General features: G+C 45.5%; 5 protein-coding genes across 23 annotated transcripts; 2 read left to right on the top strand and 3 right to left on the bottom strand.

Annotated features, from left to right (window-relative positions):
• Positions 1-480: 480 nt before the first annotated feature.
• On the bottom strand, positions 481-25,976 carry NFYA (nuclear transcription factor Y subunit alpha). Of its 11 annotated transcripts, none has more exons than XM_046004637.1 (10): positions 25,664-25,976; positions 18,787-18,919; positions 17,138-17,224; positions 13,962-14,108; positions 8,094-8,225; positions 7,794-7,899; positions 5,988-6,154; positions 4,748-4,921; positions 3,834-3,935; positions 481-1,078 (listed from the first exon to the last, which is right to left on the bottom strand). In XM_046004637.1, exons 2-10 carry the CDS (start codon positions 18,859-18,861, stop codon positions 1,025-1,027), a joined length of 1,044 nt encoding a protein of 347 aa, XP_045860593.1. In that variant the 5' UTR covers positions 18,862-18,919; positions 25,664-25,976; the 3' UTR covers positions 481-1,024. The 11 variants fall into 11 exon arrangements, with proteins under 11 accessions (XP_045860593.1, XP_045860597.1, XP_045860595.1 ...); XM_046004641.1 differs by having other exon boundaries at positions 5,988-6,136; positions 18,787-18,934; positions 25,664-25,971; XM_046004639.1 differs by having other exon boundaries at positions 17,141-17,224; positions 18,787-18,934; positions 25,664-25,971.
• A 93-nt stretch (positions 25,977-26,069) lies between these two features.
• OARD1 (O-acyl-ADP-ribose deacylase 1) lies at positions 26,070-31,943 on the top strand. Of its 6 annotated transcripts, none has more exons than XM_046004656.1 (6): positions 26,070-26,287; positions 27,072-27,151; positions 27,488-27,632; positions 28,562-28,620; positions 29,847-29,959; positions 31,272-31,943. In XM_046004656.1, exons 2-6 carry the CDS (start codon positions 27,113-27,115, stop codon positions 31,372-31,374), a joined length of 459 nt encoding a protein of 152 aa, XP_045860612.1. In that variant the 5' UTR covers positions 26,070-26,287; positions 27,072-27,112; the 3' UTR covers positions 31,375-31,943. The 6 variants fall into 6 exon arrangements, with proteins under 6 accessions (XP_045860612.1, XP_045860607.1, XP_045860606.1 ...); XM_046004651.1 differs by having other exon boundaries at positions 26,070-26,418; XM_046004650.1 differs by having other exon boundaries at positions 26,071-26,434.
• On the bottom strand, positions 31,582-45,503 carry APOBEC2 (apolipoprotein B mRNA editing enzyme catalytic subunit 2). 2 transcript variants are annotated; one of them, XM_046004648.1, is made up of 3 exons: positions 45,355-45,503; positions 36,695-37,258; positions 31,582-34,320 (listed from the first exon to the last, which is right to left on the bottom strand). In XM_046004648.1, the coding sequence occupies exons 1-2, from the start codon at positions 45,501-45,503 to the stop codon at positions 36,715-36,717; spliced, it is 693 nt and encodes a 230-aa protein (XP_045860604.1). In that variant the 3' UTR covers positions 31,582-34,320; positions 36,695-36,714. The 2 variants fall into 2 exon arrangements, with proteins under 2 accessions (XP_045860604.1, XP_045860605.1); XM_046004649.1 differs by lacking the exon at positions 45,355-45,503 and adding an exon at positions 37,795-37,913.
• A 10,124-nt stretch (positions 45,504-55,627) lies between these two features.
• On the bottom strand, positions 55,628-58,528 carry TSPO2 (translocator protein 2). 2 transcript variants are annotated; one of them, XM_046006410.1, is made up of 4 exons: positions 58,031-58,528; positions 56,685-56,877; positions 56,182-56,323; positions 55,628-55,942 (listed from the first exon to the last, which is right to left on the bottom strand). In XM_046006410.1, the coding sequence occupies exons 2-4, from the start codon at positions 56,855-56,857 to the stop codon at positions 55,742-55,744; spliced, it is 516 nt and encodes a 171-aa protein (XP_045862366.1). In that variant the 5' UTR covers positions 56,858-56,877; positions 58,031-58,528; the 3' UTR covers positions 55,628-55,741. The 2 variants fall into 2 exon arrangements, with proteins under 2 accessions (XP_045862366.1, XP_045862367.1); XM_046006411.1 differs by having other exon boundaries at positions 58,017-58,051.
• Positions 58,529-60,104: 1,576 nt separating this feature from the next.
• On the top strand, positions 60,105-73,708 carry UNC5CL (unc-5 family C-terminal like). Of its 2 annotated transcripts, none has more exons than XM_046006229.1 (9): positions 60,105-60,308; positions 64,103-64,548; positions 65,064-65,364; positions 66,071-66,333; positions 67,415-67,516; positions 67,792-67,859; positions 68,706-68,806; positions 68,964-69,077; positions 70,526-73,708. In XM_046006229.1, the coding sequence occupies exons 2-9, from the start codon at positions 64,164-64,166 to the stop codon at positions 70,746-70,748; spliced, it is 1,557 nt and encodes a 518-aa protein (XP_045862185.1). In that variant the 5' UTR covers positions 60,105-60,308; positions 64,103-64,163; the 3' UTR covers positions 70,749-73,708. The 2 variants fall into 2 exon arrangements, with proteins under 2 accessions (XP_045862185.1, XP_045862184.1); XM_046006228.1 differs by having other exon boundaries at positions 60,105-60,313.
• The last annotated feature ends 48,188 nt before the right edge of the window (positions 73,709-121,896 follow it).

Here is a 121,896-nt window from a genome sequence, read left to right as displayed (position 1 = left end):
GGCACCCGGGTGACTCAGTCATTTGAGCACCCAACTCTTGATCTCAGCTCAGGTCCTGATCTCAGGGATGGGAGTTCAAGCCCTGCACTGGACTCCATGCTGGGTGTGGAGCCTACTTAAAAAAAAAAAAAAAAATCTTGTTTGGCTCTCTATTTAGGAGTTACTACAAATGTCCTTAGCACTTCAGCACAGAAGTTGTATGGTTTTGTTCTCTACTTAGGAAAGGCAGTTTCAAGGTCCAATACCCTCTAAATTATAAGTAGCAGAAGCAAAAACTATGGTCCAGATGATCTATCAGCAGACAGACAAAAAGACCACAACTTGCCAAAGCTTTAAAAAAAAAAGAGAGAGATTCAGGAATTTATACTTTTAGTGCTCGAGTCTTTTGTTATTCTATCCCCAGAGTTAGTTTTTCTTGATTGGAGTCCAAAAATACCAACCTATCATCTGGTAGACAGAGATTCCTATTATTACCACAGGTTAATGAATGTATCTCAATTTATTGTTTCCATGTCATGAGATGGAACTTCCTTGCCTGGAAGCCACCTCTGAATACAAAGTGTCCAGTGAGTCAGCATGAGATCCCCGATCAGAGGGATGGATGCTGCTTAGATTCCATGGGAAGGAGTGGGCATCAGCTTCCCTGATTTCAGTCTTGGTTGAGAAGGTTGTTCTCCCTTGCTAAGATGGCTGGCTGGCTTCAGAAGCCAACGTTTAAGTGCTGTGTGTGCACTTATGTGCACAGGCCCCTTGCATCATCCTAATCCACGAAATGTCAATGTCATCAACAGTCTGAAATAGGTCCTGTCTGAAAGGGCGAGACAAAGGCTTGCGACTTCAATTTGCCAGACATTGCTGCAATTATAATACTGAGCCACTTATTAAAAACTAAGTGGTTTGTCCTGTAGAAAAGGGCAGCATGGAATTGTCAGTGTCCCATTGGAAGAGGTGATCAATTTCCTGGAACGGTGGGAAACAATGGCGAGGAACATGACCTTGATCTGCTCCATCACAGGGCTTGGGGTTAGGACACTCGGATGATCTGTGTCATTGCTTCTTCATCTGCTTGGTTTGGATCCTAGAGACAAAGGTTAATAGTGATTAAAATCCTTTGCGAAAGTAATATGGAACTCAAGGCTCTCACTTCTCATCACCAAGGGGAATAAACAAAATTCTGCTAAGTAAACCAAAGGCCATGAATGCATCTAAGTTTACCTACATGGATTAAAATGCAGCTTCATAAGGAAAGAAGATAACAAACCTCTGTGTAAAAGGACTGTTAAGTCTGACCTGGCATTCCACTTCCAAACATTCCAGAGTTGACACTGCATCTCTTTCCTATGAGAACCTATGTTGTGTTTTACCTTTCAAGTTTAAGGGTCTTTAAGTGGCCAAAAGAAACCATGTCACGTTGTATTTTTGTGCCATGATTTTCTGATCATCATATTTAAATACTAAGCATTTAGCGGCTGGAAAGGACATTGACATTTGTGTTAATGCACTCATTTAGTAGATAAACCTGAAGCCTGGAGGATAAAATGATTTGCCTGGACTAGAGAAAGAAAGTTAGTCAGCAGCCCAGCAAGAACTAATGCCCAAATCTCTTGGCTCTCATTTCACTATTTCTTAACTATTTCCCTTTTCTTTTCACTAAATTCTGCCTGCCTCCTCTCATTTAAAACCTGCAGTGTTAACATAGGGATCAGTCCTTGGAAGCTTTATGCAACACTCCACAATAACCGCCTTCAGTTCCTCCACACCAAAGCTCTGAAGCATCAACTGACATGATCTAAGAAAAAGCTAAAAGATTTCTGGAGGTGGCAGGACTGCAGCGGGGTCTTGGAACAATGAGTAAGAATAACAACCAGCATTAACTTAGCCCTCACCATGCACCAGATAATGTGCTAAGCAGGTGCCCAATATGACTTATTGTATGAAATCCCCACAACGGTCTGATGGAGTATCAACAGCAAACTACTTTACAGGTAAAAGAACTCGGGCCAAAGGAACCTAAGTAACTTGACCAAGATCCTACTGCTAGCACACAGAATCAGGAGTTCCTGGCATAATGCCCACAGATGGCACTCTATAGCCACACACTGCATGAACAATGAGAAAGGAGGGGCTCCCAGACTACAGGAAGGAATTAACAGCATTGCAAGAGGAGTCTGTGCTCCTGTGTGGAAATACTGAGGATTCCCAGTTGGACACTGAAAGAGGTGAGGAGGCCAAGCTGCTTAGATGTCATACAGAAACAGTGTGGGATCTGATGCAGTAAAAAATAAAAACCAGCATGCATCCTTGAGCAGGGGACCAACATGGTTAAAAAAGCACTACCTTCTAAAGACCGATTTGGTGGTAGTACAGGTGGGATGCAATGTCATACAGAATAAAGTAGCAGGAAATGGGAGGAACCATGAACTCAACACACATTTACCGAGCGCTTGTTCTGGATTGGGTATTATGCTAAGTCCAATCAATGTAACGGAGAACAAAACAATACTCTACTCTCTACGCAGCTTACAGTCTAATGAAGGAGATGTTCACTGAACAACGACACAAATAAAACAAGTCGATTATGTTATGATGCTCAAAAGAAGAGGAAGATGTGAAAAAAATAATGAGATTGAAGAGACCTACTTGGGCTCCAGCCTCAGATTTAAACCAAGACCTAAAAGATAAAAGACAGTCACGCTTTATAAATTAGCTATTTTCAAGACAAAGGTCCTATGGCAGGAGACAGATCAATGAACAGTACAGCAAGAGCATAAAGACCATGAACAGGAGGAAATGAAGCCAGATGTAGGCAGGAGCTCGATCGCACATGTGCCTTTTTGGCCACGATAAGCACTCTGGATTTTTGTCTAAGGGCAAGTGGGAAATGGCAGAAGTGGAAGGGTTTAAGCAGGGCAGTGATGTGAGATGACACACAGTTTAAGAAGACCACACAAAGATGTGAAGAATGGACTAGAGAAGCATAAGAATGGAAGAAAGGACACCAGCAGGCAGCTGTTACATGAACTGAAGCAAATAAAGTATTTCTTCAGGCTGATGGCAGCTGGAAGGGAAAAAAATGTTGTTGACTAATTCAGATTATTATTTTAGAGGTAAAAACAAGAGGACTTTTTCAAGAACTGGACAATTTAAGCTTCAGCAACTGGGTGGATGGACAGGTCATTTATTGAATGACTGATTTAGGAATAAAAAATAGAATAAAAATCAAGAGTTCTCTTTTGGATATACTGACTCAGAAATGCTGATAAGTACAATCAGGGGAGTCAGAGGTAAGAACAAGTGAAGTACAGCAGTTACAGTAAGTTCTGGAATTGCACCGGGTTTGAATTTCAGGTACACCATTTTATTAAGTATTTTACCTTGGGCAAACTACTTAATCTCTCTAAACCTCAGATTCAACTGCAAAATGGAAGTAAGAATTCTTACCTCATGGGCCTTGAGGCTGCTCTAAAAAGTCAATGAAAAAAAAGTTCTTAGAAAAATGCTTCATGTAATGGCTGGCACATAGCAGTTAAGTGTTACCTGCTGATGGTCGTGCTGTTACACTAGAAGACAATAAACTTTTTCTTTTAAAATCAAGAAAAGTGAGAATTATAAGAAGGAATTACTAGGAATAACTGGCAAAGATGAGGAAGAAAGGGCACACGACTGAACACCTTTAGTACTTTAAGGCAAAAAGGAATCTGAGAGAGATAACACTGCATTCAACTTAAGAGAATGTAGTTAGTTTCTAGTGTGAAAGTAAAAAGAGGACTCTGAATGCTCTTCCCAAGAAAATACAAGGCAAAAAGAAAAGAATGAATGTATTATCTACTTACCTGCATATGGGGACTATCCTTTTCCTTTGGAGAGAAAAATCGTCCACCTTCACCCCGCTTCCGAGCCATGGCGTGACGGTGCCGAGACTCGTGCAGGTATTTCTAAAACCAGAGAAATAAAGGTACTAGTTGGAAGCAGCACAGTTATCTCATGCACAGATTCTATTTTCTGAAGTTCAGGAGAGGTGTCATCAGAGCCACCAGGGGCAATTATGACCCTGAATTATAGAGAGAGCTTTGGAGGAAACACTGGCAGCAGCTGATCATGTATTAACTCTCATAAAGACATGAATGCTAAACGAATAATAAAGATTTCCCAAAGGTGCAGCAACAATCCCTATCTATCCTTTCCCATACACATCCTCTCCTTCACCTCATTAACAGACCAAATTTTAGTTGAGCATATGATTGCTCAGTAAAAAACACACAAAAACCAAAACCTGCATTTTCCTGCCTTGTTTGCAGGCTTAAGTGTGGCCATGTAATTAAGCTCTGGCTAATGAGATGTATGGAGCTTCTTCAAAGTTTCCTTGAGAAAGAGTGCCTTTCTTGTTCCCTTTCTACCTAGTCTGGAGCTCAAGCAGTCATCCTAAACTGTGACTAGCACACTAAAGCTATCAGAACAGTGAGACTGGAAAGAACATCATGAGGACTGTGGAAATGGCTACCAGCCCAGGACAATTTCTCTCTGGATTTCTCTTGTGTAAGGAAAAATTAAACTCTTTTAAGCCCCTGTTACTGTTTTGTTATGGTAGCTGTGGCCACACAGAGCAATGACAAATGCCAACTTGTATAAAGCTAATAGCTATTTACTTTCAATTGTTTGCCGGGTGCTTAAGGAAACAAACCATATAAAAGGTAATTTCAAAAGTAGAACCCTGCCCTTCTCTTCCTTCTTTCAATGTTATACACACCCTTCTTTCCTTTGGGATTTTTCCTTCTGCCTCTAGTTTAGCCCGGGCTTGCCTCCTCTTTAATATTCGGTGGTACTGTTTGGCGTTCACATAGAGAGGCTCTTCTTCGAGCATCTCTGCCCCAGGGAGAGGGATTCTTTGGATAGCAGGTACTGAGCCAGCACCGGGCACCATCTACACGAAAAGAAAACCACAGCTTATTAAATAGTGGCACGCAGTATGGACACAGGAAACTGCTTCTCAGTCTGTTACATTATTTTTTCTAAATGCTATAAAGAGTAGCTTTTATAGAGCACATAGTTAAATACAGATTCTTGGAGAACATTTACACTCAAGGTCTGCATTTTAAATCAAAATTTCAGAGGATTGTCATAGGGAACCCAGGAGCTATAATGTCCACCTATGACTCCATTTCGAGAAAAATCTGCTGCCATCTAATGGTCAGGAACAGTAATTATAGACAATGAAATAGTACAAAGGTAGGTTGACCAAAATGTCTAGTTACATAATTAGCTACTTAACTTATTAAATAATTTAAACCTAATTTTTCTAAGCACACTAAAACTAAAAACACTACTAAGTATATGAGGAAACCAGTAACAGGTTTCCATGCCCCATTCCCTTCCCTACTAAAACAACTTTGAACTGGATGTGTTGTTTCTTCTGGTAACTTCCTCCACCTTTGTGTGCAGGCTTCTACTACTTGTTCTTAATTTACCCATTTTAGGTATTGTGTCCTGCCATCCATTTTGGACAGGAGGACTTAGCCTCCACTTACCCCACTACTCATCTCTTTCCCTATCTTCTCAATGTAGTCATAGTATACATGTTTTGGTTTTTTTACTGACTACAATCTGATTTTGAGCTTACTTTTTATTTCACTTGCTGTGGGCAATATATTGCCCACTTCCCAAAGATTAGTAGCCTGTGCCTTCGTTATTTGAATTCTGAATAAGGTTACTCAAAAGTAGACATTTCTACTGTTTATCCTCTGCTCTATCTCTAGCACCTAGAATAGTCCCCAGCACATAACAGGGGCTCAGAATGAATTATAATGCATTAATATTTCTTGTAGAAGTAGATCTCTGTAAATGCCTTAAGGATCAATTCAACCCCAAGGGGCCAACATTATCAACAAGCTTTATGAAAGACATCAAATTACAAGTCCAAAAAAATTGACAAAGAGATATATGGAAAAATAAATGACAGAAACGGTGAGGTAAAGAATCTGTTTTCTTACCATGACCATCCCTCCTGAATTGACCACATTGCCTGCCACTGGTAGTGTCACAGTGACAGTCCCTTGCCCACTGCTGGTTGTGTTGGTGTTGGCTCCTGTCTGAACGATCTGTGCTCCTGCCAAGCTGGCTGCTGGGATGGTGATCATGCCTGAAACAGGGACTGTAACTTTAAGAAAATAAAACATAAAACAAACAAAAAACAGGTACACAGAAAGAAGGGAACACAGTTAGTCCCTCTTCTATCTGGCACACACTTATTTACCCTGGAAAAACATACTGAACAGCACAAAGGAAGAAGCACTCTCCTACTCTCTGTGTGGTTTGCTACATGTAAGCCAAGTGATCACTACCTTTGATATTCTAGTCACTGTCTGGATTCCAGTTCTGATAAAATTATCCTTCTAGTGGGTACCTCCCTAGGTATTCCAGTTCAATAGCTGGTGAGAAAATTGGAGGCCTCCTCTTCTAGAGGTCCGTCTGACTTCAGCTATACCACTGTTTTTGTACATATGAATAATCTGTTTGGGATGGAGATTTTACAAATTTATAATTTATCCTAAACTGACAATGACTCAACCTGCTAAGCCAAGCACTCCATGCCCCAAACTATCACCAGTACCACTTAAGGATTTTGTTCACCATTTCCTGTTTGAGCCCTGGGCCCAGTCTTGTTCGGGTTTTCTCCTGAGTTACAGGAGAGCACACCTAGTGCACTCACTGGAGCTTGTATACTGGTAAATTTTAATCACAAGTCAAAGGTTTTTTGTTTTTGTTCTTTTTTTTTTTGGAGACAGCTTGCATGGGTGTGAGTAGGGGCCGGCAGAGGGAGAGGGAAAGAGAGAATCCTAAGCAGGCTCCATGCCTAAGCATGGAGCCCAACTTGGGGCTTGATCTCACAACCCTGAGATCATGAACTGAGCTGGAATCAAAGAGGCTTAACTGACTTGATTTTATCCACCCAGGTACCCCCTCACAAGTCAAACTTTTGCTCACAGACTCAGATATCTTTTCCAGATTTAATTATCTGACAGAGGCTTCCAAAAGCTCTCAAATTCAGTTTGAGCCATCTCCTCTTCTCTGAAGTCCATTCTCCTCCCAAGTCAAACAGATTTCATCGCTCCTATGTTTATGTACTATCTATTCCTAGAACATACCTCTATAAAGCCTTGACACTGCATTTATGTGGTCACGTATGTGTCTCCTTTAATAGAGGTTCTCTGAGAAGAAAATTCTTTCTTAGTGAAGTGCTGCATACATAGTGGGCATATAATAAGTCTTTTGAGAAAAAACTAATAAAGTAGACCAGAAAAAAGAAAAAAAAAACCAAACCTGTAAGTAGCAACAACACTAAATGCCAAATTGACTTCTGGTCTGTTTCTTCCATTACCAATAACGAAACTGTATTTCCAATCTTCTATTTAGAAACATTTTTTTCCCCCAAAGAGGTTCAAGCTTCTATAATTCCTAGGAACAGTCTTTTAACAACCACAGTAGGATCGCCTACAAATGTTACCAACACTTGTATGAATGACAAGAAAACAACAATCAATGGAGATTTAGAAAAAATTTTGCTATTCAAAAATATGTTGTGTGTGGGGCACCTGGGTGGCTCAGTGGGTTAAAGCCTCTGCCTTTGGCTCAGGTCATGATCCTAGGGTCCTGCTCAGCAGGGAGCCTGCTTCCCCCTCTCTCTCTGCTTACCTCCCTGCCTACTTGTGATCTCCGTCTGTCAAATAAATAAAATCTTTAAAAAAAAAAAAAAAAGATGCCCCCCAAGTCCTACAGAAATGCACAGGCACACTTACCTTGCTGTAGAATGGTGCCATCTGCATTCACTGGCTGATAGACAATGGTCTGCCCTTCGGCGGTCTGTGCCACTTGCTGTCCCTGGACAGCAATCTGCTGCTGGGTCTGAAGGACAGAAATCATGATAATTTAATAGATTCCAAAGCTACCACAAAGGACCATTCTTTTTAAGAAAAGAAAACAATAGCATTTTTTTATGGTTTTCTTCCCCACTTCTATACCCGTGAAATATTTGGCTCAGCTGTCTGACCCTTCCCAATCAGTTATGCTCTTGAGTTAAGAGAGATAATGGGAATTACCTGGGTCTGCCCAGCAGTGACTGCTGTCTGGGGCTGCTGAATGATGATCTGCTGGGTCTGGCCCTGCTGGCCCTGTACCTGCACAGCCTGCCCACCCTGGATCTGAATCTGTCCAGGTGGGACCAACTGTATCTGTGCAAGAGAACACAGAGAAAGGTTAGTACCCTGCTGGCACTGGTTTCTTTCAGTCCTGGAGTATTAGGTACCCAAGTTCCTCTTGAGAAAGCAAGAAAGGCTCTGAAAAGGAAAAAAAGAATCTTGTTCTGTTCTTTATTATAAATTAGGTGTAAGTTGTTTTCCATTCATGAAACAATGGGGGAACTTTGGCTGCTGTCAAGATAAGGATGATTTTAAGGAATCAAAGTCAGTTTTAAAAAAGATGATAGATAACCATGCCTGCATGGTTTATATTTATTTTAAAAGCATATTCATTAAAAATATATTGTGAAGTATTTTTCATAGGTAAAAGAATATTATATATATATTCAAAATAATTCTTGAGAGAGTAAGGGAATACAGATGCAACTAGAAGACTGATTATGTTTTGATAAATGTTGAAGCTGGGTGGTAGGGATTCATCATACCATTCTCTTTGTTTTTGTCTACTTAATGCTCCCTATAATAAAATCTTGAAAAAAAAAAGTTATTCTATAAATGTATATACAAAAACTTTAAACATACAGAAAAATTGAGACTATCATATTAGAAATCCATGCAGTCACCACTCAGATTTCACAAATTAACTGCCATATTTGCTTCATTTAACATTCCCTTCCCATCTAAAAATTATTCACTGTATTAAAATGTGATCATCCTCACAGAGCATTTTACACGTCTACCCATAAAAACCTATCCATAGGTTTTAGTTTAGAAGTTTCCCATAAATAATACATTCTTTTTGCAAGTTTGATCTGAGTATTATTTCAACAGACTTGAGTTTTTTCCCCCTTTATTCTGTTACTGTAATGTATTACACTGATCAATTTTACTATGTGGAAGCATCTTTGAACTCTGGGAATATATTCCATTTGATCATAGTGTGTAATTTTTAATATGCTCTGGATTTGGGTTTGCTAGTATTTTCGGGAGGCGGGGGGGACTCTTGCTTCGATGAGCTGAAGACAGACACTTAACTGACTAATCTACTCAGGTGCCCCATTGATTGATTTTTTTTTTTTTTTTTAGAAGAAGGCCCCACAACTGTCATGGAGCCCAGTGTAGCTTCAACTCACAACCCTGAGATCAAGACCTGAGCTGAGATCAAGAGTTGGATGCTTAACAGACTGAGTTGCCCAAGTGCCCCTATGTTTATTTGCTATTAGCACTCCGAATGTACCAGTTACTGCCTTCTGGCCTCCAAACTTTCTGATGAGAAATCTGCTAACAATCTTACTCAGGATCCCCTGTAAATCACTTTTCTCTTGGTGCTTTCAAGATTCTTTATTTGTGGCTTCCAAAAGTTTAATGGTTATGTGTCTTGCTGTGGGTCTCTGAGTTCACCTTCATGTTTTTCAACAGATTTGGGAAAATTTTCAGCCATTTCTTCAAATATTCTCTCTGCACTTTTCTGAGACTCCCACAATGCATCTGTTGGCACACTCGATAGTGGACTCACAGTTCACTTCTTTCCAATGTTTTCTTTTTCTGTTCCTCAGATCCAATCACTTCCACTGCTTTACCTTCATCAATTCTTTCTTCTATCTGTTCAAATTTGCTCTGCATCTTTCTCGTCAATTTTTCATTTTCATTATCGTACTTATCAGTGCCACAATTTCTTTACAGGTTTTCTATCACTTTATAGGTTTTTCCATTTTGTTCATACATTGCTTCCCTGACTTTTTCAACATCTTCTTGTAGTTCTTTGAGCATCTTTAGGGCAGTTATTTTTAAAATGCTTGTCTTATAGTAAATCTATTTTTTAAAAGGATAGTTTCTAGATTAATTTCTTCCTCTGAATGGGCCACACTTTCCTTTTTCTTTGTAGGCCTTATGACTTTTGTTGGAAACTGCATATTAAATCAAATAATGTAGTAGCCGTGGAAATCAAATTCTTTCCCTTCCCTGGGATTTGCTGTTATTGTTTTGATTGTTGTAGGCAATCTCTGTGCCAAAAAATCAGCCTAAGGCATAAATTCAAGGCCTTTTCAGGTCTTTTCTGAGCCTGTGACTGTCCTTGAGTATGTGTAGTCCTTTTCTAATTTTTCCAAATATTCAACTTCTTTTGAGTGTCCTAGTTTCTAAAGTTAAGCTCTCAAAAAGGGGAAAAAGAGAAAAATGGAGGGGGCAGGAAAGGGTGCTGGCTTTTAAAAAATCCCCTAGCGGTCACTTCAGTTAGAGGGAGAGGGACTTATACAACAGAGGGGTAAGGTGTGACAACATAGGCTGCCTCCTCCTTCGTCTGCACCTCTGATCAGAAGTAGCAATCAGTGATCCCTGATTTTAGAGGATGGCATCTATTTTGTTCATCTTGGCTCCTATAAGCTGCCCAGAGGTTGCTTTAAGACCTGTGTGCAGCTACCTGCTAGGCTACTGGGTAGCTGCTATTCTGCTAAGAACTCAAACTTACTGAAATTATCTTCACTATAAGTCTATGTCTCCCTCATAAGTAAAAAGCTTTCAGTAGACTCGAGAGTCTAAAATAGTTTGTATCAGATAGACACTGCCAGTGCGATTATTGTGTAGGGTGGGGAGACAGATTCCTGGAATGTCCTGCTCTACCACCTTCCCAGAATCCTCTACCTAGGTCTTCTTAACTCTTTTGCCAAATACTTAGCTCATAGTTGGCACTGAGAAAGTGGTGGCAAATACATAAACAAGTCAACAAATTTATTTAGTTATCTGAGTCTATTTCCTGAGTTTCAAACAGCAAGGGATACCTGCTATTAGTCATTTGGATTTCCTTTTCCATCTATTCATATTCTTTGTTCATTGTTTTATCAGTACATAAACATTCTTTATGTATTTTGGACACAAACCAAATTATGTGTGTTGAAAGTATCTCCTGCTTACCTGTACCATGTCTTTTATTTATATTTTGATGTATATACATTTTCATTTTGAAGTAGTTAAATAAATTTTGTTTTTATTTCTTTAAAAAATCCTCAACTCCACAACATAAAGAAAATTCTCTTGTAAATAAAATCTCAAAGTTTCCAAGTATGTTTGTTTATATTTATACTGTAAATCTACCAAGTATATAGTATGAGATAGATACCATGCTTTCTTTTTCTCGTTCATTCTTACACCACTTCTTCACTGGTATTTTATACTATTTTCAATTATACATTAACTCCCAATATTCCTGCATTTATTTCTTCACTCTCTACTTTGGTTCCACTATCCTTATTAAAAACCAGGGATCTTAATTTAAAATTAAACACAAATTTAGCATGTATCTGAACATCTGTACCTTTTCTAAGGGGATACAAGTTTCAATGGAATTCTAAAATAGAGCATGCAATTCAAAAAAAGGTTAAGGAATACTGTTCTGAAAGATATGGTTATTCAAAAAACACTAATGAGAAGCAATCTCTAATAAAAAGGGATTGAAACCTTAAGCATTTTAAGGGAGGCTAAGGAATCATACCTAGAGCTTTATACATGTTAACAGAAAAGAATTTCTCCAGGGTGGTTTGATTACTTACAGTCCTACTTGGAGGGAAGGGAATGAAATAAATACCCCTTTCAAAGTCTCTTAAAGGCCAAAAAATTCCCCATAAAATCACAGAATTCAGAGCTGGAATGAATCCTAAACATCACCTGATATAAAATGCATTTCTGGAAGAGAACACTGACAATCAAATGACTTGGCTAGGATTAGAAATCCTGTTTTAATGGCAGACCTGGGAATGAAGTCAGGTCACTGCATTCACTGTACACAGTTCCTAGCATTATACCATTTTCACTCAACAGTGGAGAGGAAGGTGTGGCAAGGGGGTGTTGGAGAGGAGGCAATGGGAAGGACAGAAATGAAATAGCAGTACAACACTGCGGCAAACACACACACACAAAATATATTTAAAGCCTCATACATTTATGCATGGAGCAATGTGGAAGCTATTTTTAATCCTAACTACAACTCTATCTTGGCAAAAATATGCCAACGGCCTTAAAAATGATCTTACCCTTTGCTCAAGCAATCCCTCCACTCCAAAGAAATTACTCTAAGAATTCAACTGGAAAATAAAGCAATCACACTCAAATACATTTATAGTGACCTTACCTATAGAAACAAAAAACCAAAAATAAAGCAAAACAAAAAAATCCAGAATACACTTTGCAAGGAAAGTATACATAAAATTACAAGGGTTTATATAAAAATTAATTTAGATTTATCAAGTAGTATGATCATGGCTGAGTTTTTCAACTATTAAATTCCTCCAGAATAACTAAATCATTGGGATCATTTTAACTGTTAAAACAAAATACAGATACACTAGGAAGTTAATAATTCTCCCTTGCCTCTGCCTCTATGCACATAAACATACCCATGAGTGTTTGGCTATTCATTACAGAAATCCCATAGTATATAATTCTCTGCAAATTATTTTTCACTAAAAATACTTCAATATCTATTACCCCTCATCCTTTATAATAAGGATAAAATGCTCCATATATGAACATATAGAGTATGATGTATTCAACAATTTCTTTATCCTTATTGATGGAATGGACATATAGGTTACATTTTTTCTTCTAGTCCAATGCTACAATGTTTTTGCACATTTTTCCCTGTACGCGGGTGCTTTTCTTCTTACACAACAGATTCTCAGAAGTGGGGCAGAAAGAGCAAAGGTTTATGTTTATATATTTAATAGTGAGATGCCTTCAGAATTTGAAATTACCAATAATAATGTTTCCTTTTCTCTACATCTATTACAGCATTGGACATAAACTCTTTTTAATTTTTACCAACTCAATAAAAAAAATCCCTCTAGTTTTTACGAATCTGACGCTACCGAGCTGCGGTCTTATTTTACCTTTGTTTTCTGTTTCTGAATCGGTCTTTCCAGTGGATTTACCTAAGCACTTTACTGGTCTGTTTACAAAATCTGCCTTTATTTACCCTTTCTACATTTTTGTTAATTTTCTACTTCGTTAATTTTAACCTACTTTTTTGCTCATTTTGTTCTTTCTTCCTTTCTCTAACTTTTTAAGGGAAATACCATTCATTTTTCAGTTCTTTTAAAATAAAAGTATTGGGGTGCCTGCATGGCTCAGTCAGTTAGGTCTGCCTTCGGTTCAGGTCATGATCCCAGGGTCCAGGGACTGAGCCACATGTCAGGCTCCCCGCTCAGCAGGGAGTCCGTTTCTCCCACTCCCTCAGCCTGCTGATCCCCTTGCTTGTGCTCTGTTGGCAAATAAATAAATAAAATCTTAGAAAAAAAGACGTATTTAAGGGTTACACATTTTGCTCTAAGTACAGCTTTAAGTGTGTGTGATGGGTTTGCACTGAAGCATTTTTTTCTCATCATTTGCTAATCCAAATTATAAATTACTTGGAAAGAAATGAAAGGATAACATTCCTGACCAAGAACAGTTAATTTCCAAAGCATACTATAAATTCCCTCAGTTGACAGAAGTTCCAAAGAAGATTAAACCAATGAATTATTTCTAATAAACTAGACTCTCATCTTTCTGTATTCTTTATATACTGATTAAATGTCAAGGACATTTAAGTCCTTACCAGAGATGTCCCAATTTCTATAATTCTTTTGTCACTGGTGGTACACAAGTAGAAAACTGACTAATTTTGTGAATGTAGGGTGGCAAATGATTAAATGACAAATCAACAAACAGTTTCTAACAAGCTCTTCTTTAAAAACTCTACTCTGATATTCTGTCTGAACATTTTTTTGCATTGCTCACCTGCTGCAAACCCTGAGTCCCAGACACAGGTACTTGCATGATGGTTTGACCTTGTCCACCAGGGACAGCTTGGACCATGATGGGCTGGCCAGTTGATGTGATTAATTGGCCTCCACTGACCTGTACCATTAATGGCTGCCCTTGAACCTAAAAGGAAGTAAGATAAGAACAATGAAATAGCATAAGACACAAAATGTTGTTTTTGTTTTTGTTTTTTTACCAAAGATAATCACTGGAACTATTCTGCTGCCTTGGTAGAGGGGTAAAAGGTAGAAGAGACACTTAAGAAAGTAAGTCTCAAGTCCCTGTCTTCAAGTTATCTTCTTCAAAAATGCTCTATCTTTGACTAAACGCCAAGTTGAACACTTTAAGGTCAGATATAATGAAGTATATCCAGGATTTTGAGGAAGTCTCAACAGATACAAGGCATTTGTCATCAAATACAGGCTAAATCCATGAGAAGCACTTGATCAAAACATCCAGACTATGCGCCTTTTGAGACTAACATTCAGGTCTAGTTTCTAGTAAAGGCTGGAGAGGAGGCAATGAGAGGGAAGGCTGATGGTGGTGATGGTGGATGAGTGCAAATTCTACATAACCTGGAAGGAATAAATCAAACCACCCAGCAATGACTCCAGAAGGATGGGTAGCAAGCAGCTCTGGAAGCTTATGCAGAAGACCCTTTCTCCCTATAGTCTCTCAAGCATAAATGAAATATACAACTTTTATTCTCTGTATCACTCTGGGAATTCTAGTCCTATGGTTGTTTCAAGAGCTCACTAGGGAAGGCCTAGAAATATTTTCTGATCAGTTTTCAAGCTCTGTGGTGAATTCCTCACACTGGACCCTCCAATATCTGCATAGTTGTTTTAGTTTTAAAAGAAACAGTGATAAATATGGGAAGTAATACACTCAAGTGTACCAAAAAACTCCCAACTTTCAAGCTCCTATGAGTAAATAGACTACTTTAGAAGCCAGAGCATTACATGTGCTCTGTAACATCTTAAATCCCAATATAAAAACACCTACTAACTGACTGCATTCTGAAAGCCAAAAAAAACAAGCCATGTTAGAAATGAAATGGAATGTCCAAAAGAATAGCTACAAGTACAAAATTTTCATTTTCAGATTCTGTCCTTGTTTTGAGGAATTATTTGTTAACAGAACACAAGAATATTCATATGACTAAAATATGAATTCTAATTCTAAATTCTTAATTCCCTTGAAAAGTACGTTCAAATAATAGTAATTGGTTAAAAGCTCAATCTTCCCTAGATAAATAGATTAGATATTAAGGTGCCCTCTTCCTCACCACCACCATCACCACCACCAAATGCATCAGAATCTTTAGGAACATTTAAATCCTAACTTTCATAAACTGTTCATTGAGAAATTCCCCTTTACTTTTTAAAGGACTTAACAATCTGATTCTCTCATGCTTTCTCCCTTCCTTATCAAATTAAATTCCCTTTGCTACACCAATGTTCGCATATACTCCATCAGAAAGGATTGTTCTGAATATTTATTAAATGAGTAACTGAAAGAAGTATTAAAAATTCTCCAAGGGGCGCCTGGGTGGCTCAGTGGGTTAAAGCCTCTGCCTTCGGCTCAGGTCATGATCCCAAGGTCCTGGGATCGAGGCCCGCATCAGGCTCTCTGCTCAGCAGGGAGCCTGCTTCCCTTCCTCTCTCTCTGGCTGCCTCTCTGCCTATCTGTGATCTCTGTCTGTCAAATAAATAAATTAAAAAAAAAAAAATTCTCCAAAATAATGAGACCCCTAGAGGAAAGGTTTTCATCATTTACATAAAATGTTTCCATTTCTTTTAAATAAAATCTACATAAGTAAGAAACATAAATTTTAAGGCCCAGCTGTTCATAAGTTTCCTGCTACCCATCATCTTGAACTTCTCCCCTTACTGACATGCTAAATGTATACATGATAAATCATTTGAGACTCCAAGGAGCCCACTGTGTCTACAACATATGAATGATTACAAGGACACATGCATCAGACAAGAAGCCATACAGTTAAGAGCATGTTACATTCCCATTCCACAAGTGGTTAATGACAATACTGTTTTATGTATCAATAAGATAAAGCAAGCATGAAAAGCATGAAGAACAAGCTGATGAACTCTGAGATTTGAACATATTTAGGAGTACCTATAAGTTCAGCATTTTTTCAGCCTGATTTATGTCCAGAACTTACTGCATATTACCATCAGGCACTACACATGGCAAGTGTGTGGGTAGGGCTGAAGTGATTACGATGAGGGGCAGGTAACTTCCAGGTGCTTCGCAGCACTGAAGTAAGATGCCAGTTCTACATTCTAAGTTCTACTTTGAATCATTTCCATTCAATGGAGGAAAAAAGGAAGGGCACTCAAATTTTGCCAATTTCTCAAAACAATCATTTTCATCAAAGTAATCCACAGACACAGAAAAAACTTAGGCTTTTACTCTCATTTTTACATAGGCACTGGCCAAAATATAACCCCAATTTAGGATATTTAGCTTGGCAATACATAATGTTAGGGAACTGCTCTAATTAAGAATTCTTATAGGCTGTAACACCTAAGACTTATAGAAAGCATATTCCACCTCTGTCTGAGGAAGAGATATACGGTAATCTTTGCAAATGTAGTAATAAAACTGGACATAGTTTCCTCAGGAAAGGTAGTGAAAAGGCAGCAGCTAAGAGATTAACAAGATTCACTGATCAGATAAACCTTGCCAAGTAAAAGGATTATTCTGCAGCTGAGTTGCCCTTTTAATAAAAATAAACATAATCTAACCCTAGTTATTTTTTATTCCACTATGATAAATACAAATTGGAATTTTACCGTGCATTCTGATCATACAGCTTGAGATCTAAATAGATTCTAATGTCACTTGTAAGAATTTCTTACCGTCACTTATACCATTTCCTTCCCCGGTATTCCCAAAGAAACACAACAGCCAAATTCAATTTTAGAAAACTGATACTGGGGTCGCTATACGACTAGGCATGAAACATGAGGAAACTGGAATCTTATAAGCCTCAAAGACAAGTTAACAGCATCAAAAACATGCAACTGACTTTGCTATTCCTCCTTGAGATCCTACCACAAACAGCACCAGACATGAGGACAGGAGAAGTTCATGCAGGGCTTACAGAGAATCAGAGAGGGCACCACTACCTGGAGGGTCTGGACTTGCTGGCCTGAGGCGGATGCCACCTGGGCCTCAGTCTGCAACTGGACAGCAGTGACACCACCCTGCTGCTGAGAACAGGAACAGGAAGAGCTTGAAATGTGTCAGGAAGGAAATGGAGAGTTCAAGATATGAGATCACCTTACCTCTTGTGGGAGAGGGAGGGTATCTTCTTTCAACAGTCCCACCCAAGAGGACTTTTAAAATGTAGAGACTCCCTATACTGAAGCTGTTTTGTCACGGTAGCAGGATCAAAGATATTAGCCTTCTATCCCCAGAGTGAAACTCAAAACACATTTCCATGACTCAAAAACAATAGTTGTCCATCATTAACACAATTTTTTTTTTAAATGAATTCCTTCCTTCCAGAAATATGCATTTGATCCTTCTGCTTTGAGTTATCTTAATGCTTTTTATTTCCTCAAATGAGTTCACAACAACAAAGTTATCAGGTTTTTATAGCTTTGAAGCTATAGTGAAGAATTTCTGGGACTTAAATGTAATCACCATATAGACAGAATGAAGCAATCACTGTGAACCAAAATCATCTTCATGCTGGTTACTGCTCTCATGGCCCAAAACTAAGATAACTTCTACTCAACTGGATTATCTTTGAAGCAATGTTTTCAGTGATTTAACCTAATTTTTATATCCTTTAATGGTAAATTCTGACAGAACAAGACTTCATCCATCAGGGCGATCCTGTGAATAGAAGGTCCTTTGTGGAATCCCCTTCCCCAAGCAGGCAGCTGAAGGAAGCTGCCAGAGCCACAGCAGCTGCGTGTGGAAGGAAAAGCCAGTGAAGGAGTTTAAATAATTACTTTCTTTTAATCAAAAGTTGCTCCTTCTTTTGATCATTAGCTAGGAACAAGTTACCATCAAAATAGCCTTTGCACTCCCTACCATCTACTTTTCTGTATTCTCTAAGTTCCCTTTTGGAAACAAAACATTCCCCAATCTTGGCCTAAGGTCAAATAGATGCATAATGTCTTTTCTTCTAGGAGTAACACAAGTAAACTTTTACTAAAATAAAATGCTAGTAAAGAGCATCAGAAAATGTAATCTCTGTATAAATCTAAGAAAGCAATCTATCTTATTAAGGAATAAACCAATAGGGGATTCCTTTCTAGTATGTGCTTATTCGTAAGAGGGGCTAAGTATTAACCTCATGATGAACTACAGAATAAGAACTTTTCAGAATAAGCACCATGACGGATCAAATCAAAAAACAGTGGATTTCTTGGATGCTGACTATCTTGGTTTATCACTATGCCACAGCCTTAAAAGATCATAAAGTTAGCTTAATCAAGAAGAGAAACAACAAAACTGAATCCAGAAAAAAACCCCAAAACTCCTCATTTCCATCAACAGACCAGGTTTTGACTTTTAACAAAATGAAATGGGCAATTCAGTATTACACCAGGCTCCTGAGAAGAGCAAATTCTATGTTGTCACAGACTGAACACAGAGCTCATGAGAGAAATCCCAGCACATCCAATCTTCAAAAAGCATTCCGGCACAAGTCACCAGACCTATTATTCGTAAGATCTGGGACCTCTAAATAATTCCCCACTTGAGTGGTGCCAGTATGGGCTCCAAAGCTGTGCTGTTTAAAGCAGTTGTACTTCCATACCTGCTGCTGAATCTGTCCAGCCTGCACAACAATCTGCTCTGTCGAACTATTGCTGTTTGCTGTATACTGCTCCATGATCCCTCCAAGTTAGAATCCTGTCCACAGTGAGTTTCACTCAGGAGATCCTAGACGACTGCGAAATGCACTCCTATTAGAAGGGTTGGGAAAGAAACTAAGTGAGATTGTTAATAAAAGCCTTGCCAGATGATTAACATTGATAACTTAATGCTGTGCTTCATTCGAAAGTAAACAGGGTAAGAGAACAGGAAACACTCATTTTTGACATCATTTGTAACCAGGATTACAAGGCATACTCATGCCAACAATACCATAATGCCATTTCACATGTCTTCAAAGTGCTTTTAGTCATTTCTGATTGGCAGCCTTACCCTCAATACTACCAGGGCAACATTTCAAACCTAGAAATACTCATGAAACCACAATATCACGTTTTTAACAAGGCTTATTTAACACTGGTTTTAAGATCTGCATGTGTATTTCAGAAGATAAACAGTTCTTTATTTTGTAGGATATTCTTGCTGCGTGCCAATAAAATACCAAATGTGTTACTTTAGTTCGCTACATGTGGTCTGCAGTGTAAAACTTCATGGCTTATTATTTAGTAAGGAAATTACCCAGAACTGAAGTTAACCATTTTGCTTATCAAAATCTCCATAAAGTAGTGTTAAGAAAGCTCAAGTGAAGGTTTAGGAATTTCCATTTTAATCCAGCACAAGAAATAAAAAGCTATACTAATGGCAAAAATAATGTGTATAAATAGAAGGAAAAATTTTACATGACATATTAAGGCTACGAGTTTCTCCAGAAAGAACTTAAGTTTCCCCCATTCTTACATTTGAATGCCTACCTAACAGAGCTAATTCTATCCTACCCTTTATTATATAATTTTAACTTTTTTTTATGGCAATTTCCAAACCTATGCAAGAACAGTGATAGCCGCAGCCTAGATGGCTCAGTCAGTTAAGTGTCAGACTCTTGGTTTTGGCTCAAGTCGTGATCTTAGGGTCGTGAAGTCAAGCCCTGCTTTGGGCTTCATGTACAGCATGAAGTCTGCGTAAGATTCTCTCTCTTCCTTTCTTTCTGCCCCTACCCACATTAGTGCACAATCTCTCTCTAAATAAATCTTAAGAAGATTCTCTCCCTCTGCCCATGTGTGCGCATGCATGCTCTCTAAATAAATAAATAATCTTTAAAAAAAAAAAAAAAAAGAGTACTGAGAACATCATTAATGAGCCCCCACAGCCATCTCCAATTCTTACCCCATGGTCAATCCTGTTTTACACATCTCATCTACTTTGTACCCACCTCTGAATTATTTTAAAGTAAATACCAGACACTGTATTATTTCAAAGTTCTTTTTTTAAAAAAAGATTTTATTTATTTGACAAAGAGAGCACAGCGAGAGAGGGAACACAAGCAGTGGGAGTGGGAGAGGGAGAAGCAGGTTTTTCCTGCCAAGCAGGGAACCAGACATGGGGCTCGATCTCAGGACCCTGGGACCATGACCTGAGCTGAAGGCAGACACTTACCCAATGAGTCACCCAGGTGCCCTGTTATTCCAAAATTCTATCTCTATCTCTAAAAAGGACTCTTCCTTCGTCATTACCATCATGTCACAATATTGTTTCTATAGTATAATTAGAAAAGGAGTTAAGTCCCTAAATACTATCAAATATTCAGGCCTTGGTCAAATTAACCCTGCTCACTTAAAGACTTTTTAAAAATAAGAACACAATTAGATAAATGGAAATGGTACTTGAGAACTTTAGATAAACTTGACTCAAAAATTTAAAATTATACCAACTACCAAAATTACACCAATTACCATCAAAGGGTAATTCACCTTGGAAGTATGAGAAAGGTACATGTATATATAATCAAAATGTAGATAAATCTTCGCCCCCCATTTTTCTCCAGGCCTTCATAAATTCTAAAATTTGAATGATAAAGTTATGTGAGCTAAAATGAACTGCATATTATGTCAGCAAAGAAATGCACTACTCTCCATAAAGTCACACATGGTAGATGAGATTAATCACTTGTAAACTGTCTCAATATGGTGCGAGAGAAATAAAAATATATTCAAGTGCATGTGCAAGTATTTAGGAAGAAGTATATTTAGGCCTAAAATTCACCCTGAAATGCATCAAAAAATAAGATGGATTGATATATGAACGGATGGAGATACCTGATAAATCAAATATGGTACAGTGTTAACAGGAGATGCTAGGTGATGGGTATATGCTGGTGTTTATTGTAAAATTCTTTCAACTTTATTCTATGTCTGAAAATTTTTATACTAAAATACGTGTAGAGCTTATTACTCATCACCAAAATGGTATGCAGAGTAAGAGTGTAAGAGCCATAAATAAGTGATGGGATGACTGTGCCATCACCGCATACTGTTCTGTGGCCATATGGTTCTCTAACTCACTACCCCTGCTCTGAGGGAATGCTCACCAAGCAACTATCTGACTATAATTTGGATTTACATACAGATAACGCCAACAGAAAGCAAATATGATCAGCAACACAAATGAACTTGTTATTTCTCATTGCATACTGACAAAATGACTTTTTGATTTTTACACCAGTTCTCTTCGGAACCAGTTGACTAAGTCGGCTCCTGAGGTTCTGGAACAGTATAGAAATCGAGTTTTCAGCAACACTAAATGGCTCTGCCAGAGAAGTAAATGGTCCTCCCTAAACTATCTTGTCTCTAACTTCAGTAAAATGTATTTATGTTTATAAACTAATAAAATTAAAGAATTAAGGATCATGGTAACAAAAGAGCATAAGTGATTCCATTTACACGAAACTCAAAAAGCTGTAGAATTTGACAGAGAGAGAGAGAGATCACAAGTAGGCAGAGCAACAGTCAGAGAGAGAGGGGAAACAGGCTCCCTGCTGAGCAGAGAGCCGGATGCAGGGGCTCAATCCTAGGACCCGGAGATCATGACCTGAGCCAAAGGCAGAGGCTTAACCCACTAAGCCGCCCAGGCGCCCCAGAAATCTAGAGAGAGAAAGCAGGTCAGTGGTTCCCTGGGACTGGAAAGGCAGGGCAGGATAGAGGTGGGAAGTTGATTAGGATAGAGCATCTGAAACTTTCTGGGGTGATGAATATGTTTTATATATTTTTATCATGGCAGTGGTCGCATAGGTATATAAACCTAAGTTCATCAAAATGAACACTTAAAATGATTACCTTTTGTGTCTTGCTGTATCTCAATAAGTTGATTTAAAAAATTGGGATCATGAAGGAACATCTTCTTTCAACACTCCACCATCTGCTCCCCTGCCCAAATCCCCTTCCTGTATGAAATTTTTTCCATTACCACTAATTTCCAGAAATTTATTTTATGAAGGATACGAGAATGAGTAAAATAGAACATCATGCAGATTTTCCCAACTAGTTTATGCTAGTAATAAAAACACTTCAATCCACTGTACTTTGAAGGATAAAAAAAGAAGCGGTTCTCAATCTAACAGCAGCATTTCTCTTTCCCATGAATGAGAGATTCAGCTGCAACACGATACTGAGATTGCTAATGGTGAGTATGTACACAACCGGCTTCACAGAAGCCATGTGCTCCTACTACCTTGAGCTTCAGTCAGCAAAACTGCAATACAATGTGACATTGTCCATCCTCCAGTGCTTTTCTGTCCAACATTTGAAAAAAATTAAGTCAGCCAGATTTACTAAGTCTAGCTCTCAATCCTAACATAGTTTTGGATGTTTCTTTCTCGAAGACTGTGTATATATTCTTGCTAGCATGAAAATCCTCTTCCTCCCCGCTTCAAGGTGCAGAACCCTAAGCATAGCTAACTACCAGGAACCCATTCTACATGTCCCTACAAATTTAAAGCTAAAACTCCCAAAAACTCAACCATAAGCATGTGAAAGCCCTTTGAAATTACTATATTTAACAATCCCTACCAGGTAAAGATTGCAACAATGCCTTCAAATTTTCTTGCCCACAAATCACTGCAAACACAACATAGAAAAGAAGTAACTGCAACAAAATTTCCACAAATGCTTATCTTTATGTAACATAAGATGCACAGATACTTCCTATTGTATTGTAAAAAAATAGCAGCATGACCCACTAAATTGACTTCACAACTCAACAAATGATTCCTCATCTGTGTTTGATAAAAGACCAGAGAACTAAGGACTGTTCAGCTTCCCTACTGTCCAAGGGATTTCCAGACTGGAGTTCCTAATTTGTTCCTTGTGTCCAGTAATGAGGTGTCATTTGCCAGACACAATCCTGAAGGTTTCAGATATAAAAAGAAAACTCTGACGAAGATCTTAACTTCAAAGAGTCTTTAAGTTTGGTAAAGAAGTAAAAAGCTATACTGTAACCCTAAGAGAGAATAAAACAGTAACAGGGAGAAGAGACATTTCTTCCACCTGGGGATAGCTTAAGTCAAGGAAGGCTTTAGGAAAATGTAGCACCTGACTTGGTCCATAGTGTGAGCAGAATTTATACATGTGATGATGTGGGAGGGGTGGAGTACTCTTTATGAATAGCCAGCATAAAAACAAGAACAGAGAAATTTCAGGATAAGAATAGCAGACTAAAAGGCCCCATGTCAAGAGAAAGCTAGAGGCCAGAATACTACTTCTTGAAATTCCAGGCAAAGAAGTTCTTCAGCAGATAGGTGGAGGCTTTAGAGATGTTTAGCACAAGAACAACCAGACTATAATTTATAACTGCCTTTTAGAAAAGTCTAGTGAAAATGCCCAGTGGTTTCAAAGAGGCTCTGTATATCTATTTTTACATACCAAGGTTAAAACAATGTTTGGAAAACAAACATGTTCTAAAAAACATATCTGAATGCATCAGAAACGCATTCTAAAAAGTGAAAACAAAAAAAACCCTCTCCGAAGCTTTAGTAGTGGAGAGAGCACTGGACCAGGAAGAGTTTTCTGAAACTCATCAGTTTTATGACCTTTAATGTGCTCATAAAAATGGGCACCATATACTTAAGACTCACTGCACTTACCACGACTTAGAAGACACTTCACATGAATAAAAACTTTAAAAGTCCTGGGAGAAAAATCTTCCTTTCTTCCCCCAAATTCAGTTACCGTTGTACTGCAGAAGCCCAGGGTTCAGAAACTCGTTTTTCAGACCCGGGAAAAAAACACACTCCAGGATTTCTTCCATCTGAACCTCCAAAAAACAACTATTTCTGAAAATCCCTTATCAAGATATACCAGTCGTTTTACCACGTGGACTTTCCAGCCTAAATTCTCATGAGTACTGTCCAGTGTCTTCCCCCACCTTTCCCCTCAAACACAGCACAGTTTGGTGCCTCTGCACATGCTCTTCTCTGTGACTAATGCCCTTCCATTCTTTCCTGTCAGAAGAAAATCCTATTGTCCTTTAAGGCCAATGAAAAGTGTGGCAACATCGAGTGTTACACAGAGGTTGTTAGTACTCACACACAAGTAACTTCACAGAATTTAACTTGGCCTCCTTATAGCACTTTTAAGTATTAACTAGTTGTTCACTTGTTCATCTCCACCAGGCAGTACATTCTTAACTGACCTCTCCCTACTTTCTCCCCATCATATAGAGTGATGCTTGGTACATACTAACTGCTAGAGACATGGCTGTCAATGATTTCGTCTCACCCTAACGAAACCCACAACACCTTAAGTTTCTATAAATACCTGAGTAGAAAACGTTAACATGGAATTAGAAAGTATGCTAAAAAAAAAAAAAAAATCAAGAGATGGCTGTGGATTGAGCTAATGAGTCAAGCCTGACACATGCAAAGTAACACCGAAAAGTGAAAGGAAAAAAAAAAAAAGAATTCTACATTCCCAAAGAAGGGAGAGTTCGCAAGATGAGCAACGGGGAAAACTAATAATATGAGAAACAAGTTGTGCAGCCTCCGGGAAAAGGAATGCGCAGGGCTGGCAATCTTCTAAGAGTGAGGTTCCAGGCACCGAATGCACTGGCCGGCTGTACAGCCAGGACAAGAAAGGGAGACCGCTTGGTCGGACTCCAAGACGGAGGTGTGCGGTTCAGCCCCGGCGAGCGGGGCGGGGAGAAGAGGAAATGACGAGCCAAAAGGGGGTGGTAACGGCGCCGGGCCGGAGACCCGGGCCGAGCGTGCTGAGAGGAGGGGCGCGGAGGAGTAGGGGAGTGGGCGCACTAACGGACCCCCTCCCCTGGCCCGGGAGACGGCGGGGGCGGGCCCGCACAGCTCCGAGGCGGGGGCGGGCTGGCTTCCTCTCCCTGCCGCACTCGGGGCCCGGTGGCAGCCGCGCGTACCTTCCCCAGGCCTCACTCGCGACCCAGGGATGCTGCAGACAGGCAGACCCGACACTCGAAGACTAGGGATCGCGGGCCCCACGGTAGACTTCCCGTCCCGAGGGCCGGAGCACGGAGAGTGCAAGAGCGGGTTTCAGTTTTTTTGCTGGAACGATCTGGAGAAGACCGCCAAAGCCCCGGGCGTGCGTGGACCTGAGTGTAGGGGCATTCGTGGTAGGCAGGCCACCAACCCCGAGCCTGGGCCTGACAAACTGGGCTTAAGAATCGGGAGAACGGGGACGCATCCCCAACTGGCACAGGAATCCTGCAAGAGTGTGGACCCGGAGGTGCTCGCTCCCGAGGGCGCCATCCTTGCGCGGGGCGGCCCCCTGCAGGCCCCAGCCGGGAATGGCCCGGGGCACTCATAGGCCCTGGGCCGGGGCCGCCGGCCGCCCCGCTCGGCTAGGCTCAGCTAGACTCCCGGGGCTCGACGGGCGCCTGGGCCTCTCCTGAGTGGTCAGCGAGACCCGCCAATCGGGGCGCTGGGGCCGGCTCTGGGCCGCTGGATATTGGCTCCTCACACTCACCGTGCCTCGCTCCCCCGGTTCGCTGCCCGCGCTGATTGGCTCCAGTACCGGACCCCGAAACCCAATCAGAGGCTCCAGCCGCCGCTGCCGCCGCCACTGCCGCTGCCTCGCAAAATGGCGAACCCGAACAAAGGGGAATCGGGCCTCCCTCCAACCGCCTCCGCGCAGGCGCCTCTGAGACCACGCCCCCTAACCCCAGCATCGGGCTCGCCCCACCCCCGCTGAAGGAGCATCGCGCAAGCGTGCCCTGAAGCCACGCCCCCTTCCCTGAATTGACACCATTGCCGGCTGAAGGAATACGCAGGCGCCTTCTAGACGCGCCAGATCCTTAAACTCAAACACCGCCCTAAACATAGTACTACGCAGGCGCTAACTATCTCCTCTGCCAACTGCCCACCCCTTTCTCTGCGGCCGCTGGAGACACACCCTTGGGGCTCATGCGCAAGCGCCGTTCTTCCCCACTCGCGGTGGGCTGTCTCATTACGCATGCCCGGACGGCGGCAGGACATTCCACGGATTTTACCACCGGAAGTTCGGTGGCCATTACCAAAGAGTGGGAGTTCGCCTGGTTAGCTAGAGGGACTTGTTTCCGCCCCGCTCCTGGGTGGTGGGCGGCCATCTTAGGTGCGTGCAATTAAGGGCTGTGGCGGGATTGGCTCCGCGTCTAGGTTCGTCTGCTGCTTCCCACCTACCAGGGCCGGATCTGGAGCCCGTCCCCGCGGGGCGGGACCTCGCAACGGCCGACTGTTTTCCAGGTGAAGGGTAACCCTGGTACGTTGAGGCTTTGAGCGAGCCTTTCCAGCTCCGTCTCACGGGACCCCAGGACAGGCCGTATGCCCTCGCTGACCCATCCTAGGGTAGGAGACAGAATGGGAAGCCCCTCTAGACTCCTTCCCTTGTCTCCCCAAGAGCAGGTGGGACGAGCCTTCCTTGAGAGGCCGCCTTCCCTCTTCCGCGCTTGCGGCTCGGCAGTACACTCCCCTGGTCCGGACACTTCTCGTTTGCGGCTCAACGGGACTGTGGCCAAGTCCCTCCCTTTTTCTTGTGGGCCAGACCCACTGGGGAAATACTTTTGGTCCGGCCGAGAAGAGGAGACTGTCGTCAATGCGCCTCGCTCGGGCGCGGAGAAAGGAAGAGGCGCCTCGTGGGGACCGCCTTCTTTTCGCCCGGCCGAGCGGGGCGCTCCGGGAAAGCGCGAAATGCGAGCGGAGGTCGGCAGCCTCTGGACCTAGCCATTCTTCCTCGTGTTGCCCCAGGGGAGTTTTGTATTACTTCCTAGAGGCTGAACGAGCTCACATTCAGCGATAAATGGCGGGGGAAGAAATTGCCAAGTGGGTGGCCAGGGCAGTTTGAATAGACTATATTCAGGCCGCCTAAGCATGTTTACTTCCTTTTTTCCTTCTCATAGCGGAAGAGACACTTAAGTTCTGGAAATAGCGACTCAGTATCATGGCCTGCAGCCCTAATGAAGATTCAGAAGGAAGCAGAGTGCGTAACAACTATTAACTTATTGGTGAACTGAAATTCAGAATAATTGAGGTCAAAAGCATAAACACTTTTTAATTAAAGCAATAATTGAATTGTCTTTCTTTTCCCCCCCGCTCCAGCCGATTTACTTCAGAAGGGCTGTTACAGTCCTAGGCAGAAACTGTGCATCACTTTCCTCTTACAAACACTTTAATTTGTTGTAGTTCCTTAAATTCTGCAGGTCGGGTTTTAAATCACGGAGGGGCAGTGGTGGGGATTCAGTAAAGGGAAATGAAAGAAACAATTTAGTGTTTTTCTGCATCAAATAAAACTATTTCTTTCCTTTTGACATTTTAGATCACTTATGTGAAAGGAGACCTTTTTGCATGCCCCAAAACAGACTCTTTAGCCCACTGTATCAGTGAGGATTGTCGAATGGGTGCTGGGATAGCTGTCCTCTTCAAGAAGAAATTTGGAGGGGTGCAGGAACTGTTAAATCAACGTGAGTTTTAAAAAACAGCTGAATTAGTCTGCCTTGTCTAGAGCATCTTGATCTCCTGTTATATTTTAGTTATTAGACAGATACACATGCAGAGAGCGGGGTTCTTAACCATTGAGTACTTGTAACTCTTCAGATTAAGATTAAGGTTTTTCTCTACAACAGTAGCCTCTAGTTTGGGTCTTTATCACACCAACCTTGAATTCTTGTAAAGGTTTCTAATCTCTTTGTCCTAAAACATTGTTGATATTACTCCACTTATTTCTGAACCTTTAATAACTGAAGTGTTTAGCTTCGGTTCTATAGGTATTAACTCAGCATTCAGGATCCTCTGTTTACCCATATTGTACTTACTCCTCAAAGAGGAGTTTAGAAACCTCTTCCTTACAGACCCTTCCCATCACTTTCAATCAGAGACAAGTGTTAGAACCACCTGTAGAGCTTCTGAAACAATTGCTGAGATCACATCCAGGCTTACTGGGCCAGTCTCTGCTGGTGATTCATTTAAAACAATTTCTTACTGTTTTTTATTGTAGTTCTTTATAAATGTGACACTGTTTCTTCATTGAAAACTCATTAGTGATTGGGAACTTTTATACATCTGTGTTCTCCACAATGCTTAGCACAATAAATAACTCTTTGTATGTGAAACAATAAAGTTTTTTAAGTGAATATGGGTGTATTTAAAAATATGGTCAGGACAGAAGGTGGGGTAGGAGGAAAACGAACAAAAAATAAGAAAGCTGGAAGTTAAGGAAGGCTGATAAGGAGGAAAGTGTTACAGAGACTGTTTCTTCAGAAGTGAAAAGTATTTTTAGCTCTGAAGTGAACTAAAAATCTGTAAAGATTTTTTTTTTCAAATTGAAGACTGCAAATCGGTGCTTTTATTTTTTATTTTTTTACTCTTCTACTATTAAATAACTTTTTCTTAGAAAAGAAATCTGGAGAAGTGGCTGTTCTGAAGAGAGATGGGCGATATATATATTACTTGGTAAGATGGGGGTTATTTCTCACTATGTCTGTTCTCACTAGGTCATAAGGACTGGTGAACACATGGGTTGTACTGCATTTGTTGATCATGATTCTAGACAACCAAAGATGACAAAAAGCTTTTGATCTTATGCTCACTCAGATCAAGTTGGAGCACTGGGTTAGAAAGGAACCTGAGGGGGCGCCTGGGTGGCTCAGTGGGTTAAAGCCTCTGCCTTCGGCTCAGGTCATGATCCCAGGGTCCTGGGATCGAGCCCCACGTCCGGCTCTCTGCTCCGCAGTGAGCCTGCTTCCTCCTCTCTCTGCCTGCCTCTCTGCCTAGTTGTGATTTCTCTCTGTCAAATAAATAAAATATATAAAAAAAAAAAAAAAAAAAAGGAACCTGAGGCTGCATCCCAGCTCCACGGTGGAGAGTACTGTGACAGCCACCAAAAGCCTCTGTTCTAAGACTTGGAAAAGTTAGGGATGTCCCACATACTTTAATTCTTTCCTAATTATAATGAGATAGAAACAATAATGTCTCAAAAGACATATTGCCCAAAGGAGTTTATCTCTCATTCTCCTCTGTTGAATGCAGTGCCTGGTATTACTTAGCTCTTTTCCTGCCTTTCGCCTCAATGTGGGATTCTTTCACTGTCAATGGTCTTCAGGCCCCAGAAGGAGTGCAAGTTCTTGGTGATAGTGCTGTGTTACTTAGAGCAACCAACCCACTACATATCTCATTTGGACAGCATACGGAGTGGGGACATGTCCTAAGACCTTTGGATGTTCTCCTTAACGCCAATGTGGCTTCCAGTCTTGTTTGGAACACTACCAGTTTCTCTTTGTTCATTATAGAGAAACAAAAAGCATATAAGTGTGGTTTCTAATGGTTCTTCCTTGTTGCAGATATATTGCTTATTTCGTGGAAGTGGCACAAAGACTTTGACCTACCTTGCTTAAAAACAATAGACAATAGGCACCGCCTGCTAATCTGGGCTTCTTGGGAAAAGGAAAGGTTATCACTTGACAGTGTCTGGGTTTCTCGGGCTTTTTTAAGTAGATTTTCCTGAGAGCCTCCCATAACTGGAAAAGACAATATATGACATTTGTCATCCTGCTCTGAACTCTTCTATAGAAATATAGTAGAATTTTATTTTAATTATCAGGATGTTGGGAGAATGTGATGGCTCTTCTTCGGCTCTCATTTTGGACTAATGGAAGTTTGAATTCATTCTTTGTACTCAGATTACAAAGAAAAGGGCATCACATAAGCCAACTTACGAAAATTTGCAGAAGAGTTTAGAGGCCATGAAGTCCCACTGTCTGAAGAATGGAGTCACCGACCTCTCCATGCCCAGGCAAGGAAATTCCGGGCCCTGAATAAAGACTTTTAATTGTGTGGTGGAATTTGCTGTCTGACTTGAAAGCTTAACTCAAAATACAGGCTTAAAAGTGGACAAATTGAAAAACTTCTAAAAATCAGTGAACCAGTAATCAGCCTTTAAGCTGCATTATACTCATTTCTTAGCCTAGGTTGAATGAATCAGGATAATTAAAACACACCTGCTTCAGACTACTTCATAGGAAGGGCCTGTTGGTCAATCACCTTTGTTGAATTCTGGGCATCTTCTGCCTGAGGAGGCTGAGGCTCTGTTCTTGAAGCAGTAAAGCCTAAGAACCAAGACTGAGCAATTGTGATTTTCTTCTGGGCCCCTTCATGTGTCCCAAGCTTGTTAATCTGGTGCAAAGAAGGTTGTAAATTATCACTGCCTTTGACACTGCATGCTTGTTGTGTTCAGTGTGGGTAGTAGCCAGAGGATATGTCCCTTATGTAATGTCTTAGATCCTTGCTATTGGGAGCTTAAGGGAATGGCTTTGGGGGTGCAATATACTCTTTATTTACTTTCTTTTTAAGAATAGGCTTGGGGTCATTTCTCTTCCTGTCAGTCTAATTTTGAGTCAGTGCTGACCATGTGTGCAGGTTTGTTTCAAGCCCCAAGTTACTTATGAATGTGGCTACAAAATCCCTCATTTACCCTGGGCTTTAATGTGTTCGTGTCTTCCGTATCAGAAACTCTTGTGTGTTTTTGTCATAATTTTTTTAGGGATTTAGTTAGACTATATGAAATTAGCCGCTTTAAGCTTTTTACCCCTAGGGATATTGAGGATCAATAGAGTAACATCTTAGAAGAAAGGTGCCAGGTAGGAGAATTTTGTGGGCTTGACTCAGGTTTCTCACCTGAACTGCAATTAGCTTGGCATTTCCCAGCATTTCATTTTGATTTCCTTTTTACAGAGATCCTGTCCTTTGTCCCTCTTTTCATCTTCCTTAGCATTTCATTATCGTAAGTGTGTTTTTTAAATCCCAGCTAGTTTTTATTAATAGCTATAGAATGATAGTCTCCCATGTCACCGCAGGTACATTCTCAAGGTAGCCTCAAACAACTGAGAAGTGGCATCTTACTAACAGAAGCGACAGCTGTTGGATGTTGGGGCTATCTAGGAACAGCCTTAGGTGACTCACAACAGGAATTCACTTCACACTCCCACCATAGGTGTGAGGCCAGATCATTTGTCTTTGTGCTTTGGGTGGGTGCAGCCCAAAGGAAGGTGAAGAAATGATTTCCTAGGTACCTTCATCACAACCCGTGGAGCTGTTTTGTCTTTCAGAATTGGATGTGGTCTTGATCGTCTGCAATGGGAAAATGTATCTGCAATGATTGAAGAGGTGTTTGAAGCCACAGACATCAGAATTACTGTGTACACACTGTGAACAGATGTGCGCTGTGGATGTGTCCATGGTCTCCTGTCATCCCTACTGGACCGTAGCACTGGACGAACTGACGGAAAACGGTCTGAAGAAAGTTTCATGTGAAGTAGTCTGTGTCACAGGCCAGACTTGGGTTGCTGTATTCTCATGATGGGACTGGGATTCTGGAGGAGGGATTGCTTGGGAAATGTTGCTGTGATTTTTTTTTTCCCCCACCTTCAGGAAGGTAAGGAGTAGAATGCACCATATTAGGCAAGGAAATCAGAGATGTTGGGCCTCTGACCCATTTTAATCCAGGATACTACCTGACTTGTTCAGCTTGCCACTAGGTGGCAGCATTGATTCTACTTCTCTGCTGTTAGAAGAAAAATTTCAGGAAGGATGAACATTTCAATTAGTTTTGCATCTTTTGTCATTTGTGAGCTTGCTTGGTATTATCCTTATGTCATATTCATTCTAGGAGAGAATTATGGGTTTTGTTTTGTTTAAATTACAAAAATGAGTCTTAACGTTGTTAACAAGAAATTTGTGGTGACAGAAAAGGAAAAATAAATGTCTTTTTCTTGGGGGGACCAGTGAAGTTTTGTGCACATGGCTGCTGTTCTGGACCTGATAATGGAGGATTTGCCTGTAACTAATTGGGAAGAATCAGACAAAAGATCCAGTGGTAAGAGTAGCAGGGTGAGAAGAAATAAGAACAGATAAGAACTATGGGTCAGCGTTACTGTGAAGGGAGGTGTTTAGAATCTCCTTGTGGTGAACTCTTCCTCTCTTCTGTCTTCCATATAACTTCTGCGATTAAACGGGTCTGAATTCAGTCATGGAGCAAATGAAATAATGTATATGAAATGTCTGCTAAATTCCTTAGGGCTAGTAATGACTCAACAAATCGGTGGTTCTCAACAAAATCCTTGATGAATCTTTTAAGAAAAAGGCCCACTTCCTTAAAAAATTCTAGTTTGGCAGTTTGGGGTGGGGTGGGGGAATTGGCTAGGTTTCTTGGTGTCATTAAGCTGCAGAGGATTGTGATTGTGCAGGGATCATAATGGGATGAACAGTATATATTAGTCCCTTTTTCTTTAGCTAAGAGAGCAGCACTTTATCCATTCCGGTGTTTACAGTGAGAGAATAGGTTCTTGGATTCAGGAGCAAAGGTATTGGGAAAACTACTGGAATTCTCTTTTACCATTACTATGGTAGTAAGGGTTAAAATAGGGTTGCCTGGCTAGCTCAGTCAGTAGAGCATGCAACTCTTAAGGTTGGGATGGTGAGTTCAGGCCCCACATTAGGCGTGGAGCCTACTTAAATAAAAAGTTAAACTAACCAGACCTACTATTGATTTTCTCACTAGGGTGAATTCTGGGTATGTTGTAGGACTTGCTGCTTTTCCAAGCATAAAAAGAAGGGGCCTGTTGAAACACTAGGAAAACACCAGTTAAATATAATCTTTGTACTTTAGACTTGTGTTCTTATCACACTGTAGCATGATAGGAGGCAGCAGTTTCAAAAAGTATTTCACTTTTTCTGTATCTCTGGAACAGACAAGTTCATGTCGTTGGGGTAGGAGTAGTGCAGGGCCAAGTTCATTGTTAAACTTAGACTGAGGTTTTTGGAGCTTTGCTTCTGTCCACATACAGTAAAACTGAAGGGGAAAAGCGAGAATGAATACACAATACAGAAAATGAGAGTGGGATGGTAAGAGGAAACTTAGAATCAAAGTATTTTGCTTAACTATGCAAATCTTCCCTCTTGGCTCAAAACATTGGTTTTGTAGGCTTCTACATTTAAAGGAATTAGGATTAATTTTTTTTATGGAATATGAGCCTTCAAGATTCTTTGAACAAAGACTACTCTTGGGAGGACTAGCTGTAAGTGGGGTTCTGAGATTCAGTAGAGATGTGATAAAATGCTCTGTCATTTGCAGATAGTCTGGGGGTCAAATTCTGATGACTTATCACACTCAAGCCTTCGGAAGAAGAGGCATGGCATGATAGAATGAGCATGTTATTCCTGGAAACCTAGTTAGAGTTTGGCAAACACCCAGAAATTCGTACGTGAAGTTTTGCTTCTATATAGGACTCAAGCCTTGGAAGAAAGGAGACTTGACACCATCCTGCTGTCACCATCAAGTACCACATACCAACTAATCTACAGGGTGTGTGTTTCAACATTGAAATCCTACTTATTTTCTCCTTGATCAAGTGGTTAATTGCTTATTAAGTAGCAATGAGAACGTGGGTATCTTATAAACAGATTTCCCCTGCCCTTCGTTTCACTCTCTGCCATACTCCTTGTCTTCAGAGAAGGGAAGAGGCACTCATTTACAAGTAATCTCAAAAAATACTTGATAAAGGTCAAGACTGGGGTCGGAAGTCGGCCTGGGAGAGTTAGTACCCTGTGTTGCCTAGACAAGACCTGGGTTAAGCCTCCCTTCCACTTTCTATTGTCATGGCATGGCGCGTAGCCTGGGAGCATCCCTATTCCTAGGGCAGTTCACTGTTCATAGTAACTTCTAAATGCCCAAGTTCTTTAAAAAACCTGCTCACAGATAAACCACACCACTTTTATTAATGTTGCTATTTTTCTTTCTTAAAAAAAAATACAACTTCACATAAAATGCATTTCTGGACATATTTCAAAGATCTGCACAGACCTTGGGTCTGAGGTTCTTTGCCTCAAGCAGCCCATTTGGGGAAATAAGTAGGCCCTTCTGCCCCTCAGATGCCTGGTGCCCATATATGGTTGCTGTTTCTTTCTTTGCAACTCACTTTCCTAGAGCCGTGGCTTAAATGATTGATAGCATGAACAGTATATTTAGAGTCCTCGGAGGACCTGTGCATTAGGACTGGTTGGTGTCCAATGTTGTCCAGCTCAAGTGGTATTAGGAAGTCAGGCATGTCCCAGATGGCCATACATGTCACTGCTGTCTCCTGGTGGCAGCAGGCAGACCTTAGTGAGAAAAGAGAAAGCATGTTACTGAGAGCCCACTGGCCCCAAACAATGAATTTTCTTCTGAGCTAGGGTTTCTGTCTGTCCTCCAAGCAAGTTTGAATTTCTCCCCCACAGTCTCCTGTGATTGCCACTTTACCTGGCATTAGGTGTGCTGTGTTCATGTTTTGGTGTGGTTCATACAGGGAAAACCCCAGAAGATCCCTACTTTAACTCGAGTTAAATATATGGTTAAGTCCTATTCTGTCATTTTTCTTTTAAAGATGGAATAAAAAAGACAAATTTTCTTTAGCAAATGCCCATTTCTTAGTATTTTAATTAAGCAGAGTTCTTTTGGGCTTTGAGATTACAACTCAATTTCATGCCAATTTTTTTTTTTTTTTTAACTTGGTACATTTTAACCTTTCCCTTCAGGAACATGAATAACTTAGCGTACAGGGAAGCATGTTAATGGGTCCAGATAATACGGTTATGTACACTAATGGAAGGAGGCTTATAGTGTGGAACATGTCCAATAATATTTTATTTAAAAATAATTTGACTTGGAAGTGGACTTTTCCCTCAAACAGATTAATCTATTTTATTTCCGTTTACATTAGCATAAGATACAACCCTCAATTATCTAAAATTAAAAGCTTTTAATCCTCCTTGAAATACTTAATTTTTATAGCAGACTTAGCTGTCTAATTACTCAATTTAATGGAAAACAGTACACACACACATACACACACTGAGGACTTGCTGGCTAGGCAGCTGGAAGAAGTGGCCTGTGGCTCTGAAAGGTGTTTAAGAAGAAAGTAAACTATAGTTAAGATTAAATACCAGTCATCATTCTGGAGAGTCTATGTAGGCTTTATAATTACAGTGATAACACCTACATTAATAAAATCAAGGAATTTAAAAGTTTATTTTGTATTTTCAGAGGTCACCATTAAAAATCTGTTTTTACCACTCCTCACCACATTCAGAGTGGTGTCTGATTTTATGTGAGCAGACTACAACATGGTATTACTTGACCTATTACTTGAATAGGTACTTTTTGTAAAAAATGGCTTAAAATTGTGTCTTTTCAGATTGGGGAGTGCTCAGGTGAAGAATTATCGGGCGCCCTGTGTGCATGTCTAATAGACACCTGCCAACATCATGCTCTAGAACACTGATAAGTTCCCAAAACGTGTCTATGACGCCACTTCTTCTCTTAAGAATCTTGAGAGTGAGAGACACCAGAAATAAATTGAATAGCTTCATGGAAGCATGCTGCTTTATGTTTTATTAATATGTGAATTGTTCCAGAATTGAAATTGGAGAAGAGGGTGGTAAAAGACCCTTTTCTCTGTTTCTAGAGGATTTTGATCATAATTCAGGCCTTGTGGGGGGACTCGGTTTTAGCATTTCTACAGGAACAAACTAGATCAGACCAAACTTGAAAAAAGTTGGTGAAGGATCTTTTACCCTCTTTCCTGAGGGTAATCGGCCTGTTTGTATGAGAGTCTAATTTACCCTCAGCAAGAGGCCAAATTGGCCTTAATTGTGTCCTAATTATTTGCTTAAATAGCTAATCTTTACTTCCAGTCCTCTGATCACATCTTGATATCTGTAGGAGGCTATGTCTGAGCTGCTGTCTAATTTACAAACCTCTTTTTAACCCTTTCATCATTCCTGCATAAAAGAACATGTTGCTGTGATATCCCCATTCCTGAATTCCACATTTTTTTAATCAGCTCTGTTGAGGTCTTCTCAAGGTAAGAAAAATGTTCTTGCATTATACATTCACACAAATTATTGGTCTCCTTCAAAGCGGAACCATTTGTTTGAAAACATGAAAGCGTCTCTGGCAATAAATAAGCTGAATACAAATCCATTTGGGGACTTTCAAAAATACCATAGATAGAAAAAAAAAAATGTCCCTGAAGGATTAAAAAACATCTATTAGAGGGCATGGAAGGGTAAACTTGCAAAAGGGGGTGAGGTGTCCAGAGTAAGTCTGGACTCATGCCCATGGGGGCATGCTTATGGAGTGAGGGCTCCTCTCTGCTGTTCAGTAACAGGTCCTTGCACCACCCAGATCTGACCACGGCAAGCCATTCTGTCTCACCAAAGCTTTCGGATTCCCGTCAACACCTTCAGTATTCCAAGATATGGGAAAACTTCATTGGATATAACAGGGTAGAAACGAAAACGGTTTAGGGAGAGGAACTGAGAGGAAAGAGAAGAGGAAATGGGATCTCCTAAAATGTTTTTACAGCCTACTCAAAGCAGAGAAATGCAGTTCGCCGGGTAGGGCAACAAACCAAACCTACCCCTCATCCCACCGGCCCTCCAGCCTGCTACTTTAGTGACGGGCTAGGGACACAGCCGTAGCGCCATGACTCACGTGAGGCTGGGCCCAGAGGCCTACTTCAGGATGTCCGCCAACTTCTCCTCGTAGTACAGGAAGTTCTCCTGAATGTCCTCCCAGGGCTCAAAGGCCTTGGATTCGCCCTCTTCCTGCTCCACAAAATTCTGCCAGACGTACTCGAAGTCCTGGGGCTTCATGATGCGCAGCCGGCAGCCGGCCTCCTTCAGCTTCCTCAGGGCGGCCTGCACTTCGGGCTCCTCCCACATGAAGAGGCGCCCCACCAGGATGAGCAGGCGCAGGTTCTTGGTCTTGCCGAGGGTCCGCAGGATGCGGTCCGCGCAGGCCGCGCAGGGGCTGGACGACACGTACCAGGTGACGTTGTAGCGCAGGGCCGGGTCGAAGGAGGGCAGGATGGTGTTGAAGAAGGCCTCCTCGGCGTGGTTGGTGGCGTGCTCGTCCTCCAGGTACCCCCGGGTGGCCTGCACCTGGCCTCCCTTGGCCTGCGTTTCAACCACGTAGCAGAGGAAGGTCTTGTTCCGCCCGGAGCTGTACTCCACATTCCGGAACTGGAACTTAAAGTAGTTGACGGGAAGCCGCTCCCTGTGGGCCGAGGGGGCAGAGGGACAGGGGAGAAGAGAGAGGAATGAGTTCCTGTTCCTCGGACCAGCAGGCAGCAGGTGGCTCTCCAAACTTGGTTCCTCGGGGCACGATGGCCCTTCCTGTCAAAACAGGCCTTGCCCAGGCAAACAACAGGGACAACAACAACAACAACAAGAAGGAGGGAATCCAGAAGAGTTTATCTGGAGGAGAGGAGAGAAGTTGGAGGTGCACGTTCCAGTCACCCCAGTAGGGAGACAGTAGGGAGGGTGTCCAAACCCTCCACCATCCCTCCCACACACAGCACACTCCTACATTTCTGAATCAGTCACTACTTCACCTGGCGACACATCAGAACCACCCAGAGGACTCGGCACTTGTCAGAACCTGGGCCCCAAACCAAACCAATGAAATCAGAACGCCTAGAGGGGACCCAGGCACCAGTATTTAAAAACAAAACAAACAAACAAAAAAACACTCTCCAGATGATTCTAATAGGCAGCCAGTTTGGAAAAGCAGTGTTCCAATAGTAATCTTACAAAGTAGCAAGCATATAAAATTTCTCCTGCTAGAAGAAGACGAAGATTTTGCAGAACATTTCCTGCTTCCATTTCTCTTCCCTGCCACTCACTGCTACTGTATCTCAGGCATGGCTCGGCCCACCACTCAGTGCCTTTCCAGTAATTGTTTCTCAAGTCTGGCTTTTCCTGCAGGTGAAGGGGTTGTCACACAATGAATGTCCAAGATTTTTTTTTTTTTTTTTTTTATCTTTGAGAGTACCTTGATATGCTATAGCTTGTATAGTCATTTCAAAATCATAAAAGACTTGGCCTCTGCCCTCCAGATGTTTCTAATCTAGCAGCTCGACTCTAGCTAAGAGCATTCGAAAACTGCTGATTTAAATTGCATAGGGAGCGTGGAGGACGTGGGATGAAGGTTCTCTAACATTTAGCCTTGATTCATAGGGCAACAGAGAATTGTTACAGGCGCCTGAATAAGGAAAGCCGTAATGAAAGTGACGTCCATGGAAGATGACATGGTAGCTTTAGGCAGATAGAGTGAGGCTGGGGAAAAGCCTGAACTGAAGCAAGCCTGCTTGGTGTCTTAGGACGCCAGACTTTGTGATAACTATGTCCAGAGGCTTCGAGGGTGGGATGGATGATTAGGAAATGAAACCAGCAGTAAAAGGCCGGATTTAGGAGAAAGTTCAGTAGTAAGAAGGAAGAGAGAGCAAGGTTTCAAAAGGGGCTAGATAGGGCATCAGAATTGATCGTTTCTATCTTTATGTACGTCTGCATCTTTCTAAAATAGGGAAGCCTTTTGCAGGTTAGGAGGCCAAGTGGAACAAGGAGGCATTCGCAGGAGAGACTGAAAATATCATAGGAGAGGAGGGGATTGAGTACTGGCTTGGGGAGGCTGAATGTTTTCTTTTCTTTTCTTTTTTTTTTTAAGATTTATTTATTTATTTATTTGACAGAGAGAGAGATCACAAGTAGGCAGAGAGGCAGGCAGAGAGAGTGAGAGGGAAGCAGGCTCCCTGCCGAGCAGAGAGCCCGATGCGGGACTCGATCCCAGGACCCTGAGATCATGACCTGAGCCGAAGGCAGCGGCTTAAGCCACTGAGCCACCCAGGCGCCCTCTTTTTTTTTTTTTTAAGATTTTATTTATTTACTCATCAGAGAGCGAGAGAGCATAAGCAGAGGGAGCAGCAGGCAGAGGAGGAAGCAGGCTCCCCGCCAAGCAAGAAGCCTGATGTTGGACTCAGTCCCAGGATCCTGGGGTCATGACCTGAACCAAAGGCAAATGCTTAACCCACTGAGCCACCCAGGCATTCCTGAGTGTTTTCTTTTTAAAAAATGTGATCTCTGAGGGCATGTCTGGGTCGTTCTTTCAGTTAAGCGCCCAACTTCGCTTCTGCTCAGGTCATGATCATGGGGTCGTGGGATCAAGCCCCACGTCGGGCTCCCCTCCAGACATTCTGATTTCATTGGGTTTGTATGGGGCCCAGGCATTGACATTTGTAGAGTTCTCTGGGTGGTTCTGATGGGCTCCATGCTCAGCAGGGAGCCTGCTTAAGATTCTCTCTCTCCCTCTTTCTCTGCCCCTCCCCCCTCATGTGCTCTCTTTAAAATAAATAATCAAATAAAAATTTTTAAAAAGGTAGTCTCTGTGGTTGCCCCAGAAGGTATCCTGTGGCAACCATTAACCCCACTGTTACTTCTCTACATGCCTTCCCTTTCTAACTCGTCGGACTACAGGGAACTCCCGGGTGTCCCAGGGCCTTGGCTTCTTAGGGATAAGCAGTAGGTGCTAAAGAGCTGTGTGAACATGAGCAATTTCCCTGCAGTACTCCCCCCCGCCCCCACCATAAAATTGTCTCTACCCAAGTTTCCATATCTCTTCCTGTCAAGTTAAGTTTCCATTGTGGAGATGGATGTGTTTGGGGACCTGGCCCCAGGATTCCTTCAGGTACTATACTTAGCTCTCTAAACCCCGCTGTCCCTGATTGGCTGTGTTTATTATTTACTTAACATTTCAGAAGAGTGGATGGCCTGATGATTCCCCTCTCCTGTTTCAATCCCTGTTGGGAGTTCTCTCATACTGAGCTCTCCCCAATTAAACTCACACTACACTCACACTAAACTCACTAAACTCACACTCCTGGATTTTACTAGTTGCTAAATGGTCCCTTCACTTCCTGGAATGGCTTTTTTTTTTTTTTTCCTCCTGAGAAGCACAGAGCTTACCTTTCTTGCCCAAACACTTTATGCTCTTCAAGGCCTTCTGCCAGACACCCCCTGCCCCCAAGCCTAGTCCAGAGCCGTGTGTATGATGGATTCTCAGGCGAACCCCTTGGAAGTATTCATGACTGTGTGGTTGATTGGGGCTTCCCCAAAGTTGCCTGTGTGACCCCCCCTGGGTTTCCTTCTGGAGCTCCCAAAAGCTTTGCTCCAACTTTGCCAAATACAGCCCAGCCAAGACCGTGAATTTGGCCCAGCATGCCATTGCAAATTGGCTGGCTGGTCTGAGGCTGCTGCTTTTCCCAGCTTCTCTTAAGCTCTGATGTTTTCCCCTCCTCGTCTTCCCTTTGCAAGAGGAGAGGACCCAGAGAAACCTGAAACCCAAGGGAGAGGAAGAAAGTTCACCTATCTATAAATACCAGTTTCCCTCCCCTCTGGCAGGCAGCTCATAGTCTACTCCGTGCCTCAGCAGAGCCTTCTGGACTAGCTGCCTAAGGAAGTGAAATACTTGTAAGAGGAAAAGAAAAGTCAGGGAGGGTCTTGGCTCCCAGTCTTTCCTTTGGGCTTGCTCAAAAACTGGGCTTTCTTGGCTTCTCAGTGGGCTTCTTGCTTTTCCAGAAGGAGCATAAAGGTCAAATAAAGTTCTTTGGGCCTCCCACAGGCTGAAACAGCCAGGCCCTGGAGAGGACCCAGGAGAACAGAGGTGGAAAAGGTCTGAAATCTCTCCAGGGAGCTAGACAACATGGCCACCTCAGGTGTTTTTATAGAATCACAAAATAAGTCAACACTGTTATGCCTGCTAGCGAAAGAAAGGAAACAGTGACACTAATTTCTTAGATAATCGCAAACACCTTTTCTTCTTTTTTTCTAGCAGCATGATGCCTGAGTACTGTAGTGACTTAGAGCCTTTACTCTCTCCCCCAGCGGGTGTTTTCCTGCTGAAATGGGGTGTGCTTGTGCCCGCGTGTTAGAGCAGTGGTCGGGAGAATCATGCTGGTAACAGATTTCTTCACCTGGGTTCAGTGACAATCTCAGGCACAAAAACTAAGAGGGTTATTCCTCCCCCTCCCCTGCTTCTTCAAGCACCCCTTCCTCATACTTTCTGCAGACGGGTCACTCACACTTCATCTGCTAAGACCCAGCCTCCTGGGTCTTGCAATTCTCTAAGCAGGAAACCAAGAATCCTAATCTCTGGGAAAGACCATTTAGAACACGGTCGACTTGGAGGAGGGAAGGTTGTGAATATTTCGTTCACATTTAAAAAATATTTGTACTCCCTAAGCATAAATCTATATGTAAAAGAGAGCAACCTGGATGACAGTAGAAGCTCTGAGATGAAACATGTGCTCCAAAATGATTCATGGAGTGGAAAAATCTACTTACAGATCATTGAGTGTTGACTTGGTTCAGCTTTTCTCACAAGATCTCTCATGATCTGCTCAAAAGAGGCAGACGTGCTGGTTTCCATCTCCTTCTCCCTGTTCCAGACCACTTGCAAAGTGGATGCTGAGGAGTGGGCCCAGGAAAAAGGAGGAAAGAAGCAGAGTTCTAACAGCCCAGATGGGTTTTGCCAGACTGCCGGCTCTAGGGTTGTAATTCTGGATGGGATTCTGCCCAAGCAAGCCCTGAGCCCCTGCCTTTCCCCTGGGAGGCATTGTCTTCACACTGGAGCTCTGAGTTTCCCCCAGCCTCAGTGGAGGCCAGGGTGGCCAGAGTCAGTGGCTGTCTTCTGCTTTTCCCTAGAACAAGCCTCCCCAGCATGCTCTGGAGCCCAGGGTGAGGCGTGAGAGGCTTGCGGGATTAACGGCCGCGTCAAAGGCCCCCACTCCTTGCTGCCCCTTCTCCTCCGAACCCTGCCTTTCCTCTCCATGTGACCAGAGTAAACCACTGGCAGCTAAAGAAGCAGCTGAAAGGACAGTCACAGCCTGTGCCATTTCTCTCTTTTCCATACCAATCCCTCTGCTAGCAGGTTGAGCGTGATGCAAATCATACGCAACACAACTAGAAACAAATAAAGACAAACACACAGCCAGAGGTCCTGCTGGGCAGAGCCATAGTCGTTCATCACTGGGGTGGAAAGATGAGAAGACAACTAATTCTGGTGCCCCAGAGCTTCCCTAAAGCATGCGGGAGTCGAGAGACAGGCATGGATCTGAGGAATTCTCTTCTATGCTGAGCGCGCCTGGCTCTTCAGAGATCCCGAACCGCTCTCTTCCCAGAAATCCTCCCCACAGCTAGTTCTTTACCCTAGTGGCTGGCAGAGAGACTACCAGACGATAGTTCATTCATTCATTAGTTCATTTATTTATTTAACAAGTATCTACTAGGAGCCAGGCACTATTTATGGTGCTGGGGATAAAGCAGTTAAAAGTCCCTGTCCTCGTGGGGAAAACAGGCAGCACATAAATGATTCCTATTCAGTAAATATTTCTCGAATACAAGAAACTGCCCATTTATGGCTTTTTTTAGATGCAGTGTGGTGATTTGGAGTCAGACAGTCTTGGGGTTTATGCCCTACTCCATCCATTAGCTTTGGGCAAATTACTCATCCCTCTGAGCCTTGGTTTCCTCATCTGGAGGATAGGTCGAGTAATCCCACCCCTCAGAGTCTGGATAATGGTCAACACTCAAGAAATTAAGGCTGGTGCTGTCGGGTGGTGGCTTCTCTGGGCCTCAAATCTTACCCCTCAGAGCTGAATCTTAAGCACAACCAAACCTGAGCCCTCTCTACTTTTCTTCTCGTAGTTAGAGGGTTCTTTCTTTCCTTGGTGTGCTGGTTTAACAACCAGCTCTATGACAGGAAGGGAGGAAGGGAGGAAGGGAGAAAGAGAGAGGGAGAAGGGAGGGAGGGAGGGAGGAAAGAAAATACTCATTTCTAAGGTTTGCTGATCTTTGTAAACACTCCTACTATGGAGATTTCAAGAAACCAACATGAAGTCACTGAACACAGAGTTGGAAAGAGATGCGCACAATTGATTTCTCGGTCATCGTGAGTTGGCTTTGGCACACTACCGCAGTTTTAGACCTTTTTCTAGCACTTTCTACCTGTAATTTTGTTAATGTTCTTAGGTCTTCTTTCTATCCCAAGTGCTCTATTCAAGCCAGAATCACAACAAGTGGGGCATATCTTCTTATTCCTACCTAGTACGCCTGCCTCACTCCTGACTATTTCTCAAAACCTGCCTGCTCTTCTGCTAGCTTGCAGCCCAAATCTAAGAAGCCATACAGACAGACCCATCCCCTCTGCGAGTCTAGGCTAGGAGAGGAGCTACTTTCCTGATCCCCTTGATGCCAGGGCATCTGGAGAGGAAAGAAGGGGAAAGCTATTCCTGCATCCTGTCTCTGCACAGACATAGCCACACCTCTGGGCTATTTTAAGCCATCTGTTTACCCAGAGGGGCCCAGGAGACAGATCTCCACAGCTGTTACTTGTGGCCGGGAGACACTCAGAGCTCCACCTCCCTCATGAACTACTCTCAGAGCACCCAGAAAACTGCCCTGCTGCCTCTCTTTTTCTGAGCCTTGGGTCAGAGAAACCTCTGAGCCCCATTGCCTCACAGATGGAGATAGGAGGAACCCTGTTTGGGAAATCTGGGACCCGGAATGAACAAGAGCCCCGTGGAAAGAACACTTGGCTGGAGTCAGAAGAAGACCTGCTACTTACTGGTTCTGTGGTCTTGAACAAATCATGCAATCTCCCTGACTCAGTTTCCCCATCTGTAGAGTGTCAGTAATCCCCAGCATTGTGCTGAAGGTTGAATGGGCTTACACATGCGCAAGTATGCGGTCATCATAAAACTCTGGGTGGATATAACTTGCATCAGAGGATTTGACCATTATGACCAACTCCCCTGGGAACCCAAAACATGTTCAATTGAGCATAGACTAATTTTATTCAAGACCTATTCTGGTGCTGTGCTGGGGAGACCGCAACTGTGGGCAGAGTGGGTGTGCCCATGCCTGTGTGTGACCAAGGGCAGCATGGACCAGCAGGCTTAGGGGTGAGGAAAAGGAGCTCCTTCCATAGAGGACCACTGGGATTGTGGACTCTCCTGACCTGGTAGCCCTAGGCTTTCCCTAGGTCTATATTAATCTGCGCTCTGCTGTTTCTTTAATCCTAGGACAAGGGGGAGACATTTGTTGGTTGAGCACTGGTGAATGCAAGTTCCAGGTTCTTGCCTGAATTCTTCCCTCAGGAACTATGGTGCATTTTTCCCTCAGGTTCTCTTAGAAATCAGAAAGTGTCTGAGCTGGAAGAGACCTTAGGGATCAATTTAGTGTAACTTCCTTATGTTACAAATGACCAAACTTAGGCCAGGGCTGGAAAATCACTTGCCAAGCTTAAAACAGCAAGTCTGGAGGACCACCCGGGGCTCCTCTGCCCCCTGGGGGCATCATGCCTCCATTCTTCCTGAAATTTCTCCTAGTGTGGACCTTACTCTGCCTGTGGGCATTGTTGGCGATTTCCATCAAGGAAGACTTGGGGTTGAGGGAGGCAATGTGGCCCTACGTAGTCCCTTCTTATTCTTGGTCTACAAACTTTGCCCGGTCTTTTGCAAAAGGAACAGAGAGGAAGAGGAGGAAGGACAACTTGGTTTTATTCCTGGAGAAGGCATAATCTGGACAAGACAGAGGGATCCTGTACATAGGCCTCTTTGGGGCCTGGAGACCCTTTGCTTAGGGTCCTTGTTCTTCCTTGGTGGTTGGCCAAGGGCAGAATACCTCTTCTGGCCAGAAGCTCCTGGGCCTAGACGATGACCTGCACTGTAACTACTCTTGCCCTTGGGGCAGATGTGGAGAACCCCTGGGCAGACTTGATTCAATATGAAAAAAAAAAAAAAAAAGGCTTCTCATTCAGCCTTAGCAAAGAGAGGATCTGTTTTCCCTGTCTTAGGATCTTCCATTCCAGAGAGAAGCTCTAGAGAAAGAGGGAGAGTCATACAGAGAGAGGAGACCCCCACTCAGCAGCAGGGAGAGAAGTTGAGGGAGGAGGTACTTTGACCGGGACCATATTTAAATTTGTCTGGGTCATCCCATGTCCTTATCCAGTTCCCTGGAAGTAGACAGCCTGTACCCGGAGAGGCAGGTGACAGCCGGCTACCAGGAGGCTTGAGCAGTGGTTTCATTCTCTGGGGCCTTGTCTCTGAGGAGCTGCTCCTACCTCCCCCTGGTTGGGGGGCGGGGTGATAGGTGTTGCCTGAGAGGCCAAGAGAGATTTGCTGCTGGGCCCCCTGTAGCCCCTACAGGGTAGACTCCTGGCAGCAGGACTGTGACCCTGACCTCTTCTGTTCCCATCCTGAATTCCCCCAGCCCACACTCTTCTGGGGAGGAGGCGCCCGGACCACACCCAGGTCTTACCCTGTGACAATCTCAAAGGGAGGCAGTTCAATCAGCTCCTTCAGCTTCTCCGGGTCGTCCAAGTTTTCCACATCCTCACCATTCTGGGAAGCGGGCGCGGCGGGCTCAGCGGCCGCAGTGGCCCCCGCGGCCTCTTCTTTCTGAGCCATGGAGGGGTGGTGGCTCCGCAGGCACTGAGGAAGGGGAGAGGCGGCGAGTTCCCAGGGCCAGGGCCTGGCGGCAGAGTCCCAAGCAGCTGTCAGCAGCTAAACCTGCCTGGGGACAATGGGAGGAGCAGGCAAGCCAGGCTTAGTGTTGTCACCTCCTGGCCACACAGGCTTTATAACAGGAGCCCTCTGCCCCTCCCCCAGGCCCTCGCCCTCTATCTTTTTTTAATTGAGTGACAGCGGGTGCCGGGATGGGGGGAATGGAAAATCTGGCCACTAGTATCCCCTATTTATCAGTAAGCAAAGACAGGAAGCTGGCAGGTGGGGATGGCAAGGCCTGCTCTCCCTTCCCCCACTGGCTCACACATATATTCATACTCTCTCCCTCCACCTTATGTTCTTCCCTGTTTCCCCATGCAACCCTTCTAGCTCCATGGGGTCTGTCGGGGGCAATGGAGAACAGGATAGAGGTTGGGCATCCCGAGATTTAGGAGAGACGCTCTCAGAGGTGCAAGCAGGGTGAGGTTTGTGTTGACCAGGGGTACCTGCAGAGAAACCCTGCCCCATTTGCCTGCGGAGACATTGGTTTAGGAAAGGAGGGCCCTGAGATGGGGTAGGATAAGAACTTGCAATTTGGAAAGAAACTGTGTGTTATTACTTAAAGGGAACAGATACTAATTTGCCAATTATGGCCCCATAATGCTGTGTTGGTTCTCAATCTCCAGTAGTAAAAATATTGCTATTTACAAGCTCAGAGGTTTTTTGTTGTTGTTGTTGTTGTTGTTTTTGTTTTTTTAAGATTATTTATTTATTTATTTGACAGAGAGGGACACAGCGAGAGAGGGGAATACTAGCAGGGGGAGTGGGAGAGGGAGAAGCAGGCTTCCCACAGAGCAGGGAGCCCAATATGAGGCTCCATCCCAGGACCCTGGGATCATGACCAAGCCAAAGGCAGATGCTTAACAACTGAGCCACCCAGGCGCCCAAGCTCAGAGGTTCTGAAAGAGGACAGGCTGAGTTTCATGGCTTATGTGTAAAATCAGACTTAATGCTCTCAACAGCCCCGGAAGGCAGTCTGTATCATCCCTTGTTTCATGTGGGGGAACTGAGACTCACAGAAATAATGGTTAAGGGTCTTGCCTGAGGTCAGACAGCCCATGAGGGGAAAGCCAGGGTTTAAATCCAGGCCTTCTTACCCCAGAGACCAGACATTTGACCTCTAAACTGTGTTTCCTCTAAGTCAGTCCTTTATTCATTTAACAAATATTTGTTGAGCATTTACCAGATGCCAGGTGCTGTTTCGGGTACTGGAATATGGCCCAGAACAAAACAAATGAAAATCCTTGCCCTCACAGAGCTTGAGAGTGTTGGACAACATAAAGGTAAGTGATGTATCTATCTATCTATCCATCTATCCATCTAGCTCTCTTGTCTATTTGCTGGTGTTAAGTGCTAAGGAGAAAAGGCAGGTTAGCGGTACAGAAGTGTCAAGGGGTTGGGTGGTATTTTTATAGAGTGGCCAGGGAAGGACTTTGAAAAGCAGACAACTGAGAAAAGATCTGAAGGTTATGAGGGAAATATGCTTTGTAAAGAGAAAGTGGTCCAAGGGGAGGAAGAACAGGTGCAAAGGCCCTGAGGTGGGATCATTCCTTGTGTTTTTGAGGCGCAAGTAGATACCTATGTGGCTGGAGAGTCCTAGGAGATAAGGTCAGAGATAAATAAGGGCTAGAAAGATAGGACCTTATGGACTTGTCAAGGACCTTGACTTCTTCTCTGAATGAGATGGGAAGCCATTGTCTTTGAACAGATGAAACACATGGTCTGATTTATATTTTTACAGGATCACCCAGGCTGCTTGGTTGAGAAGAGGCCAAAGGTGGGAAAGACGAGAAGCAGAGGGACCAGTTATAAGCCTGTGAAAGTAATGAGAAATCCCTGGAGCCCCTGGAAAAATCCCTGAGCTAAACCAGCATTGGAAGATGTATGGATCACTTTCTCAGTTCCCATCTTGGATGCTTAGCAGAGGCCACAGGTGTTTATGTTTGGGGCAGCATGAAAACTCTAGACCATTCTCAGGACAGTGGAAGGCTGGGGTCAGGGTCATCTAGAGGTTGAAAGTGAGGAACCTGGGAACTTCAGGAACTACTGGAACCCTGCCCCAAGTGGGTTGGGTGGCGGTGATGGAAAGGGAGGATACCCTTCCACGGTCTGCCCAGAGAATAGAAGTCAGGTCAGTTTGGAGTATCTGGGGCTTCGGGGCTCTCTGCCCAGGGAATTCTGAGCTACACAGGGCCCCACGAGTAAGCGGCCAAACATTTAGGTCTTCCTGGATGGTCATGGTATCTACCTGTTGTCCAGGCATAATTACTACTCGTTCCCCTTGCATTCTCCAGAGCGCTCTGGGGTACCCACCGTAAACTAGCTGGTTCTCCTACCTAATAGGTTTGCTACTGAAAGCATTTACCCCGAGATTATTTTTTCAGGTGTTTTTTCCAGGGTTGTCAAGCACAGAGTGGTAGGAGTAGTGCCTGAGTCCACAAAGAAAAGGCGGTGATCGCTGATACATGGCGGACCCACATTATTCATTGTCATCCCACAAACACACAATGGTTCCATGCAAAGAGGTCACTTCCTTCTTTTATTTGATCAACACTTATCAAGGGCTCCTGTGTGCCAGGTGCGGTAGGAAATGGCAAGAACACAGAGAGGCACGAGGTGCAGTCTGGCCGGGGCGTCCTGTCTTCATCTTCAGCGGGGCCTTGGGCACACACTAGTGCAGTCTTCATGCAGGTCTCACATGGGCAGGGATCACTGGCCTTGGTTTGCAATTAGGACCTATGGCTCAGGAAGGTGAAGTCAGGTGTAAAGATCACACAAGGTTGTAAGTCCAGGTTCTCGGAGAATAGTTCTTATCTCCAGGGCGGCACCCAGCCAGCTCTGATGAAAGCCTGTGTAAAGCTGTGAAGGTGGGTGTCCCTCTCCTCCTTCCCGGTCACAGCTGCAGTGAGGGGCTTGGAACAACCAAGGCAGAACAAAAGGTCTTGGGGGAGGCAAGTGACCAGGAGGGATCCTTTCAGGGCCTTATTTCCCCTGTGGGAAGTATTTCCTCCTTGAGGACAGGTTTCTTCTTCTTCTTCTTCTTTTTTTAAAGATTTATTTATTTATTTAATATTTTCTTTATTTATTTGAGAAAGAGAGTGAAAGAGCACAACCAGGGGGAATAGCAGAGGGAAAGGGGGAAGCAGGCTTCCTGCCAAGCAGGGAGCCTGATGTGGGGCTCGATCCCAGGACCCTGGAATCATGACCCCAGCCAAAAGCAGATGCTTAACTGACTGAGCCACCCAGGTGCCCCAAGATTTATTTATTAGAGACAGGGAGAGAGCGAGCAAGCTGGGGAGAGGGGCAGAGGGAAAAAAAGAGGGGAGAAGTAGTCTCCTTGCTGAGCATGGAGTCTGTTGTAGGGCTGGATCCTGCAGCCCTGAGATCATCACCTGGGCCAGAATCAAGGGTAGGACACTCTAGAGTAGGACACTCAACTGACTGAGCCACCCAGGCACCCAGAGGACTGGAAACACGGCACAGATATTTTGGCTGTCCTGTATAACTCAGGATTGGTTGGGGGTGGGGAGGGTGGAAATAAATCCATGTTCACAAGCCCATCTCAGCCTTGATTCACTGTATGATCTTGGTCAAATCACTAAGCATATCTGGGCCTCTGTGCTTCCTTCTGAGTTATTGTCCAGTATAGTCAAAGGGATGGAAACGAGAAGAGGAGACAAGACTGGCTCCCGTGAGGGTGAAGATGAACAATGTCATGAAAATTTCCTGACTCTGAGTGTTGGTGGGAGGTGGGACAGAGGTGGACCCAGCTGGTCCTTTCTGAAGAGGTGACCCCTGGCTCCCAACACACCCACATACCCTTTTTCCTTTGATACTTGGGAGAGCACTCTGGGTCCTCCCTTGGACTGATAACTGACAGCTTCCTTTTCCACGGCTCCTCTCCAGCCCTCACCCCTGCCCTCCATCCCTGGAGGCCCTCTGAGCTAGCTCTGGCTATTTATGGCACCTTCTGGGGGCCTGGTTCCTGGCTGGTCCCTGGTTCTCCTTTCCAAGTCCTACCAGTTTCCCCTGCTGGCCCCAGAGTGTAACAGCTAATCTGGGGATCAGGTGCCGGGAGCTTGGCTGGGACTTCTGCAGCTGCCACTCTACTCTTTAGGGCAGGCATTCCCCAACCCCCCGTTCACATTTGGGTAAGTTTCTATCCCTTTGCCCCTCCTGCAGAGGAGGAGTCAGAGAAATAAGGCATCTAGTTCAAGGTCACAGCAGGAGTCTGTGGGTTGCTGGAGTTTGAACCCAGGTCTGTCAGCCTTCAAGTTCTAGGCTTTTCCAACTGTGTTATGCCACCTGGAATTCAGTAACAGGGAGCACTGACATTAACACAGCCCTTCGTGGGGGCCTGACACTGGTCTCAGCAGGTCATGTCAGTTAGTCCATTTACTCTTCACGAGGATGTTGGGGTAGGTATTAATAATACCTATTTACTCCTCATGAGGATGTTGGGGGTAGGTATTAATTAATAGTAATCATTCTCATTTTATTAGTGAGGAATTTGAGACCAGAGAGCTTAAGTGACTTGGCCAAGGTCATGCAGCTAGTGAGAACAGAGCTGTGGGCTGCCAGAGTCATGCTATGGGACCTTCACCATTCGGTTCCTACTGCTACCAGGACCCCCGAGGCCAGGCTCCGAGGAAGGAGGGACAAGAAGGGCTCTAGGGGAAGAAGGCGTTCTTCAGGGACCTTGGCTCTAGAAGCAATCAGTATGTGAGGAGTGCATGTGCAGAGGCATGTATGTCCGTGTGGTGTGTATGTGTAGAGGGTACAGGGATAGAGACAAAGCAGCTGGGGAGTAGGGATGGAAACCGAAAAAGGAATGCTCCCAATCTGTCCCCGCAGGCCCCAGCCCCATTCTCTCTGGGATGGCAGGGGCTGGAAGGAGCTGTATCAGGCCCAAGAGAAGCTGCAACCTGCCTCTCCCAGTCCCATTTCCCAGGGTCGTTTCAGAAAACATTCGGATGTTCTGGAGGTGGCCGAGGAGTAGGGGACAGGGTCAGGCACAGCTGTTCCTTGGGTCCCAGCCTGATCCCGCGCTGCCCTCACTAGGAAGGAAGTAGAGGCCAGGAGGAGCCTAGTGGAAAATAGAAGCCTCACCAGGGGAAGGTTTAAATTCTCACTTTGTGAAAGAAGACACCTCGGGAGTGCGCTGATGGAGTGGGTGCTTTATGTGCAGGGACAGCTGGGACCCCAACAGCGCGTTGCCCCAGAGACCCAGCCAGGGCGTGCCTATCCCTCGGTCACTACTGAGACGAGGTACACAAACAACGGGCCGCAGGCACCATACAACCCCCTGGTGGCCAGAAGCCTGTGCCCTCCAGCAACCGCTCTGTTGACATAAACACGGGTGTCCAGAGCTTTGGCCAGGCAGGGGGTGGGGAAGGGGCCCCAGGGTCTCCCAAAGGTCTAAGGCTGAGATCAGGGAAGGCACTAGGCTCACAGCGTGGGCCAAGGTTTTCAATATCCTCCTGTGCAGAACACAACGCTCGGGTTGCCAGGCAGAATGTGCTGTCCCCTGGGGAAAAGGGTGACATGGGAACTTAGTCACGGCGGTCCTCCATTCCAGCAGCCACTCCCGGCACTGCCCGGCTCCTGCGGCGGGCGTTTTGAGTCTTTGAAGAAAGTGAGCTGATAAGAATCATGCACAAGAAGGTGACTAATAGTGTTCTTTGAAAGAGGTGTTTGCGGGGCCAAAGAACCTACTAGGAGAAAGAGATAAACTGAATCAGCTTTTGAAAGGAGAATTCCAGCGCTTAGAACAGTCAGTGTGTGGAACAGGTGCAGGTGGAGAGGACAGGGGTTTCCTGGGTGCTCCTGTGGGCTGGGGGATCTTGGAGCTATAGACAGTTAGAGGGACGGATGAGGCTGAAAAGATAGCACTGAGGCAACCATTATGGCAGAGAGCCTGTCCTGGTTTGCACACTAGCAGAATGTGCCGAAGTTGGGTGAGGGTCCTTGAGAGCTTGCGAGGAGAGAAGGGGCTTCAAGGGACTCTTCTGAGCATGAAAGAGGGAGGTCTGGATCTGAGGGGGTCCTGACCAGAGCCAGTCTTTGTGTGGGTCAGTAACTTGCCTGCCACTAAAGGGGATTAGCAATCAGTCCTTAAAACAAGAGGGCCTTGTCCTTGTTTTCCAGAACTACAAGAAGGAGAAGGACTCTGAAACTCAGCTTGGGGTGCCGGGGAATTCCAGGGGATTGGATGGATGTGGCTACCACAAAGGAAGACTTTGGAGCCCTGGCCCAGGCCTGGCAACACTCTGGGGGCCTTCAACTTCCTTCCACCAGGGCATCATGTCTACCTGCCCATGGGGAGGAAGGGCTGGGGATGCCTGCACTCTGCTCCCTCCCAGCCCAGTGGACCAAAACTTTGTCCACTCTCAGTCTCCCCACCTCACCTTGCCTCTGTGTGGCTCAACTCTGCAGACTTGGCAAAGGGAGGAAGGATGCAGGGTTCCAGGGAGGGAAGGAGGGACTAAGATCCAGCAGAAAGAGACGTACCACCTACTGGGGGTGCTATGTTATCTGCTGCAGCTCCCAGCCTCTGTACACACTGGTGTGGGGAGCACTGCACAGCCTTTGCGGAGCTCATCTCCCCCTCCCTGCCACTCTCCACCCAGTGAATCATAGTCACATGCCATGTACTCGCTCAGAGGCAAATGGAAAACTACTACAGAAAGACAGAGAAGCACACACACATGACTGCGGTGGTGGGATCCCAGGACACATGTCGTAAAGATAGGAGGCATCTCTGACTCCACTCAGGCACAGCTCTAGGTAACTCCAGATACCTAGGAGGGGCCCAGGGCAGTGCGTGTTCCAGGTGTGGTTAAGAACCAGTGGGGTAAGGACAAGGGCTTCAGGCAGATTGGGAGATTAAAGGCTCCCACCCAGGAACCAAAGAGCAGTGCAAAAGGGAGTTTTTCTTTTCTTTTCTTTTTTTAAAAGATTTTATTTATTCATCCATTTGAGAAAGAGAGAGTGAGAGAGGGAAAATGCTCGCAGGCATGAGCGTGTGATGGGGGAGAGGCAGAGGGAGAGAGACAAGCAGACTCCTCACTGATCACAGAGCCCAACTTGGGGCTCAGTCTCATGACCTTGAGATCATGAACTGAGCTGAAATCAAGAGTCAGGCATTTAACCGACCGAACCACCAGGTACTCCTACAGAAGGGAATTTTAACGATGACTCTGGGGACAGAGGATGAGAGTTTGTGGTTGGAATCCTGCCCTTTCTGGCTGTTTCTGTTCAAAGCCAGGAAGCCCCTTGGTTTGGCTCATCCCTATCAGGCAGTCTTGTTATTCCGGGGCTTGGGAAACTGCCCAAATCAAGCTTTGTTCTAGGGCCAAGTGTCCAGAACTGGAGGTATCTGGATGCCTGGGTCTGTGGATCAGCTTGCACTGGGGAGGGCAAAGTCCATGCAGTGGGCTTGGGTAGACTCTCCTCTTCTTAGAGCATCAGTTAAACTTCTAGAATTAGCTGGCGACACCAATAAAATTCGGAGCAGCTATTTATACTACCTCTGTGAGATGATGACGACAACAACAATGGCAAATAACTCTGGGGTGTTGACTCGTCTAAGGTCACCCGGTAACAGTGGAGCAGGGACGAGAACCAGTGCAGTGCGGTGGATCTGAGCCCACCCTCGATCGGTATTTATGGATTATGCTTCTACGTTTAAACAGCTACACATATAAATGAAGTTATAAATTCAACTGAAAGCAGTTTTAGAAAATTTGATTGAGGTGAAGACAAAATCCACCTGAACTTGCAACATAAAAAGCGACTCATTTTCTGCATGTGACACTGGTCAGGCTGGCCGCCAGATCTGGGGACCTCACTCTCCTGGCTCTTAGGAAGGGAGGGAGATACAGCTGGGGGTCTTGGAGAAAGGTGGGTCTCCATCAAGGGGCCTCTGGGTTCCCCTCCTAGAACAGCTAACAGACGTTAAGCACTTCCTCTGTGCCAGACCTCATTTTACTCATTATCTCATCTCTTCCCAACAATTCTAGGGGATGGGGGAGGGCCCATGGCACAGATGAGAAAAATGAAGCACGGGCAGTGAAGTCAGTTGCACTGGGTTCCCAGGTAGTAAATGACAGTCTGTACCAAGCCCAGGCTGACTCTTCTCCAGAGCCAGAACTGCAAACCACTGACTGTACTGTATGGCCTTCCTTCCCCAAGATGTTCTGATTCCATCTCACAGAGGCAGATGATGTGGGTCTGGAGCAGGGCTGGAGTCCAGGCCTTTAACAACTGCCCCAGGAGGTCAGTGGGCCACACTTGGAGAACCAGGCTGGTACCTGTCTCAACCAGGCTGAACATTAGAACCACTTGAGAAGTTTCAAGAAGTTTCAAGAACAAACACAGGCTTTTTCAATGGCTCCAGACTCGTCTGCAGGTGTTGGTGGGGTACTGGTCAGCATTTTCTTTTAATGGGACTAAGTGTTCATTTTTTCCAGCCCATAAAGATACCTGAAGACCTGCTCTGTGCTGTGGGATGCGGAGGTGGGGGTCCCTGGCCTGCCTGGCTGGGCAGAATATCCTTTTAGATTCAGGGAGGATGCAGAGTCCTTCCTTCTTATCCTCCTTTGTTGAGCTCCAGAAAAAGCCAGTCTCCTTGAATGATGATCTCCTTCTGGCTTCTCCCCGTCTGGTCCTTGGCCCCCACCTGCGAGGTCAGAGCTGGTTCTTCAGCCAGAACTCAGCTCACAAGAAGTACAGGTTGTGGAAGTGAAAAGAGCCCCGAGAGACCAGCCGTACCTGGAGCTCTCAAATTTTAGTGAGAGCTCACACAAGTGCTGGGAGCTCAATCCAAAGATGCCTGGATTCCACCCCAAAATTCTGTTTCTTAAGTCACAGGTGGGGTCTGAGGAACATGCGTTTGTAATAACCTCCCCAGTGGCTCTGTTGGCAGTGGTTCCCAGCTGGGCTGCTGGAGGCCCTGGGGAGTTGTGAGAACACTGATGGCCAACTCCATCCCCAGAGAGTGGTCAGTATTTTTAAAAGCTCCTGGGCAGGGTGTCTGGGCCTTCTAGCGGACCTCCTTTGGGATCTGGGGGTGGGCAGCCCCAGGGGCAGTCACTGCTACCCTTGCTACCACCAGGGCCTTGAAACAAGAGGAGAAGAAAACAATAGGAGAGAAGAAACTAAAATAAAGAAGCCAACGAGAAGATGCAGAAAGAGAGAAGTCTGAAATCACTTAGCAGCACTGAGGTGTTCATTCTTTTTCTCAATGTTTTCTCTTATTGTAATAGTCTTTAATGGATTTAAAATAATTAATAGTAAAAAAAGAATATGAAAAAAATGGGCTGTAATCCTCTTTATCAGTGATAATCGCATAAGGTCTTAATATAACATATAGAAAGTGCATGAGAATAATATATTGTATAACCATAGTATAATATTATTATTATAATAACTATAATACACTATGGTATATGTTATACACATTATATTATTGTTACTAATATATACTAATTAAAATCCAATGAAATAACATTAAACTACTCTAAAATAAAATATAATATATAAACCTGACACATATAATTTGCATCTTTTTTTTTTTAACTTTATCTACTTTTGTGTTTTGCTTTTATACCACTTTTCGAAAGGACTTTGTGTTCCAGGTAACTGAAATCTGAGTCCTAAATATCTCGGCCCTATCGGGAGGGCGTGGAAGTGGAGCCGAGAGGGTACGCCCACTCTCCCCTCGCCTTGCACTTGCCTTCCTGCTCCCATTGACCGACACGGACTCCCACACATGCGCAGACGTGTCTACCCCTGCAACGCTGCCCCTCGACTTCGTCTATCCCAGATATGCACTTCGCATCATACCCTCAAAGTTCGTAAAGGATTTTATTAATGGGTATTTCTAAATTACCTTATTAATACAGAATTAATTAATTTATATTAAGTATAAAATAAGTTTCCCCTCTCCCGTTTCTGAAATGGAAAGGAAATTGGCACCGGGGGACCCAGGACAGTGACCACCCTGGGCTGAGTCATCTTCAGGGATTCATCAGTCCTGGCTCCCCTTCCCCTCCCTTCCTCCTCCAAATAGCCCCACAACCCTGCTTGCGTTCTCTTCTACCCTACCCTGGCCATCTCCCTCCACTCCTGTCCCTGGTGCCTCAGTCCTTCTTCTCCCCGATGGGCTGAGGCTGATGGTCTGGACAGAGGCTGTCCCTCCACAGGCGGTAGGCGATGGAAGCAGTCACGGTGAGCCAGGCCAGGTAAGGCAGCAGGAGCAGGGCGGCCAGCTTGTTGATGGGGTGCCAGATCAGCGCTGTGCTCACCACCAGTCCATAGAGTAGCAGCAGATGCAGCAGGGCCTGGATGGGGGAGGGGCGGGGACGCAGGGCAGTCAGGTAGGTCGCGCTGAGCCCTCCGCCTTTCTGCAGCACCCTGGACCCAGTGAGCCGAGTTGCTGAGGTCTGGGCACTCAGCCAGAGCTCAGAGAAGTCTGCCCACCCGTTAACCTGCTTGCACTTGATTGGTCTACTGTGTTATCTGCTCTGGGGGCCACGGGTGTTCTCCCCTGTTCCTACACTACTTCCACTGCATGCCTTACCAGACCATGGGTGTGGGCTCCGAAAAAGAGAATCAGGGCAGCCCAGCTGATGGCAAGCTTCACAGCATAGAGGCCGAGAGGCAGGGCCAGGGGCCGCCCAAAGCCCCCTCCCAGGTCCTTCCACACCAGGTAGGAGGCGTAGCTGTGGAGAGATGGTGGCAGAACACTCAGAAGGAGGGAGGACTCTTGGTTACCAAAAGGAAGCCCTGTGGGCTGAAATGGGAGCAGGCGTGTCTAAGCATCCCTTGAGGGCGGGTGGGAGGTGGTGGGAGGAGCCGGCACGATTGGTGAGGTGGGGGAGGCCATGGGGAAACTTGGAGAGGGGGAGGAACAAGGCTGTCTGGAGTCCTAGACAGGCGCGGAGGGGACTCCCCCCTCCCCCCAAGAGACAGGATGGCATGCCGTCCCTGTGAAGGCCACAATGCAGTAGTAGTTCGGGGGTGCAGGGCCTTGTTCCCATCCTCACAGGTATCAGGGCCAAGGCAGGAGAAACGGGTGCTCACCCCACGACAAAGTACATGGTTATCCACCCTGCCAACAAGACTTTGTGAGGCGGGCACCCTGGCGGTTTCTTCGGGCTGTCGTCCCAACCAGATGTTCGATGACGGGTGAGCAGCCAGAGCAGGATGGGCCCCAGGTGGGGAAGGGCCAAAAAGATGGCACCGTGCGGCTGCATTCCCCTCACAGAGGCAAAATCTAGGAAGGCAGACAACATGCTGCTGGTGGGCCTCCCTCCTAGTCCTTTCCCCACGCCTGCTTGACTGTCTCCACCTGCCACCTGCCACTGTACTGTGGCCTGAGCCCCTCCTCGGAGGTCTGGTAAGAGATGCCATTCTCCCCACCTTGGCCCAGCTCCCATCCTGCGCTTGCTAGCCCATACTGCCTTGCTCTTTCTCTGGCACCCAGAAGATACTGTCTGGTATTGATAACTACTTCTGAGTGCGAAGCTCCTTCCCTCTCGCGTGTATCTGACTCCTAGAGTTCAGGTCCAGGTACGACAGTCTTTTCTGCCTCACGTAGTGGCTGGCAGGTACATAGCAGGCCCTTGACAGGGACGCTGCCTTATGCTGAACTCAGCCAAGCTGATATAACCTGCCTGGAAGGACTAGAGAGGCAGGATCCAGAGATTCCCTGGGGGTCTTTTCTAGTCCAGAATGGGGCAGCCCATCTGCCCCCAGGCTTATCTCCATACACCAGACTGGCAGACCCAAGAGGCCCATACAGCCTGAACTGCTGCCCTATTTGAACTTAGCTGAATGACCCTGGGTTCCTTTCTCTGAAGCATTAGGTCTCACCTGTCCCGCAGGGGCTGGCAAGGTCCCTCCTCCACCTCTCCACTTCTGGAGGGACTGAGCCCATGACACAAGTGCTCAGCTTTCTTGTGGCCTGACTTCTCAAGGAAGCAACTGCCTGTTCTTTGATTAAGAAGCTGCCACATTCATTTGCATGTGGAACAAGACACAGACCCTCCTCCAGCCAAGGCCCCCCACCCCCCCACATGGTATCATTCTCATTTGCACATGGTACTTCAGCCCCCTCCCATGACTGCCGGGACTGCAAGGAAGACAGATTCTCAGTGTCCTGCAGTGACTGCCTACTTCATCCTTTCCTGTCCAGGGCCCCTGTCCACGACCTGGAGGCTCCCTGGCCTGCCTGCCTGTTCGTCTCTCTACTTCTTTGCTTCTCACTAGCCATTTGCTCATCTCCTGCCTTCTTGTCTCTCTTTTGTTTTTATGCCCAGTGTTGCAGACTCCTCCCACACCCACACCCTATTTTCTCCTGTTTTCCACACTCTTGCTGCTGCCTCTTTATTCCCAGGCCTGCGTTCCCCTTACCTCAAGCAGCATACCTTGCAGGCCGAGTCCCCGACGATATCCGTTTTGTGCAAAGCAGAAGAGGGTGGGGGACCAGGAGAAGGGCGGAGTGAGGCTCCCATCTGGCCTGTCTTTCTCCAATGACAAGGGGGCAGCACTGGCATGTCTCCATGACCATGAAGGGTTCCTTTTAGGAGAGGTCCTCTGGTTTGTTAGTCCTGGCCTCTGGAGGTCTTGTTAGAAAGATCGAGGCTTTGGCACTGTGAGAGCCTGATCCTCTGGGCTGGCTCAGCCCCAGGCCACAAGCCTACAAGCCACAAGCTGGGGCCTCCACATCCCGCGAACTAGCCTGTGTCCACGGGGGTGGTGGGGACCCTCAGATTTCCCCAGGATCTTCCTGTAACAGGGGTTACCCCCCCCCCCAAGTGAAGCAAGTGCCAGCAGCTTGGAAAGGAGTTCATGATACATGGACGCAGCCTCTGGTTATAGCCTAGTTGGCATGCTCCTTCCTGGCTTGGAACTCGAGCTTGACAGATTTTCACAAACCCCTATAACTTCATGACTCAGAGGAGAAAGCAGCCTCCTGTGTGACTCACACAGAGCCTTGTCCAGCGAAGACCAACACCCGCCCTTTCTGTCCCTATAAAAGTTCTGAGCAGGGGCGCCTGGGTGGCTCAGTGGGTTGAGCCTCTGCCTTCGGCTCAGGTCATGATCTCGGGGTCCTGGGATCGAGCCCCGCATCGGGCTCTCTGCTCAGCAGGGAGCCTGCTTCTCCCTCTCTCTGTGCCTACTTGTGATCTCCCTCTCTCTCTCTCTCTGTCAAATAAATAAATAAAATCTTAAAAAAAACACAAACTTCTGAACACCTCCCCCTTGCTCGACCTTTACTCTTGAGGTCCCCTTCCCAGGCTGGTGGCTCTCCATCATTCCTTTGCCCCATCTCTCCACTTTGGGGACTCAGGCAGCCCTGGGAGGTGTTTATCCCATCCTTTGGCTTCTACCCTGGGGAAGGCAGCAGAGGGGAGGAGGTTGCAGTCAGGGACAAGAGGCTGAGCAATCATTAACTGAGATGAAAGCGGGGGCAGCTACTTATATTCTATGAGATGATTGATACCTGGGCGTCTGGGGAGTTCACCTCAGTCCTGGACAGCAGGAGGTCAGCCCACGGGGCCCACCATGACAACAGTTACCACTTACTGGGCATCTACTTTGTGGCAAGCATTTTACAGTTATTAGCTCAATAATGACCATGCTTATCCCTCACGCAGTAGATCATATTATCTGCATTTGTCAGACAAGGGAAGGGAGGCTCAGAGGGGTCGAGTATCTCGCCTAAGTGTACCCAGCCAATAGATGAGTCGCCTGTGTTCAGTGTCCGTAGTCTGGGGCCAGAACACATCCTCTTTTCTCTGAGTGGGTCCACGCATTCATTCAACAAGTCTTTATTCAATACCTGCTATGGACCAGGCTGTACCAGGAGCTAAGAGTACAGCAGCAAACAGCTGGAAAAAAAATCCATCTTCGCGGGGATCTTTCATTCCACTGGCACTATCTTTCTGAGGCAGAATTTCTATGCAAGGACTCAGGCTGGCAAACAGCCCAACGTCTGCTCTCCCCCAGGTTCAGGGCTCCTGCCAACGCTGCTGCACACTGCACACGGGCAGGAAGCAGATAGGGGAACACCCCAATGCTGCCAGCACCTTGTGAATCATTAACCCTCTCAGTGCCTCCTCTCATCTCTGTGCAGGAAAGGGTGCAACTAGGCATTGTCTAAGCTCCTGGACCAGCTGCACTGGCATCAGCTGGGAGCTTCTTAGAGATGCAGAATTTCAGGCCCCAGCTCAGACATATATGGGATCAGAACCCCCCTTTTCATCCTGTCCCTTGTGTGTTTTGTGTGCAGGCTCTTGTTGAGAAGCTTCTGTCAGGGCTCCCTCCTCTTAGCTTCTGCCCTTTCCCTAGCCTCTGGTGGGAGCAGTCACTCACCAGCAGAGGGCACTGTAGGGAGGGGTTCACCTGTCCCCAGGTTTTCTCTTTCTCTGTCCCCTCCCTTCCAGACCCAGACTGACTTCTGGGAATCCTCAGCTACTCCTCCACCTCAGCTGGACTTTGCCAATAGACAGGGACAGACTCCCTCACCCCTCTTTAGGGCTCTGGGAGGCAGGTCATTGCCGGGAAGCTTGGGGCCACTCCTGCCTGGATTCCCCGCCCACCTCTCCTTGTCTGCTGGCCTGGTGACCCGGTCTGGCTGATTTCCCAGAGAAGGAACTACTGTTCCTGGGCAAGACGACAGCCTCTGGGAGCACCTACACGGTAAGGTGAGCACCCCGTGGGGCAGCCAGGGGCAGGGTGGGCATTGCAATGGGGCCACCTGGGGCTCAGTGAGACCAGCTTAGCCAGAGTGTGGAGAGCCTCTGCTAGAGGAGAAGAGGGCAGGGGCAAGTGCTCAGTGGGCCTGGAGATCTGGGAAACTGTTGTATGCACTACGGAAATGTGGACTACGCTGATGAACGCTGCCCACGGCAGGTTTGGACTCATCCGTCTGGTACTTTTTGTGTTTCAGTAATGAGCTAGCAAGGTTTGAGTAGGCATGGTAAGAACCAGTGATGGGGGAGAAGGGTTGAGAGCTACCTCAAAGGACATGAGCAGAGTGTTACAGCAGGAATCCAGATCTTTGTGCTGGAGGAGGTAACTTCTGAGGGACAGGTGATGTCAGCATTCTAAAGCCCCCTTGTCTTAGGGACCTGCTACCCGTGATAGTCTGGGGTCTGGGGCAAGGCAGACTGGAGCCATGAGTAGTAAGGAAGCAGGCATGGGTTTGAGAAGGTCTAGGCTACATTTATCTGGTTGGCCTGCTATAGATTCAGGACCCTTCCTTCTCCTAGGGTTAAGGGGAGGATGGAGTAAGGGCCAAGCAGCTTGGAGATCTGTCAGCCTGGGAGAAAGGGGGCCGAGCTGGGGGAGAGTTAATGAATGGGCTGCCCAGGAGAGGCCCCTTGGGGCCTTTGGGAGTAATATGCCAACTGTTTCAGGTTGGGAGGCTGGGCAGGGAGACTCTGCTGCGCCATCCAATGGGGTGGAGGGGATTTGGATTCTGGTCTTTGGAGGCCCCAGGAAGGTTGTTGCCCCAGAAACAGCGGAGTCCCTCCTTTCTTTCATGTTAACTAGCCACCGGTGCCTTTGTGGGCAAGGAGTGGGGGTCGTCCCGCACTGTGGAACCAAGGATGTGCCTTTTGGGTCTTTCCATTTACTTTTACTTTATTTTTGTTTCTTTCTCTTCCAACTTCACTTCCTCTAGAAGTGGAAAGGAAGAAAGACCTGGGGGGAAAAGGGGGGCAGGAAGAGAAAGGTAGTGTTTCTGAAACACAGTCATCATCTCTGTTCATCCTGCCCTCTGCCTTCAGTTGTAGCTTAATAATCTCCCATATGCCTCCACGGTGGGGAGAAAACTTGGCTTCCTTATCTGGGAAATGGAGATTAAAAATAACACCCAACTCACAAGGTTACTATGAGGATCAAATGAGATGGGCCACGTAGAGTGCTCCAACACAGTGGCATGGGGTAGAGCTCCATGAACAATAACCAGTATTACTGCAGCTATAATTCCAATTATCTTTCATGTTGGAGGACCTTTTGGAATGGCTGCAGCATGAAGGGGAGCTGGCTGCTCCAGCCCCCTTTTCTACCACATGTGGGGCCTTGCCAACTCACCCACTTCACTCACGTGCCCTGCAAGGGGCTTTGGTTGAAGCAGGCTGCTACAGTGTATCTGCAGGGTTGCACTGAAAGGCAAAGGGAGCAATGCCAAACCTTCCTTCCTGTCTACATTTTCAGTGGGGACGGGGTAAGGGTTGGGGGGAATAGATCCTGCCCCAGTCCTTAATCCTGACGCTACAGAGGAGTTTCTGCCCCTTTCTAGGAGGACCCAAGGAAAGGGGCTTAGGTTTCGTGGGCCCTAAGGAAGGAAGGAAGGAAGGAAGAAGGTGGGCATGGAAGGAACTGGAAGCTTGAGGAGAGGCCTCAGCTCCGGGTTGGGGTGTGAGCGAAGGGACTGGGGAGGAACGGACGCCAGAAGCCTCTCTCTAGTGTAGATTCTAGTGAATCAACCACGGGGATCTCTAGGATTTTGAAAGAGGCTATGATGCCACCCAGAACTCGGTTACAGAGCAAATGAATCGTATTCCCTCAGGAGCTTCCTGAGACATCATCTTTATCCCACAGCGCGAGGTACACAGCTGGTGCTCAGGAAATGTGACAGTGGAGAGTCAAGGGTCCTTCCACAAGGTGGGATGGCCATGGAGAGAAACTCGGGAGGGGTGAGTGTGTCAAGGGCGGGTGAGCCACAGAGAGGCACTGTAGAGCAGGAAGGGGTCCAGGTGGGTAGGTGAGGTAGATGGGGAGAACAGCTGGAGCAAAGGCCAGAGGCTGGAATTAGGCGGGTGTGAGGACCCCAGCCTGGCCTGAGTGTGGGTGTTGGAGATTAAGGGAGGATGAGGTAGACTCTAGAGGGCCTCAGGAAGGCCTGGCAACCATATGGGGAAGCTGCTGGAAGGGCCAGGTTCCAATCTGAGGCCCCCGCTGGTAACCAGGTGGGCAGGCAGCCGGCGCCGCCTTTGCCCAGCCTCACTGGAGAAAACTTTGGTTTTCTTTCTCGTTTTGCTTCCATGTTTAAGTGTGTTACACTTTCAAGTTCACAGGTTCCTGTGAGCTACCTTCTGACCTTTCTGGCAGTAGGTGGGGCCTAAAGAAACAGATTCGGGCAGGGCTTTATCATCTGCAAATGCTTTCCCCATGATCTCATGCCATCCTCACAATCACCCTGAGCGGTAATTATTTTTTAACTTTTGGTAGCTTTTCAAAAGAATTACAAAGTTAATATAAAATACATGCCTGTGGTGAAAAAATTCAAATTCAGGAAAAAGAGTTTAAGAAAATTGAAAGTCCTAGTTCACACCTTCCACCCTCTCAATTTCCTGTCTGTGTCAGTAGTGACTGATGGGAATAGCATGGGGTGAGTCCTCTCAGACCTGCATTGCCCCAGACAGGAATCACTAGTAGGTCCCAACTGCCATGCGCTGTGAGTGTAAAATACACACGGATTTCAAAGGCTTAGTGGGAAAACAGAATGTAAAATATCTCAGTAATTTTACATTGATTTCCTCCCAAGTGATATTTTGAATATATTGGGTTAAGTACATAAAACATATTATTTAAATTAATTCCTCCTATTTCTTTTGACCTTTTTATTATGGCCACGAGAAAGTTTAAAATTGCATTTGTGGCTTAAGTTTTGTATATATTATGTATAATAAATATATATTTACATATGTATAAAATATGTATATTACATATACACATATATATTTAAAGATTTATATATGGAAGGATATATATATGTGTGCCTGTATACACACACACATATATATATATAAATATTTTATTTATTTTAGAGAAAGCGTGATGGGGAAAGGAGCAGAGGCAGAGGCAGAGAATCCCAAGCAGACTCTCCATTGAGCATGGAGCCAACCCGGGGCTCTACCTCGTGACCCATGAGAGCATGACCTGAGCCAAAATCATGAGCTGGATACTTAACTGACTGAGCCACCTGGGCAACCCAACTTACATTATATTTTTACGGCATAGTACTATTCCAGAACTTTCTCTGTGGTTGACATGTATACACCCGTAAATATGTATCTATACTTGTCTATAGTTCTGCTATTTACATTAATGGGGTTGGAGGATGTTTAGTTCTCTGTAACTTGCTTTTCCACTTAAAGATTTTCCTGTGAAGATCAAGAACGGTATTCTGACAGATGCAGAAACTGAGGGACAGTAAGCAATAGGACACATTTGCTCAGCCAGTGACGAAGGTGGCACTTGAATTTACATCCTCCTCAGGGAAGTTAAATGTGATGTACTAGGCCATGGGGAGCCATGGCAGGTTCTTGAGTCAACAGAGATAGGGGAAGTTTTGTTAAAGGTATTAGTCGAGGATGCACTGGAATGAAGACCAATGGCTCCCTCACTGCAGCCAGCTGGAAGCTAAGTCTTGGCCTCCAGGACATTGAAAAGGCTTACCTGGCACTGCCTCTTTCCTCCCCCAGGTCCTTGGCCTTGGCTGGCCCAGGGGTGCAGGGGAACTGGCAGCATTGAGGGACCACGCGGATGTGCTCCGATGAGAGTGCCTTCCAACCGGCCCGGTTCCTACTGCTGGTGGGTGTCCCGGTGGCGAGTGCCCTCCTTCTGGTCCAGTGCCTTCGATGGCACTGTCCTCGCTGGCTGCTGGGGTCCTGGTGGAAGCCGGATAGCCAAGAGGAGCCAGTGGCCCATCCCACTCCCCTACCGGAAAATGAGTCCTCAAGGCAGTGTGCGCCAGCCACACTGCCGGAGATGGCCGCCTTCTACCAGGAACTGCACACACCCACTCAAGGCCAGACCATCATCCGTCAGCTGATGCACAAGTTGTTGGTGTTCTCAGCTCGAGAGGTAGATCACCGTGGTGGCTGCCTGATGCTCCAGGATATGGGCATCTCTCTGCTCATCCCACCAGGTAACAGCACCTTCTCCCTTCTCAGCCTAGAGTTGTTCCTTGTGCGTTGTACAGGGGTGTCGTGCCTCAGGGAGCAGCGTTCGTAGACATCGCCATAATTTTGAAAATTATTTATATTTTTATATGACTTCATTGACTCCAAAGATGGATAGATTGCATATTTTTATGACAACTCCCTGGCAGGAAATCAAGTGCCAGGTGGAAATGAACAGTGTGTTATGACAATTCTCAGTAACGGAAAGTGTCTGGAGCAAGAGCACCTCTTGCAAATTTCCACTAGTCCCGTAGGGGCTAGCGGTGGCCCAGGAGTGAGGGTGGGGGGGGGGGCTGAGCAGCTCAGGATTACGCCACAAGCCAGCTCAGTCTTTCTCTCCTTGCACACTGCCTCCCTGTGTGCCCTGCTAGGCAATCTCTCTCCTGGGCTCCTGTCCCATCTCCCCTCCCACTGTGGCCTGGCCTCTCTGGGGTGGGATGAGCCTGCCTGTCCGGCCCATCTCAACTCTTGTTCTCCCCAGGAGCTGTGGCGGTCGGCCGCCAGGAGAGGGTGTCTCTGATCCTGGTGTGGGACTTGCTGGACGCCCCATCACTATCCCGAGCCCAGGGGCTGGTGAGCCCCGTGGTGGCGTGTGGCCCCCATGGGGCCTCCTTCCTGAAGCCCTGCACCCTCACATTCAAGCACTGTGCCCAGGAGCCCAGCCATGCTCGTACCTACAGCAGCAACACAACCCTGCTCGATGCCAAGGCCTGGAGGCCCCTGGGGCGGCCTGGGGCCCACACCTCCAGGGACGAGTGTCGTATCCAGCTCTCCCACTTCAGGTAGGCCCATCAGCCCAGTCTTCCTGCCCGTTGTCTCGGTTGGCCTCGTCCTCCACTTTTTGTATGGAACTGCCCCTTGATCTGTCCCAGACGGCCTGCAAAACACTTCACTCTCTGTGGCCCTTCCCGGTCCCTCTGTCTTAGTGTGTAGGGCAGCTTGTCCCACTCCAGCCCTGTCCAGGACTGTGCCCCCTGCGGCAGGCTCTCTGCCTGTCTACACCTACCACCCAGTCCTCCATCTAGAAGGGTCTGTCCCATCCCTACATTTGTCTCTCTAAAATTGTCTGTGTCTACCCTATGTCCCTGTCCAGGACCATCTAGGGTTAGGGCAGGCTGTCCCCTCCAGTTCTCAAAGACCCCCTCCCATCTCATGTCTGTCCTTAGCTCTGTCTTTCCAGGATCTTAGGTCCTTCTGTCTCTCTTTCCCACTGAGCACAACAGGGCCAGCCGTGTGTGGGACCTCACTGAATCACAGTGGCCCTGAGCCCACCCTCCCTCCCTCCCACACCGGAGGGGTCTTGCTGGCCCTTCCCCCACTCTGTGATGGTCACCTCGATGTGACTCACATTTCGTCCCTCTACCTGCCTAACTCCCCCTCACTTCCCCTCTTGACTGCGCTCCTTGGCTCCTTGGCTCCTAGTGCTTTAGGAGCCAGCTGGCAGGTGCATGGGGCTCCCAGCTCCTCGGTCCCCGTCTTTCCCTGCAGTCTCTACACCTGTGTGCTGGAGGCACCTGCGGGCCGGGATGCCCGCAAATGGCTGCAGCTGGCTGTCTTCTGCTCACCGCTGGCGCCAGGGCAGTCCCACCTGCAGCTGCGCATCTACTTTCTCAACAACACACCCTGTGCCCTGCAGTGGGCCGTGGCCAATGAGCAGCCCCATGGGGGGCGCCTGCGTGGGCCCTGCCAGCTCTTTGACTTCACAGGGGCCCGTGGGGACCAGTGCCTGAAGCTCAAGTACATCTCTGAGGGTGAGTGAGACAGGGCCTGGGCGGCAGGGGCCCCGCTAGAAGGAGGGGGTCTGGGCTTCCCCTGGGTAGAAATCTGGGAACCTTGAGTTTCTTTTGGAGACTCCTGCTCAGGAGGAAATGGCTTCCAAGGGGATCTCTGGCTTCTGTGGCTGCCTGTGGGAGCCCCGGGCTCTGTCCACTTCCTTCCTCTGTGGTCTATTTGGTCCTAGCCCCTCTGTGGGAGGACAGGATGATGCAGGGGCAAGGGGAGGGGAGGCTTTTTTTTTTTCCATTTTATTTATTTTTTCAGCGTAACAGTATTCATTCTTTTTGCACAACACCCAGTGCTCCATGCAAAACGTGCCCTCCCCATTACCCACCACCTGTTCCCCCAACCTCCCACCCCTGACCCTTCAAAACCCTCAGGTTGTTTTTTCAGAGTCCATAGTCTCTTATGGTTCGCCTCCCCTTCCAAATTTTTTTTTTTTTAATAAACATATAATGTATTTTTATCCCCAGGGGTACAGGTCTGTGAATCGCCAGGTTTACACACTTCACAGCACTCACGATAGCACATACCCTCCCCAATGTCCATAGCCCCCTCCCCCTCTCCCAATCCCACCTCCCCCCAGCAACCCCCAGTTTGTTTTGTGAGATTAAGAGTCATTTATGGTTTGTCTCCCGGGGAGGGGAGGCTTTTATTGCCTCCCCTGGCTGGGGCTAGTGCTGAGGAGGGGTCCCAGTCTTCTCTGCTCCCCCCTTCCTTTGTGGCACAGGCTGCTGCACTTGTTTACGGGGCCAAGGACATCTGTGTGGTTCGCGGACACAGCCCAGATTCACGGCTATTTCTGGGGGTCGTGAATGGGAGGTGGGAGGCCTGTGTGCTGTGTGTGGGGGAGATGTGCAGTAGTAAGAGAAGGCTGCTCACAGGGTCCCTGTCCAGGCTCCGAGGACTCACATCCACTCGAGACACCTTCCTGCTTTCGCTCCCGCCTCATCCCTCACCACTGCACCCTGCATGACACCTGCTGCAGAGTAGGCGTCCTCAAACACTCGTGGAAGACCCCACTTTCTGAGGCCCTCCACTCTGCCTCCTCTCCAGGTTGGGAGAATGTGGATGAGAGCAGTTGCCAGCTGGTTCCCCATCTCCACATCTGGCACGGAAAGTGCCCCTTCCGTTCCTTTTGCTTCCGGAGAAAAGCAGGTAGTCCAGAAGACCCCGTCCACCTCCTCTCCTCTCCTTCTTCCCAACCCCCCACCTCCCCCCACCCCCTGCAGCTCCTCATTTGGTCAGGCATGCATGCACACCTTCTCTAAAAGGCGAGGAGCCGCAACTGATCTTTGTAGAGTGCACGATAGAGCATCTTGCCCAGTGCTTTCAGATTTTGAAAGCCTGTCTCTGGAGTCCCTTTCACTTCTCCTGCTCCCTTATGCCAGGCTTTGCCCTTGCTGACCTGTCATGTCCTCTCCTCTTTGTAGCCAATGAGAATGATGACTGCTCCACACTTACCAGTGAGATCATCGTCACCATGCACACTTTCCAGGATGTGAGTTGGAGCTGAGGGGCAAAGCAAGGGCAGGGCTTGGGGGAGCCCTGGACAAAGTGGTCGAGGAGTCTGGTGCCCAGTAAGTCTGGCCTTAATCACATAATCAAGCAGGTAGATGGCATTCTTCCAGGGGCTGAGATCACCTGGCCTCCAAGTTGCCCTCCATCCCTGACTCTCTCTTGTCTATCCATGGATGAATCCAGTAGGAGGGTAAAAGAACCAAACCCTCGATTAGGCCCATTTCTTAGACCAGAGGAACTTGGACATCAGAGAAAAGTGGTTTCTTTCTAGGCTGACTGTCTGCACCTGAGAGATGATATTGTGTATCTTCAGTGTGGAGAGCGACTGGGGAGGGGGGGCTTGATCAGGTGTGATGAGAGTTAAATATCCCACTCTCTCAAGGGGGAAGAGTTGAAGACATCAGGGTTGAGAGTCTTTGGGGAGCTGTGGTGGAGCCTTAGTGGAGAGTAGGCCAGTACCTCTCAGGTTGTCACCTGCAAGGAGGGACCAAGGGATAGAAGGAAGGAGTCATATGTCTGAGTTGAGTGTCCCCACCTTTGACTGACTTTTCCCTGCCCCGTGACCTCACCGAGCTTTCTGATCTCTTTGGCTGCACCCTCTTCAGCTTCATGTCTCAGCTCCCAGTAGACAAACTTAAAGCTGGAAGTTCTGGGGTCAGGGGAGCAGAGGGGAAGGGATGCTTGGTGGGGCAGGGTTGTATCTCCTGGTGGAGTAGCTCTGGGTGACAGGCTGAAGGATCTGAAGAATGGAGGCAGGTTCCCCAGTTTCTTGCTCAGGGGAAGTCTCACGATCCCTAAGTGTGTTCCTGACCCTCTTCTGGCTCAGGGCTTGGAGACCAAGTACATGGAAATCCTCAGATTCCAGGCATCAGAGGAAGAATCCTGGGCGGCTCCACCCCCTGTCTCTCAACCACCCCCGTGCAACAGGTAAGCTGGGGTTGCTTGGGCTGCTGGTGGCGGGACGTTTGGGATTCTCTCCCCCATCCCTGGCTCCTGCAGGGTGTGTACATCATTTGGGGTGTGTGTGGAACAGACTGGGTTTCTCTGATCCTCCCCTCTGAGAACCCCACCTCTCCTACCTCAGGCTGCCCCCAGAACTTTTTGAGCAACTGCAGATGTTGTTGGAACCGAACAGCATCACGGGCAATGACTGGCGTCGACTGGCCTCCCACCTGGGGCTCTGTGGCATGAAAATTCGGTAAGAGGGACGAAGTCTGCAGTTGGGAGAGGGGGATGGACTGGGGTGTCGGGCTCCTGGGACACCTTGAGGACTGCAGCACAGTCAGTCAGAGAATGGCTATTCCCTACTTTGCTCCCCACAGTAGAGCAGCTCTTTTTGTTTATTACCATTTTCTCAGTATCTTGAATGATGCCTGGCTCATGAGTAGGTGCTCAATAAATATTTAAAAAATGAATCAATTAACTTATAAGTCATTGGGTACATACTGAGTGCTTGACATGCTGTGCCCTGAAGGGTAGCAGGCAGACTATAAGATAATGTGTATAAAGCATGTAGTTGAGTGCCTGGCCTATGTTAATTCGGTAAATGTTAGTAATAACGCAGGCAATGTAACCATGGTCTCTGTCAACAGCAATCAGTAAGAGAACAATTCTGAACTAAGGTCCGGAACCCAGACTATGAGTGCAGTGGTCAGGAAGGACTTCACCCAGGAGATGGGACTAGAGCTGGACCCAGCTGAAAGCTGGATTTAAAAATCACCTGTTTGCTAAACTTTTATCAAGTACCCACATTTATCAAGTGTCCTGGAAAACTCTGCTCAGCATTGGAATACAAGGTGAATGAGACCTGGTTCCAGCATCCAGGAACTCACACCTTAGTAAGAGGTACAGAGAGCCTAAACAATAAAGGCAGAGTTTCTTGTACATATTTGTATATTGTATATATCCATTGCTGCATAGCAAGTTGAGAACAGAGACACAACAGCTAAAGCAAGAAGCCCGAAGATGTGGGGTAGCTCAGACCAAAAGTCTGAACTGGAGGATGCAGGTGGTCTCCACCTAGAAGGTGGGAATTAGGGCTTTAGGGAGGAGGTGGTAGGGAAGGGGGGCGCCGCCCCTCTGCCGGGAGGGAAGAGCACACCTGGTTGTGGGTGTGGTGTGCAAAGTGGGAAAGGGATAGGCTCAGAGCAGGAAGGTTTGGGATTGGGATTGGGAGAAAAGGTCAGGAAAAAGCAGCAACACCAAATTGTAGATAAGTTGAGGGTCTGGAGTATGGGTTTGGCTAGTACTGGAAAGAGACTCGAATGTTTTTGAAGAGGGAAGAGTCCCGGTGAAGCCATGGTTTAGAATAACTGTTTCCTCACGGGTGGGCACGATGTGGTGGCCTGGGGGAGAAGGAGGAGGAGGGGAGAGTTTGGGGTGGGGGACGTGGAGAAAGCAGTTAAGATCATGGGAGCTGGAAGCAACCCTAGAGGCCCTCTTGCCCAAGCTCCCGGTGAAGGAGGAGGAAACCAGGGTCTAGAGAGAGAAGTAGCCTTTGAGCCAGGATAATCTCAGGTCTCCAGGCCCCGGGCCCTCCCACCACCCCAGTCCGCTGGAAGGCAGGTAAGAGCAGGACGTGGGCCAGAGCTGGGGGATGGGCTGGATCCGGCCACAGAGTGCCCACCAAGCCTGTATCCCGGCCAGATTCCTGTCCTGCCAGCGCAGCCCGGCCGCAGCCATCCTGGAGCTGTTCGAGGAGCAGAACGGCAGCCTGCAGGAGCTACACTACCTCATGACCGTCATGGAGCGGCTGGACTGCGCCTCGGTCATCCAGAACTACCTGAGCGGGACGCACAGCGGCAGCCCCGCGCCAGTCCGCGGGGGCGCCCAGGAGAACGAGGGCCTGGAGCTGGACGAGAAGCTCTGAGCGCCCCCAGGCGGCGGGGCGGGCCGCCGTCCGCAGCACTCTGGGCCCCGGGGGGCCCCTGACACCGAGGAAGGATGCAGCAGGTGCTCCTGGTCGTGCCCATCCATCTTATCAGAACCGTGCGACAGTGCCTGCGGCCACCGTGAAGCCCGGGTGCCTTTCATTGCCCGCCTCCTCCGCAATTGCTACCCGCTTGGTCGTGCGAACAAGTCCCATCCTGGCCGGCAGGGGGCGCAGGAGCCCAGCAGATGGTCCGGCCTGGCTGGCCTCCAGGAAACTTCTTGACCAGTGGACTGGGAGACTGCCCTGTTGGCACTCCTTGCGGACTGGCCAGTCCACTGGGATTCACTGAGCGCTTCGTGACACCCATCATCGGAGTATCACGGGGAATCCTGGGATAGAGGAGATGGGGCTTGGAGCTTGACAAAGCTGCAGTGCTCTTTTGGGAGTCAAGATGCACCCACGGGCTGAGGGCCAACGCCAAAACGGCAGTGCCCTGTGGTTATGACATGTGGGCGTGGGATGAACAGACGTGCTTTAGGAGCTGAGAGGGGAGGCAGCAGAGTGTGGGCTGGAGCAGTGAGAAGGCTTCATGGAGGATGTTGGAGAGAGGGTAGGGACAGTAAGGAGTGGTTTAGACATCTTTGGGTGGGGCCAGAAGGGAGTGGTGGCTGGACTTACAGTAGAAGCCAAAAGTGAGCATGGGTGCTGAGGTGTTAAGGAGTTGCCTAGTGGGTGTGATGGGAGAGGAGGACCAGGGTTCAAGGTCAGTCATGCCTGGCTGTCCACCTGTCTCCTGTGTCTTCCTTTGACTCTGTCTTCCCATCCTTGCCTTGTCTTCCTCTCTCTCTGCTATTATCTGCATCATAAAACATCAGATGGAAAAGAAACTTCAAGATGAATGTTCATGCCCAATCTTTTTGCTCTTTAACTGGAACTGTGTGAGTTTTCAGTCTCTCTGACTTCATTTTGCTGCCACCATTTCGTGCAGCCTCTGCATCCCTGAATCTGTCTCCCTGTTACTCTCTGTCTTAGCATCTTCCTGTCTCTGCAGAATTACTGTGCCTGCCTTTGGGGGTTTCCTTTACTCTGTGAATCCCCTTGTCCTTCCTCTCAGGCAGGTGTCTTTAAACCAATGTTATGTATCAAAAGCAGTGAAAAGACCCTGGGTTACCCTATGAATGAGGGCGGAGGATTTTACCCAATGAATCAAGATCCAGTTTAAGATCAGGAAATAAACAATGGGGATTAAAGAACGCACCATTCAGTCAGTGAATATTTATTTACCCCCTACTATGTGTTAGACTCTGTATAGGAAAGAGATTAGTGTTCTGGGGCCTGGGAAGAGAATAAAGGATTTGACTCAGTTCTAGTAATACTTTTGTTTGCAAGCAGGTGTTGTTAAATTTTTTTAAGGGCAGGCAAACAATCTCTCTGGCAACACTAATGCTTTGCTTTTGTATTTAATTAAAAGATATGAAAGCTTTTTCTATAGTAAACAATATTGTATAATAAAATATGAAAATTACCTTTCTTTGTTATTAACTGTATTTTGCTCAAGTTGATAAATTTGGATGTGGGTATGAATGGTTTTATTTGGTCAAATTATAGCGATGGGGGCTGGTTGGAAGGGAGCGTTTTGTAGATTGTGCTTCTAGGATGAAAACTGTCTGGGTTCAGAGTGGTAAATTAGGGAGGTTCACTTCCCATTCTGTTAGAAGTGAACCTTCGGGGTGGGGCCCTTCCGCCTCCTCCCTCTTCCATTGTGTCCCACCCTCCTGGTTGGTGCCTTGGCTTTCCTTGCTTCCTTGGCTCAGGATAGGGCTGCTGAGAGCATCCTCCTCTGCTGGAGTCCAAGTCTCTTCCTTGCTCTTCATACCAGCCCAAGGCATCTTTATTTCATGTTCCTCCCTACCCTGGAACGAATTATTTTAGGAGTTTCAGGTCTTCTGGAATTGTGCAATGAAGTCACAGGGGTTTCTGTGCTGGAATGGAATGCCTTCTGGCCCCCACTCTAATTCCTCAGAATGGGCTCCCAGTGCCTGGAAAGAGATGCTTGGAGGTCTCGGGGGTAGGTGGCAGGCTGCCCCATCTCTGGAGGATGGATCCTTCTTTTCTTAAATCACACCTGCTTGGCATGTATTTGCTAGCACCCAAAGTCAAGGGCAGGAGTGTTCAGGGGGTTAGGACATTTAGCACTCTGCTCTGTCTCTAGTGCTAATTAGCACAGCTCTCACCTCTCTAGCTCCAAACTCTTCACTCTTGGATGAAGTGACTTTACCTTTGGCCTTTTCCTGGTAGGCCACCTGCCTGGTTCCTAAAACACTAAACTTGGCACTTCAGCTCTCACACATGTTGTAGAGCCCTCCTAAACTTCTTTGTGTGGGTTTTAGAGCTGGCAGGGGAATAAGCAGGAAGCATTGGCCTAGGTCTGTAGGCTTAGAGGCTCCAGTATTCAGAGGTAACCTGTGTCTTTGGCACCCCATCTACCTGCTGAGTGACACTCACAGCAACGTATGGATTCGTGGTGTCCAACAGAAATAAAAGGAAAGCCATATATTTGATTCTGTGTTTTCTAATAATCATACATGCAAAAAAAATGTAAAAAGAAACAGGTGAAGTCAGTGTTACTATATTTTGTTTAACCTAGTATGTCCAGAATATTATAATTTACCCATGTAATGAATATAAAAATATTAATGGCATACCTTACATTATTTTTTCATAAAGTATTTGGACTCTGGTACATAGTTTACAATTACAGCATTATTTCAATTTGTATTGAACATGTGCTAATTTTTTGTTGGAAATATTTGATCAATATTTAGCTTTCATAAAATTTACAACTGAAAAAGTATACTTTTGTAACAAGTTAAACAAGCTAAAAGTTTTCCAAGAATGAAATTAGGTATAAATTTTTAAATTTAAATCAATTGAAATAAAATGAAAATTCAGGGGCGTCTGGGTCGCTCAGTCAGTTAAGTGTCTGGCTCTTGATTTTGCCTCAGTTCATGATCTCAGGGTCTTGGGATTGAACCCTGCATGCTTGACATTCACTTGACTCTCCCTCATGACACTCCCTCCCCCTCTCATGCACACACTCTCTCTCCTCTAAATAAATAAGTGAATAAATAAAATCTTAAAAAAATTGGGGCACCTGGGTGACTCAGTGGGTCAAAGCCTCTGCCCTCAGCTCAGGTCATGATCCCGGGGTCCTGGGATTGAGCCCTGCATCAGGCTCTCTGCTCAGCGGGAAGCCTGCTTCCCTTCCTCTCTCTCTGCCTGCCTGTCTACTTGTGATCTCTGCCTGTCAAATAAATAAATAAAATCTTTTTAAAAAATCTTAAAAAAATTGAAAATAAAATAAAAATACTGTTCCTTAGTTGCACTAACCACATTTCAGGTGGTTAGTAGTTAGGTGTGCCTACTGGGTACCGTAATGAATAGCACAGGTCTGGATTATGGATCCATGTGGGCATAATTTTAGTGTATACCTAACCATTTACTCATTCACTCATTCATTAAACATTTACTGAATACCTGTCCTGCCCAAAATGTTGCTTATAAAAATTCAATGAAGAAGAAAACTCTTGTTCTCTGGGAGCTCCTGGGATGGGGGGAGTCAGAGGAAAAGGACACCTTTCCCCCACCCCCCTCCCTGTGTGCACCCGACTCAAGAAAGAAGTGGGGGATAAAGCCTAGGTAGGGTTTGCTGCAGACTCCCTCTGTAGTGTGGTGGAAAGGCCATGGATTCAGAGTCAGGTGTCCCTGGCTCACCGAGCACATCAGGTGGGTTCTCCATTGCTCACAACAGGATCCACTCTGGCAGAGGACTGTAGACAGGGATTTTATCTTGGTGGATAAACAATCATTTGGAGGGCTGAGAAATAGGATTGAGGTGAAGTTTCCAGGAACAGTGCGCTGAACTGTGGTGTAGAATGAGCCTAAGGGGGAAAACAGGGTTGCCATGGCTGGCACCACTGAGCACTGTGTAGCAGGAACCCAGCATGAGGTCACAGCCACTTCTGCCAGCACCACTGTCTCTTCTCATCTGGGAAGCAGCCCTTACCACCACCCTTGAAGGCTGAGGTTCATGTCAGCACACATGGAAGCTCCTTGCGCTACCTCCTTCTTCACGCCACCCATTTCTGACTCAGATCTCAAGTGGGGACATCAGATGGTCAGAGTTCAGATAACTTCCTGAATCCTAGCTGCAAAGGAATCTGAAAATTTGAATTCTGACTTTAATATTGGACAGGTAGGACTCCGTGCAAGCAAATACACCCAGATATGGGAAAAAGCTACTCAAAAGTCTGGACAGCCATGAATACAACAGACGTCCACTATGGTGTGGTTAATGCTATCGTTCCAGGCAGCAAACTCTCTTCCCAAGAAAAGTCATGCTCTCAGCAGTTTCCTGTGTGGGTCCATTGACCTTCAGAACCTTCTCAATAAAGCACGACTGCACACATCCCTTAGGATGGCTTTCACACCCAAATCTGATTCTGTGGTCTAGGATCAGGCCTTGACATGTTTCGTGAGTATGCAGCAAAAGCTCACTGACAGTTCTCAACTAATTTATTCAGTCCCTTCTACAGCCCCCATGCCATCCTGTGCTGCAGAGGCTGAAAATTGAACCAACATTTCCGAGACCCCCTTGGCAGATGAAGGTGCAGGTGTGTTTGGGTTCTGCCACTCAGCTGAACTCATGTAGGACTTTGATTTGGCATTGAATGATGTTAGGAGTTGAGCAGGACACAAGGCTGGTGGTTGCTCTGAGGAGCTGAGGTGGCCCACGACCCACCAGCTGGGGCAGCTGCTCCTGATCCAGTAGTTTCCTCAGTAGACTTGTTCCGGGATGTTGTGGGGAGTCAATACTGCAAGTCCTTCTTACAGTCTGTTTCTTCGGCTCTTACAATGACTATCTAGCTTCATAATATATCATTTTGTGCTTAAACTCATGAGACAGAGACTCTATAGTGTACGGCTAAGATCCCTATCTAATGTGCCCATGAGTCTTTCTCTGGAAAATCTTTCCTTCATTCTGTGATCATACCCTTCCTCTTTGCTGGTGTCAAAGAGTCTATTATCTCCTGAGAGAACAGTAATGGAGAGGAGAGTTTTATTAAAATGTCCTTTGTTGATTTTAACCTTCCCAATTTAAAAACCAAAACAAAAAAATTTATTGGTCTTCAAAATACAAAAGCCTTGGAATACTCTTTTATAAGAACTGTCATGTCATCCTTACTCACCCTTTTAAAAGCCTTACACGGGTATGGTTATTTATCTACTTAGCACATATTTGACTAGTTATTATGTGCTTTGAATCATGGTGGTCCCTCATTTATTTTCTTATCTGTAGGTAATCTTCCTCATGTTGGCCTTATTCTAGCCTATGCTAAGTTTTTGTTGGTAGAGATGTTATGGCTCCTGGCCAACAAAAAGCTAACATCAATACTAGCCAGTTAGAGTCATAATGTCATAAAAACATTAGCCTGAGGACAGGAATATGCTTTAAATTAGCTATCAACCAGGTGGGAATAGATTTGTTTTCCTCACAAACTAGGAAAAATGCAATCATAAAATTGAGAATAGTATTTAGGAAATGCTGAAGTGAGTAAAGATGGGATTGTAGAAAAGTTCCTTAGTGGAGTAGGGAGTAGGGATGGAGATAGGGAAGGGCCTGACACCTGATCCATGGAGGAATTGGCCATTCTGTCCCTGGGAATCCCACAAAACATAAGGAGAGTGTGTGACAGAGAAAGGGACCCACTGATAACCTTGGTCATTTGGGAAATCTACTAGGAAAATCTTCACATCTTGCTTGTGCCTTTTGTATACCTACCTATGGGGCTTCCCCAAAGTTGACTGTTTGAGCTATGGCTGAAGAGACCATCTGTGGCTAGGTGGCGGAAGTGGACTATTTTCAGTCATAAGACCTGAGCTCTTGGAAAGCTTCAGTTTCTGGAAGATCTCCTTCTTTATGTGTCTGTGCCATCCTTTCTGCCTATGACCACCACCTTCTTTCTGGGCCAAACTGGTCAGATATGATTCAGATATAGTCCCCCTTGAATGCAGATAAGGTGACCGCCCCTCCCCCCCCCCAAGGTCAGCCTTTGTTTCTTTCCCTTAATTAACTCTTTTCAACTTGTTCGATTTCATCAAAGCAGAACGTGTTTCCATTCTCATAGGGTCCTGTGTTAGAAGCCGGAAAATATGGGACAAGTTAGGACTCTGGAAACCCATGGAGTTGAATTTGAAAACTATCTCCATCACTTCCCATGAAGACCTGGGCAAGTAACTTAATGTGTCTGAAACTCTATCTCCTTGTCTGGATAAGGGGGGGCAATACTACTCTCCTTGAAAGACTGTTGTAGGGATTAATGAGATTATGAATGCAAAGCATTTAGCTCACTTCTTACATATGGTCTGGTTTGATATTTGAGGCCTCCCCCTTTGTAACACCATGCAGTGACCCCTGGGGTGGATAATTGTTGATTTTGCTGCAGAGAATCCCATCCTCTTCTCCAACAGCACCTCAGTTTCCTTTTAGGAATCATCTTTCCCTACTGGAAATAGTCTCAGAAAGATATAATACCAAAGGAGGCAAACCCTTTCTTGCCTGCCCTTGGTGTAGCTGGGGGCTGGGACATGATCTATGTCACTATCACTCCAGACACGGCATCCTGAGACATTATACTGAGGATGTGTTGTGGACTGAATGTTTGTGTCCCCTTGAAATTCATGTGTTGAAATCTGAACCTCCAATGTGATGGTATTAGGAGGTGGGGTTTTGGGGTAATTAGATAATGATGGTGGAGCCCTCTTGAATAGGTTTAGTGCCCCTAAAAGACACACAGGAAATCTTGTTTCCACTCTTTCCACTATCCACCATATAGGATACCACAAGAAGATGGCCATCTGAAACCAAGTAGGTAGGTCTCACCAGGCAACAAGTTGCCTTTCTTAGACTTTCAGTTTCCAAAACTGTAAGAAATAAATATTTGTTGTTTAAGGCCCCTAGTCTATGGTATTCTTTTATATTATGTTATGCTATTCTGGTATCCTGTCAGCAGCCTGTACTAAGATAGGATGTGTGGGATGGTTAATGGCTCTTCAGAGTCATGGAGGTGTGGCTACCTGGCTCTTCCTTTTTCTGAATCAGGACTGGAGTTCTGTTGCCCAGGTTATCAGTGGGCCTTTCCAGAAAATTCCCCTCTGGCTCACATTTTCCAGAATTGTTTTTTCTTGCTTGGAATCAAGAACTCTGATTAATAATCCCTTAATCTTATACTTAAGTCATGAAATAGCATAGACAATGTATTTGTTATCCATTATTGTGTAACAAATTACCCCCAAACTTAGTGGCTTAAAAACAATGATCATTTATTATCTCTCACAGTTTCTATTGGTCAGGAATTCAGGAACAGTTTTTGGTTCAGGGTCTCTCTTGAGCCTGCATCATCTGAAGGTTTGACTGGGGCTGGAGGATCCACTTCCACAGTGACCCATTCATATAACTGACAAGATGGGGCTGGTTATTGGCCAGTGGCCTCAGTTCCTTTCTGTGTGGGGTTTCCCACAGGCCTTGTTGAGAGTCCTCACACCATGATGGTTGCACTGTTGATTCCTAGATGTTCTGATGAGGTGGCCGGGGATAAAACAACTCTGAGTTCTTCTGCTTGGAACTGTTCTCTGCCAGGTGAGTCAACAACATCCTTCCTCCAAAGTTGTTTCTGAGTACAGGAGGCTTATTTTAATCTTTCTACTCCTAATTGTTTTGTTCTCTAAAGTAGAATAATCTTAGCAAAACTTGGAGCAATGCTGTTTAATCCTTTTTCTTCTTTTTTTTTAAAATATTTTATTTATTTATTTGACAGAGAGGTCACAAGCAGGCAAAGAGGCCGGCAGAGAGAGAGGGAGAAACAGGCTCCCCACTGAGCAGAGAGCCTGATGCGGGGCTCGATCCCAGGACCCCGAGATCATGACCTGAGCCGAAGGCAGAGGCTTAAACCACTGAGCTACCCAGGCACCCCTGTTTAATCCTTTTTCATGAGGCTCTGTAAATTTACAGAACACTTTGGCAATCATTTCTCAGAGGTTCCTCACAAGAACACTGTGAGGCAAACAGAGCTGGTTGTATTGGCCCCATTTCACAAATGAGGAGACTCAGGTCTATAGCCGACAAGCGTAAGTCAGCCACAGTGGTTAGAGTACAGTGTCAGGAACCAGGTCTGGGTTTCAAACCCGAGTGTGTCTTTTAATAGCTGTGTGGCATCGAGTGAGTTGCTTGACATCTATCTGCCTCCATTTCTGCATCTGTAAAATGGGCTAACAAGAGTGCCACAGTAATAGTGCCAGTCTTCGGGGTTGTCAGAGTTAAACGAGATAGTGTAGAGAAAACACTTAGCGTAGTGTCTGGTACTTAAGAAGCACTCAGACGAGGACAGATTATGTATTTTAGTAATTTGCGCAATGGGTTGGTTTGTTCTCATTGGTGAACACACTCATTGGTGCCTGGAAACAAGAAAGACCAACCATCCTTTCCTCTCCTCTCACTCGCCTCCCCATGGCTCCCCCTTCTCTAGTGTTTGCTCTTCCATCCGCTTCCTCCTCAGCTATCTTATACTATCCCAATATTTGAAGAATGCGGGGTTGTAAAAATTTATAGGGTTCCCATATACCTATATAGCATCCAATTTACTGCAGGCCTTCAGGAAATTGTGTTCAATAAGTACTTGTTAACTCAGTCCAAAATCAAGTCATCCATGTGGATAAATGACTAGCTGCCCAGCTGGCTGAAGCAGCTCACGCACACACAGAGGAGCATTCCTGCTGAACTCCTTCAGCTTCACCTTTGCAAACCTGTTCATCCCAAGCCCAGACCTTGGGCCAAGACACCTGTGGCCTTCCCAAAGAGCAGTGGTGGTGGTAGGGTGTGCAGGTCCCCTCCAACCAAAATAATCTTAGACCCGGCAGCACCTCTCCGCTTAATAGGCCATGACACATTCATTCTCTTCCCGGATTCTCTTCTGCAGAGAACCGAGGGCTGGGGGGTTCAGTGATCTTCCTAAGTGAAGGCCCTGGACTCACATCCAAGCCTCTGGACTGTGTTGCCACTTGAAAAGTTCTGCCCCGATCCCCACCTTGTTAGAGCTGTATCTCTGGGTTAAGTCCTGCATCTCCATTAGATCCCTGTTAATAAAACATGCGAAACACACATTTTATCTGAAAGGGGTCCAGCTCTACCTTAATAGCTAAAATTAGTTTGTCAGATCAGATAGCTATTACCTAGGGCAAGCATTTATCTAGATGAGCATCTTTGGGACTAAGTGCGAGGAAGGGTAGAGCAGGCTGAAGTTATCCACCAGAACACGATTCCCACTTTTTCACTGAGAAAGCATAGTATTGGGCACCCACTTCTCAGTCTCCCTGCAGTTTGGTGAGGCCGTGTGATGAAGTTTCCAGCAAAGGAATGTGGGTGCAATGATGTAGGCAACTGCCAGACCCAGGGCTCTAGGGCAATCAGCATGCCACCTGCATGCTCCCTTTCTCCTTTTTACTGGCTGCAAACAGATACAGAAACAGCTTTCCCCATGGAATGAGGGCCAGGTCTTGGGGGATGGAGAGAGCCTGGGTCACTGACTCTCTGCTTAAAGCAGAGCTGCCTCCTGGCCAGAAAGTCTCCCTCAGACGTTATGTGAGGTAGAAATATACTTCTGACTACTTTAAGCCACCGGGTTCTTGTCAGGTCTCTTTGTTATGGCAGCCGACTTATCTGTTAGAATTAAATGAATTTGCCCACAAGAACTCCTTGGCACTGGGCCTGGCACATAGTAAATGCTCAGTAAATGTTAGTTCTAGTAGGACTGTGTCTTAGAACTCTTCTCTGAATTCTTCTCTGAATCTCTTAGTGGAGAGCTCAGGAGTGATTTTCAGAAGGGCTCTGCTGGACGTGGGCTGCTCTGCTCTGGTGCCCAGGTGATCAAGCATGGCCTGGAGCAGGCATCTGCCCTCCTTCTTCATGAAATGTTGAGGGCCTTCAGGCCAGGAGAGTCTGGGGGACCTGGCTGGGTTTGCTGATATCAGGAGGCAGCTTCTTGGGTCCAAGTCCTGGTGACCTTCACATCTGGTGGAAGGGACCCTGGGAAGCAATGCTCTGGAGTGCCTGAGGACAAAGGGCATCTGTGGATGGGATGGGAGTGAACAGAACCAGTAGGCTTGTGCAAGAAACCTTGTGCTGGGAGAAACCTCTCAGCAATTACTTGGTAGGATTTGGGGTTGTGTAGAAACTCTGTAATAGCAAGGAGAGGTGAAAACTGGTGAAACATGGGTAACATCTGTAATTGTGAGCCCTCCATGGACAAGTAAGGCTGGAAAACTCGGGTTTCCTTAAAACAAAGTTACCCAACAGTAAGAGTTTCCTCAATAAGGAACAGCTATGGTATTTTATTCTTCTTAGTTTGGGGAATATGGTTACCCTGTGCTATGATGTCCTTGTGTTATTCTTTACTGGCTAGGAACTATCTCGAATCTCCTCACACCCACCCTGGCCCTATATTTTCAACCGAGTGTTTCTGTATGTATGTATGTGTGTGTGTGTGTATGTATACATATGTATGTATGTGTATCCATATATATATGTTTGTGTGTGTATGTATTTTTGGCTTGTCACTATTAAAAAAAGGATTTGATTGATTTATTTATTTGAAGGAGATTGAGCGAGGGTGAGGGACAAGGAGACTTCTTGATGAGCATGGAGCCTGACAGGAGGCTTGATCCCATGACCCTGAGATCATGACCTGGGTGGAAGCCAAGAGCTGGATGCTTAGTCAACTGAACCACACAGGCGTCCCAATTTTTCACTTTGAACAAACTGTAGACTTCTAAGAAGTTGCTCAAAGTATCCAGAGAGCTCCAACAGATTCAGAACCCACTGCTGCCGTCACGACACCTTACAACTGTAGTGTATCAACAAAATCAGAAAATTAACATTGGCCCAATACAATCAGCCAGACCACAGACCTTACTCAGATTTCAACGGTTTTTGCAAATATTCATCTTTCGGTACGTCTTTGTGCATAGTTCAGCAATATTTTATCACAAGAACAGATTCCCAGCTCACCACCACCACATCTAAATATCTTTAGCTTCATAGCAGGCATGAGAATGTTTAAAACCTACCATGCAGTGAGGAAGAACATGAGTTTCGTCATCTGACAGACCTGCTTGCAAATCCTGGCTTCTGCGCTGGGTGGCTAGGTGACCTTGGGCAGGAATGATGTCTTAGTCTCTCTGAGCCTGTCGCCCCATCTGTAGAATGGGGATAATAAAAGTAGTAGCTGCTCTCAGTGTTGTCTTGCAGATGAGATGAGATCATTCCCAGCAGAGTATGTACACGATCTTCTGTTATAATACCAGTATCCTGGTGTCCATGACTTTTAGCTTTCCAGCTCGGGGTTGTTGACTCAGCCTCCAGAATAATTATTAAGAAAGGGGAAGAAAAAAGTAGGGGAACCTCAGCACACGGAGGCTACAGTTCTCAGCTCCCCTCCCTAGGACACTTGCCTGAGATAACTCTATGTCAATATCCCTGCCATCAGCCTCATTGATTCATGTTCCCTGTGCCCCTCCTCATAGATGCTATGGAAGGGAAGCTCCTCAGAGGCCCCATGTGACTCTTCAACTTCAATTATCTTTTCAAGGATCTCTCCTGTTTTGAATCTGTCTTACCACCTTTTCCCCTACTCCCCCCTTCCCCATGTCTTTCCTTTTTAATCACAGTCAATGGGAACAACTCATGTTGCATGTATAATGAGACCATAATATAGAGGAGTACATACGTGCAAATCAAGATTTTATTTAAGAGGAACTTGGTTGGAGAAAGAGAACTATACTCCTGTTGACATCTATTTCTCTATGTCTGTCTGTCTCTTTTAATAGACCGTGAGTTCTTTGAAGGCAAAGATTCTTTTAGGTGAGTTGTTAAGGCATCTTTTGGGCACCCACCCATGCTAACCTCTCAAAGAATAATCCCCCACAAAAATGGTAACTCTTGTGGATTGAGCTTCTCCCAAGTACTTGTCCTAGTGCTTGAAAACCTAATTCACCTAACATCCTACAAATTAAGTATTAGGATGAGCTCCATAGTGTGGACATACACACTGAAGCCCAGGATGATTAAATGAGCAGCATAACCATATTCTGTTTTCTCCCCAGAACCACATCCCCTCAACTTTCACATGGTGCCTGTCCATACATGTCTGCTTGATAATGACACGGGGCCTCTTTATATAGCGCCCTGGAACAGTGTAAAACAGGGCCATGCCTCTCTGTCTTGTTTATGTCCCAGGATCCTTTCTGAGGATCCAGTGACCCACTGATGGGGACTGCCCACTGCAAACCATGGTACTGTGAACAGCACACATGCACAAAGGGACCTGCCACCCTCCACTCCTTGTGAGACAGATACTTTGTACTTTCACTTCTCTTTTTTTTTTTTTAAAGATTTTATTTATTCATTTGACAGAGAGAGAGATCACAAGTAGATAGAGAGGCAGGCAGAGAGAGAGAGAGGAGGAAGCAGGCTCCCTGCAGAGCAGAGAGCCCGATGCAGGGCTCGATCCCAGGACCCTGAGATCATGACCTGAGCCAAAGGGTCTGAGATCATGACCTGAGCCGAAGGCAGCGGCTTAATCCACTGAGCCACCCAGGCGCCCCTTCACTTCTCTTTTGTTCCATGTGCCGTCAATCTCTAGCCCTACCTTGCAGTGCTGTCCTAGGCAAGTAGGAGGAAATAAAGTCATATTCATCTTACATTTATTAAAAGCTGTCTTTGTTGCAGCCACTTCCAAATAGGATATTTTATTTAAAACCCAGTCTCAGTGAATGCTCACACCTACTTATAAAAAAGATATTATTCTCACCATCATTTCACATACGGAAAAACCAAGGCTCCCAGAGAGTAAGGTGACCTGCTTCACACAACTAGTGGATTTGGGTTTTGAACTCAGGTTTGACTCCAGGTCCAGTGCTGTTAAGTGAAGATCTATATATTTTCAACATTTTAAAATTCAAAACATATAAAAGAGAAGCCAGTGACTGTCTTGTCTTTTGGCTCCTTGGTTCTTTTCCTCAGAGACAATATTGTAATTTCTTCAGTTTTCTTCCTGAGTTATTCTAAGCATATTAACTAGATATGGGACTCTATGGCTTTTTCTCACTTTTCCCACTGTCTTCGTACTCTGTGTCCTTCACTTAACAATGGATTTTTGAGATGTTTTCATAATCAGTTTATAGAAATGTCTTCATATTTTTCTACAGTTGCCTAATATTCCACAGTAATGATGGATCGTAATTTATTGGAAAAATAATGGATATTTAGATCGTTTCCAATTTCTGTTGTAACAAATAATCCTGCAGTGAATAACCTTAGGCTTACGTCATTTTCGTCTCTGTAAAAAAAATAAATCACGGAGGCCAAGTTTTTGGGTCAAAGGGCCTGTGCATTTGGAAATTTGAGAATTGTGAGAGCACTTTGCTCTCTGTATTGGTTGTACCAACTTATATTTCCCCAGGGCTCCTTCCTTTGCACGACAACAGATCAGAACAGGTGCCAAACTCAGGGAAAGCAGGGTGTGCTGCTGGAACACAGTCCTCTGGCTGCAGGCACAGCGAGCCTTCCTGTCTTCTTGTGCTCCACCCTTTCCTCACTCGGGGTCACTAGATGTTGCCACTGGAGGAAGGGGAGATGTTTTCCTCAAACAGAAGACACTAGAGTATCTGTTTATAAGTGATTCAAACCCAGAGCATCGATGAACCCTAAGAGCCTTGGGAGACTCCAGAGGAAGCTCACAGGTGGAACTGATGGTGGAGGCAGGCAGGCAGCAGCCTTCAGTTAAATATTAGTAATATTAAACATTTGCTGTACACTTTTTCAGTGCTGGGAACTGGGCTAAGTACCTTTCATGGATTACCTTGTCGAAGCCTCCTGACAGCAGTATGCAAGATGCGTACTGTCATTCTACTCATTTTAAGGATACAGAAATGGAGCTAATGGGATTGAATAAGTTTTGTAAGACCACGTAATTAGTGAATGGCACCGTTGGGATTCGAGCCCTTGTTTGATGTCACACTCAATCACTACACTAAACCACATTCTTCAGAGAACAGAGAATGAGCTTTCTGACTCCTTCCATCTCCATGCTTGGCTTCCACCCTTTGCCCCTTTCCCTTTGCCCACCACCTGGGGCTCTATTTCCTCTGGACTCAGCTTGTCTCACCTACTTCTCCCTCCACCAGCACATTTGATCCCTCCATTGCCCCAGCTTTTAAATCCCAGCTTCCCTCCCGTTCAGTATTTATAGTAACAGCCACAACTGCATAGGTCTCCACTGGACCTTAATATGGTGGGATTTCAGGTGCTGGGGTGAGCCAGTGGGGGAGATCTTTCAGAGGGGCGAATGTGTGTGTATGTGTGTGTGTTTCTGTGTGCGTATGGGAGTGTGTGTGTGTGTGCGTGCAAATGGGTGTGTATGTGTGTTTGCTTATGTGTGTGTGCATTTGGCATGTGTGTGGACATAAGCACATGTGTGTGTATGTGCGTGTGCATATGGGAGCATGTATATGTGTGTTTGTATATGTGTATGTGCATATGGGCATGTATGTGTATGTTTGTATGTGCATATGGGAGTGTGTGTGTCTGTGCATATGGGCATGTGCATACGTGTGTGTGCCTATGGGTGTGTGTGTTTGCAAATGGGCATATGCATACGTGTGTGTGCCTATGGGCATGGGCATGTGTGTGTGTGTGTGTGTGTGTGTGTGTTCTGTCCTCTAAAATCATACCGTGTGAGCACCTGTCTCTGGGAGAAGGTTGGCTGAGAGGCTGCTAACAGGGTCAGGAGTGAGCTGAGGAAATGTCTGCCTCCCTGGCGGTGCAGGCTAAGGGGAACCGTCGTGCTAGTGACAGTGATGTGAGAAGGGCAGAGGGGAAGGCCCAGGTCAGTCAGGTGGCGGAGGAGCAGAAGGCCCAGAAGGAGAGGGCAGAGCCGGGCGTGCTTTGTCTCTGGCTTCTGACATTACTGCACCAGTCCTCTGGAAGCTTCAATGATGAAGCTTCGCGTGGTGGTTGAGGAAGGCCAGCCTTGGTGCTAACTGTGGGGAGTGAGGTCTGAGGGCTGGCCTTGCGGGGTGACCAAGGGTGGACCGAGCGGTGGGGAGCCTAGAGATAATGTCAGTAGGTGTGCTGCGCTTGGCCAGCTGCCTGGCTCTGTGCAAGAGCTCGGTTCCCATCCTGATCACTGTTGCTGTTATTTCTGTTGTCACTTTGTTACCGTTCATGACTTCATTGCTTTCCTCCATCTCAGCCCGGTCCTTTGCCTGCTCTTGAGCATTGACGTCTTCTTTCCTTTGGGCAGGCAGGGATCCAGGAACGCCCACATGACCCTCCTCTCGTGGGAGGCCATCAGAAGCCTCACTGGACACGCATACTGACCTTGTCAGAGAGGAGGACTTGGGATGGTGGGCTCGTCCTTGCTGGAGCCTCTGGAGCCTCAAGCGAGAGCCCGACAAGTCAGGCGATCACTGGCCCTCGCCCCAGCCATAAGCAGAAAGGCATTTCGACCGCTTTCAGGTGGGTGGATTTTGGCTGAGAACCAGTTATGTGTTGGGGAGATGCAGAGACAAAAGGAACCCAAACATGCCAGTTGGGCTTCTCACTGTGGCTGGGGAATTTCACCGAGGTCAGCAACCCTTGCACTGGGAGCTGCTATACTCGCTCTCCCCAATCCTCCCTTCCCTCTCTTTCCTCTTGGATCTTGTCTGGTCTGGGCTCCTGGGGCACCTCTCCCTGGACGTCTCCATGCTATAGCTGGCCAACCCTGCTAGTCCCTTCTGCTGCTTCTTCTTTGTCCCTTCTCTCCAAGTCCCCGGCCTTTAAAGATCTCCTTGACTATGAGGGCCCCCGAGTGCATGTTCCTGACCCCACTCTCTGGACTCCAGACTTGTCCCTCAGCTGCCCTTCTGGGCCTCCATTCCCATCTCTGTCACCTTCTGACATTTTTTTTGCTATTATACATTGTTTGTCTCTTTGCTTCCCTGAACCACAATGTCAGCTTCTGGGAGGCAGAGACTTCGTTCTATGGACTGCTGCATCCCCAGCGCCTACAACACGGTCATTATTCAATAAATACTTACGGAACGAATCAAAGCATGCAAGAGGGTGAGCGAGAGGAAGGATGTATTGCTACCACGTACCGATACCTGCTAGGTGCTGGTCACTCAAAATCCAGCTGTTTTTTTTTCTTTTTTTTTTTTTTAACCCTTACAACCATTCTGTGATGTAGGCATCATCTCCCTCATTTTACAGGTAAAGCAACTGAAGCATAGAGAAACCACACAGCTTGTCGTTCTGTACTCCACGTGCACACCTCTCCCTCACTTCCAGAATGGGGCATCTAGGAAGGTCAACAGGAGAAGCACTTGGGTTTGACCTTGGGTACTGATGAGCTTCAGCCATTCCTCCATAGTTCCTGGGAGTTCTGAGCTCACCCTCTCTGCGCAGGCCCGGAAGCTGGGGTTGTCAGCTCCAGTGAGAGGCCCTTCTTCACTAGCTGCCGTGGCCGGGTGGTTTTCTGGTAGAATAAATAGCCTTTCCCCCCGGACACCTTGGGACCAGGGAGGGAGAAGAGGAACCTGGCTGTAAGTAGGGTGTTCTACTGCTATGGACTGAATTGTGTCCCCTCAAAACCCAGATGTTGATGTCGTAACCCCAACGAGACTGTATCTGGAGACTAGGCCTTTAGGAAGTAATCAGGGTTAGGTGAGGGCATGATAGGACTAATGTCCTTCTAAGAGACACCAGAGAGTTGTCCCCCACCTCCTCCCACCCTCATGTGCCTGTGCGAAGGAAAGGCCATGTGAGCACACAATGAGGAGGATAGTTCTTACCAGAAACCGAGTCGGTGGGGTCCTTGATCTTGAATTTCCCAGTCTCCAGAAGCGTGAGAAATACATTTCTGCTGTTTAAGTTTCCTGTGTATGATATGTTGTTACTGAGCCAGAGCTGACTAAGACATCAGCTATCTCTGTTTGCCAGGGACTGAGGGGTTCCCAGGATGTAGTAAGACTGGGACAACTCGGTCACCCTAGCTGTGCCCACCATGTGTGCAGTTGGGTGAGGTGTGTCTCAGAATTTTCTGCCTCTCCTTCTTCAACCCCCTCCCCACATACTTCCTTGACCAGGAAAAGTTCTCACACTTTGACTAACTAAGGTCTGTGTAGAAGAGCTTGGGGCCTCTGAGATCACCCTGGGGGACATGCACACTTCTTGCACAAAGGGAGTCTCTGTTCCTGGCAGAGAGATGTCTGGCAGCACTTGAGGGGGTGGGGGAGGCAGCCAGTGTGCTGGAAAGTGTCTGAGGTTGGAGATATCCTGGTGCAACCCTAGGCAAGTGACTCTGGGCCCTGCACAACTCCAGAGGGCGTCTGGTTCTCAGCAGAATTTGAGAGCCGTTCACCCAGAGCACAGTGCAAATGGTGGTGCCTTTTAGCTTGTATGACAAGACTGAACTGAGCTCCTTTATCTCAGAATCTGTTTCCTCAGCTTTGTCAAAGGAAGATAAGACCTACTTCATAGAATTGCAGAGAGAATTCAACAAGATAATGTGTTCAGATGTACTTGATAAGTAATGAACTCTTGCTTCCCTCCCCTTCCCTTAAAACAACCCTATGGAGGGCAGTAAGCTACAACACAGCGGTTAAGATCGTGGGCTTTGGTCCCAGATTGCAAGGGTTCAAGCTGTGCTGGGCTAGGTAATCAGCCTCTCTTGGCCTTGTAGTTGTGGCAAAAAATTAGCATGACAGTAGTTACATTTTCAGGAGGCTGGGCTATTGGAGACCTCAGGGGCAGAATACTGTTGCAGCCTCTGCTTCTAAAAAGGGTCCCTGAACCATGAGAGACTATGGACTCTGAAAATCAACCAGAGGGTTTTGAAGGGGCGGGGGTGGGGGTGGGTGGGGGGGGGGTGGGGGGGGTGGGAGGAACCGGGTGGTGGGTAATAGGGAGGGCACGTACTGCATGGAGCACTGGGTGTGATGCCAAAACAATGAACACTGTTATGCTGTAAATAAACAAACAAACAAACAAAAAAAGGGTCCCCTAGTGAGTGACTGTGACTCTACTCTCTGGGAGTAGTCTCTCTCTTCCCACCTTCCTCTCTTTTCTCCTTTGACCCTCTGCCTATGGATTTTTTCAGGAATCCTTTCATGCGCTTTCTCACTGTCCCCCACCAAGGGTCATGGTAGGGGAGGCAATGTGGGTGAGCCCTCCAGGCTAGGTCCTTGCTGGAGGCCCCACCGGCATAGGGGGAGGACAACACAGCTTCTGGCCTTGGGGTTCTCAGATGCAGCCCTGCCAGACAGCAGGAGGGGGCCTCCGGGGGCAGAGGTGCTGGAGAAGGTGCTCCCTGAAGGGAGAAGCCTTTGCCTCGACGGAGCTGGAAGGACCAACCTAAAAGTGACCGGAGTTCCTAGGCTCCATAGAAACTTCTACAAGGGCTTTGACCCTCTTCCTCCGCCTGAGCTTCTGAGGAAGAGCTGCAGTGGCTGGCAGAGACTCAGGTGCCCCTGTGGCCTTTGAGGGACTTACTTGCAGAGGCTGAGGGCAGATGGTAGGGGCGAAAGAGGCCATCATGAATAATACAGTTCAGCAGTTCTCAACCCTGGCTGCTTGGTAAATGCTTCCTCCAGAAGCTACAGATTTTGATTTGAAGGGTTTTAAGTGGTGCCTGAGCATTTCCTATGTCAACTTCCAGTTTAGAAAAAGGTCAAAGCTACAGATCAGTTGAAAGAAGGGTACAGTGAACACCTAGTACCTTTCACTTCACGTATATTAGCCATACACACCAATCTCTCTCTTTCCAAATGGGTGTGTGTGTGTGTGTGTGTCTGTGTGTGTATACACATGTCTATATACACACATGTATGCATTTTATTTTTTAAAAGATTTTATTTATTTATTTATTTATTTATTTATTTAGAGAGCAGGGGGCAGGGGCAGAGGGAGAGGGAGAGAGATTTTCAACAGACTGTGCTGAGTGTGGGCCTCGATCCCACAACCCTAGGAGCATGACCTGAGTCAAGAGTCAGATCCTTAACGGATTGAGCCACTCAAGTGCCCCTATGCATATATGAATTAAAAAAAAAATCTGGATCACTGGAGTGTAAGTTGTAGGTGTCATAATACTTCCCCTTAAATATTTCTGCACACTTGCGTAATACTTCTGCAAAGGTATTTATTTTCCTACAGAACTACAATATCATCTTACACTTCGGAAATGTAGCAGTGAAATATTACATAATATACCATCCCTATTCAAATTCACTGTATTGTCTCCAGAATGTCCTTTGTAGCTCCCTCCACCTCATTCAAAGATCATTCGTTGCAAGGCTCTTCATTGTCCTTGAATCTAGAATAGTTCTCTTCAACTTCTTGACATTGACATTTTTGAAGAATCTATGCCATTTCGGCTGTGGCATATTCTATATTCCACCATCCACATCTCTCTGTTTGTTTTCTCTGACTGAATTTGGGTTAAACACGTCAGTAAGAGCACTGCATGGGTGGGGTGTCTTCCCACTGTAACACATAGGGGCTCATTTCATGCCATTCGGTCGTGCTGTTAATCACACCAAATTCATCGTGTGTTCAAGTGGTGTCTGCTATATTTCTCCATTGTACCTTCTAAATTAGTAAGTAATCTGAGGGGATCAGTTTTGACCGGATGAATATCTTACCAACTTCTTACCCAGTCGTAAGAGAGTATACTCCCGATCCTTCGCCAAGCAGATTAATATGGTATTAATATGGTAGACGATAATTTTCTCATTCTACCTTTCCTTCTACTTCATGGATAGACTTTGTTTTATAGAGTTTTCCAGCCTTTGAATATCACCATGAATTCAAAATTAAAAAAAAAATTGAATATGTCATAATTCATTACAAATACTAAAGCTCAAACTGGGTGTTATAGGTGACTGATGAATCACTAAATTCTATCCCTGAGACTAATAATACATTATATGTGAACTAACTTGAATTTAAATAAAATCTAAATAAATTAATAGAAAAGAACAAAGAGACCTCCAAATGTGAAAGCTCAAATTGTTCCAAATTTGGTCACTGGGAGTCCCTTCAGTTTGGCTCCTGGGTTCCTTTGTCATGTCTTCATTAGAGTTTCAGGACTTTCTGAATCTTTAGTATAAAGGTTCTAGGCTCGTTTTGTACTTTCTCTGCTGAATCAGGCATGTACTCAAGGAGTCCTGTCTCATTCCTTTTAAAGGAGAATGGTCTTTAAAAAAAAAAAAAATCTGTGGACTCATTGTGCTCATTATTGTTGGGGTATTGTTATTTCTAGGCCTTTTCAGTGGACGGAGCCTGGAAATACTTAAAAAAACAAGTCCTGAATTCACTTTGCTATTTCCAATTCAAATCCAACACCACAGTCCTTCCTTCCTCCTCTTCCCACATTCCATATTGACGCTTCCTTTCTCACATAGTAAGGACTTGGTTCTCAACAAAGTACTTACTAATTTTCTCTAACCCACAATGCACACGAAGCCATTTTAGAATTACTGCAGCAGAAATACTACTAACAACGAGCCTCCTAAGTCAGTTGTGAGCCTTCTTTGTAGTTCTTTTTTCTCTCTAGGACATATCCTATGAAGGGTATGGAGTCAAGGTGCTATGTCCCAAATTACTTGAATTATTTTTTTTCTATATGATTTTCTGTAGACTTAGTTGTTGATTTAGTTTTATCTTTGAAACCTATAAAATATTTAAATGATTGAAAAATATACAAAAGTGTCTGTACATGGAGAAGTCTCATCCCTAACACTCCCATTTCATTTGTATAAGCTTCTGCAGATAACTGCTTTCATCAGATTCTTATTTACTCTTCCAGACATTGTTGTTGTTTTATTATTCTTTTAAATTTCTTTCAAAAAAAAAAAGATCTTATTTATTTGAGGGAGAGAGAGAGCGTGTGCCAATGAGTGGGGAGGGAGGGGCAGAGGGAGAGGGAGAGACAGGTGTCCTGCTTAGTAGGGAGCCTGATGTAGGACTCCATCCCAGATCCCAGGAAGGCAGACGTTTAATGGATGGAGCCACCCAGGCACTTGTTTTAAAATAGCATTGATCCAGCTGCAAAGGAAAAGGGGATTTTAGCTAAAGAAACTGGGAATCTCTCTTATGGTGTGGATCAAAAAAGGATCATACAAAATGACAAGAAAAGTGGTAGTAGGAAATGAGGGAGGTGACATACAAGACAGAAGTCAGGGAAGCAGGGGCTTGGGCTAGAGAGTCTCAAATACTCAGATGATCCTAAAGACCACTGCCTGGGGGCTAACCTTGCAGGAAGTGAGTGAGTGCTTCCTGAAGATGGAGTCGGGAGAGCCTCCCCTCAACTTGATGAAAGCAGGTGATTTCATGAGCCCTGCCCTCAGGAATAAAGGGAAGGGGACTGGAAATATGAGCCAAGGTTTACGACTGAGAATGTTTCAGTCAAGCTGTTAAGAAGGGAGATGACGAGAGATAGAGGGACAGCTATCAATAAGAGAAGCAGCAGGCTGGGTCCCAAAAGAGTTGGCCTGGTATTCAGAAGCTGCTGTGGAGGTTAGGTTTGTGTAAAAGGGCCTCCAGAGTTCCCTAAATGACAGGGGGCAAGGACTGAATGAGGCAGTGTGTCCCTGACTGTAAGAACCAAGGTGGGAATTCTAATACGTTGAATGAGCTATGGTTCTGAACATTAAGAGGAATCCTATTTATCTCTGTTGAGCATGCAAGGAAAAAGGGCAAGCATAGCTTAGATAAATTGATCTAATGTTCCAGGCTAAAGTCAAAGTAGGGGCAGTGCTTGTCTAATTACTATTTTACCTCCTTCTTCTCCAGTGAAGGAAGTGGTCTTCACTTGGAAAGGGTACAGTAAACACTGCAAAGAGGGGATTGAAGTCAAGGACAGGTGAGGAGGCAGGAAAGCCAGCCCAAACTGTAATGAACTTGGAGTCCTGAGCCTGATGAATTACATCCTGCAGCCCTGGAGGGATTTGACATGCGATTTTGGAAGTGCTGCCATTAATCTTTGATAAATTATAGAGGAGGGCTTTTGAGCTCAGAGACAAGAGATGGGCACATGTGTTCTTGACTTTCAAAAAAGGGAAAAGACTACGTTCTGGAAGTTTTAGTGCAGTGTGCTGGGATTTTCTCATCAGCCTGGTGAACGGGAAGGCGTGTGTACCTTCAGGAAAGTTGGTTTTGAGTCCCAGTTTTGGTCCTAGACTAGGATATGTTAGCTGCCCATGTGCAGGACCAGGGTGGTCTGGACAGTGTCAAATCAGGGTGCTCCTGACAGCCCAAGCCTTCCATTTGGGGGATATTATGTCAAATTCCTGACATGGAGGTGGTGGTATCTCATTTGCAGCAGACTTGAATTCCTGGCATCCAGTGCAAATCTACTTCTTTTTAGGGGGATGCATTAAGAGTGACAGGTTGAGGAATTTTTTTAAAAGATTTTATTTATTTATTTGAGAGAGAGAGAGCAAGAGAGAGCATGAGATGGAGGAGAGGCAGAGGGAGAAACAGACCCCCCTACTGAGCAGGGAGTCTGATGCAGGACTCAATCCCAGGACCCTGGGATCATGACCTGAGCCAAAGGCTGATGCTTAACCAACTGAGCCACTCAGGAGTCTGGAGGAATGTTGTGGGCAGAGGCTTCTTGGCATCCTGGTGGACAAATGGTGGAAATGCGATGGACTAATCACTAGTTCAACCATATCCAAGGGAAAGGTGACCAATATGTTAATACTGGATGGAAGGAGGACTCTAGTGGCATACCAGAGGGATCTCCATTAGCCCTCTCCATTCAACATCGTTATCAACGACTTGGATCAGGACACTACAGATAACACAAAGCCAAGAGAACTGGAAGAAGCATCAGGTCCCAGAATCAGCTTTCAAGATGATCTTGATATCCTGGAGAACTAGGATTGAAAACAAAACTTAATGGAATATGGATCAGTTTTACACCTAGTTAAGACCAAAAAAAAAAAAAAAAAAAAAAAAAAGGGAGGTAGAGACTTGAAAATGGGAGGTAGAGAAAAAACTTTGGCAGGAGGTGGAAGTATTCCTCTCTACCTAGTCATACTCCATGTATTCCAAAAAGGATCTTAGGGAACTTGTAAAACTATAAAAAATGAGAAAGAGCTGAAACACAGTTGAGTGAATTGCAGTAGCAGTTAACAGTAGCAAAATACTAAAAGCACAGTTAAGACCAATCCCTAGACATGTGTATCACCCAACCTGGTTGGTGACAAGCTGTGACAAATTGTGCGCAGAGCTCCTCTGCAGCTGAAGCAAAGAGGGAAGCTATGTTTGTTTGAGATTTTCTAGTATACGTAACAGACAAACAAACCATTTATCCAATAGAAGCACTGCTTTTCTAGGTGGTGAGACTTGAGAGAAAATTCTCGTCTGGGTCCTTATAGAGCACTCGGTGAGGCTGAAGCTGGAGTCCTCAAAAGGCAGGATATCAAAGCAAATCCAGTGAAAGCAATTCTCCTTGGAGCCAGAAACATGTCTAAGCCCCAGATCTAGAACGTTGTCTACCTCTCTAACTCAGTGTTTCTAGACTTGTCCTCATTTCTGCTGCCCGGGGGAGACCACCTCACCTCATCTCATTTCATTTCTCCCTCTCCTGCATAAATAGTAAGTAATAATATTTTACTGGGTAGAGTTGAACTATTTAGGATCATAAAACTTTGAGATACCTAAGGTTTTTTTGTCCCCCCCAACCTCCCAGATTTTCACTCTCTGGGGACCCTATTGTTCCTGAGAATAAATACTCTACTAGGATGGAGGACCATTTCTCCTTCACAATCTTCTTCAACACTCAACAGTTATTCTCAAGGTGCATGTTCTCTAGAGAGTGTCTTTATTTGGCCAATTTCCCCTCCTGGTGTAGGGCTTTTGTTTTGTTTTTGTTGTGTAATTTTGGTCTTTTTTTTTTCTTTAAACCAGTTTGACTCAGTGCTGCACAACTAGGAAGTGGCTTCACTTTGTCCATCTCTCGTTTTCCAACTCTCTGTCGCATCTCTCCTTCTCACACTCTGACGCTGTCTCAAGCAGAGCCTCTATAGCTTCTGGGCACCATTGGTTATAACCAGCCTCATTCTGGCTGGTTAGCCTTGAAAGGTCCAGCCCAGGCTACATCAAGACTTCAGTCTCACACCCAAGCCCAGGCTTCTCTCCACCATCCAACAGCTGAGGCCTGAGCTAGGGACCTGCCTTGGGAAGGGGACATTGCTGCTTTTTACCACCTTCTCTCCCATCTTGCCTGTCCTTCTGGGCCTCCTTTTGGGTGGAGGTCTTACCATTCCCCTGGAAGAGGGGAGAGGTCTTACCACCCTGTTGTCACACTCAGTGATGAGAGGGAAGCCACCCCCATGTCCTCTCTGTTCCTTTGCCACTGCTGGCCTCTCGAGCTAGCTTCCCACATTCCTTGATAGTTCTCTGGGCAAGAAACAGGTGTTAACCTCCTTGTTCTAGAACCTGGGGGGAAAGATGAGGATGTTCCCCAGGCTTCTGTCCAGTGGGAAACCGTGTCAACCTAGTGGCTCAGGCAGCATTCAGCTGGATGTAGGACTCACTCTCCCCTCTTGAAGGCCTGCCATCCTCCAAGTGCTTCTCCTAGATGCCGTGGTTCTCTTGAAGGCTGGAAGAAGCATCTCTCTCCCTCCTTTCGTGGGGAAGGGAGGGCTAGGGACACAACTCAGCCTTAATCTCTAGGTTGACAGGCCTCTGCTCTTAGAAATGCCCTTATCTCAGTGGACTCTCTCTGAACTTCTTGTGTTCTCTCATGGTGCTGGAGGTGGGGTGGCAGGTCTGAATCATACATCTTTGAATACCTCCTGCAGGTATGTTCTGATCACTTTCTCTTTGCCTATTGTCCTTCACTTTGGGGGCATTAGCAGAAATTCGGAAGTTGGGAAAGGCCCATTCAATACCCCATCGAATGTTCAAGCTTCCTCACTGGCTGGGGCCCCTTCCTGGAACGTGCTTGCCAGGACTTGAACCTCTGGCTCAGGGCAATCCATTCCAGTGATCACAAGAACCAGACAAAGAGCTGTGGCCATGGGCCCTCCTGGCTTCGTGGTTGTTCCAGAAACTGCCTTTCCACAACTGCACAGAAAGTGTCTCTCCTCACTTCCTCTCCACTGTTTTTAAGGTTAACTTAATAGCAGCTCCCCCATTTTGGTGTACATGCAGAATTTTTAAGAACAAAGTAGTGAAGAGTTCAGAGGCTTCCTTTTCCTGCACCCCCCCCCGAGGTTGACCTCAGTCCACCTCGTGGAGATGGGAGGAAGCAGAAGGAGACGGGAGGAAGCAGAATCTGGGCTTCCCAGATTCTGGGGGAGAAGGAGGTGAGGAAATGGGTGGTGTGGTGTGAGTTGAGGGCGGGGGCTTGGGGGAAGGAGAGAAGGATAGACACAGTGTAGGCTCGTTTTTAGGCTCTCTGGTTTCTGAACCACACCAAACAGCAGGGCTTCAGAACCTCCAGCCCTCATTTCCTAGGAAAGGGAATCCACAGGGCAACATGTCTGAATTCTGGTGGGCCATCTGGAGCACAGTGACTTTTTTCTGATGGTGAGACTGTGGCCAGGTAGCAAGAAAGCCTGGGTACAGGTGACTCCGGTCACGGGAGAGGCACACATGTCAGATAGGTTTTGTTCTGTGGCATCCACAGAGCTCTGTTTGTCTCCCTCGCTATGTGTCCATTGAGGTCCCCTTGCAGCCCTGCTTCATGTTTCCTCCTCTAGGGGCCCACAGCTGTGGGATAAGGCACTCACTCTCTAAAACATTCATGGTCATATGACAACAGGGGAAAGAAAGCCCAGAAAAACCACATACTAGCTCTTAAAACTTATACCTAAAAGCGTCATGAGTGACTTCTGCTCACATTTCGTGGGCCAAGGGATGGTGTTGAGTTTGTCTTCCCTAGGGAGGGAGGCTGGGTATTGGGGACAATACTATGGCAGGGTAGTTGCGTGCTATTCGAAGTCAACAAACAAGGTCGTCAGAAAAGATTTGAAGGTAGCTGCCGTGTGGGATATTGTATTTTTTCCCTAAAGATTATTTCATCTTGTTCGATCCATCATATTCTGAAATTCTTTTGCTGTCCGACAAATATTGATCAGGGAAGCTGTTCAGGCACAGAGCTGTAACCACATCACTCCGTAACTCCCTGACACACTCCTCCTGGCTGGCTGAATTTTCTCCCAATTTCTGTCTCCCTGATACCCTGCATGCCACAGCCCCCTCGTTTTTCTTTTTTCTTTTCTCTTCTTCTTCTTTTTTTTTTTAAACCCACTTCAGTTTTTTATCTGAGTTCCAAAACCCAAATGTTTGGTCACCTCTGTGGTCACCCAAGATTTTCCAAACTCTTGTCTCCAGAGACTGGTAAATTTCCACTTAGATCTTCCTACTATTTGTCTAGCAGAGCAGTGGGATCGTAGGAGGTCTTTCTGTCTGAGGACCTGAATTTCCAGCATAAGTGTGGTTCGCTGAGGGATTAGCATGCTTTTTTCTTTTTATCACTAAAAAGAATTTTAATATTTTATTAAATCATCTGTCCAGAAAAGGAATGACTGAACAATCATAGCTATAAAAGCATCTTAACATAACAAATACCTGAGACCTGTTTGGTACTTTTCTTCACTGTTCCTTCCTTTTACAAACCCAGGGGCTGCTCATCCTTGATTTATGGTGAGATTGAAACTTGATGGGTCTGTCCTGCTCCTTTGGGGGTCGGTGCCCTCCGTGTTTCCGGGGCCCCTCACCGCAGGGAAGAGAACCCTTTCCTGGAAGGAGCCTTTTGTTTGCCTCGCAGGGATGTTTCTGGGCCACAGCCCCAGACAGCCTATTCACTCTCCTGGAGGGGAGAACTCATGAAAGAGGCAGCCTCATTTCACGTTTTTTTTTGCCTCCTTATCAACTGGGGCAGTGTGTGTTTTTCCCTCTGACTCATGGATTCAGAATCTCAGGACTGGAAAGAGGCTTCCCTGCTGTTTTCTTCAAGTGACAAAAACACAAAGATAGAGTGTAGCTACCTATAGTGCCTCGTTACATTTCAGCGAGAAGAATATTTATAATTGTCTTTCCCAATAAGCCATTTTCCCAGCCAGTTTATTTACCTTATTTTGATTTTGAGGAGGCTCATTTCCTACCTTGCTTTGTTTTGTTTCTTTACTGGCCTTAGCTGGGTCTTTTGTGAGCTGGTAATTTGTTCTCTGGTCTCTTAGCAACCAGGAACTTTTCCAGCTCCCACTGAATCAGACCTTGGAGTTGCAAAGTTTATAACAGAACCTGCTGAAGGACAACACCTCTTCCAGAGCCAACAATTTTAAACCAATGTTTGAACAAGAAAATCAACCAGGGTTTCAGGATATGTACATTCATAAAGGCAACAACTAACAACACACACATCTGACTCTCCAGGATGGTTCGATTGTCTCCTAGTCCCAGTCCCAGCCGGCTGAGTTTTGCTCTTTCTCTGTCCCCCCAGGCAGCACACAGCACTTCCCCTTCCTTGCTCCTGGGCTGATGTGAAGCAGATGGGGTCTGCCTGGAAAGAAAACAAGTGAGCCCTGTTTGGAGGAGCATAGAGAGGAGGTCCTGGGTCTGCTCTCCTTATCCAGGATGGGGCAAGCAGCTGACATGGTCTTTGCCAGGTTCATCCCACATGCACACACATGCACATTTCATTCCACACATATTCCACACCACTCTGTGCTAGATATGGCCCTAGGGAAATGCATAGAACATAGCCCTGCTCCTATAGAGCTCACAGTCTAGTAAAGACAAGACATCAATAAGTCAGTTGTTATCCAGTGTGATAAGCCCAACATCCATGATATACACAAAGGAGTGGGGCGGGGGAGAGGGAATTCAGCCTGAGGAGTGCAGTGGGAACCTGTGTGAATGATTGCACCAGAGGTAGAATGGGGGCTCGGGGAGGGGAGTTGGGGTGGACGAAGGGGTACCTCTCTCCACCTTTAACCTGTGTGCTGAATCACAAACTTCCAGCAGGGAGCCCAAAGCTCGGTTATTAGCTAGTGTGAGAGTTCACTAATTCCCGGGACTATCCATGGCTATGTAAAAAGTCACCCCACAACTCAGTGATGTAAAACAGCCCCTGTTTTATTATTCTTTTGGATTCTTTGGATCAGGATTAGAAAAGGACACAAGGGATGGCTCTTCTTTGTTCTGTGGTGTCTGGGGCTTCAGGGGAGGACTCGAGTAGCTGGGGGTACCTTTAGCTGTGGTGGTTTGGAGGCCACTTCCAATATGGTTTCTTCACTCATGTCTGGCAGCTGGGCTGGGTTGGCTGATACACGGGCTTGGTGGAGACCAGTCTATATTGTCTCCATGTGGCGTCTCCAGCACGGAGGTCTCAGGATCATGGGATTTTGTACATGGAGGCTCAGGGCTCAGAGAGCAAGGACATGCTTGCTGAAGGAGAGGCTGGAGCTTCATGGCCTCATGATTTTTGCCTTGGCAGTCATGTAGCATGACTTGCATGTACTCTATTGGTGGAAGCCAAGGCCAACTGGATGAAGGTGACATGGGCCCACCTCTCATTGGAAGGAGGTCAAGATATTTGCAGTTAGGCTTCAGACACCATATAAGGAGCAGAAGGTAGTGAGTTCTGGTCTGACTCTGCCCCTCCTTTGCCCTGTGACCTTGGGTTAGCTGCTTTACCTCTCTGGACTCCAGCCTCTTCATCTATACAATGAGGGGTTCACCTGGTTAATCTAAAGTTATGAGGAGCATTAGCATAGTAAGTATATTCCTTATTACCCATTGATTAGGTGTGAGTCAGATTTTGATGAAGGGAATGGACCTCCAATTGAATCATGTGGCTCACTGGATAAATGTGATTTTTAGAATTTCCCACTGGAAGGGATTTGAGGAACCCTTGTTTTACAGATGAGAAAACTGAGGTCTAGAGGATCTAAAAGTTCAGAAGTAAGTTAACAACAAACATTAACTAGAGAATGGAACAGGGTCCCTGAACAATCACCCTGTGTGTTTTCCACTCACCTTATTACATTTGGAATTACATATGGGATTTCATTCAAACATCCACCTTCAGGAAGACGTTTTTTACATAAACTTAAGGCTATCTGTAAATAGCCATCTGGAAATTTTCCGCTGGGTCCGACCTGAGAAGTTGTTAATTGGGCAGATCTGTGCTCACGGGCTGGCCCCTCTGGGGGCCTTGCCCAGGACTAACAATGGAATTGTTAGAATTGGGCAATGGAATTGGGCAGAATAACAATGGAGCTGGGAGGTGGGTTGAGAAAAGGTGAGTTTACTTCCGGTTTGGATCTTAATTTTTTTTTTCATACCAGCCATATTCAGGACCAGCTCCTGTGCATAGGTAATAGGGTGATTGAGTTAAATAATAAATGACAAGGGAGGCCACAGGAAGAGGGAAAGCAAAGCAAGAGAGAAGGAGTCTGATTTCAGCTGAAATTGCAAAGGACATTGAGCTGCTGAGAGAGTGATGGGAGAGCAGAAGGGACTTGTGGTAACAGGAGCAAAAAAGAACTGGGGAGAAGAGCTGTGTGGCCTATCACAGCTCTAAGAAAGCAGAGAGAAAAAGGACAGACTCAGTGTAGAAATATAAATAGGACATTAGGTGTTTAAAAAGTGGGGAGGATCCTGAAGTCCTATCCAGTATCGGGGAGTAAAACAAAAAAGCAGCGTAGGTCACAGGACATTGAATCTTCATGACTAAGGGGATTTTCCAGAGGGGAATCAATCACAGACAGGGCCTTAAGTGGCGTCAGCCAGGCAGTGCTGATTTTGTCATGTAGTTTGGACATTGGCTGGGAACAAGTTTCGTCTGTGCTCAGCTACCAGTTGGGATGCGGTCAGGGTGGAGGAAGGAAGACACTGAGGAAAGCCCGGGGCTCTCTGGTGGGAGCCCGAGCCCAACTCCCCTACCCCATCGAACCCATTTTTGGCTCACACCGATCCCACCTCTCCAATCCTCTCCAATCCATCACCTTCTGCTCTTGCCCAGCTCCTGCTAAGCCCTCTGCCCTCATTCCTTCCCATCCATCCCATCCTGATAGGATCACCCTATTACCCATCCTGATGCAACACAACGTGTCATCACCATTACACCATTGTCAACCTGCCCATTCTCATCTCAACCCGCTTTTTTTATCCCCTCGCGTTTTCTTAACAGATCCCTTTATTTGGTACCTATTGCTATGACAATCTAAGCCTTTGTAGGATTAAATTCTCAAGATGCTAGTACCCTTAGGGGTGTAGGAATGTGACACCCCTAAAGCAGGTCATGTCAACTTTTTTCTTTTCACTATTATGCAGAAAATAGTATTTGTGTAGCCCACCGGGTCGAGGACTCCAGCCTAACCCAGGCCCCTCCAGCTCCGCCAGGGCTGGAGGTGTGTGGGCAAAGCTGAGATCCACACTCATTACAGTTTTGGAGGCTCCACAAAGGACTGTAGGATTCTGCACACTCCCAACACCACACACTTTCCCTATAGACTTGTATGCTGCCTGTTTACCCTTTGGCTGACTCACCAAATGACATCAGTTCCAGGGACAGGAAGGCCTCATCCCTCTTCTGCTGTCAAAGGTAGCGGCAAAATGGAATAGCTTGGTGGTGATGTAGTCACAGCAGGACTGGCACATTTGCCTCAGTCAGGAAAAAGCAGCCATGGTGTTCAAATATATTTAGGGGGGAAACTATCACACTAGTTACAGAGCTTGTCACAGCGCTCAGGGCTGAAAGGGAGACAGAAGGGAATATCATGCAGTTCCTGCTTTTGTGAGCTTTTATTCCAGTAGCAGGGACAAGACAAGCCTGGGAGAACTGTAACAGAAGCCCGGAAAGATGAGAATCATGAGAGAAGTTCACAGCCCCTGGGGGTTGAAAGGAGGCAGAGGGTCTGTCCAGCTGAGACAGAACCCTCCAGAGTTCCACCAAAGTCATCTCATTTCACATGGGCCTGAAGGAGGGGCAGGACTTCCCCAGGAGCGGAGCTGGAGGGAAGAGTACATTCCAAACCCAGGGAGGAACATGAACAAAAGGACAAAGGGGCAAAACAACAGATGGGGTGGAGGAACCTACGTAGTCTGGGAAATGTGAAGGGCGCGGAGGCGGTCCAGGGATCCTATAAAGAAGTAAGTTGGAGGCAGGTTGTGTAGAGCCCTGATTCCAGGGTAAGGAAAGGTGTGGGGTTAAGGGGTCATAGGAACCCCTTGTCTGAACTCTCCTTCTGGACCCATGGAAGCCCAGTGTGCTGGCTATGAGACAAGGGGAAACCCATGCAAATATGCTGCTTGCTGTATCCTACATAATAAATATTATTACGGGTTACACAAAGGCAAAATAGTCCCTTACCTCTGACCTAGGAGGCCTTGTGCCTTTTGCCAGGCTAAGTCATTAGCTTGTAAGTGGGGTGAGACCTAAGACTCTTCACAGTTCTTGAAAGTAGGATGGGTTTGAAGGGGACAGCCTGGAACTGTGGCAAACAGGAGGCTATAGAAATTAGGATGCTATTGGCTGCAGGTAAGACACTAGGCAACTAAAAATGGCTTAAAAAGGAATGTCATTTAATGATCTTACATCAACTATGAGATCAGAAAATTCCAGGAGTGGTGGTTATTACGGCAGCTCAAGATCATTAGAGTCTGGATTAGCTTCACTTTGATGCTCTCTACTTTCTCCTCATAGTCCCAAGATGGCTGCCATAGCACCAACCATTACAGCCTCACATAGGAACAGGCCATCTTCCTCACAGAAAGCATATACGTTAGAGAAAGAGTTTTGTTTTTGTGTAACTTCCTTTTTCTGTTGGGTAGGAAGATTTTCCCTCATGTTTTGAAACATCAATCACTCCAAACTGGAATGGGATTAATGCAATAATTTAGACCAGTGATTCTCAAATTTGAGTGTGCTTATCAAAGCCTGGAGGACTTGTTAAACACAGATTGCTGGGCCTTAGGGTTCTGGTTTAGCAGGTCTGGGGTGGGGCTCAAGAATTTTATTTCTAACAAGTTCCCAGATAGGCTGCTGCTGGTCCAGGGACCATACTTTCAGAAGCACTGGTTTCAGATTATGCTTCTTAATTCTGGCTGTATAGTAGAATAACCTTGGGCAAGTGTAAATATATAAAAAAACAAACTACCCGGGTGATTCTAATATGTAATATATACATATAATTTTTTATGTATGTATAAAGTGTCTGAGCCACACACCTGACCTACTGAATCAAAATTTCAAGCAGCAGGGCCTGTAAACTGGGACTTAAAAAAAATCCCTCGACTGATTCTAATGTGCAGTCAGGGTTCCACAAGTTGGCCTAAATCAAAATGAAATCTCCCTGTATGATCCCTAAATGTCAGCATTTCTAAACAGGGAATGGGAAGAATGGCTTGCAGCAGCCAGCCCGGGGTGGTCGCCACAGGGAATATCATGGTGCTCAGAGCAGTAACTGAAGGAGCATCTCCGAGGGCCCTTGCAGGTAGAAGTGACCATCCTTGGAGACTGAAGGGATGTGGAAAGAGAGGGAGAGGGAGGAGATGATGTCGGATGGGATTTCCAGAGAGCCATGAGGAGAATGAGGGAACCCGGAGAAGCAGGCTCGGCAGAGATGTAATAGTTCCAATCAAGACATGTGGAGTTGGAGGTGGCTATGGCATGCCACATGGGACAGACCTAAGGCAGGGGAATGGGAGGCCAGAGATGCATGATTGAGAGGTGAGGGCTGAAGATGGCCATAGGCATAGCAGCAGTCTTTCTCCTGACCAGTCATGCAATCAGCTACATGCCCTTAGGACTCAGCATCCCTGACCTGGGCTATTCCAGTAGAACCCCGCCCAGACTTCCTGCCTCCAGTGTCTCAAGTCCAGTCATCCATTTCTCACAAACCTTCAGTATGATCTTCCTAACACAAAAATGTGATGCTCGGATTCCGTTTCGTAAAGCTCTTCCCTAGACTGCCACTGCCGTGGAGAGGGTCTCAGCCTTGGCCACACATTCAAAGTGCTTGCAGAAGTGTTTAACAAACTCTGGGCTCTGGGCCACTCTGACACCAGCTCCTTCAGCTTTCTGATTTAACTGTTCTGGGAGGGCACCTGGGCATTGCTATTTTTAAAATCCTCTTCCAAAGATTCCAATGTGCAGCCAGAGTTGAGACTACGGACCCTCAGGATGAAGTCCAAACTCCTGGGCGTAGCATCCCAGCTTATCTTGCCCAACGCATCTCCCCATGCATGTTCCTGGAGCTCAAGCCCTCTCTTCCCTTGTCATTCCCTGAACACACCATGAACTTTCATGCTTCTGCAACTCCACACCTACTCTTCCTCTGCTCAAAAGCCCTTTCTGTTTGTTGAGTCCATGGATGTCTTTATCCCAGGCTCACTCAGCCTTAAGCATCATCTCTGTCTAGAGGGCTTCCTTGATCTTCTAAGATAGTGACTACTTTTTCTTGGCTGCCCCACCTGGTCCTGTTCCTCTCTCACTGAACAGACAGATGTGTATTCACCTCTATGGTGGGCTTTGCTCACCCACTTACTGTGGGACTTTGGGTAAGTTGTTTCAGCCCTGCCGGTCACCACATTAGCTGTAAAAGAGATAATGATGTCTACTGTGTGGACTTCCTTCCTTCCTTCCTTCCTTCCCTCCCTCCTTCTTTCCTCCCTCCCTCCCCTCCCCTCTCCTCTCCTCTCCTCTCTCTTCTTTCCTCCCTCCCTCCCTCACACACATTCTTCCTCTTTCTTTCTTTCTTCTTTCTTTCTTTCTTTCTTTCTTTCTTTCTTTCCTTCCTTCCTTTCAGACTTCTTTATTTTTTATATTATTTTATCATTATTATTTTAAAAGATTTCATTTATTTATTTATTTGACAGAGAGAGAGAGAGAGAGAAAGAGAGAGAGAGAGGCAGAGTGACAGGTGGAGGAAGAGGAGAAGCAGCAAGCCTGAGCAGAGAGCCTGATGCAGGGTTCGATCCCAGGACCCTGGGACCATGACCTGAGCTGAAGGCAGACGCTTAACTGACTGAGCAACCCAGGCGACTCTATTTATTTATTTTAGAGAAAGAGAGAGAGTGAGAGTGAGCATGAGGGGAGGGGCGGGGGGGGTGGAGAGAATCTCAAGGAGACTCAGAGCGAGCATGGAGCCTGACACAGTACTCAATCTCACAGCCCTGAAGTCATGATCTGAGAGCCAAGACCAAGAGTTGAATGCTTAACAGACGATACCACCCAGGTGCCCCCACTGTGTGAGTTTCTTATGAGAATGAAATGAAACAATTTGTATTCAGTGTCAAACACAGGGCCTGGCACAGAACAAGCCCTCCACCTCTGGACCAGTGCTGCCCAAGAGAAGTATAACAAGCCACACACAAGGAAAAAAAAATTAATCTCAGTAGTATATTTTATCTTAACTCACAATATCCCCAATATTACCTTTGAACATGTAATAATATAAAAGTTATTAATGAGCTAATTTTACTGGTTTTCATAGACATTTTTGAAATAGCTATTTTATAGTTTTAGCACATCTCATTTCAGACTAGCCACTTTTCAAGTGCTCACTAGCTGTGCATGGCTGGTAGCTACTGTAGTGGACAGAGCAGTTCAACATACCATATCTGATTTTCTCCTGCATCACTCAATGCTTTACATAGAGTAGTGTCTGACATGTGTCTATGAGATGTTATTGCACTAAGTCAGGTAGTTCCAGAGTCATATCATTGGACAGGTTGCCAAGGAGAATAATTGAGACACAATCACAAGTTATGATGAGAGGTTATGGAAATCAGTCAGTGACTGAAAGAAAGGCAAAGCCAAGGTGGGGGAGCACCAGCCATCTCCACGGCGAGTCTGAAGTCAGAAGTCTAGAATGGGGAAGGTCTAGATATTGGTCTTCATGTTGTGGTCACTAATATTTGGGTTCTCTTCAAACAAGTCTCGTGCTAAATTAGAATCAATCAACCCTACCCAATGACAGCATGGGTGGCCCTTTTTGGGTTAGGATCTTGGGATCACTATGGGAAAATCACTTGACTCCAGATACCTCCCTCTCCAGGCTGAGTTTTAGGGAATTGTTATTAAAACAGACTTGTGTTTGAGTTCTGGTTCTACCATCAATGAGCTGTGTGATCTCAGACAACGTTTCCGAGCTTCAGCTTCTGCCATCTGTGAAATGCAGACTAATAGCTTCTGTATCATAGGGTTGCCTTGAGGAGATCACACATTGTGACATGTCTTGAGGAGACCATATGCTTCTGACATGGCTCCCTACTATTCTCATCTCCTGGTATTCACCTCCTATGTATCCCCTCCCTTTGGGTGTGGGCTGGTCTTAGTGACTAAATGCTAACCAACAGACTATGGCAAAATGTTGGGGATGTACTTCCAAGAGTAGATTACAAAGACTCTGACTTCTGTTTTGCTAGCACCTTCTCTTTCTGGTACTCTCTGCTCTCTAAGGAAGCAAGCTTCCAAGTTATAAGATGCTCTGCGGAGAGGTGCACATGGAAAAGAATAGTGGAGGTCTTGTGCCACAAGCTCATGACAGCTCCATGAGGAATGTACTTGCACAGCTCAAAGGGGAAGTAAGTTTTGACAACAATGTGAGTGAGTTTGAAAATGGGTCCTTCAGGTAGAGATTTGAGATAAGACTGTGGCCTCCTGGGAACCAGAAGACCCAGCAAAATTGTGCCTGGACCCACAGGAACCATGAGGCAATAAATGTGTGTTGTTTTAAGTTGCAAGTCTTGGGGTAATTTGTTACACAGTAATGAGTAACATAGACATGCATGCAGCAATCTGACACAGCATCTAGAATATAGAGGTGCTCAGTAGCTTTAAATATTACTTTAAGCAGGAGTAGTGGAAAGTTTGCTCTTGGTAAGGGAGTTTTGTCTCATAACACAGAAACTCTCTAAGCTAGGCAGCCTACTGACAGCTTTTATGAACAGCCTGGATGAAATCAGACTTGCTTAAGGGGAGTCATAATTTTATTTTTTAAATTACATTCATTCTTTCACACTGGAGTCCACAGGTACCTACACACCCCAGGCCTGGTTTCCACCCCATCCCATCATGTCCCACTTTTAACCAAGGCCCCATATCATCACACTGTGAGGACAAAAATCAGACCCTTTCCTGGGATGGAGAGCCACAGCCTACCCAGGGGCGGAAAGCAGATTTAGGACCAAGAATAAGGTACAGTCAGCCTAGAGGCCCAAGAAGAGAGTTTTGTTTTGTTTTGTTCCCTTTTTTCAGGATTTGGTTGTCCTCAGAGAGGAAAACTAGTAAGAAGAATCCATGAATAATGAAGTTTAGCATGTATGATCATGGAGCCTGATCAATTGTGAAATGTAGTCAATCACAATGTGCCTTGTCTGGGAAACAAATGTGTTAAAGGGGGGTGGTCTGTGCATCACGAGAGGAAAGGAACTTGGAGGATCCACGATTTGTCAGGTTTTTTTTTTTTTTTTTTTTTTTCCCCTGTGCTGTCCAGGGCAAGGGGGCCCATCTGGCTGACAGGAACATCCGCTCTGCTTGACAGGCAGGCCCGAGAGGAGCCGGAGCATCAGGCAATCATAACTCACTGACACAAGCCATTAAGATCAGCCTGCTCGTCGCTGGCAGAGTCCTTGCTTACTACGCAGTCTTCTGATGAGAATCATTCATTTCCCACGTGTGCAAGCCTCCCACCAATGGACATGAGGTTCTGGTTTTCTCAGAAGTTACAGTTCTCCCTGGAACTAATGAGCTAATATTCTGGCTTATTCATCAGTCTCTTGAGAGTTTGCACAGCCTGGGCGGGTCCCTGACCTCTGAGGCACCAACCAGATAGAGTTGCTGCCTCTGAAAGTGGAGGACACTTTCCTGGGACCTGGTGAGCTCCTGTCCTCCATCCCTCTTTCCTGCTCTCGATCCCCTCTTTCTCTTCATCTTTTTTTCTTCTGCTGCACCCACCTCCTCTCTTTCTCTTTTTCTCTTCCTTGGTGTCATGTCTCTGCTATGAATCATGACATAGCATTCTTGGTTAAGCTAATGGATTTTGGAGCCTATGCGGTTTGAGTGCTGGTTCTGTCATTTAGTAGCTGTGGGCTCTTGGGCAAGTTATTTTGAGCTCTTGGTGACTCATTTGCAAAATGGGAATAATAACACTTGCCTCGTAAGGCTGATATCAGGATGAAATAAATCAGAGCAGCCCCTGGCACTGGCGGGTACTCACACAGTGTCAGTTAAGTGACAGGGGCTTTGCATCCTATTGCCCTGAATGTCCCACTAAGGGGTTTGCTACTGAAGTCTGCTCTCTGAAGACCATTGTCATATCCTACTCTTTTCTCTTTCATCAAATGCATGGATTTGGTGTCTTTGCTAATAGGTGTCACACTTTTAAGCAATTTAAAAAGTTAAATTACTTTCTTTTTGGAACAGGTGAAGAGTTGGTGTGCATTAAAGTCAAAAGGTACTGAAGGATATACAGAAAGTTTCTCCTGCTCCCTCTTTAACCACCTGGTTCCTCTCCCCAGGGCAATTAGTGTTAGCAGTTTCTTGTGAGACTGTCAGATCTTTAGATAAAAGAGACCAGGATTTATAAGATTTCTATTAATTCAACATTTCTTTGTTGAGCACCAACCAGGTGCCAGGTGGTAGAGGAGAACAACAGGGAATGGTCTCAGTTCTCTGAGATCCCACAGTGCACTAGGGGCGGAGGCCAACAATTATAATCTGATTTTATTAAAGGAGAAATAGAGAGAGGAAAATAAGCCAATAATGGAGACCGAGGACCATCTGTAACCCACCTTTTGGGTTTTCCAGGCCATCACAATTGGAGTGCTGTAGAATTCATTTCTTCCTTGGTAAATGAGCTTTTGACTCTTTCTCTTAACTTAGTCTCATAGAATTGAAGTCTATTTGGGATCATCTGCTAATTTAAAAAGAAAACACCTTTACTGAGATACAGTTCATGCAACACAAAATTTACCTCTTAAAGTGTATAATTTCTTAAATTTAAACTATTAAAAAAAGTGTATAATTTCTTATATTCTCCTGAACTAGAATCATGCATTAACAAGACAATCAATTTTAGAACCTTTGCCTTACCTGAAGAGGAAACCTCATACCTCTTTATTGTTACCCACAATCTCCCCATCCCCCCAGCTACGGCAACTGCTAATCTCCTTTCTATCTCTATAGATTTGCCTATTCTGGACGTTTAAATGGATGTACATGAAATTAAGTAATATGTAGCCTTTTATGTCTGGCTTCTTTCATTTAGCGTCATGTTTTCAAGGTCCACCCATGTTGTAGCGTGCACCAGAGCTTTGTCTGCCTATGATGGCATAATACCCCACTGTGTGGATAGACCGCATTTTGTTTATCCGTTCATCAGTTGATGACATTTGGGTGGTTTCTATGTTTTGGCTATTATGAACAATGCTGTTATAATCATTCATGTACAAGTGTTTTTTTGAAAGTTTGTTTTTAATTCCTTTGGGTGTGTAACTGGGTGTGGAATTGCTGAGCCATAAGGTAATTTTATATTTAACTTATTAAGGAATCACCGAACGGTTTTCCACAGCTGCCACACAATTTTACATTTTCACCAGCAGCACACAAGGATTCTAATTTTCTCATTTTCCTGCTTTTAAAATTGGACTTTTCTCCTAGATGCTCCTTCTGGAATCATCCACTTTGCTGCTCACTCTGCTGCCTGTGGACTCACCCCAGGCCTTAGCCCCTGCTTACCTGGTAGCTGACCTAGACAGAATATGTAAATCATGTTTACTTTTTTTTTTTTTAAAGATTTTATGTATTTATTTGACAGAGAGAAAGAGAGAGAGAGATCACAAGTAGGCAGAGAGGCAGGCAGAGAGAGAGGGGGAACCAGGCTCCCCACCGAGCAGAGAGCCTGATGCGGGCCCCAATCCCAGGACCCTGAGACCATGACCTGAGCCGAAGGCAGAAGCTTAAACCACTGAGCCACCCAGGCACCCCTATTGTGTTTATCTTTAAACTTTAAATGTGAGAGCTATAGGCCATCACACCTGTATTCATGTCTGGAGAGTGGAAGGAAAGATCTTGGGAGGCAGAGAAAGGAGGTCGTGTCTATATAGTAGCTGTACTAAGTTCCCTTTTGACCCCAAGGCAGTGACTAATTCCTTCTTTCTCTAGTTTCCTCACTTAAGGGAGGACTGAGTGGGCTCTAGGTGAGTCCAGTGGGCTGGAGAGGGAGAACTAGGGAGCCAAGGACAGAGAGAGGGAAGCAGAAGGTCAAGGACTTTGTAATTGTCCAGGGTTAAGCCAGGAAGATTTGGAGGCCAGGTGGTATCTAGAGGGCACAAAGAATGTCAGCAGCAAGCCAGGAACCCCAGAGCTAAAAAAAGAGGACCAAAGCATGGTCCGTAACAGGGGAGGACAGCTAAGCCAGGACTGACCATGCAGCCCCAGCAGAATGCTTCACAGAGGCTGCTGGCTCTTGAGCCCTGCTTGACCTAATCCCAAGCTATGGGCTGCCGGCTTTGCAGATGCAGAGGTATTGCAGATGTTGGGAAGGAAGATTCTTATTGCTCCTGGCAGAGGCAGAGGGAGGGGATCTAGGGTGCTGAGAATTAGGAAGTGTGACCCTTGGGGAGGATGGTGGCCCCACTCTGCATTCCTGCAACCCCCAGTCATTCAGCCTTCAGGTGTGCTTTGTGGCTATCCAACAAAGCACTGACTGGTTGCGAAGTGGAAAACGTAGTCATTCCAGCAGCCTGGGAAGCTGGGAAGCTGGGAAGCCTCAGAAGCCACTAGACAGAGGTTGATGCCAAGGTGCAGACCCATTCTGGCTCACCTGTACGTGCGATGGTAACTGACATACTTATGTACCAGGCACTGTTCTAGGCACTTTACATGTGTTGATCCATTTAATCCTCAGAAACCTCTGAATTGGGTGCTCTTACAGTGCTAGTTTTCCAATGAGGAAAGTGAGGCACAGAGTGGTTAAGCAGGAGCTCCCCAAGACCCAGTTGGTAAATGCCAGAGCAAGGGTTTGAACGTAAATCTAGATAGTCTGCTTCCAGGGTGTGTAGTTTTTGTTCGTTTGTTTGTTTTTCTTTTTGTTTTTATTTTGTTTTAGAGAGAGAGGGAGAGAGAGAGGGAGAGAGAACAGGGGTGGGGAGGGGCAGGGAGAGGAGGAGAGAGAGAATATCAAGCAGGCTCCACACTCAGCATGGAGCCTGATGAAGGGCTTGATCTCACAACCCTGAGATCATGACCTGAGCCAAAATCAAGAGTCGACGCTTTTTTTTTTTTTTTTTTAAAGATTTTTATTTATTTATTTGACAGCGAGAGAGAGAGATCACAGGTAGGCAGAGAGGCAGGCAGAGAGAGAGGGAAGCAGGCCCCCCGCCGAGCAGAGAGCCCGATGCGGGACTCGATCCCAGGACCCTGAGATCACGACCCGAGCCGAAGGCAGCGGCCTAACCCACTGAGCCACCCAGTTGTCCCTGGAGTGTGTAATTTTAACCACTAGGCTATGCTGCTTGTGTCTTTGAACCTTTGTTGTCCCTTTCCCCTGTCCCCTCCAAGGTCCTGAGGAACCAGGGCCCACTGTCTCCTAGATGTGGCTGGGATTGCTCCTCCTCTACTGCCTTGGCCAACATCCCTCTCCACCACAATTCTACAGACTCTAGATCTTTTCATCTAGCTCTTCCAGCACCCCCCTCCCTGGCTCCCGCCATTTCTCCTTGTCTAAGCTTATCCGATTTAGCAAAAAACAAAAGAATACAAACACAAAACCGAAAAAGCAAGCAAAGAAAAATCACAAAACCCCAAACCTGGAATGCCCATTTACAACTGTGTTTTAGAGAACCAGTGCATGATTTTGTAGTGTAATTATGTCCCAGGGGCATACTTATGTTTGGGATATACTTGTCCTACATAATTTTTTGTTGTCTCTCTCAAATTAAAGTATAACTAGCAGTTCCATGTTTTATCTGACAAACTTACCCTGTTTTTTGAGCTTTGTGTTGGGGTCACATGTAGATGAAGAGTTGCTGTTGTGAACACTTTCTCCTCCAGATAGTCCCCAAAATGTTCACTGTCTATCCATCTTATTATGATTCCTGAGGGAGCCTGCCATTAGAAGTCTCTATTAGGGATGCCTGGTTATCTCAGTTGGTTGGGCGGTTGCCTTCGGCTCAGGTCATGATCCCAGCATCCTGGGATCAAGTCCCACATTGGGCTCCTTGCTCGGCAGGGAGCCTGCTTCTCCCTCTGTCTCTGCCTGCCACTCTGCCTGCCTGTGCTTGTTCTCTCTCTCTCTCTCTGACAAATAAATAAATAATATCTAAAAAAACCCATATGCTTATTTAATCCTATTTCCCTATTTCTGGATTTGAAGACACAGCCTCAACAATACCAGAGCAGATGAATGTTTATGATTCTGTGCTTTAAAACCACACCATGGAGTTTTTGAAATTTTGAAGATGTGCTGTCTACTGGTCTTCTCCCTCTCCTTCCATTATGCTTCTCTATTTGCTCCCCTTTAAAAAAGAATTTTCAGATTAGCTTTTTCTGAATCTCCTTTAGGAAGAACGATGACAGCTTTCCACCAAGTTCATGTTCTTCAGGTGTCCTATGATCTCGCATACAGATTCTATCAACATGTTTGGAATAAAAGTCAGGTCCATTGCTCTTTGGTTCTTAGGCTCCTCTGTGGACTTTTATAATAGGTCCTACATTTTGGCCAACATTTCTGCAATTTCACCCTTTAGAGCTCTTGGATGGCTGCCATATGGTCAGCAGGATTTATTTACACCTAATTTTTCAATTAGGTCTAGACTGTCTCTACAACCTATGTCTTGCACGCTTCAAAAGATACTTTGAGGGGTAGAAAATTCTCTCCTAAACCTTTCCCATCTGCTTGAAGCTGGCTGTCTAGTTTGGGCTTATAGTAGATCCCAGAAGAATCAAAGATGTAAAAAATATGGGGGCGCCTGGGTGGCTCAGTGGGTTAAAGCCTCTGCCTTTGGCTCAGGTCATGATCCCAGGGTCCTGGGATCGAGCCCCGCATCAGGCTCTCTGCTCAGCGGGGAGACTGCTTCCTCCTCTCTCTCTGTCTGCCTCTCTGCCTAGTTGTGATTTCTCTCTGTCAAATAAACAAAATATTAAAAAAAAATATGGTCCCTGGCAACAAATAGCTCATAGTCTGGGAAGGAAGATGATAGAGTTAAAAAATCTTTCAGCATCCTTGTCGTGTTCCTGATCTCAACAGGAAGGCTGCAAGCTTTTTCCCATTGAGGATGATATTTGCTGTGGGTCTTTCATAGATAGATTTTATGAAGTTCAGGAATGTTCCCTCTATCCCTATACTTTGAAGCGTTTTCATCAGGAATGGATGCTGGATTTTGTCAAATGCTTTTTCTGCATCAATTGAGAGGACCATATGGTTCTTCTCTCTTCTCTTATTGATTTGTTCTATCACATTGATTGATTTGCAAATGTTGAACCAACCTTGTAACCCAGGGATGAATCCCACCTGGTCATGGTGGATAATCTTTTTAATGTGCTGCTGGATCCTGTTTGCTAGGATCTTGTTGAGAATCTTAGCATCCATATTCATCAGTGATATTGGTCTGAGATTCTCCTTTTTGGTAGGGTCTTTGCCTGGTTTGGGGATCAGGGTAATTCTGGCTTCATAAAAAGAGTCTGGAAGTTTTCCTTCTGCTTCAATTTTTTGGAACAGCTTCAGGAGAATTGGTGTTATTTCTTCTTTGAAAGTTTGGTAGAATTCCCCAGGGAAGCCGTCAGGTCCTGGACTCTTGTTTTTTGGGAGGTTTTTGATCACTGCTTCAATCTCGTTACTAGATATCGGTCTATTCAGGTTGTCAATTTCTTCCTGGTTCAATTTTGGGAGTTTACAGTTTTCCAGGAATGCATTCATTTCATGTATGTTGCTTAGCTTATTGGCATATAACTGTCGGTAATAATTTCTGATGATTGTTTCTATTTCCTTGGTGTTAGTTGTGATCTCTCCCTTTTCATTCATAATTTTATTAATTTGGGCTTTCTCTCTTTTCTTTTGGATTAGTGTGGCCAATGGTTTATTGATCTTATTGATTCTTTCAAAAAACCAGCTTCTAGTTTCATTGATATGTTCTACTGTATCTCTAGTTTCTACCTCATTGATCTCTGCTCTAATCTTGATTATTTCCCTTCTTGCGTGTGGAGTTGGTTTGATTTGTTGTTGATTCTCCAGTTCTTTAAGGTGTAGAGATAGCTGGTGTATTCTGGATTTTTCAATTTTTTTGAGGGAGGCTTGGATGGCTATGTATTTCCCCCTTAGAACCGCCTTTCCTGTATCCCATAGGTTTTGGACTGAAATGTCTTCATTCTCATTGGTTTCCATGAATTGTTTAAGTTCATCTTTGATCTCCTGGTTGATCCAAGCATTCTTAAGCAAGATGGTCTTTAGCTTCCAGGTGTTTGAGTTCCTTCTGAACTTTTCCTTGTGATTGAGTTCCAGTTTCAAAGCATTGTGATCTGAGAATATGCAGGGAATAATATCAGTCTTTTGGTATTGGTTGAGTCCTACTTTGTGACCCAGTATGTGGTCTATTCTGGAGAAGGTTCCATGTGCACTTGAGAAGAGTGAGTATTCTGTTGTTTTAGGGTGGGATGTTCTGTATATGTCTATGAGGTCCATCTGGTCCAATGTTTCATTCAATGCTCTTATTTATTTATTAATTTTCTGCTTTGATGATCTGTCTATTACTGAGAGAGGCATATTTGATCTCCTACTATTAATGTATTCATATCAATATGACTCTTTATCTTGATTAATAGTTTTCTTATGTAATTGGGTGCTCCCATATTGGGGGCATAGATATTTACAATTGTTAGATCATCTTGGTGGATAGTCCCTTTAAGAATTATGTAGTGTCCTTCTGTATCTCTGACTACAGTCTTTAGTTTAAAATCTAATTTATCTGATATGAGAACCACTACCCTGGCCTTCTTTTGAGGCCCATTGGCATGAAAGATGCTTCTCCATCCCTTCACTTTCAGTCTGTGTACCACTCTTGTTCAACATAGTATTAGAAGTCCTAGCAACGGCAATCAGACAACAAAGAGAAATAAAAGGTATCCAAATTGGCAAGGAAGAAGTCAAACTCTCTCTCTTCGCAGATGACATGATTCTTTATATGGAAAACCCCAAAGACTCCACCCCCAAACTACTAGAACTCATACAGAAATTCAGTAACGTGGCAGGATACAAAGTCAATGTACAGAAATCAGTGGCTTTCTTATACACTAACAATGAAAATACAGAAAGGGAAATTAGAGAATCGATTCCATTTATTATAGCACCAAGAACCATAAGATACCTGGGAATAAACATAACCAAAGCGGTAAGGACCTGTACTTGAGGAACTACAGAACACTCATGAAAGAAACTGAGGAAGACACAAAAAGATGGAAGACCGTTCCATGCTCTTGGATTGGAAGAATAAACATTGTTAAAATGTCTATACTGCCTAGAGCAATCTATACTTTTAATGCCATTCCGATCAAAATTCCATCGGTATTTTTCAAAGAGCTGGAGCAAATAATCCTAAAATTGTATGGAATCAGAAGAGACCCCGAATTGCTAAGGAAATGTTGAAAAACAAAAACAAAACTGGTGGCATCACGTTACCCGATTTCAAGCCTTACTCCAAAGCTGTGATCACCAAGACAGTGTGGTACTGGCATAAAAACAGACACATAGACTAGTGGAACAGGGTGGAGAGCCCAGATATGGACCCTCAACTCTATGGCCAGGAAAAAATATACAATGGAAAAAAGATAGTCTCTTCAATAAATGGTGCTGGGAAAACTGAACAGCGACATGTAGAAGAATGAAACTCGACCATTCTCTTACACCGTACACAAATATAAACTCGAAATGGATGAAAGACCTCAACATGAGACAGGAATCCATCAGAGTACTAGAGGAGAACATAGGCAGTAACCTCTTCGATATCAGCCACAGCAACTTCTTTCAAGATATGTCTCCAAAGGCAAAGGAAACAAAAGTGAAAATGAACTTTTGGGACTTCATCAAGATCAAAAGCTTCTGCACAGCAAAGGAAACAGTCAACAAAACAAAAAGGCAACCCACGGAATGGGAGAAGATATTTGCAAATGACAGTACAGACAAAAGGTTGATATCCAGGATCTATAAAGAACTCCTCAAACTCAACACACACAAAACAGATGATCATATTAAAAAATGGGCAGAAGATATGAACAGACACTTCTCCAACAAAGACATACAAATGGCTATCAGACACATGAAAAAATGTTCATCATCACTAGCCATCAGGGAGATTCAAATTAAAACAACATTGAGATACCACCTAACACCAGTTAGAATGGCCAAAATTAGCAAGACAGGAAACAACGTGTGTTGGAGAGGATGTGGAGAAAGGGGAACCCTCTTACACTGTTGGTGGGAATGCAAGTTAGTGCAGCCACTTTGGAGAACAGTGTGGAGATTCCTGAAGAAATTAAGAATAGAGCTTCCCTATGACCCTGCAATTGCACTGCTGGGTATTTACCCCAAAGATACAGATGTAGTGAAAAGAAGAGCCATCTGTACCCCAATGTTTATTGCAGCAATGGCCACGGTTGCCAAACTGTGGAAAGAACCAAGATGCCCTTCAACAGAGGAATGGATAAGGAAGATGTGGTCCATATACACGATGGAGTATTATGCCTCCATCAGAATGGACGGGACTGGAAGAGATTATGCTGAGCAAAATAAGTCAAGCAGAGAGAGCCAAGTATCATATGGTCTCACTTATTTGTGGAACATAACAAAGAACATGGAGGACATGGGGAGATGGAGAGAAGGGAGTTGAGGGAAACTGGAAGGGGAGATGAACCATGAGAGACTATGGACTCTGAAAAACAACCAGAGGGTTTTGAAGGGGCGGGGGGGGGGGTGGGAGGTTGAGGAACCAGGTGGTGGGTAATAGGGAGGGCACATACTGCATGAAGCACTGGGTGTAGTGCAAAAACAATGAATACTGTTACGCTGAAAAAAAAAATAAATTATTGAAAAAAAATCTTTCAGCGGCAAATTACAGAAAAAATAGCTAGAAGTGGAATAAATAAATGAGTTTTATTTATTTATTAAAATAATAAATAGTCTGAGGGCAGGTGAATGCTGATGTTGGTTTAGCTCTTCAACAATGTCCTTAGGGACCAGGCCCCATAGGTCCATTTTTAGTTAGTGGTTTCTCATCTTTGTGCTCTTTGCCTCATGGCCACAAAATAGCTGCTGTGGCCCCGAGCATTATGCCCCTGCTTGAGGCTGGAACAAAAAGGAAGAGTAGGACACCATCTGTTTCTGTTTCTGTCATTGGGAAGAAGCACCTCCCACCCTATCCCTGCTTTTCTCCCAACCAACCATACAAGACTTGAGCTTATCTATCATTGGCTACAACACAAGTCATATGGCCACCCAAGCAGTAAAACAGGCTAGGAACATGAGTGTTTGGGCTTTTCAGACTCTTTGGTGGATGTAGGGAAGGTTGGGAATGGGTGTTTGTTTAGCTAAAGAATAGTATTCTCCTTGGAAGGGAAGCTCTAAACATGCCAATGTCACTGACAGCCTAAGGCAGTTTCAATGCCAGAGGAGTAGCACAGATTCAGACCCAGTAAATCAGTTATTCCCCTAGCTTCTTGCTTTATGTGGAGTTCAGAAGGAAAACAATTGCTCATGAACTGAGATAGCCATCGAACTTAAGTTGCAGCAGGAAGGCTGGATGAGATTTAGACGTTGCTGGGTTGAGGACATTCTAGGTCAGAGAAATAATGGAAAGGACTAGGGATGGGGACACAACTGCCTTGAAGGGCAGTAAGCATGGGGTGTGGGATCATGCAGAGTAGAAATGTTCCCAAAGGACTGATTTTGGTTAATTTTCCAGAAGCTGCTCTCTTGAGTTTTTCAGAAGCTGTAGCTTGCCTTATATACATGGAGAAGAGTAAGCACTGTGTATGGAGCAAGTTCCCAGCAAAGTTCTCTTCAGATGCATCATGTTTCCCAACATCCTCTGCATGGGCTCTGAGCAAGCACATTTCTGATCTGCTTATGCTGAAGAGCCTCTTTGGCCCTCACTCCAGTTACTGTCTACCTGGTCCTTGTTTCTGAAGCCCACCCTCTACTTCTTATCTTTGTACTCCTTTGCATCTCTGGAATGGTTCCATTGCTTTCATCTACTTTGAGATGTCATCCTTTGTGCTCAGATGTTGGCAATTATGTTCCCTCTCTACACTTGACCTTTTTTGGACAATTAACAATCCTTCCACACTCATTGAGCTCTTGACAACTGATGACCCCAGGCTTCATGCTTGAAATCTAATCCGGGCCACCATCCTTGACCCAACCCTACAACTAAATTTGGTCAAGCTATTATCCTGTCTTGTTTTTCATTCAGTAGGCATAAAGTAGTCATTGAAAGCCTTGGTTGGGAGAATCCAAGTCAGTAAAAGATATGTTAGGAAGCTCTCCATGACAGTGGCATTTAGAAGAGATTGCGGGGCGGAGATCCAGTGGTGAGCAGACCAGTTAGGAGGCTGCTGCAGTAACTTATAAAGATCTGGACTGGGCAGGGGCAGAGCACATCCCTGATATCAGAAAAATATGAAAGGATGTGTCAGTGGGATTTGGGACATGATGATTTTGGTTTGGGAAGAGAAGAAGAAGCACAACAGGAAGCAAGTGTTTCTAGTGGGAATTGTTATTGGGAATAGCAGACGAGGGCCCATTGAACCAGTTTTTGTTTGGTTCGTTTTTAAGAAGATTCATTTGGCTTTGGGCAAGCTTTGTGTGGAGTGGCAGCAGGGTTTCTAAGGGAAGACAGTGTGGGAGTTGAGAAAACGATCCTGGTGAGAAGGAAAACTTGTAGGTGTTCACTGGGAACAGCAAGAAAGAGGGATTAGGAAAGAGCTGGGAGAAACAAGGATCATGGAAGGTCAGGAAGGGGAGGGGAAGTTGGAGAAGTAGTTGCAGGCAAGCAGGTTATGTGAGGTTCTGAGAAACTAGAACAGGAGAGAGCTTCAAGCTTGAGGGAATGGCCAGCCATGGCAACCCACAGCCTCTTCCCTCATAAGGTAGCATTTGAGTCCTTTTGCTGGGTCCTTGTCATTTCTAATTTCAGTCCTGTCCTCATGATAATTAAGAACCTTCTCCCTCTCATCAGTTTTCTCCCTTGGGGTGCTTATTTTTACTTTTGGAGCCAAGTCAGATCCTGCAAGACACTTTTCCAATACATTTTGACCTTAGTTAATTCTGATTTTCATCTGCCTGTCACAGTGAGTGAGTTTCCTCATTCTCCTGATTGGAATGAATATTTCTCGTTTTTTTTTCTTCTTCTTCTTTTTTTTTTTTTTTGTAAAACAAGGGCAGAACCTCTTATGTGGCCAAACAGCAGTGCTGTGACATTTGGTTGCCTTGTAAGGCTTTCGTTTGTTTGTTTTTGCTTCTTAAACATTTTTCCTGGACTTTCTGAGAGATGCTAGTGAACATTCTTCAGGATTCCTGTGACCTTTTTCCTTCTTTCTATACTTAGCTCATTCTATACTTAGCTCACTTAGTATTTTCCTAGTTCCTACTGAAAGCCTGAGGTGTATCTTACTATGGATTTCTTTTCTCTCTGATTGTTGGAGTTAATTTCGTGTTATAATGTTAACAGCAGCTAACATTTGTAAAGTGTTTTACAATTTACAAAGCATCTCACGTACATTTTCTTATTGTATCTTCACAGTAATTCTCTGAAGCAGTTTAGGTACAATTGTCCTTATTTTACCAATGAGGCCTCTGAAGACTCAGACAGTAATAGAAAGGGCCCTAGCGATTAAGATCCTTGACTCACTTCCCTTCCTCCCTTCCTCCTTCCCTCCCTCCCTCTCTTCTTCTTTCCTTCCTTCCTTCCTTCCTAATATCACATTTTTTTCCTTTAGAAAAAGAAAAAAGACAACACATGATCATTTGAGGAAATTTGGAAAGTCCACAAAAAAATAAAGAAGCAGATATACATTGTTACCTATTCCACTCTCCAGGAAATGCTACTGTCAGCACTTTGTGGTGTTTCTTTCCAGTCCCATTTCTATAGATTGGTGAAGACTTAATATGATTAAAAGTTAACCACATCTTGATGTTTGAGCCTGACTTTTAAGTGTAACATTATATTGTGCACATTTCCCCTTGCCATTCAACTATTTGAAAATGGATTCTAATGTGGATATTTTAATAATCTATGTAACCATTCCCCTCTTGCGGGACCTTGGAGTTGTTTCCATTTGGGGCTTGTACAAAAACACTTGTGATGAACATCTTTTACACCACAAACACCTGTCTGAACATCTGTGTTCTAAGAGTAAGGGTGGAAGGGCTGCATGAAAGAGCCTATCGTTCAACCATATTCCATAGATGTACTAGCTTTTATCCAACAAGAATCCTATCTTACCACACCTTTGCCAGCATTGAATATATTTTAAACCAATTACTAGTTTTATGGATGAAAAACAAAGTTCCATTGTTTTTTTTTACATGTCTTTGTAAATAGCTTATGAGACAGAACTTTCCCCCTTTGTTATCTGTCTCTTGTTAGTCTATCGTATTTTCACTTTGTTATTGATATTTAAGGCTTTCTGTGAGTTAAATGGCCCCCTAATTCTTGATGGTCCCCCAGACACCATTCATGTTGTCTTCCCCCACCATAGAAACCATGCTGAAAAGGGGATTTCAGCCTACTAGTAGAGGAAAAAAGAATGAACTGAATCAACTCATACAGAATGCATAGGATGTATAGGCTCCCCTTCTCCAAACAGCCCTCTTAGGGCCTTGTACTTGGCACATATCATGTAAAGGTAAAAATAGGTGCAAGTATGCTATAGATACTTGTGGAATGAGTAAATTCATGTGGTTCCAAGGGATTAAATCAGATTAGGACAAGGATGGAAGGGGAGAACCCAGTTGCTCAAGGACGGGATGAGCTACAAGCAGTGGTGAGATGTCCAGGTAGGGGCATCCTGGTCTAAGAGGGACTCTAGACCATTTCAGGGACTGGAATAGATAATTCCATTGCCCCAGAGGTTTCCTCTCTGCCCATGAATGTAGTTTGAGACATTATACAAAATGTCTTGGTACCTTTGTTCTAGGTCACAAATGGCAAACATATTTCATCCCATGTGCCAGCTCCTATGGGCTGGTCATGGTTGCCTGTAGGGCTGGTCGAGTAATATTATGCTGCTGTACTGGGTTCTGCAGAACAGAACTTTGTGATTTAGCAGTAATTCTTCCACGGGTGCTGGAGCAGGAAGGTTCATGTCTGTGTCATCTTTGTCTTTTCTTTTTTTTTTTTTTGAAGACTTTATTTATTTACTTGTGAGAGAGAAAGAGAATGAGAAGGGGGAGGGTCAGAGGGAGAAGCAAACTCCCGGCCGAGCAGGGAGCCTGATGTGGGACTCCATCCTGGGACTCCAGGATCATGACCTGAGCCGAAGGCAGTCGCTTAACCAACTGAGCCACCCAGGCGCCCATGTGCCATCTTTGTCTTAAGGAATCCCTCCAACCCTGTCTCCGGATTCTGTTCACTCATCTTGATGTTCTTGCAGATTTCCCATTTTGAATCAAGTTATTCTCTCCTCACTTGTTAGATTTGATAGTTGAAAATCACTCTTGCTCTCTAGTTCCTGACTGGCTCTAGATCTTGCGAGTCCCATCAGGGAAGAGCTTGCATGCGACTGCATTTTGGATGTGGATGACTTTTTTTTTTTAAAGTAGCTTTATTGAGATATAATTGACATATCATAAAAACTCATTATTTAAACTGTATAATTCAGTGGTTTCAAAATATATTCACAGAGTTGTGCAACCATCACCATAATCAATTTTATAACATTTCCATCACTCTAAAAAGAGGTCACCCTCCCTTCCCAAACCATCCCCTTTTGTAGCCCTAACAACAGCAATCTGCTTTCTGTTTCTATAGATT

The sequence above is a fragment of the Meles meles genome, chromosome 5, assembly GCF_922984935.1.
Source record: "Meles meles chromosome 5, mMelMel3.1 paternal haplotype, whole genome shotgun sequence".
Classification (NCBI taxonomy): domain Eukaryota; kingdom Metazoa; phylum Chordata; class Mammalia; order Carnivora; family Mustelidae; genus Meles; species Meles meles.
This window is presented reverse-complemented; position numbering and strand designations above follow the sequence as displayed.

Coding starts and splice junctions, on each gene's coding strand:
- NFYA (XM_046004637.1), bottom strand. CDS start 18,861: ATGGAGCAGTATACAGCAAACAGCAATAGTTCGACAGAGCAGATTGTT. Junction 14,109..17,137: donor AAGTCCAGACCCTCCAGGTA/GTGGTGCCCTCT, acceptor ACTTCCTTTTAG/GTTCAAGGGCAGCCATTAAT. Junction 7,900..8,093: donor TCACTGCTGGGCAGACCCAG/GTAATTCCCATT, acceptor TCTGTCCTTCAG/ACCCAGCAGCAGATTGCTGT.
- OARD1 (XM_046004656.1), top strand. CDS start 27,113: ATGGCCTGCAGCCCTAATGAAGATTCAGAAGGAAGCAGA. Junction 27,633..28,561: donor GCAGGAACTGTTAAATCAAC/GTGAGTTTTAAA, acceptor ACTTTTTCTTAG/AAAAGAAATCTGGAGAAGTG. Junction 28,621..29,846: donor GGCGATATATATATTACTTG/GTAAGATGGGGG, acceptor CTTTGTACTCAG/ATTACAAAGAAAAGGGCATC.
- APOBEC2 (XM_046004648.1), bottom strand. CDS start 45,503: ATGGCTCAGAAAGAAGAGGCCGCGGGGGCCACTGCGGCCGCTGAGCCC. Junction 37,259..45,354: donor CCCTTTGAGATTGTCACAGG/GTAAGACCTGGG, acceptor CTCGGCCCACAG/GGAGCGGCTTCCCGTCAACT.
- TSPO2 (XM_046006410.1), bottom strand. CDS start 56,857: ATGCAGCCGCACGGTGCCATCTTTTTGGCCCTTCCCCACCTGGGGCCC. Junction 56,324..56,684: donor ACCATGTACTTTGTCGTGGG/GTGAGCACCCGT, acceptor ATCTCTCCACAG/CTACGCCTCCTACCTGGTGT. Junction 55,943..56,181: donor GAGCCCACACCCATGGTCTG/GTAAGGCATGCA, acceptor TCCCCCATCCAG/GCCCTGCTGCATCTGCTGCT.
- UNC5CL (XM_046006229.1), top strand. CDS start 64,164: ATGTGCTCCGATGAGAGTGCCTTCCAACCGGCCCGGTTCCTACTGCTG. Junction 67,860..68,705: donor CCATGCACACTTTCCAGGAT/GTGAGTTGGAGC, acceptor CTTCTGGCTCAG/GGCTTGGAGACCAAGTACAT. Junction 68,807..68,963: donor CAACCACCCCCGTGCAACAG/GTAAGCTGGGGT, acceptor CTCCTACCTCAG/GCTGCCCCCAGAACTTTTTG.